Raw genomic sequence first — 144,179 nt, 5'->3', positions numbered from 1 at the left:
GAGAACAGGACACAAAATCCGGTCTCCTGGGTGAAAGTGTTGTTTGACCCATCCACCACTCCAGCCAACCTCCCTACGTGGCATTTTGGTCTTTCATACTACTCGCTACTCGTTCTTAATACTACGTCATCTTACAGCGCCGTGGTCAAGCTACTGCTATGCCCGGTGCGTTCCATACAGAAGGGTGATTTTTGCATCATATCTAACGCTGAGAGCCACTGCCCAAGCGTCAGTATTTGACGAGTTAGGAGTGAGAACGTGCTGTACCAGAGGGTAGGAATAAATTAACTATATCCTCGTATGGTTCCAACTTTGTTGGAATTGAACTAATGGACTGACATGACATTTAGCACAGATATCTCTTTTTTCAAAAGTCTTTTTATATCATTTGGGAATTTATCCATGACACTGGGACTATGGCAACACATCCTCCAAATGTTTTATACAGCATGTGCAACACCACGGTCACACATCTTTAAACACTGTCTATCATTAATACTCTCCTCTTTGAAAAGTGTGAATACATAAAAGTCCATTCTGTAACCACTGCAGTAAATTGTCAGCTCTCATTCAAGCACTCATGTTACTCTACATGATGGGTCTCAGTATTCCCATGGTGGCGATGTGTCAGGGCCACACAGTCATTCCTGCACATTCTCAACCACTTTCCATCCACTCACATACAACAATAGCCCCAGTAGCATTCAGCAGCATATCTGTATTACTCACATCTCCATTCACAGAAAACGAGCTATACCAGCGTTCCCGCCGGGAGCGCAGTGTCATCTCTCTGCACATGACCTCTGCCTCCTATTCCAACACTAACATTTGATTGTGAGCATGTCACTGTGAGATCTGTATTCTCGCGCCAGACCTGATCTGTCAAGCTCGATGAGATTTTGCCTGCAAATGTTAGCTAGGTAGTTTTTCTCGCCATGGTGAGAAACAGGTTTACAAGTTTTGGGAAAAACTGCTTTTAACTTTAGTGCCCCTGACTCCAGCACTTTCTTAAAATCATCTCACGTGTGCCTTTTGGACAATTTAGAAATCTGGTTTTAAACATGCAAACTTCTATTGTACTTTTTTCATATCTGTATTATCCTAATTTATTAATCAAAATTGTATTCATCCATTTTTTTGTTTTAAAGTTTTATTGTCTTTTTTTCCTTCTTATGATGGTGTATTCTTTTCTGTGTTGCTGTTCTGTTTTTGTCTTTGTAATTACTCGTCATTCCAAATGAGGGCCGCCCCTCAATGATCTCTCGAGTTTAAATAAAGGTTGAATGGAAAAAAAAACAATTCTCCAAAAAGAAGATCAGGCTCACTCAATAGGGTTCATGGTGGGAAGCGGGTTTTCAGGCGTATCAGTTGTGATCTTCTTTGTGCTGTCAGTGGTTTGTCGTCGTCGTTTATTTAGTTTGAGGTGAGAAATGAATGCAACTGAGGATGACGAGGTTCATTTTGCTTTCAGCCATTGCCTTGGAGGAGCCAAGACTGAGTAAACAGAGAGACAGATGGAGGGGTGGAGGAAAGAAGGGAGGAAGAAAAAGGAAGGAGGGAGGGAGGGAGGACATGTTTTGAATAAGGAGGGAGATGTGGGTCAGAATGGTCCATTGTGTGCAGACTTCTCAGAATGGTCCATTGTGTGCAGACTTCATAGGCACAAGGACACCATCCCCTTCATAACAACACACACACACACACACACACACAACAGACACACCAACGCCGCTATAGAGCTTCGTGACGCCGGCTACAGACTTCTGTCACAGCTCGTCATATCAGCGGTAGTTAGTAGATGTGTTTAGCCGCTACAGAGCTCTGCGACAGAGCCAGACTGATCTCAATAAGTGGCGTATGTATGACAAGCCAATTGGTATGCCATTTTGGCGTGTTATCTAGACGCATAATCACTTTTTAGCGTGTTTATCAACGCCGTTTGGCCTCCATTGACATACATTACCTTGCGATTGCGTGTCAATTTACGCCAAGTTCTCCTGAGAAAAGAACTTCTGTTCGTTTTTTTTGTCCAACGAAATTTCGCACGTTTTTTAAACTAATGTATTTCAATGGGAAGCATGTTTCGTGATGACAGCACGATTCTCAATAAGAAGACGATGTAGCATTAAGAGCGAGTACGGTAGCGAGTAGTATGAAAGCCCAAAAATCTGCATAGGAAGGTTTTGGCTGGCTGGCTTTTCTGGCTTTCACCCAGGAGACCGGGGTTCGTGTCACGCGTGTCACATTTCCTAAACCCAACCGTTGCTTTTTTTCCTTTTACTAAACCCAACCATCCCGTTCTTCTTTTACTAAACCCAACCCGTCCACTGTATACGGCGTAGACATACACGCGGATAGCTCAAAATGCAACGTCCTGTTCTTCTTTTCCTAAACCCAACCCGTCCGCTGTATAGCTCAAAATGCGTACCGACAAAGCTACAGATAAACATAGTGGCGTGTATGTTTACGTGAAGTCATGATGTCACGTTGACCGAGCTCTGCTCCACCAGGTCAGCGGTAGTTGGTGGTTCAGTTACCCGAGAATAGGTGACTGTGCGTCGTGTACAGAGCACCGCGAGCTGCCGGGTTCGTGGTTTGTGTTAAAACACTACCAAGGAACACGTTTCCTGGGTGAAAGTCTTTTATTTTTCCCGGGAAGCAACCTCCGCTCCCTGGCTTGAAAGTCCTGGGTGTTACAGCCCACCCATCACCCCGATCACCTCCCTACACAGCCAGCCGCGTTCTTATACAGCAGCAGTCAATTAAAAGAAAACGTGGAAATCATACGAATTACAGTGCTTATCTTTTCGTAGCTTTTTGAAACGTATGGTTCATGAGAACAGGCTGCTCACACACACACACACACACACACTGACTGATTTATTGACTTTTGACATTGAAAATATCAAAATGTAATCAAATCATTATCCATATAAATGTGTGTACATTTTAGAAATATGTACAATTTCATGTTTATTTTTGTAAACAAAACAACTTGATGAAATTCAAGTGAAAAACACAAGTGCTGCTTTGTCTTAAGTGCTTCACACCCACAGATAAAATCCTCCAAACAAAAACATCCATTAGTGAAGACGCAAAAAGTCCCCATTTTTTGCATGAAACCATCTGTTTGTAGCACACAGGTGAAGAAGAGAAAACCTTTCTCAGTTTGTAGTTAGTATCCTGTTAATATCCTCTTTTCTAAATCCACGAGTGTCCGTCTTATCGTGATCTGTTTTATAAGCAGGTACAGGGAAACCTATTGAGTTGTCTGTCCTCCGAGACTTCACTTCAACTTTGTGATTCTCCAGTTCTGGTGTCTGCAAATTGTTCCATCAAATTACATCCATCGGTTTTCTCAGCGTTTAGCCAATACCCAGGAAAAGTACTTCATCCAGCAGGATTACCAGCCTTATCCCATGTGTGTTTGGAAGTTGTAGTTTTCTATGAAGTGTTCAAGGACACCAGCTGGTGAAAGGATACAGCATGCAGTGGACAGTCTTAAACCTGTAGAGGACAGAAGTGATTAATAGGCACGTTTGATTTTAAAAGCTTAATCACTGTTGATGTTTGAAATACTTTGATCTCCTTTACTTTGATGTTTTATGCCGTTTAACTGTTATATTATATTATATTTGTTTGAATATTTCTTTAAAGGAACACGCCAACTTATTGGGACTTATTCACCATATCCCCCAGAGTTAGATAAGTCCATAAATACCGTGTATGCGTGTCGTAACTCTGTCTGACGCACCCACCGCTAGCCTAGCTTAGCACAGATCCTGGAGGTAACCGGCTCCAACTAGCCTACCGCTCCCAATAAGTGACAAAATAACGCCAACATTTATTTATTTATTTACATGTTGTGATTTGTATAGTCACAACGTGTACAAATAACAAGGTCACATGAGACACAGCCATCTTCTAACCGTATACTGGGAACTATATTGGCATGGGGTACTTTCCATAAAATCATATCTCAATGCAAATCCAACCAGCTATTAGGCTAACTGAAATAAAACCATGCCAGTCTCTAGGTATGGTGAAGGGTATGTGATGATGATGTGGGGCTATTTTAATTCCAAAGGCCAAGGGAACTTTATCAGGATGCATAGTATCCTGGATCATGAAATAACTGGCCTTTCAAAATAAAACTCTGCCTGCCTCTATGGCAATTTAACATAGGGGTGTACTCACTTATGCCCACTGTATTTAAAGGAAGAACATTTATTTATTTATGATACATTATTCATTCACAAAGAAAATATGTGTCCTTAAAGATTGGATTTTTCCTAATTTTTTTAATTAAGGCATTAAGATCAATTTCCTTAAGATAATTTTTTTATTCCTCTTTTTAGTCAACTTTAGCATGGGTGTCCTAATTTGTTCACATCACTGTATTTTGCAGAGGCGCCGTTGTTGCGTCCGGCGCTTAGCACCGCTCAAGACGGTGATTGGTTTAAAGAAATACCAATAAACCAGAGCACATTTTTCTCCCATCCTGGAATATTGTGTGGAAGGGCCAGACCTTCCTACGCAGTGCTGTGGAGATAGGTCTGGCTATGCGAGTTAGCGATTATAATGTCAGGGAGGTGTTGTGCAAAGGTTTGCAAGTTTTGGGTTAGTTTTTTAAAGAGTTTTCCTGACATTTTTGCATTGTATTTGGTGACAATGTAGAGGTGACAAGCAATGAGGGGATGAGTTGCAACAAAGGTCTCCGGTCAGATTCCAACTAAGGACATTACAGTTAGATAGTCAGCGCCTTTAAACCCACTAAACCACCAGGATGTCCTCAAGTGTTTTGTTACACAATAAGTATGAATTTATTTAAACAGGAAAGTGCCTTACTTAGATACAGTATAAAGGCCAAGATACTGTATGTGTAATAACAAAAACTGAACCCCACAGAAACCTATTTATACACATTGACAGAGCAGCTTTTTAAGTCAGAGTCAGCACTGACCCTCACTGGCATACAAAGGTGAAACTAGTTGAATCAGATCCTCAGTAGCCTTGACAACAGGCATTCCAGCAAAACTACCGTTGAGGGTAGATATAGATGAGAAGTCGTGAGCAGGTGTAAACACTCAGGAGAAGTCGAAGATGAGACTGAAATGATGGACTTTTTATTGTTTAACCCAATTAAGGCCAATGAGGCAAGATAATAATATAAAAATTAACTAAATTAAGGAAAGCAGAAAAAATACTTTCAAGTAAATAAAATAAATTAACTTGAGAGTCAAAATGATCACATTATACAAACATAATACAACTGTTTCCTAATTGGCCTTTAAACAAGTCACTACTCTGAGGGCATCCAACAGACTTACGTCCTCCTCCCACAGGTTTTCCTCTCTCCATGTCTCAAGCAAATGAAACTGGTAGTCTATACACAAGAAAGCTACGGGATTACTGTGGGTGATTTGATGAATGGCTAGGTTAACAGATGATTTGAAAACAGTGTGATAATTAACAGAACTTATTCTACTTCGTTTAAGAATGCTTGATTCTGATTGGCTGGGAGGAGGGCATTAACCCGGCAGGATGCCCGCTGACTGAGCACAGCGTCATCAAATAGTAGATCAATACGCCACTTGTATTTTTTTTCTATCACAGAAATTTCAAACATGAGGTCCATTGTAAAAATAAACCTTGTTTAAAAAAGTTTCTAAAATGTGTCGGAAATCTACCGGAGGGTCAGTCGATACATAGTTTCGCAAGCGAGATACAATGTAGCAACTACGTTATTAAACTAACGTCGTTAGTGATCAGATGCAGCCTTGTGTGGTTGCTATAGAAACTAATTAACGTTAACTACAGTTGAGCTGACGTTATTCGCCGTAGTTCTAAACATTACAGTGTTTTAACAATGGACAAATTCATTGTCAATTGTAATGTATTTGGAGTAGGGAAGACATTTGAGGACTGGTTAAACTGAGCGACGAGGACGACGGAATGACAAAAGAAAAAGACAAGGCCCAGGGTCCCCGTTAACGAGATCTGACAGATGAGGAGCTGCGTACAATTGAAGACGGGGCCCTTGAATCAAACACGAAAAAGGCAACCTCCTTTGCTATCAAGGTTTTCACCGAGTGGAAGAGCCACCACAAGGATAGACTGACAGTGACAACTGACCCGGACACCTGCAGCGCCGAAGAACCTTGTGTGGTTGCTATAGAAACTAATTAGCTACAGCTGAGCTAACGTTATTCACCGTAGTTCTAAAGGGGACTACTTTTTGAGGGAGATGAACTTAAACAGAGTATACATTTAATAAGCATGCAATATGAATAAGAAAAAGCATAATTATTAAAGTATTTGAATTGTTTTATTATGTTGGCAAGCAAGAAGTAGAATAAACGGGATAATCACCGAGAGGCAGGGCAATAAACAGTTTGATATGCCCGGCTTGTGGTAAGCCGTCCACAAGCCGGGCATATCAAACAGTTTATTGCCCTGCCTTGAGGTGATTACCCCTTACATATCGACACACTAAACAAACATATACAGGTAACCTCTTTACTTAGTCTTTGAGATATAAAATAGGTAGCGCGTCGCTATCGTGACGGCAGCCATGCGCCCCGTCACAACTACAATTAAAGTAACGGGAAAGAATAGCACTGTTGTTCATTTTCAGCCCATAGTATATTATGGGCTGTAGTATGCACATTGAACTGTAGGGTCTGGCGGTTTGCAGTGAGTCTGTTAAAGGGGAAATAAAGTTATCTGTGACTTTGTATTGTCCTCTATTAGCAGCCAGTGGAGACTGCGACAGCACTAATACACATGATCTGCTACTAAAAGGAGAGAAAGCTGTCATCAGTAAAATCATAATACTGAAATGTTTATGCTTCTTTGTGATTTTTACCTCCGGCAAGGAGATAGTGTTCTCTCTATTTGGTCTCTGAAATTTTAAAAACTTGTTCAACGTTTTTAGATTAAATTGGTGGAAAGTAAGGCATGGACCAGAGAATCATTAGCATTTTGTATAGATATAAATAAAACAGAGATTGAGATTTCCTTTTTTTACATCAATTGTTTTGGGCTACACTTGCGTATATTGTTTCAGTCACTGTTTTGGTTGGGTTTTATCAGATTTGAGATATATTTTTACTGATATTATTCTCATATTATATATAATTTAAGGGAAGACACTACAGGCAAAAACATCCTTTTTCAAATTTGAGTTTTCGGACTATTTTGCTTCCACAACATGTCTTCTTTCAGACTAGTGGGAAAAAACATCCAACATACACATTTAGGTGTTTATTTTACTACTCTTTGTCTATTTGTGCCTGTACATTTCTGCTAAATTGACCAAAAGTTAACAGAAGATAGTACCTAATTTGCATATTTAAACATAACATTTCAAAAAAACTTGTAGTACAAAAAATGATTGTCTTAATAGTAGTCACCTGGGGAAGCTTCATGGTGATATCTATTGAGTAAAGTATTTTCCCTCTTCACCTGCAGTGTCTCCCTTTAATATTGCACTTGAATGTGAAACATCTGGCACATCTGCCATTATTGTGTATCCCTAAGGAACATTTCTAAACATTTTGTATTACCATTTCTATCATTCTTAGTTTTATGGGCATTTGCTCACAGCTGTGAAGGCCAGACACTTTCATTAACCCCACTTTACACTTCTAACAACTTGTCCCTCAAGAATTTCTATATATGTGGTGTCAGTGCACCAGAGTAACTACTGACAATTGGTGATTGAAGTGAACAAGTTTTTCCAAAGAGCCTTATAGAGCCTCAGACCTGAGGGTGTACCAGACTGTCCACAGAACTTTGTTTGATCTTTTCTTATAATTTATTATTTATTGCATTTTCATATTACAAGATGTGTATTCTTTCTCTGAACCCGTTTAGTGATGATGTTTGCTAATCGTATTTCTCATTCTGCTACATTCTCGACTTGATTTCTTTGGAAAAACAAACTTTATTTCCACAGATATACTTGGCAGTGTTGTAGTCATAGAAATAAAATGGATAGAAATGCCATTTCCATTCAAATCAACGTCAAATCAAATTTGTTACCGTAAACCCCCCTCTCCCTGCCCCCTTTATACACACTCCTAGGAAAGTAAATGCGGGAGACAGGAGAAGAAGCTCTGGCTGTCTAACACAAATCTGGTCTTGGTCTTGACTCGGTCTCGATACACTCTGGTCTTGGTAATGACTTGGTCTCGGTTTAGGTTGTCTTGAGTACAGCACTGATACTTTAAAAAAGGATTGTAAGATATGAAGAAAAACCTGACCAACTTTTTTTGTACTGGCAGTCAAACGTTTGACCTGCCCTGCAACTCTGTGTGACACCTGTGGATGGAAACAAAAAGAAAGAGCTCACTGCGGAATGCTTGTGGTGATGTGTTCTTACAGCTGGCAGAGGCGAGGACTGGGAAAGACAAACCCATCTGTTGTGTTACATCAAATTGCTTTTATCTCTAACTGGTACAGAGAACATGATGAAATGGAGCAACAGGGGTTTCACGTCTTCAGGTCGGATCATCTGAGCAGCAAAATAGAGTGCTGAGGATTTCTAAAAGCAAAGTAGCTTGTAGTTAACAAGCATCTTGCCATAAAGATGAACTATTGATGTAATGCACAGGGAAATCAGCCCTAAATATTAATTAATAATTTGCACTTGTGCTTTACATTTGATTTCTTGATTGTTGATGATTACAGGTTTTAAAGGTCCCATATATAAAAAAAAGAAAAGAAAAAGGAATTAGACTTCCATGTCATTTTTATTATAAAGCAAGTCGAGGTGCTACAGTATATAAATACTGTAAAAGTATCAAAGCGGTCAATCGTCAGAGAAATGCACACATCCGATATATTGAAACTGTCCCTTTAAACAAGCTGTCATGGGCCAGTTGTGATGTCACAACTATACAATATATATGTAGAAAGTGTCACTACAGTGTCGTTACAGTCATTCCCCGGCTGCAATTAAGGTGAAAAGATGTCACAAGCACAGATGCGGATGACCTGGAAATGCTGACCAATCAGAGCAGTATGAGGAAAATAATGTGTTTTTGTAACATTAAAGCATGTAAACATGTTCTAGTAGAAACTCAAAATACAAGTATGAACCTGACATTTAGCACAATATGTCCCCTTTAAGTGTTAATTTCCATATTAGACATTCAAGATTCGGAACATCTATTTTCAGTCCACACAAAAGCTTATGTTTCTTGTCCCACTCCTCGTCTATGTGATATGAAATAGAGTATAATCATTGTCATATTTGTGAGTCCTGAGGATTTGTGTTGTGCCACCATCACATCAAATGAATCATATAATGTCAAGTTTGCTAATGTTACATTTGTTGTGAATATTCACAGTCCCAACCTTTTTGATTTTGACGATTTTTGATATTTACTCTCGCAAACCTCCACACATGCAGTCACACTAATAGCGGAGGTGTCAAGTAACGAAGTACAAATACTTCGTTACCTGACTTAAGTAGAAATTTTGGGTATCTATACTTTACTGGAGTAATTATTTTACAGTAGACTTTTTACTTCTTCTCCTTACATTTTCATGCAATTATCTGTACTTTCTACTTCTTACAGTTTAAAAATAGCCTTGTTACTCCTCTTTCAGTTCGGCTTGTTTTCATTCGGGCTTGTCATTGTTAAAAAAACACAAAAACCTATCCAGATCAATCGCGCCATCCGGATAAAGTGAATTTGATTGTGGTTGGATGAGAAGTATGAACATATACCATTCCGACACCCTATTGGTTTGTACGGGATCCATCGCACCTGCACATGACACAAATCACGTCACACTCCAGCAAGGAAATAGCAGACGTATGTAGCCTAGTACGAAGATGTCCGTGGCAGAGACTCAAGAGAACTCGAGCGAAATGTCCCAACCAAGCACCGGCAATTTTCTTGTCCAGTTTTGTTATCTTACATCCGTTGCCCTCACAGATTCCTGCAGCTAAGCTTGGATGTACATTTACATTCTGATAAACGCTATTGATAACATGCCTCTGAAGTAGTTTTAGGCAACTAGTCATCATATCTTCTGCTCCATGAAACACGTTAATGCTCAGTAGTACACATATATGGTTCTTTAATGTATTTGCATTGTACTAAAATGCGTTCATTTTCAATGGGCATAAATGCGGCTGAAACAAGTGCATCCCAAATTGTTCAACATTAACATTTTAATATAACATTATAGTCATTATGGCCTTTAGAAAAATGTTTTTTTGTGGAGGTGGGGTAGTGCACTATAGGCCCCTGTGGCGCAGCCTAAGCTTTTGTCCTTAATGGCATTTTTTCCCCTTACATTACTTTTACTTTTATACTTTAAGTAGTTTTGAAACCAGTACTTTTACACTTTTACTTGAGTAAAAAGCTTGAGTTGATACTTCAACTTCTACAGAAGTCTTTTTAAACCCTAGTATCTATACTTCAACCTGAGTAATGAACGTGAATACTTTTGACACCTCTGACTAATAGCAAGACTCTTAGAATAGTTTCTGTTTTGCAAAGGCCAACAGTTTCGTATTGTGGGGTAGGGTGTACATTGCAGCCTCTAGGGGGACCAATGTAGGCATTAGACCTTGATTTATTCATTATAAAGTTGGGTAGCTAATTTTAAGTGATGTGACTTTGGCTGAACAGTGGCCACAAGTGGTATTTGCAGGATAATGGTAAATCTCTGTGGGCAGATATGTTCCTTATATATCCTGATTCATTGGTTTATAGAGTGACAGACAAACCTGGAGGGGTCTTCCTCCTTAGAGAAGCGTCCTTTCACCTCGATGCTGTTCATCTTGTTCTCAAACATCCCATAGCTCAGAGTCACCTGCAGTGGAGAGAAAACACACACACACACACACACACACACACACACACACACACACACACACACACACACACAGTTGTAAGAAGAAGTCTTACAGCATCTGCATGTGTTTCTCTCTCTGTGTGTGTGTGTGTGTGTGTGTGTGTGTGTGTGTGTGTGTGTGTGTGTGTGTGTGTGGGGGGGGGGGGGGGGGGGGGGTACCTGGTGTGGAATGCTTCTGTGGTTGATGAGCAGCAGGTTTTCCAGGTGGGAGTGGAATAAAGGACAGTGGACCATGGAGATGCCCAGCCTCTTCTCCACGATGAAGCCCACCGTACAGTCGTCAGGGAGACGAATCGTAGCCGACGTCTGCTCGAACCTTGAGCCACTAAAGGACACACATACAAACACCCACGCAAATATAAATTAATTAAGTTTGACAAAATACCGATGACTAAACACATGCTTTTTTTGTATTTTCACATATGGTGCCTTCAAATTATATTATTTTTCTCAGTGGTGGCATGTTACTAATTACATTTAGTACTGTACGTAAGTACAAATGTGAGATACTTGTACTTTACTTAAGTCTTTTCATGTCATTTTCTACTTCTACTCCACTACATTTCAGAGAGAAACTACTTTGTACTTTTTACACCATTACATTAATCTGACAGCTTTAGTTACTTTACAAATGACGATATTTGCACACAAAACACACATATATATATATATATATATATATATATATATATATATATAAAATATTATGTTTTGTTATAAATGAAACTACTCAACAATATGACGGCCTACAAGGCCAGCTGAAATGATTAGCCAATTAAACACAGAACAGTTTGGATCGTTTCCAGTTTCTAAAATGTCAGGCTTTTCTACATTTGATACTACATTTTCCTGATGATACTTACATACTTTTACTTAAGTAACATTTTTAATGCAGGACTTTTACTTGTAACAGTATTAAGTAAGTAAGTAAGTAAGAGTATTTTTACAGTGTGGTATTAGTACTTTTCCTTAAGTAAAGGATCTGAATACTTCTTCCACCACTGATTTTTCTGGTTATGAGGGCAGACATTTTCCTAAATAAAAGCTATAAAATAAAATAAAAAAAACTCTAAAACTGCCTAACTTTAAACCTAAAAGGAAATTGTTGCAGAGCTTGCATGTTTTGGCCCATTAACTATATTGCATGTACTTTACTGCTGACCTTTCCCAAAGAACACCTTAAATTCTTAGATTGATTCCTTACCTTCTGGCCCTGGGCAGCCATTAGTCTCAGCTCTTTGAGAGCAGGATAAATACAAACTTGCAGAGACCTGAAAGTTACTTTAGATTGGTGATTCATCACTCTGAACATTTGGTCATGCTTTACTTTTTTTTGATCAAAGTTATGCTGCTCGGTAATGCAGTTGGGTTAAAGACGCTGTTTTGAAAATGGTGGTGCATTCAAGTGTTTGCAGGAAACTGTGACTTTGACCACAGAAAACCTGCAAGAGGCCATCAAAATCACATTATGTATTGTATGTCTTGTGTATTTTTTTGTCTCTTAAAGGTGCTCAAATCTAAAACAAAAATAATGGAGTCTCAGCATCATTACTGAGCAACTATAACATCATTTTGACAAACATAAATACAAATAAGGGCAAAGTTCACTGTGATGAATTACCTCTTGCCAGCAAGCTTCAAGTCTCTTCAAGTTGATTTCCATTGTCAACTTGAAGTAAATTAGTTTTGCATTTAATGGACTAAGAAGAGCAAACACATTAAAAGGATCACTAAAATAATTTCTGATAAAACCTGGCTTGAGGGAAATGATAGAACATGCACCTTTCAAATGAAAAGAATGCGTACACTTGTTTTTTAATTGTGTAGACTCTTGATGTTGACTGATCCGTACATCTGGTCCCAATAGAGACAATGTACACACACATGTACAGGGAGCATCAGTTGGTAAATACCTGGCCCATGGAGCCATCTTCTCCGCCAGCTGCCGACTCAGACAGAATCCTGCTCCTCCTGTAGCGAACCAGAACCGCACTTCCCTCTGAGTGACAAAACACACACACACAGATTTTCAGATGCATTATTATGCAGCCACTGTCACAGAAACAGAAATATATATTGTTGTTTTTACACAAAATTCCCATCCCTAGTTTCAACGACCGAATGAGCAAATGGGGAGAAATAGAAAGCGATCACGCCTGACGCAAAACTCCAAAAACTGCAGACAAGCGCACTGCACCATGAAACACAGTTTGCTCTTCATTTTATGGAAAGCTCTGTGTTGCCATAGTGGGGATGCCAACACAAAGGCCAGTGGCCAGCAACACTATGTGGGTCAATCAAATACAGTATAAGCCAACAGCTTGCGAACAATGACAAAATTATTGCTGCTGTGACAACTTCTCAGAGTTGTAAAACGGCGCCTGTTGGGTATAAATGTTATTCAGTATCCCGGCATCTGATAAGCCGCCAAAGTCCTTTTGGATTGTATTTCATTTTACCCCCTGAAGCACTTCTCCTACACCAACACAGCCTTAAACCTTTTGATCCAGTGCTATTGTCGGCCTGTACTGCTCTTAAAGACTGAATACTGTAATGCCATTAAGGTGTAAATCACATTCTTCAAATGGGATGACAGTTCTTAGTGTGTGTGAGGCACAAAGTCTGCCTGACATTCAAGTGTAGAGCTTTTTCCTATAGTTCTTATGGTTGAAAAGAGTTTTGTACCTGCTTATCTTCTTGTGAGTCTTGTTACCTCTCACACACACACACACACACACACACACACACATATAGTAACACACATCCGCAGTTACATACATATTTCAATTTCAAAGTTTTATTGTCATATGCGCAGGAAACATGTTTCCCTGTTCAATGAAATTATTCCTTTGCTGTCCATACAATGCCAAGCAATGTAAAATCTACATATACTACAAATATACAAATCATCTGCAGTATCATGAGTAACCACTAGGGCTGGGCAATATATCGATATCGTGATATGAGTCTAGATATCGTCTTAGATTTTGGATATCGTAAAATCGTAGTGTGGATTTTTCCTGGTTTTGAAGGCTGCATTGGAGTAAAGTGATGTAATTTTCTGAACTCAACAAACTGTTCTAGCTGTTCTATTATTTGCTTTATTTACACACTTTGTCATTAAATCAACATTTCTGATGATTATTTATTGAAAATCTCATTGTGTAAATAATATTTTGTTAAAGCACCAACTGTCAATCCGACAATATCGTCGCAATATCGACATTGAGGTATATGGTCAAGAATATCGTGATATTTGATTTTCTGCATATCACCCAGCCCTTGTAACCACTTTATTTGGGAATAAAGACACCAATACTAAGCACGCAAAATGAACACAAAATCTGTATGCACAAAAATATTGAGAAAAAGAGCTTTCACTCTGTTAAACAAACTATGTCTGTAATAGCTAAGAAACACAGAAGAGTGCTTTTCTCACTGACCCTAAAATAATAAAGTGTAATTATTTTCTTTGCCTCTCCTATCTGGTTTCCCTTCAGACTTGTATTGATTGTTTGTTCTTTTCCAAACCACCTGATATGAATTGCAAGTCTTTATCTGCTAACTCTCTGCCATTTCACAAGCTAATGTTTGTTTTATTATCTGCAATAAAAGTGTTCAGATGTGTTAAGATGTGGCAGCCAGATTAGGAGTTTAGGGGAGGGCACAAATTACTAGACTGTGCGTGTTTTCTTTCCTTTCCTTTCCTTTTGCTCTGCTGTACGTCTTCTGTCTTAATTTCCTTCCCTTTTATTTCTCCTTATTCTGTTAAAACATTTCCTTCAAATTTAAAGTCTTTCTTTTAACTATGTATCTGTGTTTTTTCTGTTTTGTTCTTAATTATCCTTTCCTTTACACTTTTCTTTTCCTTTTTTCCAACACATCCTCATACCTTTACAGCTGCACAGTGTAAGATTTTTATTCTAAAATGTGACCGTAATTGACCGGTCTGGCCCTAAAAAAGGCCAGACTTAATCTGACTCCAATTTTATGGTCACTTCACTCTGGATGGTGTTCGTTTACTGGTAGATCAGAGAAATAAGACTTAAAGTTAATAACAAGCTTTAGTGAAAAATGATATTGCAGATCAGATACTATACAGGTCTACCTTTCACCTATTGGTCAGTCAAAGATTTCCCCAGCATCTGATGTCCTAAGTTAAAAATCTGCCTTATTTATTCACTTCCATCTCATCCTCTGGTGGTGCTGTCATCAATTGGATACAGTCCAGATCTTCTGGCTCCAGCCGGCTCCTAACGGTTTGTAACACACTGTATGAAAAACATGACCTTGACTTCTTCCATTCTCAGCTCAAAAGAGACAAGTCGCTATTGTTGGATTTGAACACCTGTGTGTTTTAATCTCCTGCAAACTTTAAGGAGTTTTCATGAGAGCCAGGTCATTTCCATACTTTGTGTCACAAATCCCACGCTTGCAAAATGTGGACCATTGTTGCCTCGCTCCCTCCCCCGATCAGAGAAGATCTTTCTCACACTCCTTTTATAATGTCTAATCACTGTAAAACTAAATGGCCTCTCATAACCCAGGGAGCATAAAAAGGCAAAGGTCTACACGATATATTCTAAAACCTCTTCTTAACTCTTTTCACAATATATATTCTAACAACAGTGGTGGTTTAAACAAGGGGGTAAGCGAGCCTCCACAAAGCGTACCTCCTATGGAGCCATTTTGATGCAAACAAGCCATCACCTGCCGTTAGCGTTCCATTGACTGCCATTCATTTTGGCGTCACTTTGACAGCGAATAACTTTACATGTGAAGCGTTTAAAGACTCTTTAATCTACGGCGTCGCTTTGTCCATTCATTTTAACGTCTATGAGTTTAAACATGTTACTGTAGTAATGTGACCGTTCTATTTAACGTGACGGGCGCAGTTTCAAACACGTAGCAAACATTGTGAAATGGAATTAGTTAAGTTTAGGCAACAAAAATAGTTAGGGTTGGGAAAACATAAGGGATCGGCTTTAGATAAGTCCCGTAAAACTACTAAAAGGAGGCTGTAACGTGACGTAATGGACATTACTGCGTCACATACTAAGGTTTGTAAAACTTCGGTAGGCTACGTTTTAAAATAACAGTTGATTTGTGGAATCACACACCCCAGTCTTCTGACTGAAAGTCCTGTGTTTTTTTTTTACCTATCCAGTAGAGAAAAATACTTCGCAAATCTACAAAGTGAGGCAGGTGTGTCAACACATTCTCACTCCCATCACGTAAAACACGGACGCTTGGTCAGGTGCCTTTGGCATTGTTATTGAAGTTAAAAGTCTCCTTTAGCCTCATATCTAAACACACTTGGTCGGGACTATTGGCGTCACTTTTGACGCAGTTAGGTTAAGGAAAAGATCGTGGGTGGGCTTAAAAAAGGTACATTTCCATGACACGCGGGACAAGTTGGGTTTAGGAAAAGAAGAATGGGACAGTTGGGTTTAGGAAAAATGCCACGCGGGACACGAACCCCGGACTCCGGGGTGAAAGTTGTGTGTTGTTTGACCCATCCACCACCCCAACCATCCTCCTTACGTGGAATTTTGGCCTTTCATACTACTCGCTACCGTGGTTGCTCGTAATACTACGTCATCTTCAAGCGCAGCGTAGCTGCTGATATTTATGATGTTAACTGTGTTTATTTTCATATACATTTTAGTGTTATTTAACACAAAAGTAATGTAAATTATGAAGTTGTTGTGTTTATCGTTATTATACAATATTTTTTACTCTATTTATCTATTAATGGATAAGGTACCAGTGGGTTTTGGAAATATGTCCGTCTATAGATGCTCTATATCATTTTTTGTGTGCTTTCATTATACAGAAATCGATATCCGTCTACTATGGATTGCTCTGGTATGATATAATATATTATAATGGTTAGTATAGAGGGAGTATTGTGGCCGGGTAAGATCAGTGGGTAGAGCAGGCGCACATATACTGAGAGGTTTATGCCTCGACGCAGAGGTCCAGGATTTGAATCCGACCTGTGGCGATTTCCTGCATGTCTTCCCCCTTTCTCCCCTTTCTCACCTAGTTGTCCTATCAAATAAAGGTGGAAAACCCCCAAAAGATAATCTTTAAAAGAGGAAGTTGTATTTAATTTTGCGCTCTATTTATAGTAAGGATATGTGAATGAATGTTATGTTTTAATGCCTGATTTCATGTGGAAGTTGTTGATTGGTGCACAAAAAAACTCCTACAAAAGATGGCTTATCAGGATTTAAGACCATTTGCCTGAAGATGGTCTAGTACCGAAACATTGCCTACTATTAAACTTTACATATTTTTTGAAAGTTTGACAGTGTGCGGGAGTTTCTTTGCTATGTTTGACCCATCCAGCACCCCAACCTGCCTCCTTATACTTCCTCGTTTGCTCTCGCGACAATTACTACAGCCACGAGAGTTCGCCCCCTAACAAGAAATGTAATTATCGGCAGTTATGAGCTGCTTGCATAACCGACCCATATGGTCATTTTCTGGATGAGGACGGGCTGTTTTTATCCCTTACTTACATTTCTTTCCTTCTGTTCTGTTCTTCTTTCATTTCCTTTCCAATCTTTTTCTTTCCCTTTCCCCATTTCCTGCCTAGTTGTTTGTGCCTCTCTGTCTCCCTTCCCATTCATCCTCTTCCTTTTGATTTCTTTCTGATCCTTTTCCTGCCTGTGGATCTTTATCTTCCACTTCCTTCCTTTTTGTGTTAAAGGCCATTCCTTTCCTTTAATTTCCTTTAATTTCCTTCCTTTCCTTTCTTTGCCTTCTTCCTTCTCCAATCCACCTCTCCAACCTCACAATAGTGGCAGGAAAATCTAAAAAGACAGTCAGTGAGACATAACAAACTGAGAGGAAGAGACAGAGAGGGAGTTTGATAATTGTTGTTTTGTTTTCTCCATCACCCTGGAATCCAAAAATCCAACCCCGGCGAAGGATGGAGATGAGGAAAAATAGGAAGGAAAGAGAAAAGTGGAAGAGAGCAATGGGAACAAAAGGAAGGAGTACGGGAAGGGAGAGAGAGAGAGAGAGATAGAGAGACAGAAAGAGATACTACGGAAGCAAAGATAAATAAAGATTATTTTTCCAGTGTAAATGGGTGCAATCGGAGAGGAGAATGTGACACAAGGGAGATAGAGAGAGTAATTCCAAGAAATGAGTGAGATAGATTGAAAAGAGCAGGGAGAATGCTATTCAGAGAGCTTGCTAGAACAAGGATGCACTTTAACTCAATAGGAGCATTAATTCTACTGTAAAGCATGTGAACTCAGTGACACACACACCTATAAATAGGTCCAAAAACAAACTATTGTTGACCTCCTGCAGTTTGACAGTATACCTTGTGTGTGTGTGTGCGTGTGCGTGTGCGTGTGCGTATGCGTGCGTGCGTGCATGCGTTTTTACCACCAGTCAATATCTCAAACGAGACACTTATCACTCATTGATCCACTTGGGTCCGAAAACCCTTCCCATGTGAACAAAAGACATCCATCCATACGTTCATTTTCCCCCATTTCATGGCAGCACTGATAAGAGTGAAAATAGAAAGTGTAAGTATGGATTAGGAAAGTATGGATTTTGAATGGCAGTGGTTAACCTGGCTGGGTTGCATTTGGGCACAAGACCAATAAAAAGGGGAATGCAGCTTTGTTTTAGAGTTCATTAGCGTCCTCGGTGGAGCCAAAGAGCATCTAAAGAGAGGATAGAAAAAAAGGAAGGAATAATGGATGGACAGACGGATAGAACAGAGAACAAAGGGACAAAAACAAAAGAGAGACAAATGTTAACGTTTCTCAAGAGAAACAACTGACAAACGTCTAAAAATGCTTCCGGAAATGTGGACTGTAAACTGGCCAACAGGTCATGGTTAAGATTTTATATCTCAAAATGTCCATTAGCCAGGAAGGAAGAATGCAACAGAAGGATTCATGAGAATCACTGAGTGAATAACACAGCAGGTCTGTCTCGGTTGGATGGAAAAAATGAGAAATTGAAAAGTGAAAAGAAAAAAGAAGGTAGGTAATGATGGTAAAGAATAGGCAGGACAGCATGAAAACATAAATTAGTGGAGATACGTTAAAGAAAGTAATGTATCTCAGAGGGGTCTCCCTGCCTTACAGAGTTATCTGCCCCCATAAATTCAATTCAGCATAGGTTTCAGAGGAGGTTTAGTGTGCTGTGGTGCAAATGCTGTTTCAGAGGCCTTTTTACAATCCTGGGGAATAAGCCCTGGGGAAACATAGAGGTAAATGATTTGCTATATCTGGTCTTCTATAGGTCCTGTGACCACACCTAACTGATGAGTTCATGCAAAACACCTTCTGGTTCTTACCACCCTTCCCCTGGGCATTGCTGTTTTGTCTCTAGGCTTATTTAAGTCTCTAGAATGACGTGGTTTGCAAGTTGTGTTGAAGATGGTACTGACCAAAGCACTCACTTTTTGTCAACTTTTCCCCCAATTTTGTCATATCTTGCACGGCAGCTGGATTCTCGCGATATCACAACATCACAGAATCGCATGATCACATATCACACGAAAATCCATATTGTCAGGCTGAAAGTAGTCTCACTTTGCCAGACATTCCTCCACAGCACTGCAAAGGAGGGTCTGGCTAGTCCACACAGCATTCCGAGATGGGAGAAAAACGTGCTCTGGTTTATTGGCATGTCATTTAAAAAATCACAATCGTCTTGGGTAGCATTAAGCACCGGGCAGATCCATGCTGCAGGTGCAAAATAGCCTCGGGAAGAAAATTGTTTCGGTGGAATGTCATTTGTACGTTCAAAAGTTGTTTTGGTTGTGCAACAGAAAACTCAGATTGGACAGATAGTCTAGCTAGCTGTCTGGATTTACCCTGCAGAGATCTGAGGAGCAGTTAACCATAGTCCTCATAAAATGACCGGAGTTTGAAATTCCAACACAAAGAAAGTGGAAGGTAACGGACACCTGGCCAAAAAGAGTGAAATCCAGCAGAATTTCTAGCAACAACAGAGCAATCCCAGAAGTGGAATGTCGTGGATATAGACTAGGCGCCAACAAAACCAATCAGTGTCCAGGGAGGAGCTACTGGCAGCTACGGGTCGTGATTTAGGGGTGTGTGTGTGTGTGTGTGACGGCTGTGACTATTCGTTCAAAACAACATTGTTCAAAATGGATGTGATAGATAGATGGTTCATTCAATCACCTGCGAGGTATTTTTTTTAAAAGGCCTGCCCTTTCCTAAACAGTAACCAATGATGGCTTCTTAGATGGTTCTGTGTTAACACACGATCAGGCACGTCAGGTTACGTTTTGTCAACTTTGTCAGCACATGCCTAGTCTCGCAATGCAAGACCTTCCTCCACAGCACTGCAGAGGAGGGTCTGGCTAGTCCACATGGCATTCCGAAATGGGAGAAAACCATGCTCTGGTTTATTGGCATTTCTTTAAACCAATCACAATCGTCTTGGGCGGGGCTATGTGCAGGACAGATCAACGGTGCCTCTGCAAAATAGCCTCAGGAAGGAACTTGTTCTGTTGTTTTAGTCGTGCAACTGAAAACTCAGATTGGACAGATAGTCTAGCTAGCTGTCTGGATTTGCCCTGCAGATATTTGAGGAACAGTTAACCATAGTCCTCATAAACCTACCGGAGTTTAAAAGTCCAACACAAAGAAAGCGGAAGGTAACGGACATCCGGCCGAAACAAGGGACATTCGGCGGAATTTCCGGCGGCACCTGAACAATCCCGGAAATGAAACGCGATTGATGTAGACTAGTACATACCAGGCAAAAAATCACATGTAATAGTGTTTTACACTACAGTATAAAACCTGTTCAAAGTGTATATTTTTACTCTGAGAAAAGATGTGTTCATTTGATGTCATGAAGTGATGACCTCAGCATGTACTCTGTATAGCTCTGCCCAGCTTCAGCCAGCGTTATATTACTGCGTTACAGCAAAAAGGAATCCATTACTGTAATTGCATTACTTTTGTAACGCATTACTCCCAACACTGTGGATTACATTGAATCAACACTGTGGTACGGTACCGTTGCATTGCCCTCCAGCAGTTCATGAGCAGTGATGGGTTTGTCCAGACTCGGTTTGCCCACGTAGATGTCGCCGTCCTGGGGAAAGACTGAGAGCAGGGAAAGGAGGGCCTCCGGGTGCACGTAGTTATCATCGTCCACATGACAAAACCACCTGAGAAGCCGCAGGAGAAGAACAGAAGAAAGATGCAGTTAAAATATGTAAACTGGTTTGTTTTAACAGTCTGGGTTTCTGTGCTCCTCTCCATCCTACTGTTGATGTCTGCAGCCAGCAGATCAGATATTCAATACCAATTTTCCTCCTTGTTGGTTTCTTTCTTGCATTAAATGAATCCAACTCCGGAAGACGGAGACGAGACAAGAGAAGACTAAATATGTTCGTCAACGACCTTTTTTTCCATGACTAAGACGAGACGATGACGAGACCGCACCAATGTCCAAAAATATGTTTTGTATAAAGTAAAAACTAAGATAAAATCACTCTTCATTTTCATCTACAATCGTCTCTACTTTTTCATCATGAGATAGAACTACTGGAGTGCCCGTTTTCCAAAATGCAAGAAGACTAAAACATGATTGAAAAATCATGTTGTAGGACTTCATGTGCAATACAGATGAACATTTATAATAACAAACTGGCATCACTTGGAGCTGTTGTGACTCAAGACAGCTATCATCTACGTTACTTTTAGACTAAAAACTAACTTTCTGTGCATGGATTTTGAATTTTGTCATGAAATGTATAGGATAGTGATGGCCAAATGAAGCTTCGTGAACCATTTTCTTTATTTTCTGAGCCCACTAGATGGCGCTCTTGGTTTTAAGAGAAAGGCCTAAGGCATTGCAATTCAGTGTATTCTCAACCCTTTGTTGAACAGAGAGCGCCATCTAGTGGGCTCAGAAAATAAAGAAAATGGTTCACGAAGCTTCATTTGGCCATCACTAGTATAGGATACATTTTACACATCGTATAAAAAACATATATTCCAATTAATTTGATGTATCGCCCAGCCTTACATACTTCCTATTTCTGAAACTTTCAACTGTGTCACACTGCCTTCTTCAATTGATGAAAGTTGCTATGGTGTCATCACCCAGCGGTGGACATGGAATTTAGGATTACTAATGGTTGTATGGGGACAGCATAACCCTTGGATATATTCAAGGATCAGAAAAAGTCAGAAAAGATTCTGAAAAAGCTAGTGAGTGAACCTTAGAATAATGTATCACAGATTTCTGTTATTAGTCCCAGTTGAAAGCTTTTTTCTTAAGTAAATGTTGAAGAATTCCTTCCAGTAAGAATTGGTAAGTACAGGAAAGAAATACAGGGAAGAACAACGGCATTCCTGTCTTTTTTGTTCGTCTGGATTACCTGTTATCTTCATACATGAATTTCACTGTATTCTGTGAGTAATAAAGCTTTCTTCTGCCACCTTAATGACTGGACACAATGTCAAAGCCTCATTCCAAACCAAACACACTTTTACAGCAAAATCAGAGTCCAAATGACAAAGCTTCTGGTCCCAAACTGAAGTGCTGGCTTGTTTCATTTGCTATCCTCATGGCTGCCCAACAACACAAAAGGCTTCCTTCCAAACCAAACAGCCTCACTTCCCTTTCAGTCCAAATAACAAAGTGGGCCCTGGAACCAAACTGAAACGCTCTTTCATTTTCTCTGCCACGCTAATGACGACAGCAGTCAAAGCCTCAGTCACACACCAAACGCAAGCTGTTGAGCCTCATCGTATTTTCCACAAATCAAAAATATGACCAAATATCAACAACACATTGCAGCCTAAAGCGGTGTCGTGAGTTAAAACCAAGTAAAAAAGAAATCTCAAAATTACTCACAGAGTATGATCTAATACACAATGTGGCCCTCTCCAAATACAACTTGTCTTCTACTGTCATCTTCTTTTCTTATTATTGCTTTGGAAATGAGTTAAGTTAAACATACAATAACTGATTCCTTTGGTCACTCGGGGGCAGCAGAAACAAGCTATCAACACAACACTGACATATCACCATAAATTGATATTTTTAAAGGTGTACTATGAGTTCCTGAAAGATGGTTGAGGGAGAGGGTGGGGGATAGTGTGCATGCACACTAGAGGGGGGGGGGGGAGGACAGTGAGCACTAACCCCCATCCCCTCCCCAAACCATCTTGTTGGTGATTGGCTAGAACGTGGTTTGTTGTATTTTAGTGCATAGCCTGTGCCCCTAGTGTTTGTTTGACATTTACGACCCCTGTGTTGTCTCCCGAGACCAGGCTTTTTCACAGTGTATTCAGGGGACAGGCAGCTAGCGGATCAAGGAGAGATGCCTACGTTTTGAGACAAAAATTAAATCGCGCTGAAACCATGCAGGAACTCATAGTGCACCTTTAACTCTGATATGGTCTCCACTAACTTGAGAGAGAGAAACATCTCACTGTTTAGCTGCTAAATGCACCTCGATGTTTATTGCTAGTCGCTAACTTTGTCTGTCTGGCGTTTGGTGCAAGTAATCTCTGTTTGTAAAGAGTGAGAAGGAGGACTGAAGACAAAATCGATTGCCCACACTGTTTGAATAAACAAGTGACCTCTGGGAAATACTGTGCAACGAAGATGTTGGCAAGATAAAAACAAAGATGTACTCCTGTAAAGAATCTGTCTAACCCTAGATGATTAACTTATTTGATTTCTCTTCTCACCACCTGATCCGGTTTCCCCACAGTGATTATTAACGTTTCTAATCTTAATCCGATCTTCAAATCCAGTGTAGGCAGAATGACAGGCCGGACCGTAATTTCTCTCACCTCTTGTCTGAGGCCATGAAGCCGTCGTACTCAGCAGACATCTTGCAGGACAGAGCCTGCTGGCTGTGATCCGACTGGCAGCCTGTTACCACCATGTTATAACCTGGACAGAGAAACAAAGAGAGTGTTTGATTTATTCAACTGGATTTTCTCCGTTTCACAGGTTTTACACATAATTGTCATGTCGGCTATATACTGATGATTATGTACTTTTTGTATAGTGCATATTCTAACCAAATAATTAATAAACTCATTATAATCAGTAAGTGTAAAAAAAGGTTTATTTGCAAATGATGGGAGTAGAGTTCATACAATCTGCTGACAAAGACACAGAACTTGGAAAGAAAGAAGGAGAGAGAGAGAGTGGAGGCCAGATGGGAGATTGTGAGGAATAGATTAGGGAGAGCAAGAGAATGAAGAAAAGTCAGAACAAAATAAGAAATGCAATCAGGGCTGATCGCATTTCTTATTGTCTTCCTGTCGATGCATGCACTTGTTGTCCTCCCTGGCTTTTTTGTCATTTTTTTCTATGTTTCTTAGACATTTTCGACACTTTTTTTCACTACCACCACTAGTTTTACACTTATCCTTGGAATTTATTGTCAATAAACCTTTCATTCATATGAAAATATGTCTAATTTCTGAGTTACTAAAAAGCTAAAATAGTTGAGATCAAAGGAACATATGTTGATGCATAATCTCAGACATAACATTTAGTCATGATACCATTCATACCATTTCATTTTCTTCTTCAAATGCTATAAAATGGAATAAAACACCCCATACTCCACCCAAAAAAAGGATCCTTGCGAACAGTATTGTAGGGAACCATCCATGTTTTTGGGCAATTTGGTTGAAAGACAAATTTCTGATAAAGAATATTTGAAAATGGGTCAGATTTGACCCGAGGACAACAGGAGGGTTAAGCTTTGAATTTGAACTTAGGGAACAAGACCTAACCATGGAAAACAGCGCCATGCTAAAAGTACACAAAAGTATGTGGCCACATCATGTTGTCACTCAATGTCATGTTGATCTAAATCTAAATTTGAGACTTTGTGTGTAAATTAGATTCAAGATTGCTGCTTACCTTCTGAATGCAAGTCCACATCCTCAGTGTCTGTGAAAATGAAAGTCTAGACAAACAACAAGAAATAAAGGGATTTAAATACACCAGCTTTGATCATATCCTTCTTCTTCTGCACATCAGTAGCAGAATGTCCTGAAAGCACCTTCACTAAGGACTAAACACACAAACAAACACACTCTCACACACACACACACACACACACACACACACACACACACACACACTGGATCAATATCATTTTGAATGGAGCAAATTCAAAGCGACGGAAACAAGGCTCCCCAATGTGAGCTAAAAACGTTACTGCACACAAACGCAGAACACACATATACACACACACACTTATGATACAAAGTGGTCTGGGAATCACTATATGGCAGAGTTAATTTGTTTTTTGGCAGATATATGATTCAAATAAGTCTCAAATCACACACATTCATAAACACCTTGCTGATAGTCTCACAGCCCACACACCTTGCTCATACAGTCACTCAATCAGATAGACAGATAGATAGATAGACAGATAGATAGATAGATAGATAGATAGATAGATAGATAGATAGATAGATAGATAGATAGATAGATAGATAGATAGATAGATAGATAGATAGATAGATAGATAGATAGATAGATAGATAGATAGATAGATAGAGAGATAGATAGATAGATGTGTAGTACAACACTGACCTCTAGTGGTGTACAATTGTAAAAACACTTGACCATTGAAGCTCCCAAGCAGCAGATTACATTTTATTTTACTCTTTTTAGAGGAAAAGATCTTATATAATCTAAAGTGAACGAAAATAAAATAGTAAAAGTTTATAGTTCATAGTTATGCCTATGTCTATCCAAGTCCAGAAAGAAACTTAACATAACATTACTTGCAATGAAAAACGTTTAGCAGACAAAGAAGAAATTGTAGAAAACTGTAATATTGTAATATGTCATATATAACAGCTTTTTTATATATTTTAAACAGAATTCAATTAAGTTCAATTCAAATGTCTTTATTCATCTCTCAAGGGGCATTGCGAGGGACTTTGAGTGAGTTTACAAAGACACACACATGAAAAAATGTATTCATTAACTAAATCAAATCTAAACATATATTTTTTTTAAGGTTAGTATATCTTTTAAAGAAGATTCAAATGTTATTGGAAAAATAGGAACATATTTGCTAACTTCCCGGGAAAGATATATCATATTATTTGGCTGTTCTTTTACTCAAATACGATTCCTTTCAAATTCACCAACATTTCAAAACCAGTTGAAATCCTGCACCAGTTTCATTTAGCTGACACTCCACAGACAAGATACAGCTCTTTATGGTGCATGATTCACTGAGACTGAGGAGGCTTATAACAGGGGATTTAAACTGGCAACCCTTGCGTGTCACTCCATCTCTGCAGACCCTCAGGCTAAACCGTGCGGTGTGTTTGAATTCCTTTGCCAGGCAGGCACTAAATAACCTCAGAGCAGGAGAAATCACCCGTTGGATAAGATAAACACAAACCTTAACGCATGTTTTATTCAACATCTGCAAATGTATTAGTGTGCCTGTGAGTTCTGGCTGAAATACAATAAAACTACAAATGTTTCAAGCATACATTTTGAAGAATTTTAAATGAGCTCAGTCAAAGTAACTACAACATACTACACACTGAGATGTAGATACAGTACATTGCTTTTGCTATTTATTTATTTTAGTCACACCATCAGATTAACATTTAATGCTCACAAACCCATCGAGAAACCGAAAACAGATTAATGCCAACACATATTGTATGCTTGGCTGTATTGAAATTCAAAATGAGTGATCAAAGTGACCGAAAAAGTTAGAGGTGACAGAAGGTTGTTTTCCACGACCATGTCTGAGCAGGCCCTTTTGTTTTCCAAAAGGTTGGTATTTATTTAGTGTGTTAACAATTGAGAGCATTTTCAAAAATATGTTTTTTTGGGTTTGAAGAAGCACATGCATAGTGTGAAAGGAAGGTCAAACAGAAAGAAAAAATGTTCATTTGGAAATGTACATAATAATATTCAAATCTAAAGTATGAGGGAAAAGTTAAAATTATTGCAATTAAATGCAGCAAAAATATTTTAAATGTTGTTAAAACATTGTATTTATATGTAGTGAATTGCAAATGATAGAGAAGGCAAGAGATGTGACTTGTGACTGATAGGCAAGAGTGTGTGTGTGCGTGGGTGCGTGGGTGCGTGCGTGCGTGCGTGTGTGCGTGTGTGCGTGCGTGCATGCTTGTGTGTGTTTTAAAGAGACAGAGATAATAAAAGAGGTGATAGTCAGAGCAGATAGAGTGTGAAGCCTAAAATGGTAATCACTGATTGTTAATTATTGTACTTGACTTTAGGTTTCAGGTGTTGGGTTCCGGTAGGGTACAGATCCAATTATTGGCAAATTATCAAAGATGTTTTATCAATATTAATAAAGTTATGAATATCCAAAACGGGGCACCACCCTGGAATATCAGGGACCAATAATCAACTGTGAACAGTCTCATTTAGGTGGTTTTCCCTTTAAAATACCGATCTTAACTTGGTTAATCTATCTGGTATTCTTAAAGGAACAAAAGGAAGGGTGAGTCCGAGCACAGACTGTGTTCAATCAGCTTGTTATTACAGTAGGTACACAAATAATCACAGACAACTGCCATTTACAGTATAATAGAATTTATTAACTTCAAAATCATCAATGGCCAATCAATAATCCTTCGATCAATTAAAACCAATATACCCTTTTATAAACTACAACAAAAAGCAGAAACAAAACCAACATGTGGTGAGACACTCTCGGAAACACTCACTACAGACTCTAGTCTGTATACATTCTATCTTCTGATGGGTAAGTCAAAAATGAGTCCTATCTCTCGTTCCTATGAGCTACAGAAATTTGGAATTGCACTGCCAAGACTATACGTCAGATGTACCTGTGAATATTGCACAATACGGTTAGTAGCAGATTTATGGGTCTACAACGAGGTCCCTGGACACCAGGCCGGCTGGCATCTTTTCAAGGCTCGAGTTTGTTGACCGAAGAGTTCCTTTCTCTACCGATGCTTCGCATTAAATCTCTCGCTACTCGCACCTGGGTTGTGTTTTCTGTGACATCTGACAGTCTAAAGCACGCACAGTGTTTTTGAGGAGCAGAATGGAAAGTAACAGTAAAATGTTATCCTGAAAAGAATTTTACTACCGAAGCTTTGAGGTAGTTTGATTACTGTTTGGAAAAGTTTAGGATGGGAGTGCATGTCAACAGAGTGAGGTGAGGCATGCAGCTATCCCTATGACTCAACTGGTTTGCGTTTCTAATCTCTTGGGGGGGAGCCTCCCTCCCCCTTTTCCTGGGCGTGAGGACCGCATGTTGAGTCGGTCTGGCTGAACGTGGGGTTCAGAAGCAGGACCGCGGCTGTCATGGTTGTGCAGTTGGGTGCTGAGAGGCATTCAACCCACACGGTGAGAGTGCACGTGACAGTGTGGGGGTACTGGTTACCTCGCCCAGTTCTGGTAACTGGGCCGATCAAGTTTACCTGGAGGTGGGGCCTTTAGTGTATGACCCCCTTTCCCTGGAGTACAGAGAAGGCGCCTGCTCCAGCCACCTTGAGGAGAGTCTGCTGGAACTCTGAAGGAAGGCAGTGCTTTTGCTGTGCAAAAGCTGGAGGCAGGTCAGGTGGGCGCAAGTAATGGTGCAAGTCTGGCCTGATGGCCGGGTTCTTTGGCCAAAGTGATATGGGCACGTCTGTCGGTGTGGCGCCATAAAAGGGTGCACCTTCAACCATACAGGGGCGGTGCGGTGCATCGCTGTTGTTCAGCGAGCAAAGGAAAGACCTGTGAGGGTTGGAAAAATCAAGGATGCCAGACTGCAGCGGTGGTGTGCTCGGCAGCGGCAAGAAAGAGTCAGAGCCAGGATCAGGCTCTGGAAGAATCATGGCCATTTGCTCATGAATGACGGTGACTTGTCCGTCTGGGGCTTGCAGACTGCCTGCAGGATCAAGTGGCTTCAGGGTGTCAACCTGAGCCTAACTGTGTCCACGGTGGCAGTCACTGAGTGGGCCCGGCCTCAGGTGGTTGTGACCGGTGTCCAAGCCATCTGTGTCACTTACACAGATGTGAATAGGATGCACAAGAGTCATCCTCTGGGGTGTGATATCGACCAAAACTGGTTTTGTGATGGCCGATTTATCTGGCAGGTAGCTGGGAATGCTACCACTGAATGCTACGGCTAGTACTGGTGTACTGTGGGGGAGCATTGTTTTAACGACTTCTGCAGAAGTGTTGGATGTGTCTGACTTATCCTGGAGACGCAGTCCAGCAAGGCTAGGGTGCCGACACCCCCTTTTGCCCCTGCTGTGGTATCTGTACCGTGGGCTTTGCCCTTGTGGGCAGGATCTCCCCAGGACATCAGGGGAGGGGCTTGTGAGGCGCTAGGCGTTGTGGTTTCAGGGAGCACTCTGGGCTCCTCTGGGTCCCCTCCCTGGTCTGGTTCCGCTGATGAGGAACCAGTGTCAGGTCCCTTTGAGGAGCCTGACAGTTCTGCTGGATACAGACCTTGTTTTGGGGATGGACATATGTTGTCCGAGTCATCAGGAGCTCCCTCCCCCTTTTGTGGGGGTGGAGTCTAGGTCGAGTGTGGCTTCGAGCTACACAAAGTATCCACTGCAGTGGGTGAAAGTTTTGATCCACTTTTACCACACAGGGTTTGGAAGTTTTCTTCCTCTTTAACGAGTGGAGAAGATCTGGTTTCTTCAGGAAGCAAGATGTTGCAATCAGAAATTAGCTGGGGTGAAGGATGGAGCACCTGTTCCCAGCAAAGGGGCCGATAGTGGCTCTTGATGACTCTCAAATATGACCAGCTCTGACCCCTCCCTACTGAAGTTCACTAGGCTGCTAGCCGTGGTCTCTGAGGAGACCGAAGTGACTGGAGGCTCCGAGGGGAGCCAAGTAGGTTCATCCAGGTCAGCTGGACCATTGGATGTGGTTGGAGGGTCAGGCTCAGGGTCAAAGGCAGAATCACGTGATTCTTGGACGTTCGAAGGTGTCAGCATACTTACCCGTTCCGTTGGGTCAAACCGGACACTCTGTCGTGGTCGGAGAGTATCATGCAGCCAAGGCTCGATCTGGCGAATGCTCATATCATGTTTTCGGATGTTTTGAGGACGGCTCCTCCCCTTTGGCAGTGGGGATGGAGTCTGATCAAAGCGGGATGGCAAGCTTTGTGGCTCGTACCGTTTGTCAGTGGACGGAACTCTGATCCTACCTGTGTTTCTCTGATATTGCAAGAGATCCCTCCCCCTTTTGGCAGGGGAGTGGTGCTCTCTCCTCCTAGGGGGAGGAGATAGAAGAGGAAGAGTGGGTTCTCCACTCTCAAAAATAATTAAGTTTAAAATTAAAAAGTATAATTATTATGTATAATTATTGTAATAACGCTGTTATCTAACAGCCTCACACGGGGCACCATTTGTTGGGTTCCGGTAGGGTACAGATCCAATTATTGGCAAATTATCAAAGATGTTTTATCAATATTAATAAAGTTATGAATATGGTTATTCATAACTTTATCAAATCAACAAACAATCAAAACGGGGCACCACCCTGAAATATCAGGGACCAATAATCAACTGTGAACAGTCTCATTTAGGTGGTTTTCTCTTTAAAATACCGATCTTAACTTGGTTAATCTATCTGGTATTCTTAAAGGAACAAAAGGAAGGGTGAGTCCGAGCACAGACTGTGTTCAATCAGCTTGTTGTTACAGTAGGTACACAAATAATCACAGACAACTGCCATTTACAGTATAATAGCATTTATTAACTTCAAAATCATCAATGGCCAATCAATAATCCTTCGATCAATTAAAACCAATATACCCTTTTATAAACTACAACAAAGACACTGTGGTGAGACACTGCTGTGTGTGTGTGTGTGTGTGTGTGTGTGTGTGTGTGTGTGTGTGTGTGTGTGTGTGAGAGTGAGTGTGAAAGAGGAGGGGGAGACGAGGTGTAGTCTAGCCAAAGACTACAAAAATGGCTACTCCTGTGAGCTGCACAAAACTATTTAACCCCAAGAGGGCGGTAGTGGTAGGCTAGGCCCAAGATTAGCCGTTAGCTCGTTCAGGCTAATCTATGTGCTATAGACAATGGGCTAGGTGCTATCCGGTTAGTTTATCTTGTGAATGACTGAGGCAGCTAGCTGCTAAAGCTAACGTGTCTGCAGCTTTGTGGCGGCTACACGTGTGGCTGGGGGGGGGGTTAGCCGTGAGCTTGGGTATATGTGTGTGTGAGAGATTAGCGAAAGAGGAAAAAAGCATATTTAGAGAAAGAAAAACACACTTGAACGAGAAAAGAAAAGGCACTTTGAGTCTTGATTTTCTCGCTCTGAAAATAAACTCTTTCATGCTAACAAGGGGATGTTTACATGTTTAGCCTCTCTGGTAAGCTAACAGCTGATCTGTTGCCTACACGGGTCCACGCCGTGACTGTCTCGTCACGCCACAGTACCGTTGGTTCGACTGACTAACGGGGGTTTTACTATCTCGCTCAGAACAGTAACTATGCTCCGTGGAAGGAGCTAGCAATGCAGCATTTACAGTTTACCTAAGCTACATTATTCAACACATCATCAAGTACCCAGATCAAAGATACATTCACAGCCAAACAGATTAATAATCAAAGTGTGCAGTAATACCACCGTATTAATCAGATCAAATTAATGGTAACACAAATAGCAACAATAGCACATTACTCATTAATAATACACACCCTGTTCTAATCTGCCCAGAACACTATTAAGCCTCTTAGTTTTGGATGTGCAGTTCACTTAGTTGTTCGGCGGATCCTGCGAGGGTCCGTGATTTAACGAAACAGAAAAGCTCCCTCCGGCAGTTGGATTTTTAGCTCTGTCAGAGACGACTGTAGAAGACGTGATGTCCTCCTTTCCTCGGAAAACAGGGTAAGTTACCCTCTGCAGATTCGGTGAAAATCTCCTTCACCAGGACCCCCCTTTAGTACCATGAAGATACTATTCAGCTCAAACTCGACTGGCGAGGTGAGGCTGTGGATTGCTCGGCAGCGCTGCAACGTGTCATCCTTTCAGTAACAAACGCTACTAGTGGAAAGACAAAGTTTCGTCAGTGCTCAGCGTATTTATTCCCCCGGTCAGTTGGTCGCGGCCCTCTGGTCCGTTCAGGGTCCGTGGTCCAATCGGAAATCAGTGTTCTTGAGCAGGTCACATGCTCTTTGTTTCCTGATCAGTTTAAACAGTGCTCTTTGTTCAGAATGACCACCTGTTGGTCATGACTTCTTTATCTCAGAGGCCGCTGCTCTGAGGCCTCTATTTACAAGATAATGTTTAATATCCAGTTTAATTCTTCCTTGCTGTGGTCCCAACACATGTTAAAACTAGGTTTAGTTTGACAGAATATTCTGGACTAAATGACCTGTTCCTCTTTCTTCCAGGAATTTCAACCACATTTAATGACCTTCGTCAGAGGATGGGTCTTTGCTTAGTTGTCATGAAAATGCTTACAAATTAAATCAACAGAATGAAAGTGTGTGTTGTAAGTGTGCAAAGTTGTTTGCTTTAACAACTATACTGCATCACAGTGTTTCTTGCTGTGTATGTTTCTATATTAAAGTAATTCATCTCCATAATATCCTCTCTGCTGCACTATAAAAGAAAGGCTGCATCATCTATTGAAGCACAGTTTTACTGTACCAACCAGTTCCTCTATCAATTATTGACACTCGTCTACTTTACCGTTGTCCATTCCTCCCTCTCATCCCTCTAGCAGAAAAAGGAGGAGGAAGTACAAATGTACATGGATCAATCCTCATCACCACTATCACCAAGAGAACCACCATCAACATCTACCACAGTAAAACCCCATCACAGTTTCCTCCCCTCCGGTCATAACTCAAACCAAACTACATGTACTGAAATCAGTCAACCTGAGCTGAGGAACAAAAATGGCAGATCATCAGCATGGAGCGTCTCGTAAACAGAGTTTGAGAAGACGTTTCACTGAGGTCAGGAAGACGTATAAATCTCAGCTTGTTTTTTACGCTGTTAAAGGGCCATTAAGGAAGATTTGTACTGCCATATAGCACAAAATGACTGCTGGATAAGGCTTGTTGATCAATACTTCAAGATTTCATTGGCTGTGTGATAGCAATCTGGCTTTCAAATCTGGCATTTGGACCTTAACTAATTTTCAACTGGGGCATATTAAGGTATCTCAGGGGAACTTAAATGAGAGCAAAGGAGAGGAAATCATTTTAATTACTTTGTATAGATTTATCTAGTTGCTTAGCGGATTTACGCCAATGACCCGATAGCAAGCTTTTATGTCTAACGTTATTCATTTTTACAACATTATAATACATTTAAGTGAATGAACAAAGCTTTAAAAGAATAGTTGGGAAATAGGAACTATGCTAACTCGCTATCCTTCTATAGATGAGAAAACTGATACTACTTTTATGTCTACATGTTAAGTGTGTGGCTGGAGCCACAGGTTGATAAGTCTAGCTTAGCATAAAAAGACAAAGAAAAAACAGCTTGTCTGCGTCTCTGTTCACCACAAACAGTAATGTAAAAATGACAATTTGCAGTTTTACAGTGAAGTTATCTGCTGTAACAGCCAAGAGCAGTGACTTCCCAGAGGCTTGTCGTTACAGTGACGGAGATACTGCACACAAAGTCTAAAGGTAAAGTCTACTCCAAGGAGCTGGAAAGGAGGGATCGGCCGATAGTCGAACCTCAGATTGAAGAGGAACAATGCGTATTCCATCCTGTCCGTGGAACAACGGACCAGCTCTTCACTCTCGCAAGGATTCTGGGGGGGGCCTGGGAGTATGTCCATTGATTTTTATTCTGTGCGCACGGCTTAGTTTTTTTTCTCAGCTGACCCCAGGGTATGGCTGTTACCTTTCCTCTAGTCTGTATTGACGACGATTCATTTCCGGGATTGTTTAGGTGCCGCCGGAAATTCCGCCGGATGTCCCTCATTTCGGCCAGATGTACATCACCTTCCCCTTTATTTGTATTGGCATTTTAAACTCCGGTGGATTTCTGAGGACTATGGTTAACTGCTCCTCAGATCTCTGCAGGGTAAATCCAGATAGCTAGCTAGACTATCTGTCCAATCTGAGTTTTCTGTTGCACGACTAAAACAACTTTTGAACGTACACGTTCCACCAAAACAAGTTCCTTCCCGAGGCTATTTTGCAGAGGCACTGTGGCTCCGTCCAGGGTTTAGCGCCACCCAAGACGATTGTGATTACTTTAAAGAAATGCCAAAAAAACTGATCCCTTTTTTCTCCCATCCCGGAATGCTGTGTGGACTAGCCAGACCTTCCTTTGCAGCACTGTGGAGGAAGGTCTGGCAATGCAAGACTACCTTTCCTCAGATGATCGTACTTAGCCATTAAAACCCAAGTGTATGCAACGATGAGATTATTTCTGACCTGGGCGATGAACAGGGACCCTAGATCATTTTAGGGACCAAATAGGTCATTGTTAGGGGACAGTTTCTGTCGCAATGCTCCTGTTCAGGCTGGAAGCAGATTAGCTATTTGCCGAGCTGGTTAGAAATGACTCTTCACCCTGTAAAATGGACAAAATGTGTGTGTGTGTGTGTGTGTGTGTGTGTGTGTGTGTGTGTGTGTGTGTGTGTGTGTTCACAGGTTCATTCTTTTTGCAATCTGCCTCCCCACTCCACTTCCTGTTCTATGACCAGCTTCCGTTTCAGTATTGTTAACAGAGCTGCTACACAGCGGCTGCTTCCCCTCGGCCCAGACAACCAGCCTGCACAGCTTCCTGTGTGTGTGTGTGTGTGTGTGTGTGTGTGTGTGTTCTCTTGTATTGCTGCGTCTTGCATCTTTGTGTTTTCATGGGTATATATACAGTACAATATATATATATATACACACACACACACACGCACCTAAAGGATTATTAGGAACACCATATTAATACCGTGTTTGACTCTATCCTATCAGTATGGGCCAACATATCTAAATGCTTCCAGCACCTTGTTGAATCAATGACACAAAGAATTAAGGCAGTTCTGAAGGCAAAAGGGATCCCCCACACCATTACACCACCACCACCAGCCTGCACAGTGGTAACAAGGCATGCCGGGTCCATGTTCTCATTCTGTTTATGCCAAATTCTGACTCTACCATCTGAATGTCTCAACTGAAATAGAGACTCATCAGACCAGGCAACATTTTTCCAGTCTTCAACTGTCCGATTTTGGTGAGCTCGTGCAAATTGTAGCCTCATTTTCCTATTTTTAGTGGAGATGAGTGGTACCCGGTGGGGTCTTCTGCTGGTGTAGCCCATCCGCCTCAAGGTTGTGCGTGATGTGGCTTCACAAATGCTTTGCTGCGTACCTCGGTTGTTAGGAGTGGTTATTTGAGTCAAAGTTGATCTGCTATCAGCTTGAATCAGTCGGCCCATTCTCCTCTGACCTCTAGCATCAACAAGGCATTTTCGCCCACAGGACTGCCGCATACTGGATGTTTTTCCTTTTTCAGACCATTCTTTGTAAACCCTAGAAATGGTTGTGCGTGAAAATCCCAGTAACTGAGCAGATTGTGAAATACTCAGACCAGTCCGTCTGGCACCAACAACCATGCCACACTCAAAGATGCTTATATCACCTTTCTTTCCCATTCTGACATTCAGTTTGGAGTTCAGGAGATTGTCTTGACAAGGACCACACCCCAAAATGCATTGAAGCAGCTGCCATGTGATTGGTTGATTAGATAATTGCATTAAGGAGAAATTTAACAGGTGTTCCTAATAATCCTTTAGGTGAGTGTATATACACACACACACACACACACACACACACACACACACACACACACACACACACATACATGCTGGTCATATCATTAGAATATCATGAAAATGTTGATTTGACAGTGATTGTGTTTTGTCTTTGTAGTGAGAAAGAGGAATACACTATTAGTATGTTCCTCTTTCACTGTTAAAACCATGCCTCTTATTTATAACTGCACAAGCAACAGCAAAGACAGAAAACAAGAAGCTAAAAGTTGAACGCCTCCTTTCAAGATCACTTCTCATCTGTATTACTTTGTTCCGTGAAACACAACATTGAATCATATTAAAAGTGTATTCCTTTGAAAGACATTTACAAAACGCTTTGTTACAAAGCGGTCTTTCACTCTGACATAAAGAAATGTTCCTGGTAAAGTGTGTGTGTGTGTGTGTGTGTGTGTGTGTGTGTGTGTGAGAGAGAGAGAGAGAGAGAGAGAGAGAGAGCAAAAAATGGGGCACTGCTGTCTGCAATGTAGCACTCAATACCAGAACGCTTGTATGATCAAAATCTTAAGATGATCTGTAATAAATCCTTTTAAACTGGACTAATGGCAGAATAACAGATACTTCAAAGACAAGGCTTTCTAATAGGTTTGTTACTTCCTGACTGAGCCTCAAAAGCTCACTCATGTCAGATCTTTCACACAAAAAAATACAATACCTAATGTCACCTTCCCTGGAGCCTTTAAACTAATCTAAAACCCTTAAACAGTGATGAGCGTTATATTTTGAGTTTGAAAATTCCATCTACATCTCCGCGAGCCGTAAATGTTACAGGTGCAAATAAGGAAACTGGTCGAAGTTGTGCTTTTTGCAAATTGGTCTTCAGAAAGTTTTCATATGTATATGGTTCACATTCTTTACATCACTTGGCAGTATAACTGACCAACTATTTCGCTCGGGGACTAAACTTTAATCAGCCAAGTCAATCATCAGACCTGCAGTTTCAAAGCAGGAAGGAAGTGAATGTTTTCATTTCATCATAAAGGCCTTATGATGAAATGAAAGCAGTCAGCACATGACTTCTTCTTCTTCTTAGGCCAAATGATGGCTCAGATATTTAGATTTTTGTATTCAATACATGTATAATGACTTTAAAACATTAAACAGTTAGCCAAAACAGTCTGTTCTCTTAAATGTAGTATAGCCTATATATAATTCAAAATAAACAGAGAAAGTTGGCTTACATATGATCATAACTTTGGTGCAGGTGGCTTTGGGTGACAGCAGCAGCTGAGTGTCTTAATGCAAGACTTTTCAGAGCAGCCCACAACAGCACGTACACAACAGACACTTACATGCGTCTTGGTTCTGGAGATCCACGTCTCCAACAGGAGCGCAAGACGCGTCTTGTGGAACTTCCCGGTGGTCTTCACAGCGACGAAGATGTCCTCCAGCTTCAGTTTCGGCTGGGCGACATGTGCAACTCCGGAGGCTGTGTATCCTCCGTTCCCGCTGCTGCTGCTGCTGCTGTTGACAGACGGGTTCTGTGCGTCTGTGGCCGGGGATGGAGCCCGATGGATGGGGCGCGGAAACACACATGGTAACGGATGGTGAGCCACGCTGAGTTTGGGAGGGCTGCTGGTGCGTAATTGAAAGTCCACGTAGAGGATGATGAAGATGGTGAGAATCAAAACGGGCAACCTCCGACGTATCCATTTCTTCTGCATGATAGAAATAAGTTATTTACATTCCATGAAGCGTGAAAACCATGTTCTTGGTCCCCTCATGTGAATTTGTTTTGGTCTTTTCGTGGTAGTTCCTCCATCACCTCCCCGTCTTCCTTCTTCAAACTTTGTCATCGGTGTTCCTCATTAATCAATTGGCATGACTGTAGGAGACTTGGACTGGAGAGGGTTTATCAAAATCATTTAATAATCACTTTTTAGTATTTCGCATGTTTTAAAGAGACACCACAGCAGCATGGCAATAAGACAGATGTTCCTCTCTTTTTCTATGTAAACGCCGCTGTCACTCGGAAATATTTGACTTTTGTCACAGTCGCAGCTCTGCCCACCCATTGTCACCAGTGTCAAGCTACACGGAATCAAATGATGACACTTCCTGGCTCAGATTTCAAAATAAACTACAACAGTGAAAATTATAGTATACTTCCGGTTATAAGCTGCCCTTTTATTTGAGAGTACTAAATTAAAAATGCACATGGAAATATGAGTAAATAGTAGGCTATATTTGACGAAGGAATTTCTTGTTTTTCTGACTCACAGCACACATTTCAAACTCAGAAGAACCACAAAAAGAGAAAAGTATTTGGTAACACTTACCACACATAAGACATAATAATAACACATAAGAGTGACATGACATGACAATGTCATGAACACATGACACTGTCATGACACATGAACCCTAACGCTAACCCTAACCCTAACCCTAACCATAACCATAACCATAATTTGTCATGACAAAAACCGAATGACACTTACTGACAGAAGCGTTATGAAAGAAACATTTATGACTTGTTTATAATGTTCATGACACGTTCATGACAGTGTCATGTCACTCTTATGTAGATACCTTCAAGTAAAGTGTAACCAAGTATTTTAGTATATGTGAAAAAAAGTCAGAAAAAAACAACTTCTGTAAGAGAATTGAAAATGTTATTGTTATCATCTCGTAAACCCTTTTCTCGCGACCTCTATCAGAGGTCCTGATCCCCAGGTTGGAAACCAATGATAAATATGAAGAGCTGACAAAAATTCACCAAATAAGAATTCATCACAAACTATACACCAGACAACGTATCACACCCCACTGAGCCTGGTGTCATCTGTTCACTCAACCTGAAACAGCAAAACACTCCGCCTTCTGCCTTCCTCCTCAGCGCTCAGATTTTCTGTTACGCCGCTCGCTGAGACGTTCAGCTGTACACAGAAACACTGCAAAGCTGCTGAATAAATGAGCTTTTTGCAGATAGAGGGTTTGATTCCAAAACACAAGTATACACTTCTTTGTTTTGTGGATCATTAAAGTGTTACCCTCCTGAAATGAATCTGTTTATATTTTACACTGATATCCTCAAAAACTTAACTGTTGATAAAGCAAAAGCCCAAGGATGACTCTTAATGTTAATGGTAGGTTTAGTGGCAATAAGCATCATGTCAGCAAACAGGCTGTTTTTGTTTTTCTAAAAATGGCCATCTTATTTTGAAAGGGAACTGTGTGTCAGGATCCAAACCCACAAGGCCAGTCTTGTCCATGGTGCACTAAAGGCGAAGGTTTGAGAACAGTTCTAACACTGATGTAGAGTCGTGAGTATATTTTTGGATGTGAAAGAAATGATCTACATTATTTATGCTCATGAATCCCCTTTGTGTGAGTTTTTGAAGCTGAGTTACTGTGAATTTATTTTAAGTATGAATGATAAAGAAAAATCAGGATACAATAAAAGAAAGCAATTTTTTTTCGATGACACAACATGATTAATGATAAAGATGCAACAAGTAAAAGGAAAAATTACTATCTGATGGATTAGGACTGGCAACTGTTGAAGTGTCCTTGAGCGAGTCCTCATGGGGAGTAAAGTCAAAGTAAAACTGAACCTCGCAACTTTGCTTGGCTTTGCCTTTGCTTCAAATTAGGCAGACCAACAAAAAGTCCAACTGGTCATTAAAGCAACACTAGAGAACTTTTCCCGCTTCAGTCCCCCTACAGGGATTACATTGTCCAGTTCACTCGAACTACGGATCCGCTACCCGATCTGGCAAACTTTGCATAATATAATGTAATGTAATGGACAATTCCGCTTCCAACCTGTAGGGGGACCGAAGCGGGAAAAGTTCTCTAGTGTTGCTTTAATAAAAGGGTTTATCCCCTGGGAATCAAGAATGTGTTCAACAAATTCAGTGTCAATATTTTGTGTTCAAAGTTGCATTTTTGGCTTGAGGGTGATGCTGAAGGACATCTCATGGAGTTTCCAAAATGAAACAGGTGAATACTCTGCACAGCATGAAAGTGCTATCTGTAAATTTTAAATCTGCCGATCAGATTTTAATATTCTTAGGATGGAATGGCACTCGTCGATCAGTCAACCACTTTAGTCCAGACTGAAATATCTCAGCATCTAGTGGATGGATTGCCATGACATTTTGTACAGACATTCATGGACCCCAGATGATGTACATACATACATACATGGTGATACCCTAACTTCCTCTAGCGCCACCAGCAGGTCATCATTTTTATTTGTGCAATACTTTAGTTCATGACCAAATACCTGCAAAAATAATAACATTCCCATCAGCATCAGCTGTACTTTATGTTTAGTGCTAATTAGCAAATATTAGCATACTAAAATAGTGAGGGTTAACATAATGCATGCCAAACATCGGCATGCAAACATTGACATTGTGAGCTTGTTAAAGATGCCGTAGGTAGGATTGTGAAGATCCAGGACTTAGCCAAAAAATTTGAACATCGACAACTTCTCAGTTACGGTCTCCTAAGCCCCTCCACCAACAAGGGAGAATGAATGCGCGTGCATGAGCAGTGATTGACACGCAGTTAGACACCCCCCTCTGGCCATGCATTGGTGCATCTGAACAGGGAGCGGTGGATTTTTTTAAATGACCTGCTTCATGTAGTTCTACTGGAACATAGGGTCAGTTTCAGCAAATATGACAGAAAGTTAGTTTTATAAGTCTTACCTACTGCACCTTTAACGGCTGGCATTAGCATTTAGCTTAAAGCACCGCTGTGCCTAAGTAAGTACAGCCTCACAGGGTTCAGGCCCATAGACAGGGGGGGGTTCAGGTGATTCGAAAGCCTTCTTGAAAGGTTCTTCAAAAAAAGAACCCCCCTTCCACTAGGCTGGCTACGGGCCTGGGGTTGCTAGTGTGGCTGCAGACTCTCTAGTCTTGTTGTATGATTTGTGTAGATGGAGAGAAGACAAAGCATAGTTTTTCCAGTTGAGGAAAAGTGAGTAAAGACAGATCTATGATGCTGGTGTCAAACAAGGCAATGTATTTCACATGCAACTAACCGCAGATCTGCAAAGACGCATGCTGCATTACTCCACTGCATTCTGGTTTGCTTGTGCTACAGCTGCTATCTCTCCCTGTATGACTGTTGAACGTCTGCATATCTATATATCTAATCAAATCCAATGTTAAGTGTTGCTGTTGGAGAGAGCTTTAAACAAATCTTTGCCATTAAATGAAATGATATCTGCCGTGGGAACATATAGACATGATGTAATTTCATATACATTTGTTCAATGTAGAACTGAAGAAACATCAATGTTTCAGAGAGGACCCATTACCTGTACATGTTACCCAGCAGGTTGCCTCTTTAAGAGCTGCAGGTCTCTCTAAGCTGGTCTATAGTTTAATAGTGTGTCCATTGTCTGCTGTTCTCTGTGCTGCTGTCTCTGGAGACCGCCACCAAAGAGAGAAAGAGCTTGATACAATTAATTCACCTCAGACCCTCATCACCACCTTTGTTTATTGGTCCTTTCTCACCGTTCTCGCCTTACATCCATCCCTCTATCCCTCCCTTTCTCTAGGTCTCTCTCGCTCCCTCTTCCACTGACCAGCTGCTTTCCTCTTCTCCACCCTCACCACTACTACCTGGCCCAGGGAGGACCAGCCCACTCCACCCCACCCATCCTGTTCCCGCAGGTAAACCAGAGACGCCCAAGGCACACCCTAGCTAGGAAAGACCCAGGATCGCCTTACGGCCTAGCTGAAAAGGGCTCTTTCTAAAACAGTGAGTACATCACAGCCCCACTTTGAACAAAAAGGCCCAGGGAGTCAAGGGACCAGACCCCCTTTCAGGGCTTTGTCTGTCCGCCTGCTCTAAGCTCTGACTCAGACAGAGACTTGGACTGCACTCAAGAACTGGGATTGGAGAAACATTACAGATACACAAGTGAGGAAGACATACGATCAAAGCCTGCAGGATATTTTATTGCATTTTCACGTCAGCCAAACTAAACATAAACTTTTAAAAATAGTTAAGGAAACCAGGATGGAAATAAGTCCCTGGCCCATGGCCCCAGTAAGCACTGATTTGACTTCTACATTAAAACTGGACAACATTTACATGAAAAGATATGTCTTTTGATGATCATTATTTCAAAAACATTTTAATATTTACTGTAAGTGTGATGCAGGTCATTTCAACAATTCTAGGGATCCTATTTGTAGTGTTATTACTCTGCTTCGTTTTGTGTCCTACAAATCATTTTGTAAAAGTATTGGTGCATTTAAAGTGACATGGAGCACTAATCCTGGCTCCCACTGACAAACTAAACCCACCAGAGGTAAAGTGTGTGTGTGTGTGTGTGTGTGTGTGTGTGTGTGTGTGTGTGTGTGTGTGTGTGTGTGTGTGTGTGTGTGTGTGTGCGTGCGTGTGTGTTTTGGCACAGAACAAAGCTTACTGTAAGTACCTGAAAGTCCCCCTCTTAACCCTGTCGACTTGTTGTCCTCCAGGGTCCAAAATTAACACTTTTCTGGGCACCACTAAACCCAACTTATTACTTTTACACTTTTTTTTCTGGAAGTAATGGTCAATAAACTTCACTTACATGGAATCATATCTAACGTTTGAGTTAAAAAGCTGAAATTGTGAACTATTTTGACTAATAGTTAAGATCAGAGGAAGGCATGTAGAAGTTTAGTCAGGGTGGGTTTTTTTTTCAAATGCTATAACATTGAATAAAACACAGAACATTAAATGAAAGTAGTGAACTGATCCTTCATTTAACTTGTGCAGAGCATTGTATGGAACCATCCATGTTATTTTTGAGAAATTAAGTTGAAAGGAACCCAAATATTCTAATACATAGAAATTATGAAAACGGGTCAAATTTGACTCGAGGACAACAGAAGGGTTAACCTTCAATCTCTGGCTGAGCTGTTCCTGAAATTCAGCAACAGTTCACGGAGCCGGCACAAAATGACAGAAACACCAGAGACGACAGCAGACAACATATACCTCACATAATATTCATAAGTAACGATTCAGAATTTAGTATATTCTCCTTTTGTTAACCGAGCAAGAGCACTTAAAAAAGTAAGCAATTATTTTGTAGTTGGAACCCAATCTAAAAAACGTTTCACGTTGTAATATCGCAGGAAGCTTAGTAAGTAAAATTTGACTTAAACCATATATTATCTATACAACTGTCACTGAATTAGTGGTCATAGCATTCCTGTCCCATTCAGATGTCTAGTTTGAATCCAGCTGTGAATAAAATGTGCACATATGGCAGCAAAATCACCACAGCTATTATTCACTCACAGCATTCACATGAGGTGGTTCAGAATAATGAAAAATACATAAGGCAAAAATGTATTACCATGGACAATTTTTTTTTCTTCCCTTTATTTTATAGAGACAGTGGATAGACAGGAAAGGGGGAGAGAGATGGGGGGACAACACGCAGCAAAGGGCAGCAGGCCGGACTCGAACCCACGCCGCTGGAGGACCCAGCCAACGCGGGGCGAACGCTCCCACTGGGCAAGCCAGAGGCCGCCCCACCACGGGCACCTGTTGTTGTTTGGATATGATTGAATATGGCCCAAAAGGGGTTAAGATAACTAATGCATACAATCATTTGAAAAACACTGGAGGTTTCACTGTATTCTTTATGGCAAAGAGAAGTGATGTGTGCTATGGGAAATGGTCAGCAGAGGGCGTTGCATATTCTCAAAATGTATACAGTCTAACAATATCACCCTACTGCTTTCAACTTTCTATAAACAGCTGGCTAAGTCTTTAATTTGAAAACAACTTCTCTCCACATAAGTGCATCAAATGCAACAACACGAATACTATGTATGAAAAAGAACTCTAAGATGTATTCATTATAACATCTAGTGCAACATATAAGCCTATGTCTCTCCTTATTGCTTATTGTTCCATTTCTAATAGAAGAATAGAATAGAATGCCTTTTATTGTCATTATACACATGTACAACAATATGTTTATTGTATGGACCAAACACAACAAGGCAAATTCCATGCAAGTAAAAACTTACTTTGGCAATAAATCTAATTCTGATTCTCATGTCAGCAATTTTGAAGACATGCATCATAAAAAAAAAGGTGTATTGCCCCCTTCCATGTTGTTAAAACCATAAATCTCCTGCTGATAAATGTATCTATTCAATTAAATTCAATTATACTTTATTGTCCCCTTGGGGAAACTTTTCTTGGACTCCGGCGCTGAAACTTTAGCTGCACTTTGGTGTGGATTATTTTTCTCAGTGTGGCATTAGAACATTTACTTATGTATAGGGCCTGAACAATGTTTCCACCACAGCATATCACAAATGGTGACATTAGCATCAATGTAGCCTAGTCATCATCAGCCAAAGAAGACAATTAGAAATCAAAACAGTTACACAAAATCCCACAATGTATATAAAACAAAGAGTAAATGAGCTAAATATCTAAACAAAAAATTTAAAAATAAATACATTGAATAAAAATGAATTAAAATAAGAACGGGTTGAAATCAAATTCTAAGTTCAGACACAGTTTTAAAAATGTTACCTTTTCTATTGTGTTTGACAATATGCAGAGTTTATCAAATAAAAAAAATGCTTATGAAGTTCATAACAACGGGCTATATATGACATATATTGCTGTTAAAATTTCAAAATGTGATAAATAAAATTCCATTCACCACCACTGAACTACTACCACTGTGAGAAAATGTATTTGTTTGAAATTTGAGGGAACTGATCCTTTAAAGCCTTCTCCTGTCTGTCAGATATAACCGAGGGCAGAATTACCACAATAACAGGCTGGATGCCATTGCGGAAGTGCCAGAGACTGTTTGGGCCTTCTTATATACTGTCTATGGCTGTATCCATGGCTGTATCGTTCCCATGGTATCGTGACCCCTCCCCAGCCAGGAAAAGCTTCAACGCGAGCGGAGTCAACAGGCTGCTCAGAAGCCTGTTGAGGAGAGAAGTGAGAGGAGACGCCACCAGAGATGGCCCAGGCGAATATCTCGGTGACGGAGAGCCAGTTCAGGTGTCCCGTCTGCTTGGACCTCCTGAAGAACCCGGTGTCCACCCCGTGCGGACACACCTACTGCATGTCGTGCATCAACAACTACTGGGACCAGGCGGATTCGGGCCAGTTCAGCTGCCCGCAGTGCCGGGAGACGTTCAGCCCTCGGCCGGTGCTCCGGAGGAACACGGTGCTAGCCGAAGTCGTCGACAAACTCAAACTGAGTGAAATGGTTATGGAGCCGGAGCTTTACCTGGAGGGAGTCGGGGAAGTACCGTGCGACTTCTGCCCGGTGGAGAGCAAGCTGAGGGCGGCTAAGTCGTGTCTGGTTTGCCTGGCGTCTTTCTGCGAGCTCCACGTTCTGCCGCACCGGGAGGTTGGCACGCTGCGGCGGCACAAGCTGGTGGCCGCGGTGGAGTGCTTGGCGGAGCGGCTGTGCGCCCAGCACCGACTGGGTCTGGAGCCCGCGGGGAGCGGCTCTGAGGTGGAGTGGAGCGGGGACTGCCTGCTGTGCGAGGCAGACCAGGAGGAAGTGCACAATGTGGACGCCCAGAGAGCCAGGAGACAGGTACAGAGACACACTTGAGGTTTCATACTATATTACTAATTTTGGGCTCTCAGACTTGACACTATCTATTCAGAGTCTCTCTACTGGAGGAGGGCTCCATAATCTGATCCTTAAATTATGTGTATTTATTATGTCAGGGACGCACAGACAAATTTGATCGAAGAGTTTTCCAAATTCTCAAGTGGCAAAATCTCTGACAATAATATTTACAGCTTTTAAAGGATCACCAGATACTAGAATAAAACACTTAGGCCTAAACCCAGAGATTCTCACACGCTTTCTCTGTGGAACCCATACAGATATGTGTTAACAAACCTGATGTTGTGTATTACTTGCTGTATTGATCCATGTGAGTCAAGTCAACCCAAACTAAATTGCTTTAAGAAACTGACACGGCCAATAAAGGACTTTAATCTAATTTAATTAAAAACAATATCCCATCATGTCAAATCACCTTTCTGTCATTAACTGACAACCAGAAACAAACAGTTCTCTGTCCTCTTTCAAAAAAAATCTCCCAGACATTACCTAGAATTAAAAAGTGTTAGAAGATTGAATGATAAATGTTGATCAAACAAATGTGATGGCAAAATGCAGTCTGGGCTGACTCGTATTCAGCTTGTTCTTGATACGTTTTGAGCCAGTTAAAATAAAGTTCATCCTGCTAAACTAAGTCATCTTGACTTTTGTTTACAAGCCCTATAGTTTACATGTAGCAACTGGGCAGTGTTGGTTTAATGGTCCAGACTTTTCCATTGTCATATGAATGGATGAAAGCGTACTGGAAGAGGTGTATTTGCACACTGACAGGTGTGCCGGAAGATGGGAGAGACCTTGTTGTCTCATATTGTAAAAGTGTATTGCACATCGTTAGGCCACTTACATTAGATGGAAATCAAAATCCAATCAAACAACAGTAAAAATTAATAAATAATTGTAGTAGATCAAATAAAGCCCATAACAAATAATAATCAAAACCATTCAGAATTGTTTGTGTAATAGCATCTGTTTTTATTTTATGACTTGCAGCACCTTTTGCCACGCTTCAGACTAAGTCTACAACTGTTAAGTTAAACTTTAAACATTCTTGTTTGTGCTGTCAGTATTTTTAACAACTCTGTACTTTAAATATAAACCACAGGGGTGGGGTTGCAAGGGGTCATCTTGTCCGTGATTGGCTGGAACGTGGTTTGTTGTATTTCAGTGCACAGCCTGTGCCCCTAGTGTTTGTTTGACGTTTACGACCCCTGTGTTGTCTCCCGAGACCAGGCTTTTTCACAGTGTATTCAGGGGACAGGCAGCTAGCGGATCAAGGAGAGATGCCCACGATTTGAGACAAAAATGAAATCACGCTGAAACCATGCAGGAACTCATAGTGCACCTTTAATAGATAAAACATCTACAGTGCATAACAAAATCACCACAGCTTTCACCCAATGGACAAACTAAACAAAAAAATGTATTTAAGAGAATGTAGTAGAGATGCTCCTCACAAATACCTGAATGTTGTCTATTAACTGTCTTTGTGTGTGTCAGCTCCAGCTCCAGGGATCTCAGAGGATGATTCAAGAAAGGACACAGAGTGGAGAGAGAAAGTTGGAGGAGTTTCAACAAAGCCTGGAGTCCCTCAAGGTGACACAGGCGCACAAAAAAAAAATATTATTTACTAGGGTTGCCACGATTCTCCAAATCCTCGATTCGATTACATTTTAGATGCTAAGGTCACGGTTCTAAGACCTGATATCACGCGATACTTCCTGACGCTGAGACCGGCGGCAAAGTTGCAAGGGTGGTTTTTCCGCTCACAGGCGCTAGGGGGAAGCGAGACGACCACCATTCAACCCGAAAAAAAGTCATTCCAATGACTCCGAAGCTGTTCAGTTAAGGTAAATTAAGCTAAAAAATTGCATAGTTCCCCTTTAATAATTGTGATGAATGATTGTGATCTTAACATTATTAATTAATTCAATTAATTCATGCTTTATTTTAGTTTGTTTTGTTTTTCTGTAGAGAGTTACATTGTCCCAGGATAGTCTAAATCAGTGGTTTAGACTAGTGGGGTCCGGGGACCCCCAGGGCTCCTTGAGGGGGTTCCAGGGACCCCCGCAAAAAGGGGGTTAATTTCAGCCATAAGTAAGACAATAACATAATGTATGACTATTTTGGTCATGGGTTGCATACACTTTCTGAAATATATCATCGAAAAGCAAAAATCCTATCAGATGGGAAAAAATATTAATTTCAAATGGGGCTCCGTGGGCTAATTTGTGTCAGTAAGGGGGTCCTGGTGTGAAAAAGTTTGGGGACCACTGGTCTTAATGTCTTTATATTAAAGTGTTTAGGCCTGCTAGAAATAGAATTTGGCAGCACACTTCAGGCTCTCAATATAAACTTAGCACAAAAAGTAAGGAAATTTGTGTTTGGTAGATTATTTCTCTGTGGTAACAATGCTTTTTGGTAATAAATCTTATACCGTTGGAAAGCCTGTTTAGTCACCAGCCTGGTCACACACTGCTGTGGGATGGCATCCCATTCTTCAACCAGCATTTGTCGCAAGTCAGCCAACGTGGTTGTGTTGGTCACTCTGGCACGAACAGCACGTCCAAGCTTAAAGTTTATTTAGTCTGGCAATTAATAAAGAGCAATAGCACCAAAGATTGGTGATAAAGGATTGTTGGGATGGCTTAAAATCTCAGAAAACTTTAATGTAATGTTTTTGTTTTGCTCATGTACCTATTATGTGCAAAAAACATTGTAGCTGTCTGAAACTGAATAGAGAGATTATGTATGGCTTTTTGGGCTGATTAAATACTCCTGCGTCTTAGGATAAATAAACTATATTATATACCAAAAGCCATTGGATTTTCCCCCAAAAAATATTGTGACATATCTAAAAACAGGTTGCTTTTCTTAGTTCATGTAAAGTTGGTTGGAAGTTGTAATCGTAGAAGATAGGAGACGAAACTCAAATTGCTGTGTTAAAATGAAATGACAACTTTCCTCAATCTAATATGATTCCTGTTGGTTGAAACGGTACATAACACGTCTTTCTAAACTGTAAAACTATGAGATATCATTGATGACATATAGCTGAGAAGTATCAGTGGATTCACCTGTGCTTTATTGGTTGGAGTTTTTTTCTTTTGCAGTACTTTGGCAGATGAGGTTGCCATTAAAGATTCACTGTTTCTTAGAAAGAGTTTTCTACAAGTTTGAATTCTCTGCTGCATGGTGTCTTTAAGTATTTACTGTGTTTTACTCTAACTGTGTGTGTGTGTGTGTGTGTGTGTGTGTGTGTGTGTGTGTGTGTGTGTGTGTGTGTGTGTGTGTGTTTTTCAGTTGTCAGTGTCGGCTGTTTTGGAGGACAGTGATTCTCTGTTTGCAGACATGGCACTCCGCCTGGAGAAGACCAAGGCAGAGGTAAGGAGCAGGGGCTAGAAGTACCAGTTGTAATGATACCAATAGATGTAGCAGTTGGAGTGGTAGTAGTCTATATCGACGACGTTTCATTTCCGGCGATTGTTCAGGTGCCACCCCAAAATTCCGCCGGATGTTCGTCACTTTCCACTTTCTTTGCGTTGGCATTCTAAACTCCGGTGGATTCATGAGGACTATGGTTAGCTGCTCCTCAGATCTCTGCAGGGTAAATCCAGACAGCTACCTAGACTATCTGTCCAATCTGAGTTTTCTGTTGCACGACTAAAACAACCTTTGAACGTACACGTGATCCACCAAAACAAGTTCCTTCCCGAGGCTATTTTGCAGCGGCACCGTGGCTTCATCCGGCGCTTAGCGTCGCCCAAGACGATTGTGATTGGTTTAAAGATATGCCAATAAACCAGAGCACGTTTCTATCCCTTCCCAGAATGCTGTGTGGACTAGCTAGACCCTCCTCTGCAGCGCTGTGGAGGAAGGTCTGGCAATGCGAGACTAGAGTGGTAGTTATAATGGCAGGGATTCTCTTGGCAACCAGTATTAGCAGCAGTACTCAGAAGAGTAGCTGAAGTAGCCTTAGGCTACATTTAGACGACAACAGTCTCGCTAAAAAACAGAAACGTTTTTCCTTCTATGTTTTAAAAAGTTCCGTGTTTAGACTGCATTGTTTTGAATGGATTGCTGAGGTCCACCTGGGAGTTTTACTATAGTGCGAGGGGTATGTGGGAATGAGATGGCGCCGTTTCCAGTCTGGCTACACAGACACCAGTTTTGCTAGTTTTCACGGCGATTCAAAAGATTTCACTCTGGAACCCGGTTTCAAAAGTTTTCGTTTGTAGCCCCCCCCGAAACGCCAGTGGCGTGTAAACGAACGGCCAGAACGTAAACATTCTTTTGCGTATTATGTTGAAAACGTTGCACTGTACACGGCCTCTTAGAAGCAGTAGTTCCTGTATTAATTGTAGCAGAAGCTGTAAATGTAGCACAAGTAATACACTTAAACAGCTCTAAGGAGGTTAATGGGAACTGTAGTTAATAGTACTACAATGCTTACGAAATAATAATTCTTATATGTTTGTTAAAATGACTGGAGTTGTTCCGTTCTGTCCAATGCACTTGTTCAAATCAATTCAGTTGATTTAAGAAGGGGACAGTGCAAATTAATAAAGCGCATGGTTTTACATGGGTTAAAATGCCAGAATTAACCAAAAGGCTATTTTTTTTTAATCTGTAGTCCTTTGGCTTTTAAAGCTATAGTGCGTGGCTTCTTCCGCCCCCATGAGGAATTCTAAGTTATGACAACAAAACTGTTGGCGCGTCCACATGATGCAAGCCTTCCGTGACCGCGCACCGCCATACTGAGAAATACAGAGGGAGTTGTGTGGAGCTGATAGTCTTAATTAGCTTTGTAGCAACTCATTTGGCAATGGCTTGAATGTAACGGACGTTGATTAATATCAAAACGTTACGCACTAAAGCTTTAGAATACAAAGAAACAAAAAAGAGAGCAAAGCAGAACTTAACACAAAACGAGACGAAGCACAGAAGCAAAAAGATTAGCAACAGAACGGTTTGATTCGTGCATCCATGCTGTACTTGTGTGCCGTTCAGGTTCGAGCGAGGCTAGAGGCAAGGGAGCGAGCGGTGGTTGGGAGGGCGGAACGAGACGTAGAGGTGCTGGAGAAAGACCTGGAGGAGCTCAGGAGGAGAGACGAGGAGATCAGTCAGCTTCTGCAAACAGAGGACACTGCCCATTTCCTACAGGTGAGACACAGTCATGACACATGAACCCTAACCATAACTCTAACCATATCTTGTCATGTCAAAACCGAATGACACTTACTAAAAGAAGCGTTATGTCAGAAACGTTTATGACTTGTTTATAATGTTTATGACACGTTCATGACAGTGTCATGTCACTCTTATGTAGATACCTTCAAGTAAAGTGTAACCTAAAGATGCGTCTCCATTTCCTCCCATTGTTGAAAAGTGAAGCCAAAATATCCCGGGCACTGGCATCTTGTAATTTCGAAACCATGTCTGCTCAGCAGTGAGTCAATCACAGGTGTCAATCATGACATTTCACCCCCTTTTTACAGCATCAAATAACTAAATAAAAACAAATTCATCACAAAAAAAATGAGCACTTGAACAAACATCAGCGCGATAAGAAAGGAAATTATCTTTGGAAAAAGAATGATTTGACGATGATTTGCTAGTTTACTGTCGCAGCCACCAGGGGGCGATCAAGATGTTTTGGCTTCCCTTTTGTGAAGCCGTCAAGCCGTCCATCTTTATATACAGTCTATTTTTGGGAGCCCTTGTCACATTTCAGATGTCTGAGTCCACCAAAGAGACATTTCCTATCCAAACTTCTCAGATGGTTTGAGTTTAATAACCAATGTCCAATGTTTCACCAAAAGTAAAGGATCTTAGTACGGATGCTTGGTACGGATCTTAGAAGAGATCTGAGTACTTCTTCCACCACTGCACATTACCAAGTCTTGCATTTCTTTTTCATTTCATGTTTATTTGATAGGGACAAATGCTACCACATAGACATTAGAACAACACATCTCCAACGTACAGCATCACAGCATTTATAGCTGTTGCCAATTTTGAATGCCCAACCCTAGAAGCTAATGGTATTTGGTATTCACCCATTACATCTAATGCATCCTGGAGGCCATAAGAAGTCACCAGAGTGCGTACTGCTCAGAGAGATTAGCCTGTGTAGATGGAGGATGGAGGAGGAAGAAAGGATGTGAGAGGAGAATGAGTCAGCAGTAACCAGTGGAAAAAGACAGCGGCCACTTAAGTGCTATTTTCAAATTCAATTGTACAAGGAATTAAGGAAGGAGGAAGGGAGCGCTGTGGATGCTAAGTCAGGCTGTATTTTCCACTCTCTCTCTCTTTCTCAATTCAAAGAATTGAAAGTGCATCTTTTTTTTTCCTATCTCCCCTGTTGAGCAGTGAGCACATAATACGCTCCTCTCTGGGCCGCCATGTCGGTCTGAGTCTTCCTGTCTCTACTGCCAGTTGGTGGTCACTGAGCCTGTGTTTAGTCAGGTTCCGTCTCTGCTTTGTGTCTCTGACAGTGTGCAGATACTCAGACAGTTTATATTCTCTGTTTAGAGTCAAATAACAATGTAGTCTACTTTGTGATCTTGTTTTTATTTCTCCAATGTTCTAAATATTAATCTTTTGAATGTCTGTCTCTCTCTCTCTCTCTCTCTCTCTCTCTCTCTCTCTCTCTCTCTCTCTGTATCGGCCCAGGTGGCTCCCCTGCTATGTGTCCCTCTTTCCACCAGTCTGCACTATCGAGCCCTCAGCCTGCCCTCAGAGGGATTCAGCGGTGCCTGGGGAGCGCTGTGCCACCTCCGCAGCCGCATGGAGGAGGTCTGTAGGGAGGAAGTGGACAAGATCAGCCGCGCAGGTACAGCAGATGCCCTACAGGCAGGACAAAAGTCACTGAGGATATACTGAATACTAATAAATAGACTAAGTACTCAAACATGCAGACACAAGCTCCATGGGCAAATTTATAGACTGAGCGAATACAACTTAAAATACAGCAAATTCAGCATATATAAAGTAGGGCTGCACGATATGAGTAAAATATCTAATTGTGATTATTTTGACTGATGTTGCGATTGCGATATGATTCACGATATTGGAGGCAATGATCACTTTTGTATCATTATTCTCATTTCCATCAAAAAGAAATTCACTGATGATTTTTGTGAGGATCTGTACCAAACAAAGATTTTTTTCTTTAGTCTGTTGGATAGGATTTGTAGGCCGGGACGTCTCTGCAGCAATACTTCATTCAGAACGGTTTGACACATACTTTGCCTTTAACAGATATTGCGCCCCCACCCTGCGATTTGGATATTGCATTAGTCCATTTTGCGATTTGAATACATAGTAGCAATTAATTGTGCAGCCCTAATATAAAGTAGATTTAAATATACAAAATGCCAAGTGCATACTCTCACATATATGTGCTCAGTTTCATAGTATGATTAATTTTTCTTTCCAGTTAATGACAACCACGTGTTGGGCGCAGAATGTGTAAAAGGTAAGCATTAGAAACATGATACACACACACACACACACACACACACAGACACACACACACACACGCCCTCTGTGACAGTGTCAGGTCTGAGGTGACCCATTTTTACCAGGCTGAAGGTTTTGACATGACATTTAACACTGCAAGGAACAGTGGATGTGTTAATTATTCATGCTGAAGAGGACAGGCCGATGTCTGATATAACGCTGTCTGGCTCATATCCAGCTCTGCCTTGTTCTAGTCAGTGCAGTTCAGTTTAGTTTAGACTAGCTTTGCCAGACATTCCTCCACAGCGCTGCTGAGGAGGGTCTGGCTAGTCCACACAGCATTCTGGGATGGGAGAGCAACGTGCTCTGGTTTATTGGCATGTCTTTAAACCAATCACAATCGTCTTGGGTGATGCTAAGTGCAGGTTGAAGCCACGGTGCCGCTGCAAAATAGCCTCGGGAAGGAACTTGTTTTGGTGGAACGTGTACGTTCAAAGGTTGTTTTAGTCGTGCAACAGAAAACTCAGATTGGACAGATAGTGTCTCTCTCTCTATATATATATATATATATATATATATATATATATATATATACATACACTAAATACTATTCATATCCATTGTATTGAGGAGGTGCAGAGAACTTCAAACCTCAGCAAATACAACCAACACTATCGGCAGGGCATCATACTACTCGGGGTAAGTGGAAAATGTGGGATTTATTTGTAATTGTTGGTGGACTCACTCTTTAACTCACACAAAGAGCTGGTTTTGGTTTTGTAAGCATGCTAACTAACCAGCAGGCTTTTTTTTTTATTCTACCATTATTTTACTTTATGTACCTCTTATAATTTATTTCTGTTGTACTACTGCAACAACCAAATCCCTGGGCTGAAAGTGACGCATGAAGGCACAGATTTTTACTGAGATTGTGTCATTTTTCCACTAACAATGAATTTCACCAAAATCCTTTAAAAGATGCTACTCACATACACATTGTAAATGTAGTGACTTTATTGTTTGGTACTAATGCTACATGCTCAAATGCTTGGCAAGGTTTGTTTGTTAACTAGGTCTCATTACTGAATAGTCTTATTTATTGGATTTATGGAACCATTATTTCCCAGGCACTCCCTGTTACTGGTTACTGTGCTTGTTCCTTCTTCCTTCCTTTTTTATCATTTCTGTCTCACTCATCCTCTCTTTTTCTTACTTTTTATTCCAATTCCTGTTGTTTCTCTCCCCCACCCTCTCACTCCTATTCAATGCATTTATTCCATTCCGTTCATTTAAAAGTACTAAATACCAGTTTCTCTGTGTCTTTCTCTCACGTGTCTCCTGTCAGCAGTGCCGGTGTTGTTCCCTCTGTCCTCTTTGTCACTGCAGCCGGCTGATCAGAGGATGAGGGCAACTTTCCTCAGGTGTAAGTACCATGTTTATCCTCCATCCCTTCTACTTCTCAAACTTTCCACCTCATCATTACATTTCTTTCCTTTGTCCTTTCTCTTCTCTCCCCCTAGTGCACCAATTCAGAATCTCTCTTCTTAGTTTCTTTCTGACACTCTTTCCTTCTCCTTTTCTCCTTCTTCTTTCCATGCCTCGAGTTCCCCAGATAATGAGATTCCTGCTGGGAAATCTGAGAGCCCAGTGTGGAGCCTTATCAATGATGGATGGCAATCATACTGTATTTATGACATCCAGGTCCATCATTAAAAGCCCAACCTTGTCCCGACAGAAACAAGCCAGCTGACAGGATGACAGAGTACCAACGCCTGGTTGGCCATTAATAATTAATTTGGTCAGAGGAGGATTAAGGTTATGTGTGTAATTTATCCTCTCTGTGCCAAAATGTCTACGGGACGGCTTAACATCTGTCAGTGTCCCACTAAACTCTGGAACCCCGAAAACTGAGAGCGGCAGAGTAGAAAGGAGAAACAGGAAAGACATATCTTTGAGGACTGATTTCAACCAAGTCTGGGTCAACAATTTTCAGTACCCTGATCCCACTTCTGCCATTAGTTTTGCAGGTTTGTAGTATTGGACAAATAAAAATGATGGTGGGAGATGAGATGATAAGGTATAATCAAAGTTATCACATTTCATCCTAAGGGGAACATGAATGTACCAAATTTCTATAGAAATCCATTCAATAGTTTTATTGGACCACCATTTACCATTCAAGCCATGCCACTAGTGTGACTAAAAATATTAAATCTTAATGATTATTTTAAATGACAATTACAAGTTCCCAAAGCCCAAGGCTACATCTTTAAATTGCTTCTTTTATAAACGTCTAGTTATCCAATTTACAATAATAACAAACGGCAAATATGTTTACATGTTTGCTTGCTTAAATGGCTACTGGTTAGTCAATTAATTCGATTTATGTTGCCCAAAGTCACACATTTGTTTTACAGTCTGTACAGCAAATAAAAACCATCTATCCTTAGACCTTCGGTCTGGATAAGGAAGAAAACTAAAATTGATTATCAGCGTTGTCGTCAACTAAGTTTTGATCGATCACCGTGTTTAGGATTATTTGATACAGTTTGTGATAGGATTTCATACTTTGGCGCCATCTGGTGGGAGTGTCAAGAACGCGAGATGAATGGGCTGAAAGCGACGCATGAAGTGCACCGATTTTTACTGAGATTGTGTCTTTTTTGTTATCAACTAAGTTTTGATCGATCAGCGAATCGATTAAACAACTGATCCTTTCAGTAATACCAGGTGAATCCATTCGTGAGTAGGCTGTCATTAAGCCGGCTAAATGAGCATGTAGGTGTCTGACCCGCTATTTCTTTAAATTTCAGGAGTTTGGACACACACATTTTGAAGATCAAAGCGAGGATTGTGGTTTAATATTGTTTTTTACAAACATGTTTATGCCACTGCAAAACTCTCTGCATGGCTACTTTTCCAATCTGGCTGTTTGGGGAACTCCCTGATTAGTGATCAACAACCTTCGGTCCGTCCATCTCTCTTGTAGAATATTGTTTTTTCTTTGGGGCAGTAAAAATCTCAATTCCTGCCTCTTGACTCTTCAATTTCATTGCTTTTCCAGTTTTATGTCATCTGTCCCTGGACCCTGACACAGCCCACCCTACTCTGCTTCTCCTGGAGAGGCCCCCGGGCGCCCACTGTGGCGAGGAGACCCGACCCTACCCCCCTCACCACCAGCGCTTTGATTCAGTGGCCCAGGTCCTGTGCAGGGAGGGCCAGTTTGGAGGTGCCAGCTACTGGGAGGTGGAGTGGAGGGGTGGGGGATGGGTCGACATTGGCGTCACTTATCGAGGTATCGGACGTAAAGGTGGCGGAAAACCCTGCCTGCTGGGGCGCAACGAGAACTCTTGGCGGCTAAGGTGTACACACGCGGGATACGCTGCCTGGCACGACAACCGTAAGACCACGGTGGCTGCACCGCCCTGCCCCAGGATCGGCGTTTTCCTGGAGCGTCAGAAAGGAGTGCTATCCTTCTACAGCATATCGGACGCAGTGGTACTCCTGCACACCTTTCGTTGCCCGTTCTCTCAGCCGCTGTACCCGGCCTTCCGCCTGGACCTGGACTCCACCCTGCTCATCTGCCCCTATGAGGGAGGCAATGGAAACCCGACCTAACCTTTCCCCCCTTTCCTCATCCAGGACACATCTACATTTAACTACTGCAAGAAAGTGCTGTTCACTCAACTTATTAATATAAAGACTAGAAAATATTACTGAATCGCCAGACCTATCTCCACAGCACTGTGGAGTAAGGTCGGGCTACACCACAGATGCATTCTGGGATAGGAGAAAAAAAAACACTGGGTTGTTTACAATTCTTCAAAGGTCCTATTTCATGCTTATTTTCAGGTTCATACTTGTATTTGGGGTTTTTACTAGAACAGGTTTACATGCTTAAATGTAAAAACAAACAAAAAAAAAACCTGTGTTCACTCACTGTATTCATTAGCGCCTGTCTCTTTAAGCCCCCCCTCCCAAAAAAGCTCAGTCTTCTCTGATTGGTGAGCCTTTCCGGGTCTTCCACATCTGCGCTCTCGCAGTCTCTGCACCGTCATTGCAGTCAAGGAATGACTCTAACGGCACTGTAGCGGCACTTTCTACCTATAAACGGTATAGTTGTGACATCACAACCGTACAGAAGTTCTGACGGCTCGTTTAAAGGCACAGATTCTAAATACGGACTGTGTGCATTTATCTGTGGATGGAGCGTTTTGATACTTTCAAAGTATTATACAGCACCTCGACCTGCTTTATAATCAAAAAAGACCTGAAATCTCAGTTTTTATAATATGGCACCTTTAAACCAATCACAACCATCTTGGGGGCGTACCTAAACTCCAGACGCAGCGACGGTGGCTCTGCAAAGACAAGTTCCTGTCTTGGGAAGGACATTTTTGAGGTGGAACAGTAGCACTGAGCAAAAGAACTGAATTTTCACCCATTATTATATATTATTTAATTATACTATATAATATTTAGTAATTGCGACTACCGACAGCAGATTCTTTTCTTTATCAACTTCACTGCCATGTGACATGGAATTGTAAGCTGCTAAAGTGACCTTAGCTTCAGATTTAGACTAATTAAAGGCCATATTGTAGCAGATGGTCTTTCATTGGGTCATGACTGTCATGCCATTTGAGGTCATTTTATTTTATCCAGGTGAGTTTTTGTTTACACCACATTGCAGGTCTGTCTTTAGAGTAGACTACGATGAATTAAAGAAATAGCTTGATATTTGGGAAATACCCTCTCTCTTTCTTGCCGAGAGTTAGATAAGACGATTGATACCACTTTACTGTCTGCGCCAATGGTAACAAAATCCACTGACCTCTGCACCTCCATGTGGAAAACCACAACTGTCATTCTTTTTACACTTTGGTTTGTGTAAAGATATTTAAACCATGTATAAACATCTGTTTGTTAGCTTCAGAGGCGCTGGTAGCCGGATTTAGTTACCTTTTGGACAGAGCCACGCTAGCTGTTTCTCCCTGTTTCAAGTCTCTGTGCTAAGCTAACCTGCTGCAGGCGATGGCTTCATATGTATTGTGAAAACGTGGGAATGGAATAGATCTTCTCATCGAACTCTTGGCAAACAAAAAATGAAGGGTAATTCCCCAAAAAGTCAAACTATTCCTTTAACGCTGTATTCACATCGCAGGTCTTCTTCATTCACAATTTCAAATGTCTGTTAATGTGATTTTTTTTTTTTTTTTTTCCCCAAGGACCGTGATATCTGTGTAAGTATATAACTAATATTCAGTAATAATACATGATTACATATTTTAAAGTGATGTTATCAAAGGCACACCATCAATCATCAGTGTCAGGCAAACCGCACAAGCCTACACAACCTGGCTATAATTTGGTGACCAATGGTGGAGGATTTAAAATATACTTACTGTCATTGAGTGTTGTCAACTGTCAGCTAACAAACGTGTACTTTGCATGCTTCCAAATCCAATCCTAATGTTATCTAATCACCAATCATAGCTAATCAAGTCAAGTCTAACCTCATATCCAAGTTTAGATTTGAAAAACTGACTTTCTGCAACTTCAAACTCTTCACATGGATGAGAGAACATCAGATGGGTGTTGGATAAGAAGAAACATCAGAATCAGAACTTGAACATTTTATTTAAGTCTGCAACTTTTTTGCCCTTTGATTGTAGAATTACAATAGCCTGGAAATCCAGACCCAAATCCGATAGCTTAAGGTTCTGGCACTGAGTAATGAAAATGGCCCAACTTGAGGGGCGGTACCAAGCATGCGTTTGAAAATCTCACTGCATGCAATTGGATAACACTACGACCAATCACAACAATACACAGGGTGACGTATCCAGAGCCCCATACCTTTAGCTACCAGCAGAGCTAACTGGTAGATTAAACTGTCGTCTTCTGTTTAGCTCGCCTCTGGCCCGCCTATATCAGATACACCGATGTGATTGGTGCAGCTCGGCTACAAGGGCATAGTTAATGAGTTAATGAGAGACTCGCTGAGCAAATTTAAATTGTGCTCTCGTGAGAACTCTGGATTTCCAGGGTAGCATTACAAGGGACATGCTAATTGTACCACAGTTTCCAAATGTCCAAGTGCCCTTGCCTTCCATCTGAATGGATGCCATACTGTAGCCACAGTTTTTCTTTGATTGTGGGAATGTTTTTCTTTGCCTCGTTGAAGTTTTGTTTTTAAATGGCGCTATTCCAGATGATTGTGATCACTTGACCGAGCACTGTGTGAGGCCTTTAAACCAAACTGTCTGTGGAATGGGAAAGGATCAACTATTTTAATTCCAAAGACACAACAAGAAGGGTACATAGAATCTAATTATTACATGTAACTTTGTTTGAGGGCATGTGTAAAAAGTAGTCTTAAAAACTAAAAGCTTTATTAAAACATTAACAGGAAATGTATTTAAAATAACATCAAACCTAAAAGGTGTTGCGTCTATGCTACGTAATACCTCGGAAGCTAAATTCAACACATGCGATTCTGAAAAATGATATTTCCGAATTTGCAGGTCTTGTAGGTCAATCCAAAGTAAGAAACAATTGTTTTTGCCATGAAGTGTATTATTCCATAAGCTGTAGAACATTAACAGAAGTGCTGGTCTGTAAAATCATGTAGCATTTTCTCACTCTGTTTACTCACTGTGGTTCTGTTCTTAATGTAATTGTAAAATATGTTGTAATTGTCTGAATGTTGCTTTTTCCAGGATGAGTTTGTTCCATTTGGCTCGCAATAAACTGATCCATGGAGATCTGAACTGGCAGTCTGAGGCTATTTTATATTCCGAACTGAAAATATGAGTACACATTAAACAAGGATTTATACAAGAGGAGTTGTTACCACAGATAAATACTGCCTTTGTTATGCAGGTTGAAGTTGTAGCGTAGGCTATATCTAGTGATTGGTGGCAGGATGTACAGTTTCAGACTGTTAATTTGCACAATAATGACATTTAAAGATTTCCCTTTTCATGAAAAATGCCTTAACTTAGCACCCAAAAAACAAGACAGGATTTCACTTGTAGAGGACTTCCATCTTCCACATTTATGTTTTTATACTGACAAATATTTGTTGTGCTGTAGTTTAACATCTTATCTATTGTCCAAAATATTTTTTTTCGTTTTCCGTTAATTTAACCCTTATTTAAGGACAATCAACTCAGATCATTCATTTTTAAATGACAAAATCTTTCCCTTTTCACAATCACATTTTGAGAAAACTGAGATAGTGCCTAATGGGTGATAGCATTTCTGTTTTTAGAGCCTACTGCAGCACTTTACACAACTCGATTACACAATAGAAAACTGGTTGTGCTAAATATTTAAGTGGCATTTAAGATGCACTGATTGTTTCAGCTCTGGCCACTCTAACAGAATCCTGTGTGTGTAAATGTGTTTTGTCTTTTATTTGACAGTCAGTGGAGGGAGACAGGAAACACGGGGAGAGGGAGGGGTATGACATGCAACAGAGGCCCCCCGGCCGGGAATCAAGCCATGGATTACAGTGTGGTTATGTGGTATGCACCTTAGATCATTTGACATCAAAATAATTGATGAAAATAAAGGATTTGGAACTCAATTAATTACCTTTTTCCAAACTTTGTCTGAGGGGAGGCCCACAGTCTCTGACTATAAAAATGTATGAGAGTATATATTTTTTATTTAAAGTTTGGTTTGTCAAAAAATCCTCAGTCCCCACCTCAAAAGTAGGCTAAGTAGCCTAAATTAGTAAAGTTTATTTCTAGAGCATATTTAAACACAGCTTAAGCTAACCACAGTGCTGTACAAAAAAGCAATAAGGTTCTGTATGAAATAACTCTGAAATATAAACATAAAAAAAGAAAAAGAAAATTCACAAAATTATCCAAAAATGTGTTTGTTTTTGGGACGGAGTTGCTTCAGCCTGGTCTGCCCATAGCGCTTTTCCATTACGTGGTACTATTATGCTATGTTGACCACGTATTACGTGGTACGTTATATAGACAGTATATAAACGGGTCTGCCTCAAGTTTTTCTGCCTTAGAGTCTGAACTGAGGGAACAAAAACACCCTTTTTACCCCTGTGGAAGCCTTATCACCTGACCCCAGTGAACGTAAACAGATGTCACATGATTTGCGGTTCATTTTCCAACATGGCGGCCAGGTCGCAACAGCTGGCTGCTGCTCTCCTGTCCCTCCTCTGCGGGGTTTTATGTTTTCCTCTCAACCAGGAAACAAAACAGACCCTCACCTGCGGATACGAGGTCAGCTGCCTTTACTTTTCTGCCGTTTTAATTTGTGTGTTTTAGTTGTCAAGCATCCGTTAGCTAAAGCTAACGAGTTTTTCTTTCCAACTGCTTTCGGTTTTACTCTTCCACCTTTTTGTTTTATCAGTTTGTATGAGGAACTGAGATTATATCGACAATATGAACATACGGAATATTTATTTCTCCTTATATGTTTCAATAGTATACCTCTACTTACTTTCTGCCTTTCCTATCAATAGAGTAGTGTAGTCCAGTGCTTTGGATCTAGATGTGTCCTTAGAGTGTGTGTGTGTGTGTGTGTGTGTGTGTGTGTGTGTGTGTGTGTGTGTGTGTGTGTGTGTGTGTGTGTGTGTGTGTGTAGTCATGTCATGCCACCAAGCCCAACATGCTGAATGTCCACCTGGTCCCTCACACACACGATGACGTCGGCTGGCTCAAGACTGTTGACCAGTACTACTATGGAGGTCAGTCTGACACACACACACACACACACACAGATTAAATATGCAATGCAAGATATATTGACTCAGTATTGTTATCGCAATATATCGAAAGTGTCGCAATAAGTATGCAATATTTTCTTTATTTTGAGGAGCGCTGCGTCCCGTCCGTTGGCTGTGTGGCTTAGTTGTGTTTGATTTAGAGCCTGCTTGAAACGCTGTAATGATCCTGTTTCATTGGCCAGTTACCGTGCCACTTGCACATGTTGGTGCACGTCAGCGCACGGGTCCACTACGTGACAAACCCTATGGAGCGTACCACGAGTGTGCATATTTCAACAGAGTGAAGAAATGGATAGAGACAACAAAATGGAACGAATCAGAGAAGCGAAAGAAAAGTTGTGTCCTGTTCTCTTTATTTATAGATTTTATACTGTACCACCAGTAAAACATGTCCTGTTCTGTAGACATGGTCCTTATTTATTTATTCATGTTGGACCAGTCCAATATGACCGTCAGTTGACATAAACCTTGTGTTGTAAAAAAGTAAAACTTGTTTAATTTGTTATGAATCTATTTTGATGCGTTTTCCCATAACATTTGTAATTTTACATATGTTTAAAAATATCAAAATTAATATCGATATCGCAATATTCATAATCAATATCACATTTTGGCAATATCGTGCAACCCTAATCTGCACATATATCAGGTTGAAGTCATGGAATCACTTCTGCTCTGAGCTAAAATTGGTTTTTATTCTTATGTGTGACGATGTTTTCACATGTCTGTGAATGCCTGAGTGAAAGCACGTGGTGAGCAACCAGCTACAGTGGTGTGAAAAAGTGTTTGCCCCCTTCCTCATTTCCTGTTCCTTTGCATGTTTGTCACACTTAAGTGTTTCGGAACATCAAACCAATTTAAACAAAAGTCAAGGACAACACAAGTAAACACAAAATGCAATTTGTAAATGAAGGTGTTTATTATTAAAGGAGAAAAAAAATCCAAACCATCATGGCCCTGTGTGAAAAAAGTGATTGCCCCCCTTGTTAAAACATACTATAACTGTGGTTGTCCACACCTGAGTTCAATTTCTCTAGCCACACCCAGGCCTGATTATTGCCACACCTGTTCACAATCAAGGCATCACTTAAATAGGAGCTGCTTGACACAGTAAGGTCCACCAGAAGATCCTTAAAAGCTACACATCATGCCGAGACCCAAAGAAATTCAGGAACAATTGAGAAAGAAAGTAATTGAGATCTATCAGTCTGGAAAGGGTTATAAAGCCATTTCCAAAGCTTTGGGAATCCAGCGAACCACAGTGAGAGCCATTATCCACAAATGGCGAAGACATGGAACAGTGGTGAACCTTCCCAGGAGTGGCCGGCCGCCCAAAATTACCCCAAGAGCGCAGCGACGACTCATCCAAGAGGTCACAAAAGACCCCACAACAACGTCCAAAGAACTGCAGGCCTCACTTGCCTCAGTTAAGGTCAGCGCTCATGCCTCCACCATCAGGAAAAGACTGGGCAAAAATGGCCTGCATGGCAGAGTTCCAAGGAGAAAACCACTGCTGAGCAAAAGAACATCAAAGCTTGTCTCACTTCTCCAGAACACATCTTGATGATCCCCAAGACTTTTGGGACAACATTCTGTGGACCGATGAGACAAAAAGTGGAACTCTTTGGAAGGTGTGTGTCCAAGTATATCTGGCGTAGAAGGAACACTGCATTTCATAAAAAGAACATTATACCAACTGTAAAATATGGTGGTGGTAGTGTGATGGTCTGGGGCTGTTTTTGCTGCTTCAGGACCTGGAAGACTTGCCGTGATAAAAGGAACTATGAATTCTGCTGTCTACCAAGAGATCCTGAAGGAGAATGTCCGACCATCTGTTCGTGTACTCAAGCTGAAACGAACTTGGGTTCTGCAGCAGGACAATGATCCTAAACACACCAGCAAGTCCACCACCGAATGGCTGAAGAAAAAACAAAATGAAGACTTTGGAGTGGCCTAGCCAAAGTCCTGACCTGAATCCTATTGAGATGTTGTGGTATGACCTTAAAAAGGCCGTTCATGCTCGAAAACCCTCTAATGTAACTGAATTAGGACAATTCTGCAAAGATGAGTGGGCCAAAATTCCTCCAGGACGCTGTAAAAGCCTCATTGCACGTTATCGCAAACGCTTGGTTGCAGTTGTTGCTGCTAAGGGTGGCCCAACCAGTTATTAGGTTTAGGGGGGCAATCACTTTTTTCACACAGGGCCATGATGGTTTGGATTTTTTTTCACCTTTTAATAATTAAACACCTTCATTTACAAATTGCATTTTGTGTTTACTTGTGTTGTCCTTGACTATTGTTTAAATTGGTTTGATGTTCAAACACTTAAGTGTGACAAACATGCAAAGGAACAGGAAATGAGGAAGGGGGCAAACACTTTTTCACACCACTGTATGTAGTGTACATTATTTTGTGATGAAATGTATGATTGCACCTTCGAGAAAGACAAAGAGGATGGAATGTGCAAATGATTGACCATGAATGTGCAATTATTCTCAATAACGAATATGTGCAAATTCAAAGAGGATCCAAAAATGTGTGGTAATGTCGAGTCAGATGTTGAGACTGTAATGTGTTCCCAGGTCTCTTGTTGATGAAGCCAGCTGCTGTAATAACAGTTTTATAGTTTTAGTGCATCACGTCTTTTTACAGTGAGAGCGGCCGTGTGCTTTGCAGGTGACCATCATCTGTTCTTGACCCGTGTGTGGTTATGTAAGCAGAGATCATCTGCACTTTGCATGATCGATAATGTGTACTGTGTGTATGGGGAGGGATGTGGATTAAGGCAAACTTTCATCTATTCTTCATTTATTTAGTTGCGACATTGCAGCTTATGCCCAGGGGTTTTAAGGTTAAAAAAAAAGAATGTAATTTAATTAAGTAAACAGATTCTGTTTCTTAATTGTGTCGTTGCCATGATATCATCTGTAGCCTGGTGTTCTTTACTTCAACCTAAAAGGTTTTACAAGTGTATCATTAAATATATTTGCAAACCTGTGACAAAGTATTTTTTACAAATAATGTGTGTGTGTTGTGTGTTTGTGTGTAGATCGTAACGACATTCAGCATGCCGGTGTGCAGTACATCCTGGACTCAGTGGTGGATCAGCTGTTGAAGAATCCTGACAGGAGGTTTATCTACGTGGAGACGGCGTTCTTCTACCGCTGGTGGAAACAGCAGAGCTCCAGCATGCAGCAGACAGTCAAACAGCTGGTTAATGAAGGTGCATGAACCAACACTGTATGTTAGGGCTGGGTATCGTCATTGATTTTCCGAATCGATTCCGATTCACAAGGTCCCAGTCGATTTTGATTCCCGATTACATTTTATTTTCGATTCAATATCGATTAGGTTAGGAACATGTCAGTTACAATACCAATTTAGAATAAAAGTACGTTTTTAACACATACAAGGAATTAGTTTTGGTGTTGTAGGTGCATGTCACACATTCTCTAAAATAAGTTAAACAAACAGGTTAAACAGAAGTGTCCACAGGGGTGTGGAGAGAGTCAGGGTGGTTTCCGGGCCTTGTTGATAAGGCTAGTGGACAAAAAACTGTCCTTGTGATGTGAGGTTTTGGTCCTGATGGACCTCAGCCTCCTGCCAGAGGGGAGTGTCTCAAAGAGTTTGTTGCCGGGGTGGGAGGGGATCGGCCACAATCTTTCCAGCACGCTTCAGAGTCCTGGTGGCGTTAAGGTCCTGGAGCGGCGGCACATTGCAGCCAATCACCTTCTCTGCTGACCGAATGACACGCTGCAGTGGCAGCAGCGTAGCAGATGGTGATGGAGGATGTGAGGATGGACTCAATGATGGCATAGATAGAAGTGCAGCATCATTTTCTTTGGCAGGCTGAATTTCTTCAGCTGCCACAGGAAGTACATCCTCTGTTGTGCTTTCTTGACGAGGGAGCTGATGTTCAGGTTCCTGCGGAGTCCAGGTGCCGGAGGATGTAGTGGAGGGCCAGGTTGACTGCATCGTCTACAGACCTATTGGCTCTGTAGGCAAACTGCAGGGGGGTCCAGGAGGGGGTCAGTGATGGCTTTGAGGTGAGAAAGCACAAGGCGCCAAAGGACTTCTATATGATCTAAGATGGCGCCGCAGACGGTCGACTCGGTGTGTCTGTGCGCGTTGTTTTGTTTTGTTTTGTGTTTTAACTTTGTTTAGCTTGGATATAAAGGAGATTCTACAATTGTACAAGGTTCCCTCTAACCTGGTGCATTATGAAAAAGTATTAATGTTTACATTAAGAACTGACCCCTGTTTTTATTTAACATGAACACACAATAAAGTGCCGCTCTACAGACTCTACAGTCAGTGAGTATTGACTGACATTTCATTCAGATATATTGAGGTGAGAGTCCCAGGGACGCCTTTGAAAATGACCATGCCAGTTTTTCCCTCAACGAAATGTAGCCTATCTTTGAAGGGGTTATTTAAAGTGCTCATATTATGCTTTTGGACTTTTTCCCTTTCCTTTATTGTTATATATCTTTTTTGTGCACATTATAGGTTTACAAAGTAAAAAAGCCCAAAGTCCACCTCAAAGGAACTTACTATCTCCAACAGAAATCACTGTTCACAAACTGCTCCAAACAGCTCTATTGTAGTCCAGCCTTTACTTCCGTGATGAACGTGCGTCATTTTGTAACACAGGTTATGGACCTTTTTCACAGCAGACATTTTGACTTGTCATAGTAGGAAAAGCACGTCTGAAATTGATAACCTTAACAATGGCTCAATTCCATAAAGTGTCCCAGTGAGCTATGTCAGTGAGTCAGCATGAACAATACCAGGGTCTCTCCTAAGTGGAATGCAGCCATCATTAATGGTTTTGAATACACCTGTGCCTTTGCTACTATAACATGTCAACATGTCTGCCGTGAAAAAGGTCTATAATGCTCGCCTAGCTGCTAGCATGGCACTCCTTCATACTCTGCAACTGACTAGCTAGCAGTACTTACCTAGCTACTGCGCATGTGCGACTCCCAACAAAGATGGAACAGAAGTGTGATGCCTCACTCTGTAGCTAAAACAGAGAGCTCAACACACAGGGTGAAAAGAGGAGCTGCAGCAATGTGCAGTACAGCAAAAATATGGTGTTTTTTGAAAATTAAACTACATAAACCTATTCTGGTACAACCTCTAAATACAATTATGAACCTGAAAATGAGCATAATATGAGCACTTTAACCCGTTTCCCAACCAGCTACGATAGCATGGCATAGTTGGTACCAATGGACTCCTTAGGTCTTATAGTTTCACATGATACAGACAGAGATCGATTCTTGGATGTTATGAATCGATATTGCATCTTTCAAATGAAAATCGATTTAAATCGGAAAATAAATGTATTTTTTTTAAACCAGCCCTACTGTATATTTACATTTCCACTGGAAGGGTTTCATAACCTCATGCTGCTTTCCCCCCCCCGCCCTTCCTCCAGGCCGTCTGGAGTTTGTGAACGGCGGCTGGTGCATGAGTGACGAGGCCACCACCCACTACAGCGCCGTCATCGACCAGATGACCATGGGCCTGAGGTTCCTCAACGAGACTTTTGGGCCTTGTGGTCGCCCCCGTGTCGCCTGGCACATCGACCCCTTTGGCCACGCCCGCGAACACGCCTCCATGTTTGCGCAGGTAGTTCATCTTAAAGGAATGGTTTGACATTTCACGAAATACACGTCACTCTCGGCAAGAGTTAGATTAGAAGTTTTTTAAGTATTTGTATTTATTTGTTTATTTATTTCGAGCATGTAAAATTCAACATAAAAAAGAGGTTTTGAAGGTTAAACAAGAGAAAGAGATAACATAATTTAATTAGCGAATGTCCTTGATTTACATGCACGAAAAAGAGCAGGAAGAAAAAACGTGTTAGTTTATTTTGTTTTGTTGTTTGTTTAGTAAGTTGGTTTTTTTTTGGGGGGGGGGGGAGCGTAATGTGCTGGACCATTTCTTGGCTGGGTGCAGTAACTTCCTAGAGTCCTGTGGGCTTGCCTTGCAACCAACGGAGTCTTCAGGAACACTGAACACAGTTTAAACAAAATGTATTGTGTGAATTAGTGAGCTTTTAAAGGTGCTCTAAGCGATGTCACGCGTTTTTTAGGCTAGAGCATTTCTTGTCACATACAGCAAACATCTCCTCACTATACGCTAGCTGCCTGTCCCCTGAACACACTGTAAAAAAACGCGGTCTCTGTAGACAGCCCAGGTTCCACAAACGGCAACAAAAACAAACTGTGCCAACCTGCACCACCAAACATAACAAACAGTCTCCAGTGTTCCAGCCAATAACTGACAAGAAGGATTTGGGGGTTGGGGGAAGTGCGCGGAAGGGAGGGGGAGGGGACGGGATGAGGAGGGAGGGGCGAGCTAGCTTCCGTTTTGTTTGACAATACTTCGAAAATCAACAAGAAGTGACATCACCCAACATCGCTTAGAGCACCTTTAAGGTGCTGATAGGCGGCTTTTGTTGCCTTCAGACAGAGCTAGGCTAGCTCTTTCCCCTTGCCCCTCTTGACGTTTTTATGCTGAGCTACGCTAAGCTAACCAGCTGCTGTCTGTAGCTTCATATCTTCTGAATTTCTTCTCATTTAACTCTCAAGCAAGGAAACAATTAAGCTTATTTCCCACAATTTGAAACAATTCCTTTAAGACCTATGCTGATAATCCATGACAAGCCAATATTTGCCCCTGAGCTTTAGACCAACTGTTTCCTGCGTGTGTTGTTCCAGATGGGGTACGACGGCTTCTTCTTTGGTCGTCTGGACTACCAGGACCGGGCTCGCAGGATGGCGACGAGGGAGCAGGAGCTTCTGTGGAGGGCCTCCGACAGCCTCACACCCCCCATGGCTGACCTCTTCACCGGTAACAAAACTCTCGCAGGCAGCAGTACATTTTAACCACAATGTGTTATTGTGTCTTGCCGTCCCAACTCTCTAAAGTTCCTGTCTTCCTGAAGGAGTATTTAAACTTCTGTTGGAGGCGTTAAGTTTAGCTGAACCTTAAAAGGCCCAGACACAGAGACCAGACAGCCGACCCTCGGCAGAAAAGGCAGTTGGACTGATCAGTCTACCCGCGTTTGTCAAAAAAGTGCCTCGGAACACACCAAAGCGACGAGACGTAATACGTCTCCATAACAGCAGGCGGCGCTCATCTGTAATGTCGCCCAAAAATGAAAACCGGCAGCTGATTGGACGGACGTGTCACGTAGGTCTGGTTTCTCCTGGTGGCTTCTTCTCAAAGACAGACTGTCATGGCGGCTTGTTCAGAATACGATCTCGTATTTTACTAAAATAGTTCTGAAAACATGTGAGAAATAGGCCATGCAGTTGCTGAATCTGTCTTCATTTCAGTTCAACAAAGGTCAGTTTAAAAGATTTTCGTCAGATTTTGAGAGACTCTAGTCACGCTTATTCCGCTCGCCATTTCCGTGTTAGCACTCTACCAATCAGATTGGTCATTTGAGTCCGACTGCCAGCAGTGCCCGCTCCGCCGATTTATACATGTCAAATCGGCCAAAATGAAGGCCAACGGCCCTTCGGACGGACGACGGCACGGAACACACCGAACAGACTCGAGTCACTGACCTCGCCAGACTGTCCGACGGCCGATTATCGGCTCGGTGTGTAGTAGGCTTAAGGTAAACAAAGATATTGCCGTCGCCCATTAATCTCAACACAGACAAAATGGGTGAGGCAGCACTGTCTTATTATACAGCTGCTACGTCTCCCATCATCTATGGAGGCACAAAGTTGAATTATTCCTTTGCCTAAAAAGGTTATGAGGTTATGTTGGACACTGACCTGAATGACACGTGGGTACCATTGTCTCAACTTACATTAGCTTGAGTTCATAAGCTGGAAATTCGACAACACTTTTCAGTGTCATATGTGTACTCTTGGGGTCTACTAGAATAGGTTTACATGCTTTAATGTTCCAAAAACATATTCTGTTTGTCATACTGACCACTGCTGCAGCGCCTCCACCTGAAGCGCTCTGTCTGAGCTCTTGGCCCGCATTCCCAAAAAACAGTCTGCTCTGATTGCTCAGCTGGCTCACTCTGTTGTGATTGGTCAACCACATTCAAACAAGCCACTAGACTGTGCTTGCTCAGGCAGCACCTATGGGCAGCACCTATGAAAAACTGGGCTGGCTTTCCCAATCAGTGACATCACAAATTGAGGAATTTCAAACAGGAATGTGGGCGAGGCTGTTTTTAGGCAGTTCAGAAAAATTAAAGTGAAATGTGTTTTTTGATTCTTTATACATCTATTACATACACAAAAGAAACCTATGTAACACACTAAAAGATGGGTAAAAGCCAAATAGGGGCTCTTTAAAGGGTCAGTTCACTCAAGGTATAAAAATAAATGTTTTTTCATATTTTATTTGGGGTGCATGACTCAGTGTGTTTTTTTTGTCATTAGTTTGAGCCGACCATTTAACCTTTGCCCCCCACCCGTTAGGGATCCTTCCCAACGGGTACAACCCTCCCGAGGGCTTCTGCTGGGACCAGTCCTGTGACGATCCACCAATCAGAGACGACCCTGACCTGGAAGACTATAATGTCGATGATGTGGTGAAGCGCTTCCTCACCATCGCCAACAGTCAGGTAATACACACACACACACACACACACACACACACACACACACACACACACACACACACACACACACAAATATACCCACCTAAACATAAACACACCATATCTCGCAGGTGAGTGTGTAAAGGATATGATCACTAATGACAAGCTCACTGTACACAATTATGTTTACTTAAACAAATCATTTGAAAAGAAATGTTATAATTATTATTGGTTTTGTTTTTTTACAAGTTATTTTTTTATTACAAGCTACATCAATTAACAACTTGAAGCCAAAACATATAACATAACATAGGACAAGCTCACTCTACACAATTATGTGTGTAATTTGAAAAGAAATGTTAATTCTTGAAGTACAAGCTAACAACCTAACGCCAATAAATACAATGACACAAGGACTGTCAGCAGACGTCAGCATGTTAGAAGATGCTGTTGTGGATTTTCTTAGGCCGATTTGTTGAATCAAAGAATCTTCCGGTCTCCCTGCCTAAGCAAATCCACAACAAAGTGGCGTCCGAAACGAGGGTTGGAAAGGGCCTGAGCCGATGACCAGCAGGGAGGATACAGACATTTACCACATAGAAAGAGTGCACTCAAACAAGATAAGCCGTTTTGCTTATTTTAGTAAGACTCTGTGTGAGGAAAGGATGCTGGGTCCTCTCTCACGGTCAAGCGTTCAAAGTTCACCAAAAAAGAACCTAAAAAGTAACGATTAAAGTTTACATCAAGGTATTGTGGAGACGAGAGAGTATCGACATTTCATTTGACAAAAAAAGTAATTAGGCCTTTATTGACCGGACAATACTGAGCCTTTATCGCTTGTGTTGTCTTCCATTCGACCATGTACTTGTCGTCCTGAAAATCAACACTTGTTCTGACGTTTTCGTCTCTTTTATTGACACTTTTGGCCCTTTTTTTGATGTTTAACGCTTCTTTTCGCTACCATGTATAAACATCACTAACACCAACTTATTATCAGTTTTACATTTACTACATTTTTGGAATTCATGGTCAATAAACCACATTTATAGGAAATTATACCTAATTCTTGAGTTAAAAAAGCAGAAATTATGAATTATTTAGACTCATATTAAATGAAGGATAATCACAGAAGGGTATATGTCAACGTTCAGTCTGGTATTGAAACTTTTTTATTTTTTTTTATTTAATGCAATTTTTTTTTTTTAGAAAAGTCAATGAAAATAGAGATCCTACCTTTTGTTGTATTTGCGAAGCGCGAGGTGTGGAATCATCCATGTTATTTTTGGGTAATTAAAATTAGGTAGTTAATAGGAAACCCATATTTCTGATACAGACATTTTGAAAAACGGGTAAAATTTGACCCGACGACAACACAAGGGTTAAACATGGGGCGCACGCTAAAAATACTCATAACATCATTCTCATGTGTTTGTTGCCTCTTTGAAACCATTAATTCTCCTCTTATTTTTCTCTCTCAGGCTAAGGTGTATAAGACCAACCACATTATCATGACCATGGGCTCCGACTTCCAGTATGAGAACGCCAACCTGTGGTACAAGAACCTGGACAAGCTAATCCGCTATGTCAACAGCCAGCAGGCCAATGGCAGCAAAGTCAACTTGCTCTACTCTACCCCGTCCTGTTACCTCCAGGAGCTGCACCGCGCTAACCTCACCTGGTAGTGTCAACTTTAAATAAGTTTTGTTGGAGTGATAATGCCAGAATTAAACCCATAATAGTCTCGCATTGCCAGACCTTCCTCCACAGCGCTGCGGAGGAAGGTCTGACTAGTCCACATAGCATTCCGGGATGGGAGAAAAACGTGCTCTGGTTTATTGGCATTTCTTTAAACCAATCACAATCGTCTTGGGCAGAACTAGGTCCCAGCAAAATAGGCTCTGGAAGGAACTTGTTTTGGTGGAACGTGTACGTTCAAAAGTAGTTTTAGTCGTGCGAGAGAAAACTCAGATTGGACAGATAGTCTAGCTAGCTGTCTGGATTTACCCTGCAGAGATCTGAGGAGCAGTTAACCATAGTCCTCATAAATCCACCAGAGTTTAAAATTACAACACACAGAAAGCGGAAGGTGACGGACATCTGGCCGAAAATGAGGGACATCCAGCGGAATTTTCCGGCGGCACCTGAACAATCCCCGAAATGAAACGTCGTCGATATAGACTATAACCATAATGACAGAATAAAGAGCGATCTTGTAGCCTGGTTGAAACCAGACCCTTTTCAGTTGTAACTGAGAAGGGTCTGGGGAAGGTTCATTAACAGCTCATTTCCAAAGGGGCGTCACCAACGGACACGCTCAAATGCCTCTGGGCGCAATTGGATAGTCCTTCAACCAATCAGACCAACGATCCGGGTGACGTAGCAGCGACAGCGGCATCAACGGGTTGCTGCGCTTCGGTCGCCGTCATGTTGAATGTAAACAAAAAGCTGCTCGCCGTCGCTGTGCTATCGTCATTGTGTAAAGCCCGCCTCAACGGTTGTGATTGGTGCCTTGATTTGTAAAAATTGGAAATGGACTCTTGGCCAGACTGACATGCAGAGCAAATCTCAAATTTGCCGGAAGTCCGTCAGGGTTTTCCCAGGCTAGCGATCTTGTGTATTTCTGCAGCAATTTCATCCTCTTTTCAACCCAGGGCTTTGAAGACAGATGATTTCTTCCCCTATGCCGACGACGCTCACGATTTCTGGACCGGCTACTTCACCAGCCGGCCAGCGCTGAAGCGTTACGAGAGGATCAGCAACAGCAACCTGCAGGTAGGGATTTAACAATACTCTCAACTCCACGATGCGATACGATTCCAGATTTGAAGTTCACGATACTTTTTTTTATTTTCTCACGACTGTTTTCCAATCCAATCCAACTTTATTTGTAAAGCACATTTAAAACAACCAGATTGACCAAAGTGCTGGACATTTACATGATTTAGGACAGATTATAAACACAGGAGTAACAAAACGAACATTTAAAACAAGTAACAAACTGGAAAATGAAAATGCAGAATACAACTCTCAGGCAGGTTTAAAGGCCAATTTTTAACAGAATGAGCTGCCAAATGGCAAATGGACGATGTGTCCTCTTATCAAAAGTGCAACCGAAATTGTATTTTATTTTAAATAATAAAAGTTCAATAATAAATGAATATACTAAGAAGATGTAGTGACATCTGAAGTCAAACAATAAGAGAGCAGATTACACCTTAGGCCGTTTCAAAATTGTCTCGTGATTTATTTTTTTATATGGACACTTTTATATCAAATCAAAGATTTATGACAAAAACAAGCTTTCCAAAATTGTTAAAATAGCAGGGAAGGTGATTGGCAGGCCACAAAAGCAGCTCAATGATCTATTTGACAGTGCGGTACTCAGGAAGGCCAGAACAATATCTGTGGATGCCTCACACCCACTAAACTCAGAGTTTGGGTTGCTCCCATCTGTCCGTCGATTCAGGGTCCCGAGGGCGAGCCTGGAATATTTATAAGAGGTCCTTTCGTTCCCCATGCCGTAGAGGCACTGAATGCAAAATGACTGCACTATAAAATACAAGATATATTTTTAAAATGTTCTTTTGTAGGCTGTATCGTACCTCCTCTCCGCCTGCTGTTGTTTCTGCCCATTGCACAATTGTCGTTTTATGTTTAATGGTGTGTAGTATTAGTGTGCTGTATGTTTAATGTTTGATAACATCCAATGTCATGGTTGTGTTTTAATATTTTGGCCAAAGACAAATTTCCACCAAGGTGGACAATAAAGTCTTATCTATCGACTTTTAACCGATTCACCATGCATTGTTACTAGGCGTGGGGGGGGGGGGAATACATTTGATTTACGGACTTATTGTGGGGTTTTTTTTTAGACAATTTTTAAAATAAATTCTTTTCCCCAGAATCAATTTTATTTATTAATTTATTTGACCAATGATTCACCTAAATATTTTGTGTTTATACTGTACTGCCGACTACATCGTATCTGTTTCCAACAAAACAGACCGAAAGCAGAAAATGCAGAAAATGCAAAGGAGGAAAAGAAAATTTGCAATACTCAATACTTTGGAATCACAATACTTCTAGAATCACGATGAATCAAAATCGCAATACAAATTGAATCGGCACCCATGTATCGTGAAAGAACCGAATAGGGACAAAAGCATATTCGTCCCGGCCATAATCGTTACATTCCATACAGGTAGTATGTGGTTCCAAACATGGATTCACTTGTATTTAGGGCCAAATTACCAATGGCATTCTTCACAATGAAAGTTGAAGTCTCACATTGTTTACTCAGCAGGTTACCAAAGCCAATAGGGTTCATCCTCTGGGAGCATGAGTGTCTGTACTAAATGTTCTATGACTCCATCTGTACTCTGGTGCGGAGGTCTGCGTACTGTTGTAACTCTGTCGTTTTGTTTTGTTATTTTTACAGACGTGTAACCAGCTGGAGATACTTGGCGGTCCGGTCTCCAGGAAGGGGCCCTTCGGGAATGGCGAAAGCCATACCATGAGTGAGATTTTGTTTTTATTACTTTTTCTCTGTAATACATCATTGAAGGCATGTGACTAGTGGGGAGGGTTTCCATCTAGTGGTCACATTTTATACCTGGTAGGAAGATCACCACATATATCCTGTCCTGTCATAATTGTTAGGGCTGCACAATATATTGTTTTTGTTATCGTCCTCGCGATATCAACTGGCGCAATGAACACATCGCGAAAAGCTGCGACATATCGCGAAAGACACTCAGAGATTTTTTTGTGTTAGTTGAAAGAAAATATCAGTAGAAAAGTGCTGTCTTTCATTTTTTAGTGGTACCTTTTATATTTGATTTAAAGCTGTAGTGCGTAGTTTCTGCCGCCCCCATGAGGAATTCCAAAAAATGACAACAAAACTGTCGGCGCGTCCACATGATACAAGCCTTCTGTGATCGTGTACCACCCTCACCACCCCTCCTCCACGCAGTTGCTAGTAGCCAAGGAGGACACGCGGTATTAAAAAAACATGATGGACTCTTCAGAAGAGGTAATTATCTTCACAGTTTCTGCGCAGGAAAGTCTCCGGACGCCACAATCTTCTGAACATAGCCATACTGAGAAATACAGAGAGAGTTGTGTGCCGCTTGTAGTCTTAATTAGCTTTGTAGCAACTCATTTGGCAATGGCTTGAATGTAACACGTTCATTAATATCAAAAAGTTAATCACTAAAGCTTTAATGTTCAATAAAAGAGTGTTGGAAATGATTTTCTTTCATTTGTTTTAAATTCAACAAGCAATTTGTTGTATTTTAGCAGAATACCGAAATGCAGAACTTAGTACACTTTAATATCTATTTATTTATCGCAAGTAATATTTTTATAGTTTAAGTTTAATTTTATTTCTGGGTCATGCCAAACATTTGGCCCATCCCACATGGGATTACAAGGACACCACAAACTTATTTAGCAAATGTCTTCCGGTCGCATATACAAATCATTCGGAGAAATACATGAATACAAGTGTATATATACATATATATATATATATACATACAAATACACACATACTGTAAACTGTACATACACACACACACAAACACACACATAGTATATACAAACAACAAATCCTCATCTACGGATCATCTCGGTAAAGAGTTTTTTTCCTCTTCTCCCAGGCTTTCTCAAGATAACTGTCACCATGGTGTTAATTAATATATGTGACAGGAGAGCAAACAGGACTGACTGACAGCTACTTGTTTGTGCTTTCATTGTCAGAGAAAGCCATGGCGGTGGCTCAGCACCATGACGCGGTGTCAGGCACAGAGAAGCAACACGTAGCCAACGACTACGCCCGGAGGCTAGCTAATGGCTGGCAACATTGTCAGGTATTTCAAGTTCCACGCGGCATCACATTGCTCAACATACTGTAATCTTGTAGGTTTGTTAGAAAGCATTTTTCACTAAAAAACTGTTCATTTGGATCCGCTGAAGTGTGTATTATGGGACTTATCAACCCAACTGGAATGTAACTTTCTGCCGAGCCAATTGTTTAGCTGTTGTGTCCTTTTTATGTCCATTGTTTTTGTCTGTTTTCGATATGATTGTGGACGACATAACGCACCGGCTTTTTTTTTTTTATGACTTTAATTTCTTTCATTTCTCTCTCAGGTTTTGGTCAGTAACAGTCTGACTGCTCTGAGTGGCTCGTCTGCTAAGCGAATCTACTGTGACAACCTCAACATCAGTGTGTGTCCTCTCACAGAGTCCAGCAAAAAGGTTGCACACAACACACACACACACATTCGCTTCGCTTGCTATTATTGTGGGGATCCCACTATTGACTTTTACTACTAGATGAATTCCCCAAAGAACTACCTCTAACTTTCAAAACCTAGCCCTAACATAACCGTTCAACTGGGCCGCACAATGTCTGTTTCATTTTTTACAATGCGACATAAGGGCACACGTATGTATACAGTATACATACACACAGTCATGGAGTCCATGCAAACAGACAGATGTACAGAACATTCTTTTTCTGAATCTTCCAAGATAGGTTTGTAAATAAACATTTAAAATTAAAAAGAATTATATCTTGTGTAAATATAAACTACATTACACAAAATATAAACATATTAATATTAAAATCAATATATTTATCAGTACTGTTATTGCTCAACGTCCTCTCTCTCTCTCTCTCTCTCTCTCTCTCTCTCAGTTCTCAGTCAATGTGTACAATCCTCTCGCTCGCCCCGTCACGTGGCCGGTCAGGCTGCCGGTGAATGGAACCTCATACATCGTATCAGATGCTGAAGGCAAATCTGTAGACTGCCAGGTGTGTGTGTGTGTGTGTGTGTGTGTGTGTGTGTGTGTGTGTGTGTGTGTGTGTGTGTGTGTGGGTGAAGCTTTGTAGATGTCAGGCACACGATGGAGAGACGATACTGATTTGCACTCCAATCTGCAAAGACTCTTTTATTTTAGACTTTTTATTTTAGACTTTAGATTATTCAGCTTTTATGGCAATTTAATTGTTTTTTTATACACATTTTAAGGAAATACACTTTTTATATGGAAATTGTTTTTGTTAAGCTTGGGATAATAATTACTTGCAGGTAGAAGTTTTCTGTGGTCATAGTTTATTTGTATCTATAATAGTTTTAAACTCTAATGAACTTTTTCAATTAGTAATGATATCATCTGCCTGGCAACATTGAGACATGTCATTTTTTTGGAATGGTTGCTATAGTTGAAATTTAATAAAATGTCATACTGTAAGATTCCAAAAATGCAGTATGATCATTTCTTAAAATGAAAATCCTCATCAGTAATAATCATTATTAATATTAGGGCTGACAGGATTTCATAAAATAATCTTAACCCAGCAGTCGTGGTGTGTGTTTCCTTTGTTTTAAGACTTTAAAGCATTTTGCAGGACTTTTATCACAGTGTCTCTGCGTTTCTGTTCCAGGTGGTTCCAGTGTCCACGTCCACCCGGGACGTGAGGAGGAACCGAGGCTTCGCTGTCAACGAGCTGCTGTTCCAGGTGCAGGCTCCTCCTCTGGGCTTCACCACCTACTCCGTGTCCCTGCTGCAGGACGGGCCTCCACCGGCCTCCACACAGCACCGCACGCCCACAGCCATCCAGAACAAGGTCTTACTATAGCGTTATCACACACTTGCTTTGTGCTGCACCATGGGATTTCAGTACATAATGCTTAAAGCTACAGTACGTAGTTTCTGTCGCCCTTATGAGGAATTCTTAGCCTGACGTCGTCATACTCAGATTCTAGTCAGAATATGAGTACTATAATATGAGCTCCACTGGGCTGTGATTATGGGGCGTGTTTCAACCAAACCAGGAAAGAAAATGCCTCTGCACTCAATTGAATAGACCTACAACCAATCAGAGCAAGCAAAAACATCTTTCCGATCGACAAATGCCTTGATCGCGGTTCTCTGTTCCTCTTTTAAAATTAATTAGTTAGTTGGTTAATAAGTTCGGCTGGCATCCAGGCTAAGGAATTTTAAGTAATTGTAAGTAAGTGTCCCGAAACCGGCGGCGCCAAATGTTCTGGGGATTATCCATTAAATGAACCGTCATCAATCCAGACTACAAAGTGGATAACAGAGACAAGTTTAATACAAATTACATTTTGCCTTTTTACAGAATGGAGCTGCATTAGAAATGATTGCATTGATGAATTGCCTTTAGAGAAGGATGTAAATTAGAAGAGATGTAAATTACACCTGTATGTATTTTCTAAGCCTTATATGCATGACATAGTACATTTGTATTTTCTTTTGAAAACGGAGTATTTGTGTCTCCACGTGCTCCAGTTCCTACGAGTGACCTTTGACCCCGACACTGGCCTTTTGAGCAGCCTCAGCAACCTGGAGACCAAACAGACCATCAAACTGACACAGAATTTCTACTGGTTAGTGTCTCTCTGATAGAAACACACACTGTGTTTGAACTTGAGCTAAGACACCTTGATGATTTTGTGTAACGTTTTTTTTTTTCCCTCCCCAAAGACAGCCAACTTATGATCCCTTCTTATTGTTGCATGGATTTTTTTTTTATGTGTGTGTATGTTGCATGTCCCAGGTATAACGCCAGTGACGGAAACAACAAAAAGAGTAACCAGCCTTCAGGGGCCTACATCTTCAGACCCAACTCCTCCACGCCTTTCATCATCAGTAAGACGGCCAAGACGGAGAGCATTCAGGTAGAGAGCCAGCAGCGTAGCAGCTACGGCATTGTTTTTTTTTTTTTTTACATACTCTTACTAAGCAGTTTTGTTTGATTATAAAATAATTAAAACAGCGTTAATATATAATGATTACCGGTATTCATTCATATTGTATCCATCTCCCCTCCAGACCCCCGTGGTGCAGGAGGTGAGGCAGTGGTTTGCTCCATGGGTGTCTCAGGTGGTCCGTCTCTACGGCGACAGCAGAGCTCTGGAGCTGGAGTGGACCATCGGACCGCTGCCCATCGAGTGAGTGTGTGTTTAACACATACCGCTTAAGGGGTAACTACCGTTTTTTTTTTTCAACCTGGACCCTATTTTCCTGTTTTTGTGTCTACGTGACTGATGGGAACAACAATCTCTGACATTGGTCCAGTATTAAGTTAGATCGCTGCAGTCAGCAACGGTGAAACAAGCTACAATCTAAGTTAATAGAGCAATTGTCCAGCTTGTATTACCTTCACAAAAGTGCTTGTTTTGCCACTGACAGGCTCAGATTAATATTCTAAGTGTCTGACAACATTATGGAAAGGATCCCTTCAGAGATAGACCTTTAAAACCTCTTAGAGACCTTTCTGTTTAACCAGAAACAGCTTTAAAGTCGGTAGCGCTAAACCCACCAGACTCCATTTAAAAAAGCAATACTTTCAGCGTGTATAGAGCAAACATATTTTCACATGTAAATCGGTAAACTATGTGTTTATTTCAACCAAAACTAGAGTTGTGATGGTTTTGGATGAATTTTGTATCTGTCGACTTTGAATGAAGTGTATTTTATGATGCTAAAATTACTGTTTATTTACATGGAGTCTGGTGGGTTTAGCGAACTCAATTTCGCAGATGTTTTTATGTTTAAAAAAAGGATCTTACTCTTTAACAGAAAGGGCGATCTCCTTAGAAATCCTTTCCATAATGTTGTCAGACACTTAGAATATTAATCTGAGCCTGTCAGTGGCAAAACGAGCACTTTGTGAAGGTAAATACAAGCTGGACAATTGCCCTTTTAACTTAGATTGTAGCTTGTTTTGCCGCTGCTGACTGCAGAGATCTCGCTTAATACTGGAACAATGTCAAAGATTGTTGTTCCAATCAGTCACTTAGACACAAACACATAGGAAAACAGGGTCCAGGTTGGAAAAAGACGGTAGTTACCCTTTAACATGTGCTTATATGTGGATAATCTGCGTATATGTCATGTATATATGTATATGTATATATACATGTCAATAGAAGTTGCAGCATATAAATGTCTTTATAGGTTCCTTTTTTTTTAGGGATTTTGACTTCAATTATTATAACCAAACCCAATACTTTAAGTGCAGAATCACAGCCCGACTGCATCGCTTCATCTCCCTCTCCCTCTCTTTATCCATTAGTGACGACCTGGGGAAGGAGGTGATCACTCGTCTGGACACCAGCATTAAAACCTCAGAATATTTCTACACCGATTCCAACGGTAGAGAGATGCTACAGAGAAAGTAAGCTAAATAGATTTTTTTTTTTTTTTTTTTAAGTTGAAAATACATTGCAACTAAGTTAACTAAGTGATTGACAGATTGCGTGAGAAAGGAAGCTCAGATAGCTGTGTGTCTCTGTTGTTTTGTTTTAAAGGAAAGATTTCCGGCCCACCTGGAACCTTTTTCAGTCGGAGCCCATTGCTGGAAATTATTACCCCATCAACTCCCGTGCTTTCATCAAGGTGTGTGTGTGTGTGAGTGTTACAAACTATTTTTTTTAATGAAATAAATAGTCCAGATGAAATCTTAACAATTAATTCTTGTTCAAGGTATAATGTTTTTCCCCTCTCTCTAAATAATTGACTTTTTTTTTTTTTTAGGTTCATCTGTTTATTTAATATTCTTACTCCTTACTTTACAATTTTTTCACTGTGTGCGTGTTTGTTTTCAGGATGATGTGGACCAACTCACTGTGGTCACGGATCGCTCTCAAGGAGGAGGCAGCCTCCAGAACGGCTCTCTGGAGATCATGGTGAGACACGCATGCATGCATATTTTATACTTATTTTAATATCTTGTTTATACTAATTTTAGGCAAGGCAAGGCAGCTTTATTTGTATAGCACATTTCAGCAACAGGACAATTCAAAGTGCTTTACATGAAAACAGATTAAAAAATTAAAAACAGATAAAATACGAGACAAAAAAAATAAATTACAGTGCAGTATAAGAAATTAAACATTAAAGAGCAGTTAAAACAGTTAAATATATAAAAGCAGATAAAATCCAGGACTCAGTGATACATTTTTTGGAAAGCCAAAGCCTTTTGACCAATATGACAGATATCTCAAGCAGTCCGGTCCATATCTTCTAACCATCTCACCCATTATGGGTCCAGATGCGTTGCATGGCTTTGAGGTTTCATTCCCCATATTTACAGAAGCTTTTCTTGAGTATACTCTTATCTTTTTCGATGTGGTCGTCACCGCAAAGCTTAGTTCTTTTCTTCGGCAAACCTTGTAAAACCCGGTACAGCCCTGCAGACAATAATCAATCAATAGTCCAGAACGTGTTCTTCAACTATTTTATTTCTTCTGCAGTCTGTCTCTAAATAGTCAAGAACTCGCTCAGAGTGTTTATAGACTATTTTTTTCTTTTTAGGCCTTCTGCCTAAATTAGTTAGTTACTTCGACTAACTTTTTGACCAGCCCAACGTCTGTCTCTTCTGTCACTCTATTGCCATGTCTGCATTAGAGAAACAATCAGAGATATGTCCGTTTCTGCGAGAGAATGTCACTCGTAATCATAAATTCAATCTTAACGTTCCTGGACTCAGTGATCCATTTTGTGGAAAGCCAAATCTTTTTGACCAATATGGCAGACATCTCATGCAATCCGGTCCATATCTTCTAACCATCTCACCCACTATGGGTCCAGATGCTTCGCATGGCTTTGAGGTTTCATTCCCCCATATTTACAGAAGCTTTTCTTGAGTATACTCTTATCTTTTTCGATGTGGTCGTCACCGCAAAAACCCGGTACAGCCCTGCAGACAATAATCAATCAATAGTCCAGAACGTGTTCTTCAACTATTTTATTTCTTCTGCAGTCTGTCTCTAAATAGTCAAGAACTCGCTCAGAGTGTTTATAGACTATTTTTTTCTTTTTAGGCCTTCTGCCTAAATTAGTTAGTTACTTCGACTAACTTTTTGACCAGCCCAACGTCTGTCTCTTCTGTCAACTATTGTCATGCCTGTATCAGAGAAATAAAGATAAAATAGGAATTTCTCTTTATATGCTTATATAGATTGTTATACAGTGTCAGCAATGCAGCTTCGGTATAAGAAATAAACAGTTATTTAAAGAAAGGCAACATCAAAAAGATAGGTCTTCAGCCTTGATTTAAAAGAACTGAGAGTTGCAGCAGACCTGCAGTTTTCTGGGAGTTTGTTCCAGATATGTGGAGCATAAAAACTAAACGCTGCTTCCCCCTGTTTAGTTCTGACTCTGGGGACAACAAGCAGACCTGTCCCAGACGACCTGAGAGGTCTGGGTGGTTCATAGTGTAGTAGCAGATCAGAAATGTATTTTGGCCCTAAACCGTTTAGTGATTTATAAACCATCAAAAGTATTTTGAAATCAATTCTTTGAGGCACTGGAAGCCAGTTCTGAATCAGCTGCAGCTGTCTGATTGATTTTTTAGGGAGACCTGTAAAGACACCGTTACAATAGTCAAGTCTACTGAAGATAAAAGCATGGACAGATATTTTCCAAATCCTGCTGAGACATAAGTCTTTTAACCCTTGATATATTCTTAAGGTGGTAATAGGCTGACTTTGTAATTGTCTTAATGTGGCTGTTAAAATTCAGGTCTGAGTCCATGACTACACCAAGATTTCTGGCTTTGTCTGTTGTTTTTAATATTGTCGTTTGAAGCTGAGTGCTGACTTTTAATCGTTCCTCCTTTGCTCCAAAAACAACCACCTCAGTTTTTTTTATCATTTAATTTAAGAAAGTTCTGGCACATCCAGTCGTTAATTTGTTCAATGCACTTAGTCAGTTGTTGTATTGGACTATAGTCCCCTGGCGATAAGGTTATATAAATTTGTGTGTCATCTGCATAACTATGGTAACTTATTTTATTGTTTTCCATAATTTGAGCCAGTGGAAACATGTAGATGTTAAACAGGAGAGGCCCCAGAACGGAGACTTGGGGAACTCCGCACGTCATATTTGTATCCTCAGAGGCATAATTACCTATAGACACAAAGTAGTCCCTATTCTTTAAATAAGACTCAAACCACTTTAGTACTGAGCCAGAAATGCCAACCCAGTTTTCCAATCGGTCTAGTAATATGTCATGGTCGACCGTATCAAATGCAGCACTGAGATCAAGTAATACCAAGACTGAAATTTTGCCACTATCTGTGTTTAAGTGGATGTCATTAAAGACTTTAACAAGAGCTGTCTCAGTGCTGTGGTGTGGTCGAAAACCCGACTGGAAGGCATCAAAACTGTTGTTTAGTGACAAGAAAAGGTTGAGTTGTTGAGAAACCGTTTTTTCAATGATTTTACTTAAAAATGGAAGGTTTGATATCAGCCTATAGTTGCTCATTAGTGACGTGTCTAGATTGTTCATTTTTAAGAGTGGCTTAATGACTGCAATTTTCCGGGCCTGTGGGAAGATACCTGAGAGAAGAGATGTGTTTACAATCTGTAGAAGATCTGTAGCCAAACAATTCGAAACATATTTTAAATGTAATCGATTTGATATGGGCACACAGCCATATCGGTTTAGTTTGTGGAGAGATGCTTTGCCAAAGCAATGGCGCAAAACAACGTTAGAGACCTTTTTTATTTATATATTTTACCTCAGTAACAGATTGATTTAAAAGTAGCAAAGTACAATACTTCAAAGAAAACGTACTTAAGTAAAAGTAAAATTACAGATTTTAAAAACTACTTTAAAAAGTAAAAGAACACAAAAAACTACTCAATTACAGAAACGTGAGTAACTGTAATTCACTACTTTCCACCTCTGCTTGTAGTTTGGTTTATTTTGTAGTTTATTTTATTTTTAAATATATATGTGTGTATGTATGTATATATATACACATACACACAATTTAAATAACAGATAAATAAGAACATGTACATCTCAGCACAATCTTCCCAAAATGATTGTAAGTGATTCAAATAAGAAATTCCCATGTTCAGAAAAGAGTAGGAAGAAGTTAAAACTTTTCTGGTCCTACCCCCTTTTACTATTTTTATCCTTTAGTTAAATACAAAACTATTTGATGCTTTACATACACATACATGTACCGTACATATCTACCTACCTACACTCACATAAACACATACATAGACACAGATTTGGATGCACACATACGGACGGAGTTTCTCTCCCTCTCCCCCCCTCAGCTCCACCGCCGGCTGTTGTACGATGACGTCCGCGGCGTCGGCGAGCCGCTCAACGAGAGCTCTGCCGTTTTCCCCGAGGGGCTGGTGGTCCGAGGCTGCCTCCGGCTCTCCCTGGACCGTCCGCCCAGCGCAGCCGATTCACACCGCCCCCTGGCCCAACAGGTGGTGCTGCAGCCGCTGCTGACCTTCACCGATGGAGATCTGCACCCAAACACTCAGCTGGAGGTGAATGCGGAAGAGCGGTGGGATCAGTTGTTGTAGTGTTGACTATCGGTACTTTCACAAAATATTTACACAATGAGATTTTTGATAAATAATCATCAGTGATGTGGATAAAGTGGGTGAAGGCAAATAATAGAACAGTTACATCAGTCTGGTAAGTTCAGAAAATGACATCACTTTACTGTAATGCAGCCTTTAAAACCAGAAAAAGACAACACTTATTCCATATTACGATATCCAAAACCTAAGACGATATTTGGTCTCATATCATGATATTGATATAAAATTGATATATTGCCCAGTATAGTATGTCGAAGACTGATAAAAAAAAAGTCAACGTATATATGGTACGTCGAAAATAGCCAATAAAAAGTCATAGTTCAGTTTGTCAACAAAAGTGATAATAGTATGTCGAAAAAATTAAAGTTAAAGTCATAATATAGTATATTCGAGAAAAAATATTTTAAAAAAATGTCAGTTTAGTATGTTGAAAAAGTCATAAAAAAGTCATAGTGAATTAAATTTTAAAAAGTCATAGTGTAGTTTGTCTAAAAAAGTCAAGTATATTGAATAAAGTCATAGTTTAGCATGTCGGAAAAAGTTTTTATGTTGAAAAAAGTGATAAAAAAGTCATAGTATATATAGTATGTCAAAAAAGTGATGAAAAATAATAGTATAGTAATATGAAAAAAGTCATAGTATAGTATGTCAAAGAAAGTCTGGAAGAACATGCAAACTCCACATAAAAAGGCCTAGCCCACATTTAAAATGACTTTAAACCATGGCTTTAAACTCAGAACTCAAATACATTTTTTCACGTGGCCCTATTCCTCTACAGGTCAAAAATATTGTGATATTTGATTTTTTTATTAATTTTTTCCATATGACCCAACTGTACATCTGACCTGTGTGACTGGAGTTCCAGCATGTCATTGGTCCTGCTCTGTCTGTGTGGCTCGATGGTGTTTTTTGCCCCCAACTGCTCCTTCCAGGCAGCGCTGCAACCGCTGCCTTCAAGGCACCTAACCCTAACCAGTGCCTAATCCTAGTGCCTTTCAGGCAGCGCTGCCTGGAAGGAGTCGTTGGGGGCAAAAAAACACCGATAAACGTGTGTGTGTGTGTGTGTGTGTGTGTGTGTGTGTGTGTCTAGTTCTCTGGGTTGCAGGCTGCGCTGCCCCCTGCGGTCCACCTGCTCACACTGACTCAGTGGGACAAAGACTCGGTGCTGCTGAGACTGGAGCATCAGTTCCAGAGCCAGGAGAGCAAAGTGAACTCCCAGCCCGTCACCGTCAACCTGCAGGTCAGACATTCAATAACACAAAGAGCTCATTTAACTGTTTAATTAAACCCAAACATTTCTCAAACTTAAAATAATTGGGATTGTTTTTTTGCCATGGGCCTGTATAGGATTCTGACAGTATGATAACCTTCAGCAAAAATATCACGGTTTTCATGGTGTATATTTGCAGTATACACCATGTATTGCAGTTACAGCTTTAAAATGTAGTATTTTGAAATGTCTGGGTTTTCCATTGAACACAATGTATTTTATTTTATAACACACTGCACACTGGCAAGGAGAGGGTTTTCTAAACTGCACTCTCTGTCCTTGAAGACTCATTAAAAAACACACTCCTACTGCAGGAACGGTATGATGGAATTCTTTTGTGGTTTTGGAACTGTGACTTTTTCAAACCGTGGTATACCTTGAAACCGGCCCATGCCTATCCTTGTGTTGTGTAGACATATTACAGTGGTGCTCATGAGTTTATGAACCCATGCTAGAGTTGACTAAAAAGAGAAATAAAAACTGAAATAAAACCATGCCAGTCTCTAGGTATGGTGAAGGGTATGTGATGATGTGGGGCTATTTTAATTCCAAAGACCAAGGGAACTTTATCAGGATGCATGTACTCACTTATGCCCCCTGTATTTTAAGGAAGAACATTTATTTATTTACGATACATTATTCATTCACAAAGAAAATTGGTGTCCTTAAAGGTTGGATTTTTCCTCTTTTTTTAATTAAAGCATTAAGATCAATACCACTGTATAAACAGACCATTTACTGTGAAAAAACTTTAAAATAAAGTAGTAAAGTAACTATAATGAAGTATGTATCATTAATACTTTGCCATAACGCCTTATTCCATCTTGGTTTCTGTCTGTGTAGAAGCTGTTTTCCACTCTAGAGGTGCTGGGTGTGTCTGAACTGAACCTGTCAGCCAATCAGTGGAAAGACGATATGACTCGTTTTCATTGGACACCACAGACAGGTACAGGAAACCTGTCATTAACTTCACTATGGCAGCTCTGAACATGCTGGAAGTAGATTTGGGCTGGAGGAGCGCGTAATGAGTGCAGATCATGCCAGATTCAAATCTGTCATTCTGCCATCTGTCAAGTACTCAAAGCTGGAATTGACCGTCGGTGTCATAAAATTAATAATCTTAACTCAAACTTTAAAAAGTCATAGTACACTATATCAGAAAAAAAGTCATAGTATAGTTTGTTGAAAAAAAGTGATAAAAAGGTCACAGTATAGTATATTGATTAAAAAAGTCATAGTATGTCGAAAAAAGTCTGGAAGAACATGCAAACTCCACACAATCAGCTAACAACTGATCCACCGTGCCACCATCTGGAGCACGTGGATTCATAGCACAGTAGATTGAAATAAACGTCTAAAAGTCATAATATAGTATGTTGAAAAACTATTTTTTTTAAATGTCATAGTATGTCGAAAAAAGTGATAAAAGATTGTTCCCGATTTAAATCTTCGATAAGACTGCTTGTGACTTTAGAAGTCATAGTATAGTATCCCATTTACCATAAAAATGTCATGATAAAGTCATAAAAATGTCAAAAGAAATCATTTTTATTAAATACTAGAATATGAAAAAAGTCATAGTAGGGCACCTTGGTCCAGCATGCGCCCATATATAGAGGTTTACTCCTCAACACAGCTGCATGTCATCCCCCCTCTCTCTTCCCTTTCATCTGTTTTATGAAAATAAAGGCCTAAAATGGCAACAAAAAAGGCTGAGTCCTTGGCAGTGCCCGGGTTCGATTCCGACCCTCGGCCCTTTGCTGTGTGTCGTCCCCTCCTTTCTCTCCCCTATCCTCTCTTCAAGCTGTCCTGTTGATTAAAGGACATAAAAAAGCCCAATAAACTAATCATTAAAAAAAGTAAAAAGAAAGTAATGGTTAAAAAAAAATATATATATTTAACTATTACCTTTACAGGTACATTCATAGATATGGAACAGTATATCTATATATAAAAATATATATAAGGTACATGTGACTCCCTGTTCAAAGATGGACTATGCTCCTGCCACTAACTGAGCGAGTTCTTCCCGACCTTTAACCTCCCGTTACAGAAGAGAAAGAGACCAGAGGAGAACCTGTACTCGATAAGCCGTTGACACTCAGCAAACACAAACACCAGGCAGCCTAATGTTGGGGAATTTGTCTTGCGTGTGTCTGTGTGTGTCAGCTCTCTGGCAGGATGCCGCCGCTGGTTAGCTGCCAGTCTCTGATGCACCACTTGGCTGGTGTTGGAGGGTCACGTTCAGTCTCAACAGGAGACTGAAAAGAGAAGGGTGAACTCCGAAATCCACTGATGCTTTTTAAGTCTACGAGGGTGGTAATCACCGCTCCATTTCAGTCCACTTAACCATAAAGACGATTACCCTGCAGGGACCAATTAGGCAGGCAGTGTAATATAATGAGTCATTAATGCATTGTTATGGTTCAAAGCTTTAATAGTAAACTGTGAGATGTTTTAGTGGCTTCACAAGACTCATTTTATGAGAGGATATGTAAGAGGTATAATTAATTAGTTTCAGCTTCCTGTTGCCATTGGTAAGTTTCTACTACGGCTACACAAATGTGCAGTATGAAATAACGATATTACTTGCAATACATTTTTTTTTTTTTTAAAAACAGTGTACTCACTTCTGCCCTTTTCAGTATTCTGCTTAAATTGCTTGTTGAATTTAAAACAAATGAAACAGAATCCTTACCAACATTCTTTTGTTGAACAAATAGAACATTGAGTTACATTTGAAGGTGCAGTTTTCTGCTGATATTTTCTTTCAACTAACACAAAAAAAAACAACCATCTTTCGCGATGTGTTTATTGCACCAGTTGATATCGCGATAGTCTATATCCTGGTGTTTGGTGTTTTAAGCCCCCAACGTTGTCTTCCAGGCAGCGCTGCATGGAAGGCACTAGGGTTAGGCAATGGTTAGGTGTCTTGAAGTCGACGTTGGGGGCTTAAAACACCATCGAGCCAATATCCTTGACGTTCCACTTCCTGGATTGCTCCGGTGCAGCAGGAAATGCCGCCGGATGTATGTATTTTCCGCTTTCCTTCCGCTTTCTAGGTGTTGGAATTTTAAATTGGGTGGATTTCTGAGGACTATGGTTAACTGCTCCTCAGATCTCTGCAGGGTAAATCCAGACAGCTAGCTAGACGATCTGTCCAATCTGAGTTTTCTCTCGCACTGCTATTTTGCAGCGGCTCTGTGCTCTGAGTTTAGCACCGCCCATGACGATTCTGATTGGTTTACAGAAACTAGAGCCCGTTTTCCTCCCATCCCCGAATACTATGTGGACTAGCCAGACCCTCCTTCAGCGCTTTGGAGGAGGGTCGGGCAAAGCGAGGCTAATGTCGCGATGACGATGAAAAAATGGAGGTGGAAAGAGTACTTAAGTATTGTACTCAAGTAAAAGTAGCAATACTTTTGATGAAATATTACTCAAATTGTGAAATTATCTGAAAAAAAGTAATAAATAGTTCATTTAAAATGTACTTTAAGTAAAAGAAGTCAAAGTTTTGTTTTTTTTACTCCGTAACGGATGGGATTTGTAATGTAGCGAAATAAAATACTTACTTAAAACGTAATCAAGTACATTTTAAATTACCGATTTTAAAAACTACTTGATAAAATACAAAATACACAACAAAACTACTCAATACAGTAACGTGAGTAAATGTATTTTGTTACTTTCCACCTCTGAAATGCAATAGGGTGCAGCCCTAGTTTCTACCTTTGAGTCCTTTTACTGCGGCTTTGTTGTGACATTTGATCTGGGAACTGAAGTTTAGTCAGGTTTCTTTCTTCTTTTCAGTTTTTTCACTATTCAATAATTCCAGAATTCCAGCATGCCAGATTTGTAGAAATTCTGTTTTTGTGCATTTTTTTTAATGCTGTATCTATTCTCCAGACGAGAAGCCGCTGCTGAAGACGTTCCCGGACCCCTCCGTGTGGGAGGTGACTTTAAGACCGATGGAGATCCGAACCTTCCTGCTCAGGGTCAGCTTCAGATAGCCAATCACACGCCTTCACCTTTTACAGAACGTTGCAAATGAGTTGAGCGACGCAATTTCAATCAATCCAAGTTCCTGTGGCCTCTCCCCTGTGTTTGACTGGATCAAGCGAGGACAGTTCTACACCAGTTAGAAAATGTTATGGACATCTGAGAAAGGATGGAAAGGGTTTCTGTTTACACAAAAAAAATAACAAGATTTAGAGTGCAAACACACACAGCTCTTGAGATATTTTTGGAAACACAGCTGTGATTTTGAATTGGTTGTAATAAAAAAATAATAATAAAAAGCCTTCTCTCTCTTCCTCATGGCTGTCCATAAAAATAAAAATGATTATTTTCCACTTAGTGACAGTGAATGGCTGAACATGTTTCTCCTTTGAGGCATACAGGATGTACAGAATTAGCTGAAGCTGCCTTTTGAAGTACTGCAGACACACCAATGATACTAAATCCCTCTAAAACTTGACTTTTTCACAGATTTATCTGAATTTTTTAGCACACGCACTTCCAATCACACAAATCCTTACTTTTTCTGTCTACGAATTCAACTGGCGCCAACTTATACTGACTGCCTGACGTGTGCAATACGTGTAACCTTTTGTATTTCTGTCGATGTGTGTGTGTGTGTGTGTGTGTGTGTGTGTGTAATTTGAAGATGATTTTTGTACTGATCGCCAAGCAGCTGATAATAAAGTCTGTTATTTCCACTCTGTGTTGACCTGCATGTTAATGTTACAGCTACGCATCCACGGACACACTGATGCCCGTTTTCTCTCCGAAGACGCTCTTTAAATTGAGTCGTCCATCATTGCTACCTGCGGTGTTTTGTGGAGTCACGACGGGAATATATTTACATCAATTAAGAACAAGTTTTGAGACAACATTTTGCTGCCGCCATTTCAAGTTAAAGTTACATTTAAATGCATCCTAAATAGTTAAAAACCCAATTAAATTGGTCGATTTACAGCTTCTCAACTATTCATTAAACTCAGCATGGAAAAAAGTAAGTCTGTGACGAGCTACCGAATCTTAAATTTCTTATGTTTTAGACGTCTAAGCTTTGATAAGACGGAGCTCCCTGCTGACACCAAGTCTGAACACGCAGTCGCGCTAACATCCCATGGTATTTGAACAATGAAAGCAAACGTTTAAAGTCAGCGGGGGGGAGGGGGGGGGGGACTTTATTGGACTGAAACAACAGTCAAATAACAAAAGATCTTCCGAAAGAAAAAAAACTGGCATAAAACTGAATGATGGACATGTTAGGTTTTTGGGCCTTTTCAAATACAATCTGATTGCAGTGCATCATACTCACTTTGTCCAGGCTGCACTGGGCCATTCAAACTCCAGAAATAAAATGATAAAAAAAATAATAATAATTTAGAAGACAGATTCATTCCATTTTCTCCTCTGTTGTCTGCTCCAGGTTGTGGGAGTAGCCGCATTTGTCTCCATTTGTGCATGTTCCCTGAACAAGAAGGACAACAGAAATAACTCATTAAAATACTCAGTAGGGCTTGGTATCGTTCAAAAACGTACAATTCCTGTTCTGTGACGTTAATACAGGAATATAATATAATATATATATATATATATATATATATATATATATATATATATATATATATATATATATATATATATATATATATATATATATAGTATTGAATGACGAGGATACTTTAGAGGCAATTCGTTGCCTAAAAAGTAGACTCTTAGGCATTTTCCAAACTATCGGTATCGGCATTTATAATGGCCGATAAATGAATATTTAAAAAATAAAATAAAAACGGACGAAACACCCTTCAACCATGTTATGAGTGTTGGTGTTGCATAGTTTGTCCACCAGAGGGCGCTCTACAACGTCCCTGTTAGCAACACTCCGATTTTGTGTTGTTATTGTGTTTTTGGGCTGCAGCGGGTGAAAGCTCTCAGCTTCTCTGGCAGGAAACCAACAGTGAGTGGCGCCCTGCCAAAGCAGCTGATGGAGATGAAGACGACTAATACAGCAGCATGTGTCGACGGTTTCATATCCCACCCAGGACATGAAGACTTTATACGTGTGATTAGTATTTGAGTAACTGTCTCCCTTTCATTCTGTGAGACTCCTGTTGCCAACATTATCATAATAAAGAGCACGATGTGCTGAAATGATCCTCAACTGCAACGACTCAGTCGGCTGTAGCAAACCGCTGCTGTGCTTTTCCGGTACTCTAATTTCTGATCTGCCGCTACACTATGAACCGCCCACACCTCTCGGGGGGGGGGGGGCGTCTGGGAGAGCTCTTCTTTCTGTACCCAGAGTCACAACTAAACATGGAGAGGCAGCGTTCAGTTGTTATGCTCCACATATCTGGAACTCTCAGAAAACTGCAGTTCCGCTGCGACTCTCAGCTCTTTTAAATCAAGGCTGAAGACTTTTCTTTTTGATGCCGTCTCTTTAAATAATTGATCATTTCTTACACTGCACTGGTACTTATTTTACACCATCTTATTTTATTTGAGCGTTTTTTGGGGGTTTTTTTTTTATATTTGACCTGTTTTTAACTGCTCTGAAGCACTTTGACTTTGATTCAAGAACAGTTTTTTTTTTTTCCAAAAGCCATAACCACTTTGAACTCCCCACATGCACTGACTTCACAGTCTGACCCCCCCCCCCAACCACCCGGACTTTCTTCTACCCACCTACTGTGCAATATTTAATATTTAATACTATTGATAATACTGGGCAATTCCACTACTGTGCAATATCTGTGTACTGTGCAATATCATTACTCTCATTGTCCAATATCTATTACTCATTGAATATGATCACCATTATTGGGAAATATTCAAATAATGTGCAATAACCCACACTGCATATCACACTGTATATAAAACCATATTTATTTTTTTATATGTATATAGCGTCTCAGAACTGTGCACCTTACCCCCCTTTTTTTGCACTACTTATTTTATTTCATGTTGTTATATTTATTTTACGTAAATGTTGGCACTGGAAAAGGAGTTGCTTTTAATCTCATTGTACATGTGTAGAGTGACAATAAACGCTATTCTATTCTACTTTGAACTGCCTTGTTGCTGAAACGTGCCATACAAATAAAGCTGCCTTGCCTGTTATTAAAATGTCAAAACAGACTTAAAATGCTAAACATGCAGCCAAAGGATTATCCTAAACAATGATCACAATCCATGTATCATAGAAATAAACGCAACAGATAACATAACCTGGTACTGAATTTAAAAAACAGAATTTCTGACCACTTCTGAACTCTAAAGACAAATTAAACAGGGACACGGGAAAACCTTTTAACGCGACACTTAGTCCTGTAGCATGAAGGAGAGCAAACTGAATGTAAATTGTAACGCTAACTACGTAGCTGCAGAGACACCGACTTATGGTAAAAAATGAAATATGCAAGATGTTATTGCTCAAAGCTGCAATTATCTTTGTTCCCCACTCTTTCAGCCACATGGGTGCAGAAGTCCACAACAAGCTGAATATCGCACACATAATTAAAATACTAAATAAAGTTATGTCAAATGGAGCAACATCATCAATAATTTGGTTGTGTTTCTGTTCCCCCGTTGAAAGTCTTATAGTCTTGGCCTCAACAACGCAAAAAACACCCACTAAATAAATAATAATAATGTATACTTTATTAATCCCGCAAGGGAAATTACAATGTTTTCACTCTGTCGTTATTATTACACACAGGCCTGAATTACACACACATGCTCAGTACCTGTACATGCAGCAATGGAGAGATGTCAGAGTGAGGGGGCTGCCCATGGAAAGGCGCCTGCCCATGGAAAGGCGCCCCAAGCAGTTGGGGAGGTTCGGTGTCTTGCTCAAGAGCACCTTGGCATTGCCCAGGAGGTGAACTGGCACCACTCCACCACCATACGTTGGTCCGTATGGGGGACTTGAACCAGCAACCCTCTGGTTCCCAACCCAACTCCCCTACTAAGCCATTGGCTTAGCCAATTCATAAATGTGGCTCCCAACAGTGCACCAGATGCAGGCAGATGTTTTTTTTTTCTTTTCTTCCTAGAATGGAAGGGAGGACTTCTGAATGATTCATAGATCATTAATTGACTTTGGTGTAATTAGACCATTTTATCTTCCAGCACAAAAGATCGGATCGTTAGGTACAAAGCCACGGACAAATTATTAATGTGCCTTCCGCTGCTGTTCTAGGAAAAGGAATGAGTCAGGTTGGACTTTTCCAGGAGAACGGCTTGTCTACCAAGCAACAACAACAAAAACACTACGTGGTTATTTCCAAGAAAGTAGCCCTTGTTTCACAGGAAGAAATGTGTCTCATCTTCAGCAGGAGCTGCAGTGAATTAGAAGAAGCGTTCCAGCTACAGAAACTTCATCAGGGAGAAAACCAAAAGGCATGGAGACATCAGAGAGCCACCCACTCTGCTTGATTGACAGGCATTGTTTAGGGAGTGCAGTAAAACGACTGGAACTGTGGGACATATATAGATGCCACGTGTCCTTTTTTTTTTTATGAGAGGCTGAATATTTCTCAGTCGAGTCCTTTTGTCTAAAATAAACGCGATTTGATGTGATTGCAGCACAGCTGCCTCTAGGTGAACTGACCTGTCTGAACTTCTTGCAGTGAAAGTTTTTCACCTCCGAAGAGTCTGTGATCTGGTTCTTTCTCTTGTTCTGGCACTTCTTCCTCTTGTCCTGCAGGTTGGTAGCGATACCGCCACTGGAAGAGAGAGAGAATGAGAGAGAGAAAAGACGGAACGAAAGGTTAGAGATGGATGGAGGAAAGAATGTGTAGGAGGGAGATTGAAATGGGGGGGAAAAGGGTAGGAAAGAGACAAAGACAAAAGGAATGAAGAGGATGGATGTGCAAGGCGGTAATGAATCTGTATTCACAGCATTATTCTTTAAAAAAGACAATTACCAGTAGTTTAAGTGACTAGTTCAGGGTGTTCACAAGTCCCCCAAAAAAGGATCAGGTCTTCAGGATCATAAAAATATTCTAAAAAAATTCCTCTGTAATTTCGGCTTGACATCTACAATGTGATGTTTTGGTGCACAAAACGTCACAAAGAGCAAAAATGAGAAGCCAGCCCTTTCATGCAAATGTTTCACCTAAAACTAATAATCATTTTCAGACTCGAATTGGGGCTTGAAATTCATTCTTATCAGCTTTTAAACTGAAAAGAGGAGTCTTTCTTGATCCCAATTTTCAGACACATTTCCAGAATTACAGCTGAAGTCCCATGTCTGTAAGTGTGTGTGTTAGTTACCCAGCTTTGGCTCGAGCTTTGGGTCCCCAGAAGGCCTGCGGATTCTCCTGGAAGCGGGTCAGGTGGCGTTTACGGGACTGAGGGTTGGCGTCCTCCCTCACAGTGAAACAGGCTTCTAAGCTACACACACACACACACACGTTAAGTAGGTACATTTAAGATTAAGACTAAGATACTTAATTGATCCCGAAAGGGGATTCCATTACTAGGGCCTAAGGCCTTTATACATACCTTACATACATACTACATAGAATACTAGGCTATTCAAATAATAATTGCTGATGTTGATTTTATAAATCATGTTTTAATGTTAAACACACATCCTTAGGATTAACTGGATGTGTGAATAGCTACCTTAGTGAATACCTTACCTATGGGCCAGTAAGCCTATCATCAGTGTTGGGTTTTTTTCCCCCCCAAATAGGCGGATTTATATTTGATAATACTATGTTGGATTCATATCAAGGCATTTTAGTTTTTGAAAAAACTGAACAATAATTTGGTGATATCATATATTAAGTGGTGCTGGCTATATTAATATCACAGGTGGTCAGGGCTCTGCCTTGCACTTCTTTAGCACAAGAGCATAAACTATCTCAGAAAGTATCATTCATCTGATGTTGTGGGCCTGATAAACTGGTTGGACTCTCAAGTCTAGGATATGGTCTCACCTGGGCTCTGTGGAGAGGATCTTGAAAGCGGGGCTCGTCTCCGACAGCTTCTCCTTCTTCACAGGATTGGCCTTCTCCTGTGACAGACGACCAATCAAACATACACCGTGTTAAGTGAAAATGATTGCATTGCGTTGCGTTGCGTTTCGGGAGACCAGTTTCAATAGATTCCTGGGAATCTAGTCACAGTGATTCAGACTTAACAATAGCTGCAGTAGTTGTTTTTTGTCATCATTGTAAAATGAGTCATGTTTACCCAGCAGCGCATGACGTCCCAGATAGCTGCAGGAGGAGCGTCTGTCTTGATGGCATTCTTACAGGCGTGAGAGAGGGAAACCCTGTGGCCTGCATGAAGGAGAGCAGACCTGCAGAGAGAGAGAGAGAGAGAGAGAGAGAGAGAGAGAGAGAGAAACATTTAAGAGAACATGATATGAACGATGAAAGTGGTACAACAGCGGATTCCTTTACAAATATTTCTCAAAGACAAGACAAAACTGCTTTGTGTGGGGGGGGAAAAGTGAATAACCACAATTGTTGTAATATTAGTCTATATCGACAAACTTTCACGGAAATTTCACGGGATGTCCCTCAATTTTAGGCCAGAGGTCTGTTACCTTCCGGTTTCTTTGTGTTGGCATTCTGAACTGCTCCTCAGATCTCTGCAGGGTACATCCAGACAGCTAGCTAGACTATCTGAGTTTTCTGTTGTACGACTAAAACAACTTCTGAACGTACACGTTCCACTAAAACAAGCTCCTTCCCGAGGCATATTTGCAGAGGCACCGTCATTGTGTCAAACGATTGTGACTGGTTTAAAGAAATGCCAATAAACCAGAGCACGTTTTACTCCCATCCCAGGATTGCTGTGTGGACTAGCCAGACCTCCCTCTGCAGCGCTGTGGAGGAAGGTCTGGCTACTGAATGTAGCCTGGAAAAATGTTGACACTTACTGATACAAATTAATCTACTCACAAGATCTTGGTAAAGCGGCATACAAATGTGGCCGCTTGATGGCAGCAGAACAAGCTAAATATCATGACTTTGTTTCTGTTATGTGAATCGCTGAAAACAATCTGAGATTAGTGTTTTAGAGGGCTAAACCAAAACAAAAAAGGTTAAAGGCTAAAGGACGCCATAGAACTGGGGGAACTGCAGAGTTGTGTGCCAGTTGTCTACAAACAATACAAATAGACATTTAATCCACTGTTATATCCAGTGTATAATGGATGAGTGCAGCTTTAAAATTTCATACAGGGTTCATACGCATTTTAACCAATACTTTTCGGCAAATTTCCATGACTATGTATTCCTGAAAATGTCAGTCAACATTATACAATAACAATCTGTGTTAAAGTTTACCCTCAGAGGTTTAACAATAAAATGAAGGACAATTTATGTGGTTCATAGTGGGAGTCGTAATATCGCGCCCCGAATAGAACGGTGAGGTTAGGACGACGTGAAATACATTTATTAATCACATATTATTCAGCAGTGTTAAAAAAAAAAATCCATGACTTTTCCAAAACTTTCTGGGTCTTTTTATGTTTCCAAAACATTTCCAGGCCTGGAATTTGCATTTTTCAAATTCCATAACTTTTCCAGGTTTTTTCAAAAACGTATGAACCCTGTTCATATAATCATTCATTCTTTCATGTAGTTTATTTATAGTCTGACCAGATTTCTCTCTCTCTTTCTTTCTTTCTCACGTACATGTTTTTCAGTTAGATAAATCCCAGTCCAAAAACACTGTGGTTCTTATCTGTGCTAATGTTTACTTTAACCAATGACCCCATTTCTAAAATGTTCAAATCTCAAAAAAATGCACCATAGCTTCATGACAACACAGTATACAGATTTGTGTGTGTGATTACTTAAACTGGAGCAGGGGCGGGGTACTGCAGTGTATCGTGCTGCTCAGACTGTCCATAGTGTAATAAAGAGGCACATCTTCCAACTCCTGAAACAAACAGCATATCACAGGTGATAATGTGTTAGTCTATTGGGAAGTGGTAAGCCAAGAAGACAGAGATATGAAATGACGATACCAAAAGAGAGCGTACACAAAAAGGAAAATAAGTACCTCAGTCACCATGCTGAGCATACCCTCAATGCGTTTGGACGTCCCAAATCGGGACGGGTTCCCCGACACAGCAGACAAAACCTTCTGGACAAATGCCAAGTCATAGATGGGCTCCGCCCAGATAGGACCCCCCAGCTACAGAAAGGACAGACACAGGCTTCAGTTGGTTTACTGTGTGTGTGTGTGTGTGTGTGTGTGTGTGTCCACAGTAATGACTACAAACAAGCAGAGAGGTTTGCACACAGTTGACACCTGGCGAAAAATGACGTCATGAATGAAATCAACAACAAGCCAATGTGTAGAACTATAAATACAGAACATTCCGACAAGTTCACATGATGTGTGAAGGCTGATTTATAGCAGTATGTGGGCTGAGCCTACGCTGTAGCCTGCCTACATTGTCTACGCCATTCCCCTCTCTCTTTAAGTGAAGAGCAGAGCTTTGAAGCGAGTAGCGAGCCCTGGCGGTGGAGACGGAGAAACAAGTGTCTCCCCCCTGAGCTTTCCTATAGCAGGAGAAGGTAACCAACTCCTTGATTTCATGTTGTTTACGGTGAAGAAAAAACATGGAAATGAGTAGGGGGGAAATGTGATGTTACCGAACCACGGCCATGGGCTATGGCTTGGGCTACGGCGTAGGATAGGGAGCGTGCCTATGTTCCCGCAGCCGTATGTTTTTCCACATTTCTAAGATTTTTTAACATAGGGCCTAATTTTAAGAAAAATCTTAGAAATGTGGGAACATAGGGCTGACCCCGTAGGATACGGCGCATGATACGGCGTAGATTCAACGCTGTGTGTGTGTGTGTGTGTGTATCACCTGATGTCTCTGTCCACAGTGCTCACACTCTGATCCAACCGGGGGTCCGGTGGCAGGAGAATACTTCATACTGAAATCATAGCAGATTCATCTTTACTACCAACAGGCTGTCCAGAAGCAGATACAACCAAGAGATGTAAGTCACTCGCTTGGGCACAGCAGTGCTTTGAGCTAAATGCTACCGTCAACATGCTAACATGCTCACCATAGACATGAATGTATTATTTCTATGATGCTCAGAGTGACAATGCTAACAAGCTTATGTTTAGCAGGTGTAATGTTTACCATATTTACCGTCTTATCTCAATGTGTTAGCATGCTAACATTTGCTGACTAGGCAAGGCAAGTTTACTTACATAGCACATTTCAGCAACAAGGCAATTGAAAGTGCTTTACATAGAACAGTTAAAACATTAACTAAAGAGAATCAAAAATAAAAACAAGCTAAACTAGCAGCGCACAAAGTACAGCTACGGTTGACTGGATGGCCAATAGTTTTACAAGTATTTGATTAAAACAAAAGTATTTTGACCTGATGATGGCGCTAGAGCGAACGATAAAGGTAAGGTGACCAGATTTCTGAGACAAAATCCGGGGACATTTTCAGCTCAGAAGCGTAAATACCTCAAAAACAGGTAATGTTTTTATCTTTGTAAACTTAAAACGGGGACACTGCCCCAGGGGCATCACAAGAGCTGCTTGTGCCCCAACTAGCCCCCCTAGGCGGGTCCATGGGCATGCTCCCCTGTAAGAAAATGTTGTGTATTTTAACATTGAAATGCATCAATCTGGTGCACTTTGAAAAGAGGTTAGACTTGATTATTCTTATCTATGGATGGGAATATTTGGGCTGTAGCCTGAACACCATGCACACACAGATTTTTCTTCATATTTTTGCATTAATGTCACTAGGAAGCATACCAGTATAAATATATATTCATATTTGTAAGTGGGATATATACACAAGTAAGTGGGATTGTCTGGAATCTGGCAATATAATAACCATTATGGTGGGATACACTGGCTAAGCAATTTACAAAAAATATCTGTGCTGACATAAATAGTTTATTTTAGTTTAGAAATTTTGATGCAATTTCAAAACCGGATTCCCCGGGAACCGCTTGTTGTACTGATGCATGTGTTGACTGAAGAGTTTGGGAGATATTTCACAGAGAGTAATGGTGTGCAGAGATTTATGCAGAATGCAAATATGATAACATTTCATATAAGTTCAGTGTTAATTTTCTTGCAATTTGTCACAGCAATGGGGTTAACACTTTTGCATGCGCCATATCCATGTCACATTCTCATTAGGGGCTGAGCCCCCCTAAAGGTCTGATCCTAGAATCACCCCTGCTGCTACTTCATACTTGTACTCCACTACACCTCAGAGGGGAATGTTGTAATGTTTACTGCACTACATTTATCTGACAGCTTTTGCTTTATTGCTTCAGGCTGGGCTTGTTTCTGCAACAGCTCATTGAGTATCGGATACAATTAAAACTATTGAGGAAATATTTTCCTTTGACATTGGTCCAGTATTAAACGAGATCGCTGCCGTCAGCAGCGGTGAAACAAGACAATTGTCCAGCTTGTATTTACGTTCATAAAAGTGCTCGTTTTGCCACTGACAGGCTCAGGTTAATATTCTAAGTGTCCGACAACATTATGGAAAGGATTTCTAAGGAGGTGGACCTTTCTGTTAGAGTAAGATCCTTTAAACATAAAAAGTCCGCAAAATTGCATTCGCTAAACCCACCAGACTCCATGTAAATAAACAGTAATTTTAGCATCATAAAATATGGACATTCTAGAACATATCTGAGCTCTGAGGCTTGCTCTGGCTGTTTTGAGCCTGTGTGTGTAGGGTGCGCGACTATACGTTTGGTCAATGTTTTCTTTCATTCCAATTTCGGGTCTGACAGTCACAGTGAAAACCGGGGACAGGTCACCGAAACCGGGGACTGTCCCCGGAAACCGGGGACGTCTGGTCACCCTAGCTAAAGATGCCGTAGGTCGGATTGCGAAGATCCAGGAAAATTTGAACATCAACAACTTCTTAGTCCCTCCCCCCTTTCTGCTGGGGATGAGTTTTTAAGAGATGTGAATCCCACGCTATACGGCCACCACTTTTTTTTTTTTTTTTAAACATTTCAAACTAACGCATATTTTGATCGAATTAATTCAAACGGAGCCAGATTTTTCTTTTAAATGACCTGCTTCATGTAGGTCTACTGGAACATAGGGTCAGTTTCAGCAAATGAAACTGTCAACATGACAGAAAGTTTGTTTTATAAGTCTTACCTACTGCACCTTTAAGGGATCATCAAAGTGATGAATGTCTGCACAAATTGTCATTGTTTCATTGCCATCACTAGCAACCTCAATCTTTTAAGATTGAACATTATTCTGGGGAGTCGGCTCTGTATTTTCTACTGCACAAGAGGCGTGATCAACGAGCATAGTTCAAATGACTCTGTACGCAATTGGACAGTCCTTCAACCAATCAGACCAACGATCCGGGTGACGTACTTTACAGAGCGAGGCTTGCGAAAGCCAGTCTGTAGTAAAAAATAAATACAGAAATTTAAAACAGCAGCGACAGCGGCATCAACAGGTTGCTGCGCTTCAGTGGCCGCCATGTTGAATGTAAACAAAAAGCTGCTTGCCTTCACTTCTCTATCGTCATTGTGTTAAACCTGCCAATAGCACGCCAGGTGGATAAGCCAGTTTGTGATTGGTTCCCACTCAGGTTTCCAGCCTGAGCTGCAGGGCGAAATCCAATCGCGGGCAGATGGGGCTGGGTTTACCCAGTCTGTGCCATCCCTACAGCCCTGACTAACAACTCTTTCACATTAGATTAGCAGTGAACAGCATCCAGCTGAGTTTCATTCGGCTAAACAAGATGGAACTACAGCTTCACACTGTGATTTAAACTGCCTGTTTGATGGTGGATCAAAACAGAAGTTCAAGAAAGAAGCCCTCACGTTTTGATTCGGGGGACTGGCGGCGAATTTCGATTTCCATTCCATTTCGATGACATTTTAGATCTGACGTCTCAAAGCATCTACCAAAAGTCCGAGAGTGTCCGCATGCGAGTTTGTTGATAGTGGTCATTTCTTTTTTTTCATTTGAAAACCAGCAGAAAGACCCAGTTGTACTGTCTTACTGTTTTCCATTGCTTGTTCTCCTGCCCATTCTCTGTAGGTGAAAAGAGCCACAGCCGACACAGTTGTAGACCAGAGCCTGTTTACTGCAACACAAGACAGGGGGGGAATGTAAGATTTAACCACTGTGCATGTTTGTATGTGAGCACGTATGCTAGTAAACATGCATACATGTATCACATTGACACAGGCACGCTTAATATTGTCAGTTTGACTCGCCTTACAAATTCTCCTAAATAAACATTACATTTTTACACGTCCCATATTTCTAATCTTTTTCTTTTTTTCCTTTATCTCACCAAGTTCTGCTGCTGCTATTATTTTTAGTATTTGTTGCTGCAGTGACCCAGTTTCAGGATCATTCAACTTTCATCATATATCCTTTGTAAGTACAGTATATCCATGTGTGTGCGCGCGTGTGTATGTATGTACGTGTGTATGTGAGCACCTTGCTGAGTTTTTGACCGTGGCCTGTCCTGTGAAGACGCGTACAAAGACCCTGATGTAGAAGTCGACACTGACGGACAGCAGGGGCTGGATGTACCGCTGGTACACCCCCGCCCTCTGGTCCAAACTGTGGAGGATGATACGAAGAGCCTGCATGGGGAAAAAAGAAAGAGAAGCACACACATTTCTTCGTTTTTTTTTCTTGATGTAAAATGTCTGAGAAATGTCTGATCTCCTTGCACCATTTGCACGGCTAAAAACATCTGTCTGCCCAGTACGCCACAGGGACTGCTCTCATTATTGAAGATCTTCTTCTCCTTCCGACGCTGGACTTAATGACTTATTCAGACAACAATCATGTTAATAGCTTATATATATATATATATATATATATATATATATATATATATATATATATATATATATAAATAATATACATACATATATATACATATATAAATAATATACATACACATACATACATATATACACATACATACATACATATATTTTTCTATGAAAATAAAATAAAAACTCTCTGATTCCAGCTTCTTGAATGTGAATATGTTCTAGTTTTCTTCACTCCTCTGTGACAGTGAACTGAATATGTTTGAGTTGGGGACAAAACAAGACATTTGAGGACATCATCTTGGGGCTTTGGGAAACACTGATTAACATTTTTTCACCGTTTTCTGACATTTTCTAGACCAAACTAATTGATTAATGAAAAAATATATATTGACAGATTAATTAAAAGGTCCCAAGGCATGAAATTTTCACTTTGAGGTTTTTTAACATTAATATGAGTTCCCCCAGCCTGCCTATGGTCCCCCAGTGGCTAGAAATGGTGATAGGTGTAAACCGAGCCCTGGGTATCCTGCTCTGCCTTTGAGAAAATGAAAGCTCAGATGGGCCGATCTGGAATCTTGCTCCTTATGTTGTCATAAGGAGCAAGGTTACCTCCCCTTTCTCTGCTTTGCCCACCCAGAGAATTTGGCCCACCCATGAGAGAGAGGCATCATGGCTTTCAAATGAGCAAAGTGGCAGTTGGTCAAGGCCACACCCCCACTCTCCACCTTGCCCCCCCCTCTCTCCTCCTCAATAGCATTTAAAGCTACAAACACAGAAATGGCACGTCCTAAGGAAAGCTCATTGTGGGACTGGGTCTAGTGGCTGTAATTCTGCACCAAGGCTGAATTTTGGGAAAGAGACTTCAGATACAGTATTAGGGGACCACTAAGTCCTATATAAAAGAGACTTCAGATACAGTATTAGGGGACCACTAAGGCCTATATAAAAGAGACTTCAGATACAGTATTAGGGGACCACTAAGGCCTATATAAAAACATCCAAAGAGCACCATGTCATGGAACCTTTAACAATGAAAAAATAATTGTTAGTGGCAGCCCTACACCCAAGCCTTTAGCATCCACTCACATTAAGTTATTTCTAAAGAAAGAATAACTTTTTAATCTAGTATAAATAAAACGGAGCCCTTGGGTTTATCACAGCGTACTTCCTGCTGGTTCAGGAAACAACATATTTGTCACTGTGGTTAGCGCTAGACTGGATCATTCATCCGAAATGCGAGAGCTGCAGGCGACAGGCTTCACACCTCCAACTCCTCAGAAAGGTGAATAACTGAATCGTCGCGCTGCTGTGGGAAAAACTACTTGCACCGTGCGCAGCGGGAAACCAAAGAGGCTGCTGGCATGATATACAGTAGAAAGGGCAATTATTGACTGACTTCTTTATTAAAAACAACATGAGTTTGTTTGGCTGTTCCTCTTCTGTTTTTCTGTATTTCTGACAAAGTAGCGGCTCAATGAGTGTTTGCTGTAGTGATAAACCACTCTGGCTTTAACAGTGACACCGACTTCAGAGTACAAATGGAACGCACTGTTACTACCGGTAACAAGGGGGGTGTCACCATCTCAACAAGGACTGAAATCTTAAGGATTATAACTTTAAAAAATGCCAGGAGCAGCAAAATGTCATCAGTTTGGAGGCTTTTTCCTTCATCTTTCTATCCTTGTGAAAAAGTGCCCTAGTACAAGACAGACACAGACACACACAGACACACTTGTAGCCTCAGGCCAGAGTCCCTCAGACCCACACACATACTGCACACACTGCTTCACAAAAGATCAAGACATCATGAATGAAAACAGACGTGTCTGTGCATGCACTCTGCGTGCACACATGAAGTGTGTGTATGTGTACTCACCATCTCATGGCAGTATTTGGCTTTGATGGAGACTGAACCGTATTTGCTGTAGCAGGTCTCTCCGCTGTTTCCTGCCATCACCGCCATGTCTGTACATGTTACACATAACAGACCTGGGAGGGAGGGAAACAAAAAGGAGACCACGAGTCAGCAAAGACGACAAAAGAGAGGAGCGGTGACTAGAAAAGACGTCCTTTTAAAAACAATGGGTTAAAGTCACGCTTGGGGTGGGCGCCTGGGTAGCTCACCTGGTAGAGCAGGCGCCCATATATAGAGGTTTACTCCCCGACGCAGCGGCCGCAGGTTCGACTCCGACCTGCAGCCCTTTGCTGCATGTCATTCCCCCTCTCTCTCCCCTATTATGTCTTCAGCTGTCCTATATGAATAAAGGCCTAAAATGCCCCAAAAAATAATCTTAAAAAAAAAAAAAATAATAACTCTTGGGGTTTGTTTTAAGCTTCTGGTTGCCCCGCATGGGTGGAGAGTTTCAAATTCCAGGTAGTTCAGATGGTGTCAGATTGGCGGTCAAGTGTAACCATGATTTGTTTTAGTATGTGCTATATAGCAAACTCATATTGAGACTCAAATGGGATAAAAGAAAATAAACAAACAAACACCGTCTGACCTACTTCTGATCCAACTCGATTTTATGCCAACGTTTGAAAATGTCGTGAAAAATATGTGATGAGAGTGCATCTCCTTCACTAAGTCAAATCACAAAAAAAACAGAGTTCAATAATGTCAACCAAATCCATAAGAAAATGGGTGAGAAATAAAAGTTTCTTTCAGGAATGATTAGTATTGACCAAAGTAATATTGTCTGGAAATGACACATATGCATAGAGAACAAAGAGTTAAAAAGAATGACCATTTCCAGTTTTATTACCCACATAACGTACCCAAGATATCTGGGTAGAAACTGCACATACTCATATCTATCAACCCGGCTGCTCAGTGAGAATTCTTAGCAGCAAAAAATGTATTGATCCAGTGTACCTTGGACGGAGCGGTCTCTGCTGTTTAAGAGGCAGTTCGCGTCTTCACTCTAAAGTTTTGTTTCATTACCGATTGTTGTGATGGATCACTTTCTCAATGTGGACAAACGGGGAGAGTCCACAGGACGTTGAATAGAAGAGACAGGATGCTGTCCTCTGCCCTAAGCCAGGAACACACTGGACATTTTTTTAAATCCTGACTGTAAAAATAAAAATCTCTGTTTTGCATTTAACATCAGACTGTTACCAATGACAGTCCCAGATAATCGTCCTGTTATGTGGAGCAGGGCAACAAAACTACAAATTGACTAGAGCGGACCCAGAGACAGAAGAATGAAAAGCAAAAAAGAGTTGAATTATTGACAGAGAACTACCCACCTCCCTCACTGACGGCCTGCACGGCGGCATCCAAGAAGGAAGCGGGGCTCCCGTAGGGATCCAGATCGATGACATCAAAACGCTCCTTCTTCCCTCGCATCTCATACATCAGCATACTGCAGAGAAGAAGAAAAAATATATAAAAAAAAAAATCAAAAAAAGAAATATCCATGAATCCATGACAACTGAAAGGAAATGTAAGATGCTAAGACAGAAATTCATTTAAAAGTGGAGCAGATAGGGATGGAGAGAAGAGAGGAGTAGTAACAAGATGAGTCAAGGCCACTTTAAAAAAAAAAAAAAAAACAGAGCAGATTATTCCAGAGAAGAAAGAGGACAAGTGACTGAAGAAGAGAGGCATGAAGACAAGCAAGCCAAAGAGAAAAGGGGAGAGCGTCACGCACGAGGGAAAGAAAAAGGACAAAAGACAACATAAAGGAAGAAAAGCAAAGAGACGAGAGTGGAGGAGATGAGAGCAGGAACATGGAGACGAATAGAACAAGAGGTCAAAGGGGAAGGCTGGAGAGGAATGAAGATGAGAGAAGCATCGGATAAATACAGGAGGAGGAGGAAAAACAAAGAAGACAGTAAATCAGTGAAGCAGATCAAGCCCAGGGGCAGAGGCAGACCGGCAGCAACAGGCGGTTCCCTGAAAGTGCCGAGTAATGGTACCTGGCGTCCCTGCAGCTAGCTTCGAGCAGGTGGCACACTCCGTTGTACTGGGCGTTGCGGGCGATCAGCGCCGCAGCCTTGGTGGAGAAGTCGTTGGCGGTGACGCTCTGCAGGCCCGGGACTTCCAGAGCGAAACGCACAGAGCGCAAACCGGACGCCGCCAGACCCTCCAGCACACGAAGGCCGCGCTGAAATGGAGGGCCGAAAGGGATTAATCTGAAAGCTGCGTGGACTCAGCGGCAGCAGAAACACAATATTGACACATTCCTACCTTATAGTGTGAGACACAAATAACACAGAAGTGCTAATAACCTGTAATATAATAAATGTTGATGCACGGAGCGGCCACGTTGGATTTTTAGCTCGGGGTACTCGGTGGTGGCCCGAGTTCCGAGCTCAGAAATCTGAGGTCGGGGGGTGGGGGGCGTGTTTCCAACTTTGACCTCGGAAAATCCGAGTTCAAATGGAACGTACCATTAGAAAGTTAGCGATATGTAGAGCTAGGTCGGTGCGATATGAAGAAAATCAAATATCCCGATATTATTGACCAAATACATCTATATCGATATTGCGACGATATTGTAGGTTTGAGTATTGGTGCTTTCATAAAATATTTACACAATGTGACTTTTGATAAATAATCACCAATAATGTGGATAGAATGACTCAGTGGTTAAATGCAAATAATAGAACAGCTAGAACAGTCTGGTAAGTTCAGAAAATTACACCACTTCAGTGTTTCCCACGCGGGTTTTTTTTTAAACGTCATTTAAAACACATTCAGCTGCATTTCTTTTCCCTGCTCTCCTCCGTCTCTCTGTCACTTGTGTCTCGCTCACACACACGCTCTCACACACACACACACACACGCTCGCTCGCTCTCACACACACACAGCTCCTCCCACCGTGCACAAAGTGTCTGTCTCCATAAAGGAGAAGGATTTCACAAGTTCACGAAAGGTTGGTATCTATCTCGTGAACACCTTTATCAATCACACATTAAAAAGTGCTATACAAATATATTTAGATTCTGAATACAATGTCAGTGTGTTAATGTTGGAGTCCCGACCCGACTCTTAGCAAACAAGCGATTACGCCTGCTTTAGAAAGTTAACTAGTCGCACGTTTGCGGTAAAATGCAGTTGGGTTGTCGAGGTCAAGGTTACTCTTACACTGAATGTTTGCTACTTCAATCCAGATGAGTATTTAAAAGTATTTTCTGCGACTGAAAACGGCACGTGCTGAGGATGAGGACCAGCCTGAACCGGAGGTATCAGTCTGAAACAAGTCTGGAACAGTCCGACCAGTGGAATTAGTTATGTTATTAATTTGTTTACAATATTTTCAGGCTTCAACCAATGAAAGACAGGGTCAGGGAGAGAGAGAGAGATAGATTTGTTAGGCATTGAAGTAGGAGAGGAGGACAGCATCCAACAGCGTGTCCTCCTCAGTTTTTGAGAAGGACACGCAGTTTACACATTCAGCAGACACGGAACAACATTAGCATTAATTTGGAGTTGCGTTTGTGTCCATCTGATGAATGCAAGTCCAATATTCCACCTCCTTTTAGCTCCGTTTTGGTCTCTACTAATCAGGCTCTTTAGCCACTAAATGCTCCACTATGTTCACCCGCTAGTACATGACTTTGTCAGTCTGCCATTTTGTACTCAACAGGTAGTGTACAGAAGGTTATTAGAGCTTTTTCACCCAAAACTGCTGCCTGATGAGAACAGTGAGCGGAAAGCAAAAGTTCTCAATGGGTTCATCACTAGAGCAACTTCTTTTACATAATGTTCTTAATTTGAGCCATGATTTTATTACAAAAATATTGATTTTACCAGCTGTAAAGTTGCAGTAACACAGGCTATTTCAATGCATTCTTTCCTTAAACCTGTAGATTAGAATCTCTCTCATATATATATATATATATATATATATATATATATATATATATATATATATATATATATATATATATATATATATATATATATATATATATATATTTTCCACTAGGAAATTCATTTTTACACCCAATCACTGCCAAGAATTGGTGTATTGAAACTTAAACAGCAAACGGAGCAATCTATCCATAGAAAGTTGGAATCACCAACAATGGCTGAGCATCGTTTGTACCTCAGTCAGTGAACAACGGGATAAAACACAGCTCTTCATTGACATCTGATAACATTAGTATAACACAATGAAATCCTTCAACGTTTTAAAAACTGATCTAATTACCGGTCTGTACCACTTAGGGCCACCTGAGTGTGAAATTACCTTGTGCGACATTAACATAAGTCATTTGATGGAAGCCCTAATCCAAACTGCTTTATGCCGGCTTCAGTGTGTATATTTTTAGCATTGGGAAACCCCAGTGAGACTCAAACCACTAGCCCTGACAGTACTAGAACATTTCTCCGTGCTACAGAACCACACTCACGTAGGGCTGGGTACCGAACTTTGATACTTTAAAAAGGTGCAGTAAGTAAGCTGCATAAAACTAACTTTCTGTCATATTTGCTGAAACTGACCCTATGTTCCAGTAGAACTACATGAAGCAGGTCATTTAAAAAAATAATCTGGCTCCTCTGGCACCACCTACAGCCTGTAGTGCGATTTGCAAAAAATCCACCGCTCCCTGATCAGATGCACCAATCATGGCCGGGGGGGGGGGGAATCTAACTGCGTGTCAATCACTGCTCAGGCACACGCATTTCATAGCGTCCTCCCCTCCCCCTCCCCTGCGCAGGAGCTGCAGATAGGTTTCCTCCCCTTCCCCCCTCTTCACACGCGCTCTATCGTGCACAGCTCTGCCTTGTGGGGGGAGGGGCTTAGGAGTTACACGTCGTAGAGGCATGCAGGAAAAACTCAACGTTATGCACTAGGGCTGTTGGAACGAATTCCGAAAGTCGAATATAATTTGAATAGTAAAAAAAAAAAAAAAAATCAATACTATTCGAATGCTGAAATTACTATTCGAATGTGATTTTTTTATTATTATGTTGGCCAAGTCTGATGAACAATACGTTAGCGGGAGTAAGAAACACAAGGCGTTGTGATGTCTTCACATCACTGAGCACGTAATAGTCGCTTTTCCATTACACGGTACCTGCTCGACTCGCCTCGACTCTACTCACCTTTTTTGGTTTTCCATTAAGAAAAAAAGTACCTGGTACCTGCTAACAGGTACTTTTTGTAGTACCACCTCAGTCGAGGTTTCAAGCGAGCTGAGGCGAGCCGAAAAGATGATGTGAAAGCGACAGACGGGGGTGTCCTGAACAAACCCACTATTTTTAAATAGTTTAGCCAGCTGTGTTTTTTTTTTGCTGCCTCCAGCTTCATTTGAAACTAAATGTGTCTTCTGGCTGTGGCAACAACGCCACACCTTCCACGTTCTGTGTGTCGCGTTAGGTCACGGCAGTTTCCTGCGGCGCCGTTTGTTTTACAGTTCTGCGGAGGCTCCAGGCAGAGCTTTCGCCGTAGGCTACGTACACACACACACACACACACACGGCCGGCTCGACGCACACACCAGCACACAAGTATAAACATCAGGCCACTTACATAGTATACGGCGAAAGCTCTGCGTGGAGCCTCCACGGAACTGTAAAACAAGCTCAAGTGGCCTGATGTTTATACTTGTGCGCTGGTGTTTGCGTCGAGCCGGCATATAACGACCAGCCACGCTGAGGCGGTACTAAAATCTGCAATGGAAAACGGACGCACAGTGTGTCGAGTCGAGTCAAGGCGAGTCGAGCAGGTACCATGTAATGGAAAAACGCCAAATGATAGTACGTGGGGAGTGACAGGCTGCGGCTGGAAATCGGAAGAAGGATGGGGAATAGTTTTAACATGACTTTAAAACTGACATCCACTGAGCCAAAATGCTTGTTATCATCATCAGCTTATGTTATCATTAGTTAGCTCGTTCTCATTTCCTAACTGCGTCGCGAGTTTTAGGAGCTTCATGGAGACAGCTAAAGTTTATGTTAGCTGCCCTACAGCTGTCAGAGTAGCTTCGACTTCTAACAGCTGTCTTCTCAGTACTGTGACAATCTGCAAGAAACGGGTTGCTTATAAATCATTAAAATAGTAGTGACAGTACCGTTTGGCTTACTTATCAATGCCGTTAGCATCGTGGCTAACAGTTTTGTTACTTAGTTTAATGACAAATGGTTTCGGCTGTGCTTTCTAACATGATGGCATTGCGCTAACCGAGCACCGTTAGCCTTTACAACAGAACCGCTTCAATACACTTGATAGATAATGTTTCATTACAGAGTTCTCGGTGGATTTGTGTTTGTCGCTGTGTGCTCGTGGTGTTTTAAATGACAGTAAACAGAGAGCGGCGTATCGGAAATGCAATGCACCGTGACGTAGGTCCCCTTCAAGGCCAGGCTAATGTTGGAAGTTCCTCTAGTGGACTGTGTGTAACAACAACAACATGCTTATAGTGGCATTGACAATGCATACGCCTGAGTAGTGTAGTACATATTAATAACAGGCTGCATTTGAGCATTAAATATTTGAATATTATTTGACTATTTAAAAAATATATATATATATAATGAAATTTGAATGGTATTATAGAGGAATTGACAGCTCTATTACGCACAGAGACGAGGCTGACGTGTGTATGTTATTGTATTTTGACAGGCTTGATTACAGTGTGCGTTAGGGGTGTGAATCTCCACTGGTCTCACGATTGAATTACCCTGTCAACGATTCAATATCACGATGCGTCACCTCCTCAATATTATTATATATTGCTACACCTGGTTTTCATCAACAACTTCAAGCAGTCAGATGAATATTAATTCCTCTTTTTATTGTATCTGCTCTTAAAAAAAAGACACTTCCTGAATGTAGCGGAGTCTGAACACAGCAGACAACCGGCAATAGGCAAAACCAAAAAAAGCAGGTACCGGAAAATCAACAAGTACCATTATTAGGCAATAATCGTCTAGGTCCGCAACGTGATGCATCGATGCAATGATTCATTTCAACAACTCTAGTGTGCGTCACGTAGGGGTAAAGGAGCTGAAAATTTAAAAGAAAAGATTTGTACCGTAATGTGTAATGCTGCAATTTCTTAAAATAAAAAATAAATAAAAAAAACGTTATCAAATTTTGCGGTATTGGTAGCGTTATCGTACATTTTGGAACGATACCTAGCCCTACACTCACAGCCTCAGAACATTTGCTTCTTTTTCTGTCTGGCTTTACTTTTTTTTTTATTTTTCAGTTTTTGGTCACGGTTTGTGTTTATAATGATCCCAATTAGCAATTAAAACTGCGACCTCGCAATTACACTGCAAATAAAACTGGTTTGTACCTCGCATTTCTCCCCCGCTGTTGCGGTTACAGCTGGAGACTCTGCTCCGTTTTTCTCCTCCGTCTGAGCGTCGTCCTCGTTGGTCTCCTCTGACAGAGACACCAGCACCCTCTCTTTCTCTCCGGGCACCACCACCTTCACCCCGCGCTGAGCCAGCAGATCTCTGGCAAACTCTGTGATCACAGCACATCTGGGAATAGAAAATTATTTGCGTGTATAAACATGCACTGTAGATATCACAACGGGAGTTAAATAACAGAGCTTACAAAATATTCATGACATTTGCTGTCATCCAAACAAAACTTTAGTGCTTCTTGCACAAAATGAAAGACACTAATCTAGTCTGACACAATGGGTTAAAAATCACAGTTACAATATTATTGTGTAAGTTATTGTGTTTCAGAGGTAGACTTGTCCCCGTTTTGTAAAAAAAATAATAAATAAAATACCGTCCAAAGTATGACTGGCACACTGTGAGTGATGGAGTGAATGTGTAAAACACTACTACGATCATGCAATTCTAAGCAGGGAAAACCGGACCAGCAAAATGAATTATGGAAGCAGAATAAAAGATATGACATGTGAGACTGAGTGAAAATGTCTTGTCCTGCTGACAGCAAATTAATTCCTCCACTGAGGAGGGTAGGTGCTCAGTCCTGTAGTAGCAGAATATATTTTAAAAACGACACATTTTGATGAAAAGTTTTGCAAGGGACAAAGAAAAAATTGTTTTTTTTTGGTCCAGATGGCGCTGCCGTGGGCTCTCTGGTTATATATGCAGAGGCCGAATAAGAATTAAATATTCTCAAACAATCACTATGCTTGTCTACCACCGTGTCTGTTTAGGTCTGGATGCAGAGGCAGATTCAACACTTTATATATTTTCTATTGTTAAAAGTGATACTATGAAATGTTTGCACCGTTGCTCATTTCAATCCACTCCGAGGTTTTGCCACTAAAGCCTTAGACGTATGACCAGTAGTTTATGGTGGCTAATGTTAGCCAATGCTAGCACAACTGGCATCTCTACATCTGCTGCTGCTACACTACATTTAGTACTTTTTAATATCCCTGTTTTATCCTTGTTATACATTAAAATAATACATCTGGCAGTGTTTTCCCTAGGTTTGTGAAAGACGTAGGTGCACATATTTGGCAGAGGGTTTAGGGGTCCTCCCTCAAGAAAATGTTGCATTTTTCAATAAAAGGAAGATGCAATTTCACACCATTTTGGGCCATTACTATTATCATATCTGTGTCTAAATCATTGGAAAAGCTAGAGAAGATAAATAAATGACACTCAAAAAGCTTCAAGACAAAACTTGCTAAAGTAGTCCACTGGGAACAGACTGCAATAATTAGAGCTGAGAAAAGTCATTTAATTAGTTAGTTTTGATACTCACATTGACTTTACATTTATTCGGCTTAGGTGGTGCCCAAAACAGCTTGGGTGCTGTGCCCAAGCCTTATAATGGTAGCGAAACGCCTACATCTAGAGCATTGTCCTTGACAGAGGTATGCACTCTCTAGTTTAACAACCTAGTAGGGGTGGGAATCACCAGAGGCCTCACGATACGATATAACGATACTTACAGTATACAGTACGATACGATGTTATTGCGATTTTAAACATATTGCAATATTCTGCGATATATTGCAATTTATTACCTTTTTTTCCAACTTCAAACTTTTCCCAATATCAAATGATGTCCCCAAAAAGAAACTTTGTCAACATCTGTTTTATCTAAAAAGATACATTTCTCTGTTTGTTCATCTCACTTCAATTTCATTGCTGCAAAATGGGATTGTCAAGCAGACAAACTGACCAACACAAGGTCGATACTTGGCGTCTGTGTACGGATACAGTATTGCCACGGCAGATATTGCGATACTATGCTGTATCGATTTTTCTCCCCCACCCCTACAACCTAGCATGTTATCGGAAAGCATATTGCTAAATGATTTTTTTTAATGTCTCTAGCGTAAAAATGAAAGACACATACACTTTGAAGAATACCGTCTATTGGACAATGCCAAATTGTTGACAGGCTTAAAGGCATATCTCCACTGTAATTAATTAATCTAAGGAGACTCATGTCTGTGGTGTAAAGTAATTTTGTTTCTTCAGGGTAAAGGCCAAAGCAGCCAGTGTTTATGCTTACGTCAAATCTCTGTTAAACTCCTGGACCGGGTTGTAAAAGACCTCATTAGCACTGGGGAACAAGATGGCCGCCTTGCCCTCCTTGACCACCGTCTCCCCAGGTAAGAGTCCTGCTGGAAGCGGCTTCTCCTTGTCAGCCGTTGTGTCCGTGGGTGCCAGGCTCGTATCTTCTGCTGAAGATTCGGCAGTAGTGGGAGGAGGTTTGGTGGTGGGAACCTCTGGGGCAGTTTTTAGGGGCTCCATGGATCTCAGCCCCCTGCTGGCGGCAGCAGCAATGCCTAAGCTCAACTGAAACGTCCGTGTGGGAGAACGGGTGCAGGAAGGATGCAGGTGATGGGAGATGATGAGGGGGAACAGCCGAGCTGTCCGCACCAGCATAAAGGTACGCCGCCTGGAAACAGACAAATGACATGTCTGAATGCAGCAAAAATAATTCGGGAGTTACACTCAAATGTCTCCAGTTAATATACAGTACCAGTCAAACGTTTGGACACACTTTCCCAATCAAATGAATGAGAAAACGTGTCCAAACTTTTGACTGGTACTGTAGAACCCATCCGACACTGGAGTCCTGAAAATAATACCAATGTCAATATTTGACACAAATATTTTGATGATAGAATTGTGACCAAAATATGAATGGAGCTTTGATATTTTACAGTTAAAAAAAATAACTTGTCACTGCTGGTGAAAAAAAAAATAATGTAATAGCAACACTGTCTCTAAGTTAGGGATGTTTAATAAATCTAAATTGTAAACACAATTGCGATTTCGGCTCCTAATGATCACAAAAACTCATCATTTACACATTACGCTGTGAAAGTATCATGTCTTGTGTTCAGAATGGAGAAATGTAAAATGAAAAATGTAAGGGAAGGGAAATGTCACAGTTCAAGCTGTTTTCACTGTTGATTTAACAGTTTTTTAGGTTCAATACTTGCAACAATGTCAATATCAATTTTTACTACATAAGAGACTTAAACTATTATCTTAGGATCAAATTTGTACATGATCACTGTTAAATGAGTCGATCAATAACTAAATGTAGCTATTTCAGCAGTAGAGTCTTAGACTTTTTTGCCGAGAGGCAATTTGTTGTACAGTACAGGCATATTGACACATAATCCGCAACACCAACATTGAACCAGACATCTACAGCACTATTTATCTAACACATAACATACACACATCAATAAATAGAATACAATAAATAAAGGAGTATGTTGCACTTCCCTAAAAGGCCTAATGTCATAAATGAAACTACTGCACATGTACTTAACATACATTCCTCCTCCAGTAACCCCAGGGATTAAATGAGACTAGTCTGCCCTGTATCTTTAGCTTCGTTTCTTTCAATACAGCAGTTAGTTGTCAATACAGCGGAGTGAACACGTGTTACTTTGCCTAAAGTGGTAAAATGAAAACAAACGTCAGCAATTAATGTTAAACAAAACAGAAATGATGCGTAATGTTACCTCTTACCAGCAAAGTTATTAGCTTGTTTGCTAGCTATAAACTAAACCTTGTAAACATGACTTACCTGTGACACCTCCCTCAAGGCGGACACTTCTTTTCTAAATTGTCAAGGGAGGGTTAATATAAAGGCGATATAGTATTGCAGTGACTGAAAACTCCTCGCTGCTACACATACGGTTTGGTTAGTTACTCTCACGTTAGCACATGGAGGTAGCCATGTTTGAAGAGTCTCTACGGGAACCCGCGAGGCCAGTAAACGAGTTGCGAAAGCGCTGCCGCTCCAGCAGTGCGATGTCAGGGAAACGGTGTAATTTAAGGACAAGAAAAGAGAGAGGGTCGATGTGTCAGCCGCTGTACACACACCGGCCTACTTTCCCCAGCAGTGAACATGTAAGGAGACTGGAAAACACATCATGAATAATCTTATTTAATCGCATCACCTGAATTTGGTGATGCATTCAGATGAAAAGGCTAAACATAGCCTATGGATTAACCAAAATAACCCAGCCCTATGATGTGAGGATATAAACTGCCTTAGAGAGAAAATAAAGTCAATGCAGGTCAGCGCTCAGCTGCTGGGAACAGTAAAGTGAATTTAGGTCGTTTATGGAATGAGTGTGCAAGGCTATTTAAGGACAGTAAATAGGCTATAGGCTATACCTTCTACCAGGTGTTGTCATACATGGACAAAGTGTATTGAAAAAGGGGAAACTGCCCTTATTTGATATGAATTGTGTTCTTTAATGTACAAAATAAACAAACTTTATAACATTTATGTTTTTTTGTAGCTTTAGGTTCATCATCAAGGAGCTACATTTTCACTGCTGTCAGCAAGGATTGCATAAGTAGCAAGTTGCATGGGACCCGGGATTGCTGTGTATTTAGGCCTGTTTGTCAAATACAAATTAATTTGGTAATATTTAACATAAGCACAACATCAACTGACATAAGGGGCCATGCTTTATCACTTGTTATTGGGGCCCTGTCTGGAAAAGAGCCAATAGTCAAAATCTCAGTTGTAATATTTATTCAAACCTAGGGCCAGGTACATTTTCCATCTTAAAAAAAATGGTGCACATTGCACAGGCAATGTAAGGAATGGGGACATTGCAAAAATTAGGCACATCCTGTCTCAAAACGATGCTGAAAAACTAGTCCATGCATTTGTTACTTCCAGGCTGAACTATTCAAATTCCTTACTATCAGGTTGCTCAAATAAGTCCCTTAAGACTCCCCAGCTGATCCAGAATGCTGCGGTGCGTGTTCTGACAAGAACTAAGAAAATAGATCATATTTCTCCTGTATTAGCTTCTCTGCATTGGCTTCCTGTAAAATCCAGGATTGAATTTAAAATCCTTCTCCTGACCTACAAACCTCTAAATGGTCAAGCACCATCATATCTTGAAGAGCTCATGGTACCTTAGTGTCCCACTAGAGCACTGTGCTCCCAGAATGCAGAGTTACTTGTGGTTCCTAGAGTCTCTAAACATAGAATGGGAGACAGAGCCTTCAGCTATCAGGCTCCTCTCCTGTGGAACCAGCGCGCAGTCTGGGTTTGGGAGGCAGATACCATCACCACATTTAAGAGTAAATTTAAAACTCTCCTCTTCGATAAAGCTTATAGTTAGGGAGTGAGGAGTTGCAGCGTTCGCCTAAACCGGCGGGGGAGAGTGTATATCTACAGACATAGTCGTCAGATTCATATACCAACCCTTATAGAACTGGCTCAGGTTTGCCTTGCACCAGCTCTTATTTATGCTGTTATAGTTTTGCTGTAGTGCCGGGGGACTTCCTTTGACACAGTGAGCTCCTCTCTCCTCTCTCTTTCCATCTGTGTGCATCCATGTCCCAGAAATGCTTGTTACTAACTTAACTCTGGGGAGCTTATTCCCCGGAGTCCTGAGTTTTTTTCGCCCAGCAGTTTTCCTTGGATTAGGGTGGCACCTAAATCATGGTTGCAGCTGTCGCCGTGGTCCTGCTCCGCGCCCTGCTATGCCTTGCTACACCCTGCCACGCTCTGCAGTGCCCTGCTACGCCCTGTTACATCCTGCTACGCCCTGTTACATCCTGTTATGCCCTACAGTGCCCTTCTATGCCCTGCAGTGCCCTGCTACACCCTGTAACGCCCTGCAGTGCCCTGCTACGCCATGAACTACTACAACTACTATTCATAGTCCCATTATCTTTTTTGTGACTATTATTGCCACTGTTCATCACACCCCCAACCGGCACCGTCAGAGCCTGGGTCTGTCTGAGGTTTCTCCCTAAAAGAAAGTTTTTCTTCGCCACTGTTGCACTAAATGCTTGCCCTTGGGGGAATTACTGGAATTGTTGGGTTTTTGTAAATTATAGTGTGGTCTAGTCCTACTCTCTCTGTAAAGTGTCTTGAGATAGCTTTTGTTATGACTTGATACTATAAATAAAATTGATATTGAATTGAAATGAATGTACAGGTTATGTACATTTCAATGTTATGTGATCTTAACACCAGTGGTGTAACATGTACTCATAGGTTATTGACTTAAAATGTTGACACTTCACTTGAATATTTTCCTTTTATGCAACGTTATACTTTTATTCCACCACATTTAAGAGGCAAATTTTAGCCTATACTTTATACTCAACTACCCTGCATTTATTTGACAGTGTTAACTTACATATTCATATTTTACATACAGAACATATGATCATGTTTAAAAACAAAATATGATATATTGTTACTGATTAAACTACCCCAAAGTATGTAAACAATATGAGCTTTACGTTGATCTGCTACACTCATATAATGCTGCCTGACAATAAATAGCAATAAAGCTAACACAACTCAACAGCCAATCTTGCCTGCATAATGAATTTGGTATTTCAACATTTTGCTGATAATAACATTCTGTACTTAAACTATGGCTTTTTAATTGATCCCATATAAGTTAATTCCTGAAACAGCATTTCAGAGAGTTGGCTATACCTGAAATAAAATGTGAAGAATCAAAATAGCCTAATTAAAAAGAGAGACCTTTCATTAAAAAAAAAAAAAGAAGACATTTAAGGGTGGTGGTGTGGATGTTGGGGGACTAAAATCATGGCTGCAGCAGCTCTGCTTGTAATTGAGTGTTTGTACAATGTGCTGCTATACTTTTACCTGATAAAAACACTTCTACCACTGCCTCATAATAAGTAGGCTTATGTCTGTGTAATAAATGCATGACCACACTGAAAACACAATTAGGTCACACGTACACGTCATATCATCCACCATCACGCTGTTTTATTTAGTAGTTTGCACCAATTTCCCACGAAATAGGACATGGATGACAGTGGGTGAAAAAACAATCTGCCTCTCTACTGTATGCACACACGCCTGAACATCTGGATGGGGGCGCTGTGACAATAAATGCCCAGAGAGCGTGGCGCTATACATCTGACACGGGAGAATTATAGAGTTAATAGTATTTGGCATGACAGAGAGAGAGAGCGAGGAGCGCAGTGCCGTGCCTGAATGCAGTCTCATCCTGTTTAGTATTCACTGTGCGCAGCGCCTTGAGGCCCCGGAGGGCTCACCTGCCCGGAGTCTAGACGCACTATCACACACATTAAGACAACGGGATCGAACCGGCGGCACCCGGCTCTACGGTCCGGTTCCACCACCCAAGGGAGAGGACAGCCCGGTGAGTAGTGAGAGTGGGTCGAGTGGGTGGACTTGTAGGTGGGGCTCAGCCAGTCGGGTCGGCTGGGGACGCTTCCTGTCTACCTGCCTGCAGCGGCGCGTGGGCTCAGACCTGTAATCAGTTACTCCCTCAAGTGTAATCCCATTACTTCTAGTTTTAGGAGTTGTTTTGTTAGGCTTATTTATGGCTATACGCGTTACATTAGATGTACATTAAAGACATCATTTCTATTCTCTTTTTAGGCTGGATTCAAAATAAAATAGCTCATCTAAAAATGAAATGAAATACCATAAATAAAATAAATAAAAAACAACCCAATATAAGCATATTACATTTATATCGCTTTTGTTGTGACTGCATGGTAAAAACTGTAGGCTATTTCAAGTGCACTAAAGTCGACTTTTCTGCCATTACTCATCCAAAATCATATGCCAAGTTATTTTAAGTAATGCTGAGGAAAACACATTTAATATGGAGGTGAGCCTAATTTCCCTTTAGCCATTCTATTTAAGGGCTGTGATGACAACTATGGATTTAACCACCCAGGTAAACTCACCTTTTACTTTGGTTCAAATTGTTACACTGGCAAAGCTTTATTTAGGCTGGCTGGCATGAAGTATCACCAGATATGTGCATAGTTTAAATTGGGGGGAAATAATAGTTTTTATGGGGGAAGTTTAAGGTCTCGGAATAGGATAATAATTGAACCTATTTGATGGGAAGCAGTCCAATTACTGTAGCCTACAGGTGCAGTGTTAATTCGTTGCAGCACTGGCAAAAGTAATGAAACGATGCAGAAGCCTCCCCATCTGTCTGTCTGTCTACCTGTCAATATAGCCGATCGGTAGCTCGGCGATCTGTCTGCAGCCCCTTGGAGAGTTATAAAAAAAAAAAAACCCGCTCTGCTCCCCTGCGTCCCCCTCCTCGATAGCTCTGCGCTCTTCTCCCCCGCCCCGCATGTGAGTGCGTGCGTGCCCCCACGCGCGCACGTGTATGTATGTGTATGCATGAATTGTGTGCGTGCTCAGGCTGCTGGTTCACAGTTTACAGTCACAATGAATGGCTGCCTGAAGCGAGGCGGAGGGAGACACTAGACTGCTTATTCTGCGCTGACCCTCCATTGAAACACTTTCCAGCGGAATACAGCCAAGGGGTGAGTTGAGCACGGCGGGTCACCGAGGACAACGGTTCGGACTCGAGCAGGCGAGACGGGTCGGTCAGTTATCCGAGCCCCGAATTGTTTGTGTGTGGGGTGGTGCTTTCTTGAATTTGGATGGCTGAATTTACAGTATAGAGGGGTGGTGTAACGTTATGGTCTGCGGCGGTGTGTTGAAGTGGGGGTTAAGCTATTGTTATTTTATTGTTTTGTTAGGGGATAGGGGTGGTAAAGTTGTGCTAGCTATATGGGGGATGGGCTCATGGGGACAGACCAAACTTTAACCACTTAACCGGCTTCACTCATTCCTCGCCGCGGGCTGTCCCCCCCTTTCCCTTGGTGAGTGACTTGATTCCTCCGCTCTTCTTTCTCCTGCATTCCTGAACTTTCTCTAAAACTATTGCTACTTGTTTGGGGAGGGGAATACATATTTTCTGCTTAACGTGCTTAATTGAAAAGCAGTCGTTGATTAGTCCAATATCACGATGTCCTGTCGGTAAACGGGTTAAGATTTTACAGCCAACCCTCTACTTTCCTTCCCTCCTCTCCTCTCTCGCCATGCCGGATCCTTCCGTCTGTCTCGCCCACAGTTGCAGTGCATTTGTGTCCCGGGATGACCTGTTGATGTCGGCTATAAAGATGGAGTACCAGTATCGCCTACCGCTATAGATCCCACTCTCCTCTTCGACAGAAAAAAAAAAACGTTAACACATAAATGTTCACATCGGAGTTAAGCCAAGTGAACGAAGCCTTTGTAGCGTAGATACTGAGTCAAATCTTGGTGGAGATTTAATACATTATTTATTCGCTGTGATATATCATAAGCGACATTTTGGAGGGGAACAACGCGTGTCTGTCCCGTATCGGTAGCTGCCATTCGGCCGGAGGAGGAGGAGGAGGAGGAGGAGGGAACTCGGTCTAAACGGACATCACACCGCGCTGGCACGGGAAGAGGGGAGACGGGGAGAGCGCTAAACTGCTGAATATTTTATCCCCTCGACTATTTTTGTGACAGCTTTCGTGCACCCGGTTCTCTGACGATAAACGTGTGCGTGTTGGGAGAGAGTTGAAACCGGGTAAGGCATACAAGGTAAAGAAGAAGAGCTCCCTTTTTGTCCCTTTTCCGCTGCCGCCCCCTCACTCCCTCCACTAAACACACCAGCCCGGGCCAGCCGAGGACTCCCAGATCCTACCGGGCATCGAGGCTGGCACACGGCGGGGTACCGAGAGCTCTCTGCACGCTCTGACTGCCCTGCTGCCCCGCTGGTGGCGGGCTCTTTTCCTCCCCGAGGCGTCTACCGGCGAGACATCGGCTCTGCCAGTCTTTCATGTGAGATTTAATTGATGTATAATTAATGTGGATAAATAAAAATTCGTTTTTGAAGTTTCAGCTCTAGTCGTGCTCAAGGGAGGCTACACTATAGCCATATTTTGGTGCCTGTTTACCCACGAGTGTCGGCAAATACAGCATTTTCAGCCTTGAATGTCTTTAAACCAAAGGCCACATACGACTGGAATGCATTACATGTGATTTAAAGGCATGTTTGTGAATTATATACATAGGTGACGTGTTTTAATAATGTAAGTGTTAGCCTTAGCGTTAGCTTGCTACTTGCTAACAGGCCACCTTTAACCTCCCTAAAACCAGGAAACTGAATATGATTAGGTTGTGATTGATGTTGATATCACATGCTTGTGTTAGTGTTGACTCAAATTTGCGTGGATTGACTATATGCAAGCAAGCTGGCTGCGGTGATCAAGTTACTTTTTTTGGCATGTTTGCATAAAGTAAACCAGAGTTTTGCACTGGAGATGAACTTTACAAGTTGTAGAGGACACACACACACACACACACACACACACACACACACACACACACATAGTTTAGCATAAAGTCAGAGCATATAATGGGGCTCATGGGGACTGCAGGGCAAGGGTCAAGTGGTGTGAATAAACTTCCCTTTGTTTCCTGGAAGTTGTTGTGACCTCTCTGACCCGTGACGAGGGAAAGGTGGGTGGTAGGACGTGCTTGGTTGACATCTCAATGCTCCACAGTGTGTCAAAATCAAATGAGTCAAGCAGTTCACTTGGCTGAAAGAAAAGGTTAGTTTTTAGGCTTTCCTGGTTATTTTCAAGTTGAATCATAAATCCTGGCGGCTTATTGCGAATATCAGCTTAACCATATCATTTTCTGTTTTGCTACCTTTTTTTCTTCTTGAGGGCTTTCTTCACACAAATGCTTTGTCTCAGCAACTGCCTGCTTATTATTCACATGATTGCACATATCTACACCTGGAAACCACCACAGACATCTGCTATTGGTCGCTGAGAAGCTCCAGCGGGACACTTTGTCGTTTCCATTGCTCGCTCAAGGCCATGAACAGTGCAGATGTTAGGGCGCAGGCAGTGCAGATCGTGCATTTTTAGTACTTGGAGTTTTCCAAGCCAGTCCACAGGTCAACACCAGCAATTTTTCATCTTAATCCTGCTGCCCTATCAGCACACTTAGGTACTGTAACCTGTTTGGATGAGACAGAAATCCATTACCATTAGGATCATGACATACTAATTAAAGTAGGAGTAATATATGTAAACAAATCCTAGATGAGACCCAAAATGCATGGAGAACGTATCCCTCTGAGCCACTTCAGTTCAATCATAATTATGCCATTAGTGCCATGCATATTGATTTCTTTAAATGGACAAAAACTGTCAAAGCACAATAATGTGCCAAGAAGTTATGTCAAAACATTATTGATTTTAACAAAATAAGTAGTAGAAAACTAAACAGTAATTTATACACTCTGGCGCTAATGGTGTTTTGATATGATGGCAATATTATTCAGATCAAATTGTACAAAGTGTTCCCAATCCAATAAGCAGTCTAAAATCTTAATTGTTTTTTTGTCCAGAATGTGGCTGCCCAATTAATTAAGCTTAATAATATTGTTATGGCAGTTTATGCAATTAAGAGCCTGCTCGTACTAATATTAGCATTCAGGAAATGTTTAAGTATCTTTTTCCAACTGATTTGCTTGCTGCGGTTGTAGGCAGTAGTCCAGAGTTTTCAATTATTAGCCATATATTTAAAAAATAAAATAAACTGTTCATATAGTATGTATCAAATTGTCATGCTCTGCTCTTTCTCATAGCCCACTGGCTTCTTAGTATGCATATATCTGTCAAAATTAATTATGATGATTAATGCTGATGGCCCTTTTTATTCTCAGTGCTGCCCTTATGTAGGCGTTAGACTGGAGCTCAGGACTGCTTTATCTTACTTTTTTTTCAACCTTTCTTTATCAACTGGGGTAGGTTTGCTGAGCATGCATGCTACAGTACCCTGCTTCACTCACATTCACACCTGGAAGCTTCCTACAACCATTATTTTGCAAGGAGCAGCTCCACTAAAAGAGTTGAAATTGACTTCAGATGCTCTTATACTAAGTCCATAGTGTTGGTGTAAGTTGTGAAAGAGTTGTAATGACTTGTTTTGGTAATCTTACTATCCCGAGACCGGCCTTGTCTAAGTTTCCCAGGCGGATTTTTTTTACAAAGTGAACTATATTATGATTCATACTGAATACGTGGTTGTGAAGTAAGTTTTTGCAACTAGAGGCATTGTCATGATGTTACATGCCTAGTTCAGATAACATAAAAGGTGTCGCCACATACAGATCAACAAAGGCTTAAGGGATTGCTGCACTACTGTATACTGACTCTGGATGTTTAGAAATAACACATATGGAATGTGTAGAAATCAACATCTGTACCTCTTCCCCCTCAACCTTGGCGTGAAATGGTGGCTCTCCAAATAGCCCGTACTGTTTGACGGAATAACAGCAAAAGTTAAAACAAAAGATTTTACTTTAATGATCAAATGTTTTTGTGGGAGAGCTGAAAATTGCCCAATCAAGTCAGATATACTTGGCATGTTAAAACAGAAGAAAGAAAATATACCAATGAACACTGCCAGTTGTCTTTATTTTGTTTAGTTTTGCCCTTTTATCCCCAATCTGGAATATCCAACTTCCTTCAAATAGTTGCATCCTGAATCCTGGGTCTCTGTGAATTTTTCCCCTGGGCCACCTTTACCAAAACTTTAGTGATCAAATGCTTTTTAGTGTACATTTTTCCTCGACGAGCCTTGCTCAGGAACACCTGGGTGGTAGCTGTTGAAGAGCCATTCCCTTAGGGTTTTTATTTATTTAATGAATGATTGGTGCAGGGATTTAAACTAGTAGCTTCTTCGTGTTTCTCAAAGATTTGGTCGAGATGTTTTTTGGTCCCAAGGCTATTTCCAGTCTTGGTTTCATCAGTAGGTTCTTTTTTTGTTTGTTGATTTTCATAATATTTAAGGCCAGTTGTGCTCTGAGTGGATGGCATTTTCCAGCTGTGGAGGTTTACCATCCTATTTAAACTAGAATTCAAGTTGGCCTTGGTTTTGGTGCAGACTGTCCTAAGTTCTCCTGTACTAAGAGCAGTCCCAACAGCTATTCAGTCAGGTTTAACTAAATGAACACCCTGTGATGCACAGCTTGTCAGCAACTGTTTTCATTCCACTTATGGTAAAGTTCACACTACACGACTTTCAAAGTCGCCCAATCTTTGTTGGAGTGTAGTCATGTGTTGTCTAGGTGCAATAACAACTTTATTCCGTGTGAGATATCTGGAATGCGTCTGCAATGCACCGGCACCACACAAATTGTGCTTAAGCGATGCTTTGGGGGCGGTGAGCCTAAAGCCTATTTGCCTTTGAACTGGGGCTTTTGTCGGGGAGCTCCAAAAAACTGTTGGCGAGTTGAAAATCAGGGTAAAAGTTGTGTAGTGGGAACTAGGCACACGTCGCTATACAGTTTCCTATGAGGGGGGGGGATACATTTTGTGGCTGTAAGCTCTGATCAGTCTGACTTTTATGGCATGATATCTTACTCAGCATTTTTTCATTGCACACTTTTTTTGTCTGACTTGTAATACACAATTGTGGCTGACTACACAAGCACTACATATCAATTAATGAATCAGAATTCTGCCTTAATGAAGGGAAACATGGATGTCATTTTGCAAACACAATTGTTTGCCTAAACAATTGGACATGTTTGGGTATTTTATCTGTTTGTGTGAATTAATAAAACCTTTTTATGATCGTTATACTGTAGTGCAGAAATGAGTCGATTAAACAATTAGGCCTAATCATGGCACTGTCTTGGAACAAGACTATGTTTTGTTGTATGCAAGTGTAATGAAAATGGTGAATTGAATTAGTTGATCAACTGATAATACATTGACAAAAAGTATGTAATTTCTTTAATTTAATTTATTAAATAAAAATGTTTAGCCTCTAGCCTAAAGAAATAAATAAGAATGTGTAGGCTCCAGCCTCTTCATTATGAGGATTTGCAGTTTTGTTCTACCTCATATCATTACACTCTGAATCCCTTTGGGCTTTTTAACGGTTATGCGGGCAAAATAAGCACTTGGCAGTGGACACTTTGGGCTCTTGGAAGTTGCATTGAGCATTGAGTATGCAATCAGTCATATAATAATGGAGATATTAACTGATAATGAAAGTCATCAGTTGCAGCCTGAGCGGTATATACAGTAGCTGATGATTGTTTGTATCTTTTTCTGTAGACCAGAGCTTGAAAGATGAAAGATATATTTTTTACATGAACTCTTAAATTTGTGGGCAGTAGTAAAGCTATAATTTTACCGAGAAATAGTTTGACAACTGTTTATAAACTGTAGGCTGCTATATTTTAGCGAGCCATTCAAAATCTCCCTTGAGCCTCGGATCAGTTGTGACCGAGACATTGAATAACAATAAACCACACCGTTCTAGAAATCCTCCGTATTTGAAGAGATATGCGATCCTGAATGGTTTTTTTTCTCATTATCATGAAGTTTGCCTTTTGTCCATTCAGTCAAGCAGACCACAAGAAGTTAGTCTGACGCTGCAGTTCAGGGGGGGTTGAGACAGTCCCTGCATTACCGTTAAGTGTTGGATCAAAAGTTTGAAATACGTTTTTGTTGACCTCTTGCTGCATCAGTTTGCATTCTCCCCAGCATTTTGTGCGGAGAAGTGGAGGTGATGTAGCTAAAGCAGCCTGCTGCAAAGGTCACTGGGTCTTGTCTGCGAGTCTTCCTCCCAGTGGAGGAACAGGGCTAATCACTATCATATTGTTTCCTATTAGTGGTTTGTTTTTGGGTTGTAGCCAGGGTGTGGAAGCTCAACATCATCTAATCAGAACTAGCTCAGAAATCAGAAAAGCTTGTGTACACAGTCGTTCACATGGAGGTCATGCTCTAGTATTAAATGTGTTTCTTCAGTAGACAAGTGATGCCCCTTTTTGGTCATCGTACTTGGCAGTAAAGTAGTTATATGTATACATGACTTTGATTCACCTTTTTTGTTCATCATACCTGGCTTTAGGGTTGGGGGGGAAAAAATGCAAAATCGTATGTATCTTGATTCTTTTGCCTAGAACTGATATTTTCTATTTATTAATTTAAATAAATATATATATATATATATATATATATATATATATATATATATATATATAACTAAATATCTTCTGTTTATAAGGTACTGCTGATGGCGACTACATCATATCCGTTTTCTGACTGAAAGCAGAAAATGCAGAAAATACATGTTATGTAGGCTACTTCTTTACAAATGAAATAAATGACTGACTGACTGACAGACATGTGCATTCATTTTAGAAAATAAATAATTTTCATAAATGTCTCATGACACATTGTCGCTAGAAGTGTATTATTTAACTTTAGTTTTTGTTAAACAAGGAATAGACAGTCGGCATTCTCAATACTATCGAATCGCAGCGCTTCTAGAAATGCAATATACGAGAATCACGATACAAATCGAATCGGCACCCACGTATCGTGAAAGAATTGAATCACATGGTCCCGGCCCTGCTATGTATACGTTATGCATTTATAAACAAAAATAAAGGGTCCACTCGAAAGTGACGCTTCCAGTCTTGAGCAAAAAATGATTTCAAAGATAGATTTATTTTATTTTCTATTAGAAGCTGTTTCCTCCTTTTTGTTGATCACAGGCTTCTTTGTTGGATGGTGAAGAAGATGAGTGGAATAGATGAGTTACGTAAGAGGCTGTGTTTTGACTGAGAAGGAGCGACGAGAAAATAACAAAGTAGGCCAAAGAACAACCAAAAAGTTTATTAACTGTGAATTAGATGTAATGAAATGAGGTTTAAAAAAAGAGAGAAAGATGGCTTATATAACTGTCGCTGGTGGCCCGGAATTGGAAGTTAGAGTTTCGATTCAAAGTTGTTTACCAAATACTTAATTCATTAATCATCATACACTTCACTTACCCTGTTTCTACATTTCAAGTCTCTTTCCTCCTCATTTGTCTTTATTGCCTTTTGCGCATCTTCCAGTCCATCTTACTGTTATTCTTGTCTCATTACTCCTTTCTTCACTGTTCTACTCCTGTCCTGCTACCTCATTCTGTGCTCTTTTCCTCACCACGTCTCTGTCACTCCATTTACCCCTTTCCTCACGCTCCTCTTCACCTTCCCTTCAATCATCCACACGTCCCCATTCGTCCCTTCATCTATTCCTCCTTCCCTCCGCACGTCTCCCTCTTCTCTCCTACATCCCAGCCGTTCCTCTCTTTTCTCCCAACCTTTCAATGTTGTCAATCCGGCTATCTTTACTCCAACTTCTGCCTTTCTGTTTCCCGTAGACTCTGTGGTGCTGGGCAGAGCGTTATGGCTCAGACGCTGCAGATGGCGATCCCTAACTTTGGCAACAACATCCTGGAGTGTCTGAACGAACAGCGGCTGCAGGGCCTCTACTGTGATGTCTCCGTGGTCGTCAAGGGACACGCCTTCAAGGTCCAAACTTCTTTTTTTTTTTTTTTTTTACTCTTACCTATTCCAACCTAGTAAAATGTAGAATGTGGTCTAGACCTGCTCTAGTCTGCTCACTCTTGTGAGTGTGTGAAATGACGTCTGCTATGATTTGATACTATAAAAGAATTGAATTGAATGGAACCTGTTGGCAATTTACACCCAAAATTAAATAAAAAGTTCACCTGGGAGCTGCACAGTGATTTGCCTAAAGAACTACTGTACTTCATTTTTATTTATTTTTTCGGTGAAAGAACTTTGTATTGCTCATGTTACCTGCTAAGTAACGAGATTATAGAGGTCTCAAAAATGTAGCATTAAAAAGTTATATATATTAGTTTTTTTCAAAAGAAATAAAGGAGTGGCCAAAGTAGAATTAGAATCAAAACTGAAAAAGCTGAAAAAGAACGCACACTTGTGCGTTGTTTTCATTCTTTTTCTTGCATGCAATTTCTGTGTTAAAATGACACGTGTGGGAAGGGTTTTCATTTCAATTGTTCATGGCGCTGGAGGATTGGCTGTGAGGGCTGCAGTAAGGTCAAAATAGCTTCCCAGTGAAGATATTGATACTATTTTGGTCAAAATCAATTGGTAAGAGAGGGGAAATATGACCCAGGTTATAACTGCCAGAGCCCTGCTTTAAATAATTTCTCTTCCTGAGCTCCCTCTGGCCACCTCTGGGAAATAAATCTTTGGCTTTGCCACTGTTCAATACAATGTCAATTTGTAACAATCAGAAATGCGGCTGTATTTCAGAATTTTCTGTGAAAACTGTCAATTATTCCTTTTCAGTTAGATACAATTGCTATGATCAATACAAATTATTTTTTCCAGTGCAGTTCAAAATAAATTCCACCAAATGTAGGTTAACTGTAAACATGGTGGAGATGAAGCCTTTCTTCCACTAGGCCTACATGTTGTTTGGGTTTTCTACTTCTGTTGCGGCTGTAAGCGGTCCAACAAAGTGCTGCAGCGAGGGACTAAACACTGAGAGATGCTTAAACAGACTGTGACGCGCTCAAGCTTGTATTGCAATGATTTATTCCTCCACACGTAAAATACAGCTGGCACTGCAGTTACCAAATGTAAAGTTACTTTGTGAGTCGAAATAAGTGCGTCAGTGCGGCGGTCAACAGAAAGTGTTTTTCGCTCCCAGGCTCACCCCCTCTCTCTGTCAAAGCCCAAAAAACCCAGGTGAACAGGTGAAAGCAAACAAATATGTTATCACTTCCGCTCAAACCGCCATGAAAACGCCCACCACCTACAATATAAGTGCACAACACAATAATCAACAAACAACATAAATGAGACCATAAACAACATGCAATATGTGGCTCCTACAACTTCCTCATACGTAACTGTGCACACAAGCAAGTGCAAACCATTCAATCAGTGAAATATATTTGGTTGTTTAAATTTACCCAGATCAGCTGTGACATTCACATTGCATGGATTTCAATCATAATCGACATATAGGCCTATTCACACCCCAGTTTCTTTTTTCCTGCTGTTTACCCCCCCCCCCAGGCCCACCGTGCGGTCCTGGCAGCCAGCAGCTCGTACTTCCGGGATCTTTTCAATGCTGGGGGGAAGAGCTCGGTGGTGGAGCTGCCCCCGGCGGTGCAGCCGCAGAGCTTCCAGCAGATCCTGGCCTTCTGCTACACAGGACGCCTCAGCATGAACGTGGGAGACCAGTTCCTGCTCATGTACACCGCTGGCTTCCTCCAGATCCAACAGATCATGGAGAAAGGCACAGAGTTTTTCCTCAAGGTAACCTGCTAATGAAGCATTCATAAACAAAGATTTAAGAGTTGAATATTAACATGGAAATGTTTCTATAGATATAAAAATCATTTGAATAATTTTGATATAATGCTATAGGTGAACCCGGCATGAATAAAATAGCTTTTTTTGATGTGCTGCTGCCACCCATTGCACCCGTTGTGTGTGACATTATGCATCATTATGTTGTCATGGGGGTGTCTGTTTTTGTATACACGTTATTGACTCCGGAATAATTGAAACACTGACACAACAGGTACCGTCTATAGTAGCAGATGATCTGATTAGATTTGGAGTGCCTTGCTGCATACATCTACATATTAACGAGGAAAAACTGATTTTCTTGAAAGTACCTTAACACCACCAGACACAGAGTTAGTGTAATACCAGCTATGTGTGTATGTGATGTGTGGTAAGAAAAAATGACTTATTTGCTACTGCAGGATGTGTCAAGTTGGTATTCAAAATGCTGGTTATCACACATGGTGGTGTTTTGTAGAGTCTTGGCTTCTCCAGCAGCCACTTTGGCAAGCTGCCAAGGAATATTGGAAACTTGTATATTTAATAGTTGTTCATTTAATGCTACAGACTAATTCCAGTTGATATCCAGTCCTGTTTAGTATGGGTAATAATACCATTTTAAACCTGCATAAACATTAAATGATGGAATGCTATATATTATATATACATGTATATTTACATAGATCGCAATATCAATGAAATTAAACTTTCATCCTTCTTTATATCGCCACACCTCCAGGTCTCATCTCCGAGCTGTGACTCCCAGGGTCTCCACACCGAGGAGACCCCACCCTCCGAGCCTCAGAGCCCCGTCACTCAAACAATGGGGGGTGGCGGAGTCGGCGTCGTTGCCCCGGCCGCGGGGCGGCCCGCCTCTTGTCTGACGCCCCTCCCCCTGGTGTCGAAGGTGAAGACGGAACAGATGGCCTCCACACCTCAGCCCACGCCACAGCCGCAGCAGGTAGGCTGTCACCGATCATCTTAAAACAAGCAAAGTGTTGCATTGATGATGTAATTAACAGCACCTAGACTTTGAATTATGCAAAGTAGTCTGGCCAAATTAAAAAAAATCATCATTCGGTGAAACAGGCCACCGTGAGTTGGTGTCTCTTCGAGTTTCAGATTTGAAAAGGCTTTTGATTTAGCCTGACGTGGTCATACTCAGATTCTAGTCAGACTGTGAGTCTGATGCTGCTCCACTGGGCTGTGATTATCGGGCGTGTTTCAACCGAACCAGGAAAGAAAATGCCTCTGCACTCTATTGGATAGACCTAAAACCAATCAGAGCAAGGGAGTATGTGACGTGTTTGATTACGTCACTGTTGATCATCTGTCCATCATCGTGTAAAGCCCGCCCTGACAATTTGATTGGTCCAAACAGCTCTGGTTCGAGCATAGTTGCTCCACAACGGATCAATTCCAGACCGAACTTCCCAACCTCAAATGTTGTGGGCGGGGCTAAGTTCAGCTGGCATCCAGGCTATTTTTGATTGACTTTCAAGGGGGGGGGGAAAACATATGCTTGCTGAAAAGCTCATTTAAAAAACATCTATATATTTTGGCAAATCATGTGACCTGAAAGTTGTTTCTGAAATATGGCTTGTATTGTACATGTGTTGAAGAGCCTTAATATTTAGAGAGGAGTATGGTTTTGTTTTTATCATATTACCATCCATATAAATGAGCTGTGGGTGTCAAAGGAGCACATACTGTAGTGAGACAACTGTTTGTCTCACTACATTTATTGTCGGGGGTGATAGCTGTTTAGTCCGTGGGGACTTGGCTTGGGAACCGGAGGGTCGCCAGTTCAAGTCCATGCACGGACCAAGTACCGAGTGTGTACTGGTAGCTGGTCGCTGATGCCAGTTAGCCTCCTGGGATTCAGAAGTGTCCTTAAACAAGGCACCAAACCTACAACTGCTTGTGGCGCCATCCTGTGAGGCAGTGCCCTCACTCTGACATCTTTCCATACATAATGCATGTGTATTGGTCCCGTTTGTGCATGTGGGTCTGTTTGTGTGTGTGTGTGTGTAGACCTGTGCCTTCCAGGAACTACTTTTACTAGCCTACAGTGCATAGTTTGGTTTTCATCGCAGTGTCATATTCACTTATTAACATACTCTTGACGTTTCAAATCAAATTTCAGGTTGAAACTCGCTCACTCACTTATGACAACAACAGACAAATAGTCATTGTATTGTTGTATCACTTATACAGTGCTATTGTAAATATGGACAGCTGTACACGTGCATTTGTTATGACTATATTACTCCTGATCAAAAACTAGTGAGTTGACAACTTTGCTAACAGCCAAGCATCAAGCAAGTTCAACAACACAAGTCATAGCAACATAGTAATATTACTTACTATTCCACTGCAACTATATATAACACTGCAAGACGGACGGCTCGGCGTCCGTCTTGCAGTGTTTTATATCGCGAAGATCTTGTCAACGACTCGAAGCCAGCAAGCTTCCTCCGTCAACGACCTCTTCTGTCTCTTTGACTCTGCTGTGATGTCCGTAGAGGCTGTTGAACCCGGTTCCGTTGCCTGCTCGCCCGGCTCCAGTTCTGCCACGACACTGGCACCGCTTCCCTCAAACACCTGAAAACCTCCTCCTCCCAGCTGTCCAAAGCTCCTGTGCTAGCAGTGTAAACACCAACACTCCCCCAGGTGTAATTCCTTATTGTGCTGTGTTTGGGACGTTTCTGGACGTCAACCTCTATAAAAACGTAGCAACCAGGTGTCAGATCGCAAGCACGCATCCAAGAGGAAGCTATGATAATGGCGGACAGAGCGGCAAAAAAATAAATAAAGCCAATATAGAGAGACTAAACGGCGAGCGGACAAAAGTTCAGAAACGACTGGGGGTTTGCACGCTGGCAAGCACCGAAACACTCATTGAGCCGGGGAGGAGGGGCCAACTTTGAATGTTGTGTTTACAAACCGAGGCCGACAAGTCTTACTATTTCTGCCTTTAAGCTGGGAAGCCATATCGAAGGTGTTTTGGCATTTTGGCCACAAAAAAAGTTGCTGTCTAAATGATCTTAGTCTCTTCATTGATACCGTTTAAAATTGTTGCGTTTATATTTGTTGATGAAGAGGTGAAGATGAATAACCAGTGTTTCGCTCTCCCCCCTCAGCTGGAGGGCTCTCCCTACTCGGTGGTCTGCACCCCCGTGGCCAAGCGGCTGTGGGAGGGGGGGGGGCAACCGTGACAGCGGAGGGGGGTCTGGAGGGGGCGGGGGAGGTGGGATGAGGAAGGCCGCACGCTACTCTTCCTCCTCCTCTTCGTCCTCCTCCTCCAACAATGCTACCCAGGATGCCTCTGGGCGGGGACCTGCAGCCAATGCTACTATGATGGGCGGCGGCAGCATTGCCACTTCCATGGGAGGAGCTGGACTCAACAGTAACCATAACAACAACAATAACAACAACGGCGGGACCCCTGAAGGCACAAGCCCGGGCACACTGAGCATGTACACCAGTGACTCGCCGATCAGTTACCACGACGACGAGGAAGAGGACGACGTAGCGGATGAGAGCGCTGAAGAGCAGTACAGACAGATCTGCAACATGTACACCATGTACAGCATGCTGAACGCTGGAGCAGCAGGTAAGCTCCGACAGCAGACTTAGGGCCCTATTTTAGCGATCTAAGCGCATGGTGCAGGTGCGTTTAGGGTGTGTTCAAATCCACTTCGCTAGTTTAATGGTGGAAAAAAGGGTCCGTGCGCCAGGCGCATGGTTGAAAAAGGTTGTACTTAGTGTCTTCATTAATCATAGGTGTGTTTTGGGCGTAACATGCAATAAACCAATCAGTGTGTCATCTCCCATTCCCTTTAAAAGCCAGGCGCGTTTGGACCTTGGCGCATTGCTATTATGATGGTGGATTTGCACCGTAATATTTTTATTTGTAATCTTTTGTGTGCTGCTGCGCTTCCCTGTGTGTGTGACAAGCATAGTGTGCGCGCTGTGCATAAGCCTAGGTGCATTTTACTAATTTGTTGTTAAAATAACTGTGAAATGCGGCGCTATATCTATTGACTTTAGACCAGGTTTGTGTTGGTCAATGGCGCGATCACGTCCCACTGCCTCAACATAGCAATAATGAGAAGAATGCCCCTGAACACACCTCCACTTAAGACCAGCACGCTCATGGGCGCACAGATGGGCGCAGGTGCATTTGCTATTGCGCGGGCGCTGGACGGGAAATTGACAACTGCGTCGGTCTTAAACTACTAAAGACACTTGCGTCGGGCTTTGCGCTGTGCCGGCTGCAAGATAGGGCCATAAGAGCGTGAGTTCATTTCGAGGTTACCGTGTTTTTCATGTAAATCTAAAGTCTTTGTCTTCTGATCTGTAACTCTTGCTGTAGAGTGTTTACAAGTTCCAGTCCTGTAAAGCTTATTTATCCAAACTTCTCAGGAGTGGAGGATGTTGAGGAGAATGAAATGTTCAAAAACGTTGAAACCACTAAAGGTTGTGGATCATGCCTCAACCTTATGAATTGTTTATAGTTTATTTAATCAAAAAGACGATCAGATAGTTGTTTGGTGTTAAATATTCAAAACACTGACAATTATACAAACTGAAATGTATCCAAACTACGCGAGAAATGTGAACAGTATCATCAGCAATCAAGTTAGAGAGAAGATTTTGCAGCACGACATTTTACATGTTGTTTGGTTTAAAGTTCAAGAGCCAAGGGTCTGGGGGGGGCTTCTTTAGGTCTAAGGTCCAGGATTGATTTCAAAATATGGGGGGAAAAAAAGACCTTCGCCAGGATCCACGTGTCTCCCAAGACCTAAACATATTCTCTAATTCGGACCTACTAAAGTAAGAATAAAAAGACTTCAGAAAGTGCACTAAATGGTTTTATGCATGAATGGAGGCAAAGAAGCACGCACTGCAAAGTGGAGTGTGATTGCTGCTGTGCTGTAATCCTTTCAGCATACACTTTAGAGTGAATTAGCTCACTTATATTATGGTTACAATTACAGCACGGAGGTTTTCTTCCTCTATTGAATGTTCATAGAGCAGAAGTTAGCAGGGCTTAGGGTCAGGCAGGGGGCTAAGGGTTAGCTCTTCTTACTGTTAAAACATTTTGCTGATGTTAGCTCACTATCAGTATATGAATTCATAATAATTTAATTTGTGCTGAACTGCCAAACGTGTGCACTTTTGATTTTATGTGCACAGTCTAGCCAATCAAAAGTATTCCCCTAGAACATGATGTAATTAACCGTTTATTAGCTATAATAGTACTTGGAGAATTAGTTAACAGTGTGAAAGCCATTATTTAAGTATAAACAACCACAATCTTTTTAAAAGATTTGGCTGCTCTTAACATTTGAGATGTTTGGCATCTTTTCCTTGTTTCTATTCTTCAAAGTAAGGCGTTGTATCCGCCCTGAAAGTCAAATTTCAAATGATACCCAGCCCTAACTGTACATCATCCTCCCTCCTCAGTGGTCGGGGAGCGGGTGGAGGCTCTTCCCGACTTGGCCCCAGACTCAGGCGGCGGGCGGGGGGGCAGAGGGGCGCGGTCCCGGCAGGACCTGGCGTCGCTGCCCGCCGAGCTCATCAGCCAGATCGGGAACCGCTGCCACCCGAAGATGTACGAGGAGGGCGACCCGGCCGAGAAGCTGGAGCTGGTGAGCGGAACCTCCGTGTTCATCTCCCGCGCCCAGCTCATGAACTGCCACGTCAGCGCCGGCACCCGCCACAAAGTGCTGCTCAGACGCCTGCTGGCCGCATTCTTCGACAGGTCAGTGTTCAACACGTTACACATACCAAACATTTGGTTTGTCAAATGTAGTAAGGACAGTGGGTGTATGGGATAGACTAAATAACAAAGACAGAGCATTGTATGAGCTGCTTTGAATCACAGACTGCAGGCTGTGAACTAGACTACAATAGGAGTCAATCCACTTTTTGACATTGAATCAAATTTTCTTATCAACCTACTGAGGTTTGAAAATTTGGATTTTGAAAAAACTGTGTCTCAGTATGTACCACAGCACGTCTTCCAGCACGTGGCCTCTAGCTCACCCAGTAGAGTGTGCGCCCCATGTAGCCCCATGAGTCCTCAAAAAATAAATAAATAAAAAGATTATTTTATGTGTACCTTTTTTTTTTTTTTATATCCATTGTGTTTTGATTTGCCCTTGCTCAGGAGCACTCTTGCTAACAGCTGTGGAACTGGCATCCGCTCTTCAACCAACGACCCGAGTCGTAAACCCCTGGACAACAGAGTGCTGCACGCTGTCAAATGTGAGTCTCACACACACACACACACACACACACACACACACACAGTTTTTAATACTATGAATACTGTAAGTTACATCTCAGTGCTCGCATGCAAAGTTGCCCTTTGTAGCTTTGAAATTTACATTTTAGACTCCTCACCGCCGGTTCCTTTTCTTCTTTTGCCTTTGGTGTTGCCCCGGGGTTTCTTTCTTCATTTTTCTCTCTTTTCCGTCCTCCAGTCTACTGCCAGAACTTTGCGCCGAGCTTCAAGGAGAGCGAGATGAATGCCATCGCGGCCGACATGTGCACCAACGCCCGCCGCGTCGTCCGCAAGAGCTGGATCCCCAAGCTCAAACTGCTGATGGCCGACAGCGACGCCTACTCCGCCTTCCTGGCCGACAGTGTAAAGATGGAGGCAGACGCACTTGGGGCAGAGCAAGGCTTTGACCCCGCCTCCTTGGAAGCGGTGGCAGCGACGGCCGCCACCAACCATAATGAAGCAGGAGGCGGAGCCACGCAAGCAGACACCCTCCATGGGGCGGGAGGAGACGGCAGCACTTTGTTTTGAGTGAGTGAACGGACAGATAGATGAGTGGACAGATTGATGGAGGGAGGGATGGCATTTCTCTGGGGGGCGATGAATAGAGAACGGTGGCCACTGTGGTCCTGATGACTGCTGTCACTCCTCCCCTAGCTGCCATGTGTTTTGGGGATCTATTTCTTCTTTTACACCTCTATTGGTCAGTTTGTTCTGCTCTCCCTCCTTCGTTTGTCCACATTTCTGTCTCTCTCGACAGCCCAGAATGCCTCACCTTGGGTTGTTCCTCCTTCCTTTTCTGTTGGAGAGAGGTGGAAAGACAGAAAGGAAAGGTAGCAGAGAGAAGAGGTGTCGTCCCCCTCCCCCGTCTCCCCCTCTCCCCACACACCTCTCCATTCCTCTGCAACCTTTCAATACCTGATTGTTTCAGCCTTTATTTTTTATGTTTTTAAAAGTGTGTACTGTCACTAAGGCCCCTTTCTTACCATAATCAATCATAGACATTCCCTGGGGTGGGGGGAGGGGTAATCCTGTTTGTAGAAAGTGATATTTCCTTCCTCAAACTCCGGTAACACTGTTGTTTTGATATTGAATGTATGCGTGGTGGCAAAGCATCCGAACGTGTTGTAAGTCAGTGGAGGTTGAGTGAGCTTGTACAGAGCCCTTTTTTGTATTTTCTTTGTTTTTTGTTTTGCCTTATTTCATCTGGACGGCCAGATGAAAGCTCCTCTGAGAGCGTGGGATTGATGAGGTCAGGGGTTGATATGAATATTGATATGTACATTGCCATGGTTTATGGGAAACTGACCCACTACGTCTTTAGAGAGCTGCTGGTGAGTTCTGACGGACCATGTTGTAGGGGGGAGAACTAATATTTGCTTGAAAAAAAAAAAAACTTTCCCCCTTAAACCTCCACCACTTTCTGACCCTAAAACGTAAAAAAAAAAAAAAGACTATTACAGTTTTACTTTTGTGTTTAAATTCTCAATCTCAAGTGTGTAATGTTTGCCAAGCCTCCTGAGGGAAAGGAAACTTGTTACTGATGATTGTCAAAGAGTTTGCGCGTGATAAATGCACTGTGTTATTTCCTGCGGTATGAGTACAATCAAATTAAGTTTTTGTACGTATCAGAAAGAGAAGAGGGGTGGTTTTATTTAAAAAAAAAAACAACAAAAAAAATGCATAAAAGAAAAAATGCAAGCTGAAATCCAATTTATATCTCTGGTTATCATCCTTTTTTTTTTTTAAAGTCCTAAGGAAAGTAAAAAAATATCCAAAAGCGAGAGTGTGCGTGTGTGTGTGTGTGTGTGTGTGTGTGTGTGTGTGTGTGTGTGTGAGAGGATACAGCAGCTATATTCTTTTGTTTTCAGCTCATGTTTCAATTGTTTTCCCTTAGAATATCCGCAGCCATGCCAGTTAGCAGAACAAGTTTTCTCAGGCTCTGCTGCCTGGATGCGTGCTCGCCTGGCACGGACAAAGGTGCTAATTCAGGCATTGGTACATTGCTGGGAATACAGCTCTGTATGTGTAGGTGTGTGTTTGAATGGGCCGCACAGTTTTGTGCGCGCGCTGCAGCAGAGAGAGCGCGGGAGGCCAGACGGTGTGTTTTCACACACGCTTGGTCGATTCATTCACCCAGCACTCACACGCTAATACGCATTTCGGCGCTGTCAGCCGCATCATCTACAGTACACCAGAGCAGCATGGGAATTAAAGGGGAATCACACCCAAGCAGAGCCGATGTTCGTCACATGTAAGCGCTCCCCTTATATTTTGTGCTTAATGAGGCTACATTAGATCTGATGGAAAAGGTAAACCGTCACTGCGCTGGCTGGGAGTTCTGTTTGTTGGTTTGACAGTTCATTTCCTGGCTTCATGTGAGGTATTTAGAATTATAAAAAAAGAAAGCTGCTAAATGGTAATCACACAAGAATGTAGGCATAGAGACAACCCTGAAAGTCTTATTGCATTCATATTCGCCTTTGATATTTGCGTGGCTGAATGGTAGCTTTCAGAAGAAAAATGTACCTCCAGAATCCACAATACAGCTGAATACACCCATCAGCTCAACTATGGAGAGGGCTTTTTGCTTTGGTTCAATTTGAGGTTGAATACAGGGGCTCCAGGGGAACGTTTTGATTTAGTGCCACTGATATTTTAGTCCCTTAATACCATTGTTGTGTTTCAAATGGATATTCAAATCCTCTTTACACCAGATTACAGTTTAAGTTTGACCTCAGTTTGAGCTCGGCCTTTAAATCATAAGAAACAATCCCTGACAATCAATGTAAAAGCAGTAGTGTGAATCCCATGGAAGCAAAGTTAGCCAACTGTAAATGTGTGTACTCTACTCTTTTTTATAGTGTTAACAGAGTACTATGTGCAGCCCCGAAGTTTTCTATCTTAGAATTCAACACAGCAGGGTAAAAATAAAAGAATAGTTTCTCCATGTATCCAATCGATGCCAGATTCAAACAAATTTAAAATCAGTTTCAATGTTTTCCCGGCTAACGTCAGGGCAGAAGTGGACTGATTACATCCAGGGCACAAAAAATGGTTTGAGCCCGACCGATAAAAGGATTTTTAAGGCCGATATCGATACAAATATTTGGTGACTTAAAAATCCGATATTCCGATAATATTGGCCGATATATATTTATATATGTAAATCACCGTTTTAATAAAAAGAAAAGTGTTCCTCTTATCTGTGAAATAAGCATGTGAGCCATTTCAACTCCACCTCTCAAAGTATCAGAATCGAGAGAATCGATAGGAACCGGAATCGAAAGCAAGAATCGCAACTGGAATCAGAATTGTTCAAATCAAACCGATGCCCAGACCTACATCACAGCGTGATACTTCAATCGATTCTTTTTTTATGCAAAATCAGCTACTAATACTAATCAAGCGGAACTGGGGTATTAAGAACTTGATTACGGACCCACAGCCGTCTCAGTTTTTAAAAGTCTTGTACTTATTACTGTTATTTTGTTTGACGAAAACAGAAAATATGAAGTGGCACTAAGTTTCACTCTGGAGCCCCGAGTCTTCTCTGCATGACAGCGTTTAGAGTAAAAATTACCCGATTGGAATTTTCTTTTTTGAAGGTCTTCAGCAATGATTAGAGTTTGGAAAATGGATTTGTTTACAAGTATGGAGATATTTTGGAAGTTATGAAAAGCAGACTCACTCTGGTTCGTTGTCCTGAAGTTTGTCCGTCAGCTTTGGTGGATTCGGCGAAACCTGTGATGAGCGGTGGCCACATCAAGTGTTTGGTCAGCAGATACAGTAATGGCGTTTTTCCACTACACGGTACCTGCTCGACTCAGCTCGACTCTACTCGCCTTTTTTGGGTTTTCCATTACGAAAAAAAAGTCCCTGGTACCCGCCAACAGGTACTTTTTTTTAGTATCACCTCCGTCGAGGTTCCAAGCGAGCTGAGGCGAAACCAAAAGGTGACGTGAAAGCCTGCAGACTACTGATTGGTCGGAGAGAATCGTCACTAATCACTGCGTCATAATTGCTAGCGCCAGACACGAGGGTGTCCAGAACAAACCCGACATTTTTAAACAGTTTAGCCAGCGGTGATTTATTTTATTTTTTGCTGCCTCCAGCTTCTTTTGAAACTAAATTTGTCTTCTGGCTGTGGCAAACAGCTACATGCCGAGAATCAAAAACAACACACATTGGATGTTATGCATGTGTGTTGCGTTAGGTCGCGGCAGTTTGCTGCAGCGACGGGGCACCGCGGTCGAGCCGAGCCGAGCCGAGCCGAGCAGGTACCATGTAGTGGAAAAACGCCATAATATTACTTTTGAAATGTTGATGTATGGACTTTAGGGGGCAGCAGAATGCCTCCGGTGTCAAAAGTGTCGTCATCATAGTTAAAAAAGGGAACGCCTTGAGTGTTTACATATGAAAGATAATCCAGCTGTTACAACCACGTTTATAATACATAGTTTTCTCTGCTTTTATGTACCATTTCCTGTCTGTCAAATTAGCATATCTTCCAGGACTGGCGAACCAAACTTTGGCGATTACTATTGCTAGGAAATTCCCAGTGCAAAAAAACTAATCGTATCAAAATTGTCGTCGTTTTTTTTTTTTTTTTAAGCGTGATAATCTTGACTAACTTTGAAACCCAAACAAGAAAGGACTTTAGATTTGTTTTGGTATAAACTTGATATAGACACAACTGATTTATTTTTCTCTTTTTTTTGGCGTATTTGGCCTGTTTTGGTGTCCTTTTTTTAAAATGAGAAGAAATCTCAAGCACCTTATTGCCAGCATGGCATCAGAAATGCCGTGGTGAACTGTAAAACGTCACTGTCACACGTTTATATTGATGTTTGGACTGCTACACGCACACACGCACACACACACACACACACACACACACACACACACAGACCCTCAAGGTGAAGGGTCTGTCGTTAAATTGTCTCTTAAACTAAACGGAAACGGCGCTTCACAAAATCTGAAAGTTGAAACGGTGAAGAACCAAAACCTGTCTTGAACTGAACCAGTTTTGTAGACCAGTGTTATAAAAGAAAAGTCTGCTTTACCTGACAATTTATTTTAGTTTTTTTTATATATATATATTTAGATGTATATCAAGATTTCTTTTAAAATAAGGCTATCAGTCAAAGAACCCTTGGTCCTGAGACGAGCACCTAAAGGTCCTACAGTCATGAGGTGGAAGGTAACTGGGGGTATCTTTTTAACCCCACCCTGCCCCACCCTCTACTCTGGAGCACATGGTACGATCCGTGGAGACTTAGCCAAGTACAATAACTGAGGACAGAGGCAAGAAGAAGCATGAGAAAGAAAGAAAGAAAGAAAGAAAGAAAGAGATTGGAGGAGGGGGCGATAGAGGAGACAGTTTGCACATTTTGGTTTTGTTTTCCTTTATACATTTTATTTTTTATTTTTATTTGATTCAATTGCTTTGTGTGAAACCGCGGCCTTAAATGAGAAAACAAATTCAGAGATGGATAGAGATGGAAGAAGAGGACAGTCTGAGGGGAGAGAGGAATGGTGGGGGGGGGGGTGTTGACTGGGACGCTCAGACAATTTGGTGTGAATGGATGCATGCATACTGGTGTGTGTGTTTGGGAGCTGTTTGTAAAGGCTTTTAGTGTGTGCATCTGTGGGCAAACATAATACGTGGGTGTATTTTTAATATCTGTGTGTGTGTGCGCATATTAATGTATGTATGCAGTTTTTTTTCCCTCCCCGCTAGCTTCTCTCCATCTCCATTTATGGCATGTTAATGTCTGCCTTCTCACTCGAAAGAGCTTTTGACAGTGGTACTGTGTGTGTGTGTGTGTATGTGTGTGTGTGTGTGTGTGTGTGTGTTTGTAATGCGCATGCCTATGCCAGGCTGGGTCTGCGTCTCGATCTATGTGCTGCATACGTGTGTGTCTGGCTTCATGCGGCAACTGCGCATGTCTGTCACTGTGTGTGGGTGGTTTGGGTGCTCAGCTCTGCAAGGTCTGTGTGTATGTGTGTGTGTGTGTGTGTGGGTAGGTGGTATGTGCAGGGAGATGAGTGGCTGTTTGTTTTTGTCTGCCTCACAGAGCGCCATACCTTTTTTCCTCTGCCACACACACACACACACACACTCACACACACACACACACACACACACATCTGCAGGGTCACATATACACAGCACAGACTCTTTACATCTGTGCCATATCAAAGGTGCAGATGTATTTTGAAGCCATGTTGCACCTCTACTGTTCCTGGACAGGAGTTTTTACATAAAAGTCATTGAAATGTAAAATATATTTTTTTTTAAAGTAGATCATGAGCCCTTCTATCCACTTTTCCTTTCAGATTCCCTCTTGCTATATCCCTTCTCTGCCTGGTGAAACGTCCTGTATTCCTGCATGGGACCGCAGCCAGGACACTGACACTTTTTGTCTCTTGATTAGTCCCCCCCCCCCCCACTCATTTGTTCTTTTCTTCCCACCTTCTCCGTCTTCGCCTTTCTCTGTTTCCTATTTTCTTTGTTTACAACCTCTCGCTCTTTATGTATACATTCCTGTCTCTCTCGCTTACTGTCCCCCTAAGTCTCCCTCCCTCCCTCCCTCTCCATCACACACACATGCAGAGAAAGGAGCTAAATAGTGTCAGTCCCTTGTTGCTTCATTACATAAACCCTCATTTTCTATCCACCGCTGCTTCGACTCCATTTTCTTCATAGAATGCAAATCCCTGCCAAACTCTCACCCATATATCTGTGTGTGTGTGTGTGTGTGTGTGTGTGTGTGTGTGAGTGTGCATTATCTGTCTACAACAACAGATGGGGCTGCCAAATATGTTGTTGTTGTTGCATGTGCGCATACATGTGAGCTGTTTTGAATGCAAATATGCAGATGAATGGGTATAGGTACATCTGACCAGGCTCATCAGTGGTGTGTGTGTGTGTGTGTGTGTGTGTGTGTGTGTGTGTGTGCGCTGCCCACCCCCCTCTCATGGGACAATGTGTGATCTTTGTGTTTACTGCACCTTCATTATTTTATTTTTTTTTAATCAGACAATTGATGAGGAAAGCCTATGTCCCTATGTTGCCCTGGCGGAATCAGAATGTCCACATGAGAGACGCAGGCGATCCTAACACGAATATCGACCAGACTGTTAAACCAAGTGATAAGTGGGGGGGAAAAGAATAATTATAATCATCCTAGACTTGAGCAGTGAGAGGAGGAGGAGGAGGAGGAGGAGGGTGTGCTGTTCTTCCTGAGGAGGAGATGTTTGTTAAAAATCTCCCAGGACAGATGAGGCATTGCGGCAGTCTGCCGTCACATGAGCGAAGCCACAATCCAGACAAAGGGAGAATAGTGAGAGGAGAGGAGAGAGAGAGAGGAGGCTAATGACGGAGAGGGGGAGGAGGACGGGGAGGGAGGGGGGAGGTGGTGGCGATGGTCTCTCTCTGGCCCTGTGCCACCAAGATAAATACCTGGCTGCTTGTTTGTTTATGTAGCGTGGCATTTTTGCAGAGGGGCGGGGTTGTGGGCTGAATGAATAAACGCTAGAGTTGCCTAAATCCCTTTTTTTTTTTTTTTTTTTTTTTTTTAAACAACCCTAAGCAAGACAAGCTTATTGGACGATGACAGAAGAATAAAGCTTTCAAAACTTTGGTTAAGGTTTGTCTGAAGAACAAGGAACAATGCCTCTGAAGTTGAAATTGCACTAAATGTCTGTAAAAGAAAAAAAAATGTCTACGTCCAGAAACACATTTGGCCGAACGTTTTACCCCCACTGTCCTTTTAAGCACTGCGATATGATAATGCGATGAAGACATTTTTTTGCTGCAACTGTAGAGGTGATCTGGCCTCGCTGGCAGTCCATTTGCCCAGCTGTTGTCGCTGTGTGTTTATGTTGAACATCTGTAATCCACA

The 144,179-nt window shown here is 41.3% G+C and overlaps 5 protein-coding genes across 8 annotated transcripts; 3 read left to right on the top strand and 2 right to left on the bottom strand.

Annotated features, from left to right (window-relative positions):
• Positions 1–2,623: 2,623 nt before the first annotated feature.
• On the bottom strand, positions 2,624–37,696 carry mfng (MFNG O-fucosylpeptide 3-beta-N-acetylglucosaminyltransferase). The gene is made up of 8 exons (XM_078274514.1): positions 36,960–37,696; positions 24,802–24,847; positions 23,712–23,814; positions 20,914–21,067; positions 12,792–12,877; positions 11,038–11,203; positions 10,751–10,836; positions 2,624–3,507 (listed from the first exon to the last, which is right to left on the bottom strand). Exons 1-8 carry the CDS (start codon positions 37,329–37,331, stop codon positions 3,456–3,458), a joined length of 1,065 nt encoding a protein of 354 aa, XP_078130640.1. The 5' UTR covers positions 37,332–37,696; the 3' UTR covers positions 2,624–3,455.
• Positions 37,697–41,190: 3,494 nt separating this feature from the next.
• LOC144533237 (E3 ubiquitin/ISG15 ligase TRIM25-like) lies at positions 41,191–59,487 on the top strand. Of its 4 annotated transcripts, none has more exons than XM_078274502.1 (10): positions 41,191–41,388; positions 43,019–45,214; positions 46,751–46,846; positions 48,554–48,634; positions 50,261–50,413; positions 51,926–52,085; positions 52,692–52,730; positions 53,348–53,413; positions 54,063–54,137; positions 55,779–59,487. In XM_078274502.1, exons 2-10 carry the CDS (start codon positions 44,627–44,629, stop codon positions 56,330–56,332), a joined length of 1,812 nt encoding a protein of 603 aa, XP_078130628.1. In that variant the 5' UTR covers positions 41,191–41,388; positions 43,019–44,626; the 3' UTR covers positions 56,333–59,487. The 4 variants fall into 4 exon arrangements, with proteins under 4 accessions (XP_078130628.1, XP_078130620.1, XP_078130611.1 ...); XM_078274494.1 differs by having other exon boundaries at positions 54,060–54,137; XM_078274485.1 differs by having other exon boundaries at positions 53,345–53,413.
• Positions 59,488–60,815: 1,328 nt separating this feature from the next.
• Positions 60,816–90,450, top strand: man2b1 (mannosidase, alpha, class 2B, member 1). Its single transcript, XM_078274453.1, is given in 24 exon segments — positions 60,816–60,854; positions 60,856–60,972; positions 61,337–61,439; positions 64,528–64,701; positions 66,922–67,115; positions 68,210–68,342; positions 69,944–70,089; positions 71,544–71,743; positions 72,717–72,837; positions 74,504–74,582; positions 75,826–75,935; positions 76,219–76,326; positions 76,769–76,885; positions 77,519–77,701; positions 78,388–78,485; positions 78,656–78,776; positions 78,931–79,049; positions 80,177–80,278; positions 80,412–80,499; positions 80,709–80,789; positions 84,181–84,405; positions 85,553–85,702; positions 86,576–86,678; positions 89,639–90,450. Coding segments are annotated over 24 exon segments (3,000 nt in total). The 5' UTR covers positions 60,816–60,830; the 3' UTR covers positions 89,743–90,450.
• A 440-nt stretch (positions 90,451–90,890) lies between these two features.
• On the bottom strand, positions 90,891–115,705 carry trmt1 (tRNA methyltransferase 1). The gene is made up of 16 exons (XM_078274465.1): positions 115,517–115,705; positions 113,978–114,367; positions 111,816–112,005; positions 106,478–106,665; positions 105,806–105,921; positions 104,433–104,545; positions 102,207–102,355; positions 101,761–101,844; positions 98,592–98,661; positions 97,772–97,906; positions 97,563–97,648; positions 95,948–96,056; positions 95,692–95,768; positions 95,021–95,140; positions 94,356–94,470; positions 90,891–91,211 (listed from the first exon to the last, which is right to left on the bottom strand). Exons 2-16 carry the CDS (start codon positions 114,352–114,354, stop codon positions 91,137–91,139), a joined length of 2,004 nt encoding a protein of 667 aa, XP_078130591.1. The 5' UTR covers positions 114,355–114,367; positions 115,517–115,705; the 3' UTR covers positions 90,891–91,136.
• Positions 115,706–128,013: 12,308 nt separating this feature from the next.
• Positions 128,014–137,146, top strand: nacc1b (nucleus accumbens associated 1, BEN and BTB (POZ) domain containing b). The gene is given in 8 exon segments (XM_078274440.1): positions 128,014–128,159; positions 129,702–129,944; positions 130,717–130,938; positions 133,121–133,180; positions 133,182–133,593; positions 135,450–135,747; positions 136,156–136,253; positions 136,472–137,146. Coding segments are annotated over 8 exon segments (1,788 nt in total). The 5' UTR covers positions 128,014–128,033; the 3' UTR covers positions 136,801–137,146.
• Positions 137,147–144,179: the final 7,033 nt, after the last annotated feature.

The sequence above is a fragment of the Sander vitreus genome, chromosome 2, assembly GCF_031162955.1.
Source record: "Sander vitreus isolate 19-12246 chromosome 2, sanVit1, whole genome shotgun sequence".
NCBI lineage: Eukaryota > Metazoa > Chordata > Actinopteri > Perciformes > Percidae > Sander > Sander vitreus.
The sequence above is the reverse complement of the archived record's forward strand: the minus strand, read 5'-3'. Positions and strand labels throughout refer to the sequence as shown.

Bases quoted from the DNA above. Each gene is read 5' to 3' on its own strand.
- mfng (XM_078274514.1), bottom strand. From the start codon at position 37,331: ATGCAGAAGAAATGGATACGTCGGAGGTTGCCCGTTTTGATTCTCACC. The intron at 21,068-23,711 runs GTGAGAGAAATT...GCGGCTTCTCAG, and splicing joins TTCATGGCCTCAGACAAGAG to GTGGTTTTGTCATGTGGACG. The intron at 10,837-11,037 runs GTACCCCCCCCC...TCTCCACTGCAG, and splicing joins ACAGAAGCATTCCACACCAG to GTGACTCTGAGCTATGGGAT.
- LOC144533237 (XM_078274476.1), top strand. From the start codon at position 44,627: ATGGCCCAGGCGAATATCTCGGTGACGGAGAGCCAGTTCAGGTGTCCC. The intron at 50,414-51,925 runs GTGAGACACAGT...GTATCGGCCCAG, and splicing joins ACACTGCCCATTTCCTACAG to GTGGCTCCCCTGCTATGTGT. The intron at 52,731-53,344 runs GTAAGCATTAGA...CATTGTATTGAG, and splicing joins GGGCGCAGAATGTGTAAAAG to GAGGTGCAGAGAACTTCAAA.
- trmt1 (XM_078274465.1), bottom strand. From the start codon at position 114,354: ATGCTGGTGCGGACAGCTCGGCTGTTCCCCCTCATCATCTCCCATCAC. The intron at 105,922-106,477 runs GTACCATTACTC...TCTTCTCTGCAG, and splicing joins GCTAGCTGCAGGGACGCCAG to TATGCTGATGTATGAGATGC. The intron at 94,471-95,020 runs GTAACTAACACA...TCTCTCTTCCAG, and splicing joins AAAGCTCGAGCCAAAGCTGG to TGGCGGTATCGCTACCAACC.